This window comes from Maylandia zebra, linkage group LG19 (genome assembly GCF_041146795.1).
Source record: "Maylandia zebra isolate NMK-2024a linkage group LG19, Mzebra_GT3a, whole genome shotgun sequence".
Taxonomy (NCBI): Eukaryota; Metazoa; Chordata; class Actinopteri; order Cichliformes; family Cichlidae; genus Maylandia; species Maylandia zebra.
Window position 1 is genome coordinate 27,863,461 of NC_135185.1, and position 106,106 is coordinate 27,969,566.

General features: G+C 41.5%; 2 protein-coding genes and 1 non-coding gene across 3 annotated transcripts; 2 read left to right on the plus strand and 1 right to left on the minus strand.

Moving 5' to 3' along the window:
• Positions 1-6,903: 6,903 nt before the first annotated feature.
• Positions 6,904-77,831, plus strand: ltk (leukocyte receptor tyrosine kinase). Its single transcript, XM_014414074.3, has 29 exons — positions 6,904-7,161; positions 38,547-38,639; positions 40,126-40,272; positions 40,544-40,772; positions 43,566-43,699; positions 46,621-46,758; positions 49,374-49,523; positions 50,556-50,656; positions 50,798-50,958; positions 51,316-51,410; positions 52,366-52,437; positions 52,826-53,000; positions 53,312-53,462; positions 53,664-53,792; positions 54,116-54,272; positions 57,483-57,668; positions 58,373-58,471; positions 63,725-63,889; positions 64,057-64,167; positions 67,429-67,615; positions 67,718-67,808; positions 68,200-68,264; positions 70,175-70,304; positions 70,396-70,493; positions 70,954-71,046; positions 71,262-71,363; positions 73,986-74,120; positions 74,343-74,433; positions 74,543-77,831. Exons 1-29 carry the CDS (start codon positions 7,110-7,112, stop codon positions 75,578-75,580), a joined length of 4,575 nt encoding a protein of 1,524 aa, XP_014269560.3. The 5' UTR covers positions 6,904-7,109; the 3' UTR covers positions 75,581-77,831.
• trnak-uuu (transfer RNA lysine (anticodon UUU)) lies at positions 68,458-68,530 on the plus strand. Its single transcript has one exon. It is a non-coding gene; the product is annotated as a tRNA-Lys (tRNA).
• A 123-nt stretch (positions 77,832-77,954) lies between the features above and the next one.
• itpka (inositol-trisphosphate 3-kinase A) lies at positions 77,955-89,040 on the minus strand. The gene is made up of 7 exons (XM_004540519.3): positions 88,296-89,040; positions 83,761-83,860; positions 82,244-82,457; positions 80,760-80,964; positions 79,791-79,892; positions 79,309-79,380; positions 77,955-78,981 (listed from the first exon to the last, which is right to left on the minus strand). The coding sequence occupies exons 1-7, from the start codon at positions 88,704-88,706 to the stop codon at positions 78,712-78,714; spliced, it is 1,374 nt and encodes a 457-aa protein (XP_004540576.1). The 5' UTR covers positions 88,707-89,040; the 3' UTR covers positions 77,955-78,711.
• Between the last annotated feature and the right edge of the window lie 17,066 nt (positions 89,041-106,106).

Sequence of the window (106,106 nt, forward strand, 5' to 3'; positions counted from 1 at the left end):
CATACAAAGTGCAGGTTGTAACAGATCGCAGAGCAGTGAAAGCAGAGCCAGCAGCAGCTTGCCTTGCATGCTGAACTCTCATCAATTTGCAATCATCACTTTTCTTTGGTACTTTTAATTTATGCCTATTTTTATATAATAATGGATTGCATTTATATAGCGCTTTTCGAGACATATATATATATATACATATTTGAATAGCAATGCTGCCTTGCTCGTCCTGACAGAACACCACTGGTGTATTCCACACAGCTTGGTTATTGGCTGCTGGAGGTTGTTGGCTGTCATTTGCACAGTGGTACGCCCACAAACTTGTGATTGATCATGACAACTAGCAGCCATACCAGTCACAATTTGTTTGGTGTCGAACTGCACACCTCTTTGCAACCATTTTCACCCCCAGCAACCACTAACCAACCTGTTGTGGAATGCACACTTTTACCTTGTAACCTGGGGTTGCCAGATCCTCTCTAGACCTCTATGGTTGAGGCCATAACAGGTTGCATTCATAAATGATATGGATCCAACACAGTGACACACATGTGTTGCTAATTTGTGACAAGTAAAGGACTAATAAAATACTCGAATTTCAATCAAAGCAGTGAACGATTACAGAACATCCAAGAAGTGAAGCCTTCTTAAATTTTCCATGATTGTTGAATCTGGCAGACTTAGATCAAAACATCTGTCAATCAATACAGACACACTCGTAACTAAATTATCTAAGCAGATGAGCTTTAGAAAAAGTGAACCACAATCACAGTTATTGAGGAGAATAACTGAAAACCCAGCTTTCTTATCCATCATAACCTCCTCTTGTTATTGATGAAACTGGGATCTTTCATCAATAACGTTTTTGTTTTTTTCTTTAACCTTCCATAATAGGTAGCAAAGGTTTTATATGTACACGAGAGAAATGTTGTGAAGGCTGTAAATCCTTCTAAGTTTTACATCAACTATTTTGATCTTGACAGCATTTTCATTACTGGGAAGGAAGCAACACATTGCACAGTATTGATAGAGCCCTTTTCTACATTACAAGAAAAATTCTTTCTATGTGACAAAGTGGCCACTCACCTTGGAGTGGTTGGCTGGTTGCAGGCATGGTAGGCCAAGATTGCCATGATTTGATTGACAGGTGACACAAAATACAAATTTTCAAAACAATTTTAAAAGTTCAAGTACATGCAGACAAATTAAAGAAGCTTGTCTACTTGTAGAGACAGCTCATTGTGATCCGCCTAATCCTTGATGATGTTGCACTTTAATTTTTCCAAAGAACTTTAATCATATTGTTTGGAAACACTGTGCTGTGGAAAAGCCTTGAAATTTTCTGACTTAAATAATTGTTATTATATACAGAGGAGGTGAAGAGAGTTGTACAACAATGAGTGTCTACAGCCATCTGCAAAAAACGATGGACACTATGTCACGGTTCAAGTCCTCATTTTAGCCGGTGGTGTTGGGAATCTTGTCAGTTTGATGGAATTATGAACATGGAAGAGTACCGTCCAAGATGCAATACGATCTGGAAAGCATCTGATAGGCAACGGCTCCATTTTTCAGCATGACTATAGTTGACTATCAAAAATGTCAAAGATAGGTCTAGAAAGTGTCTGATTGGCAGCAGCTTCATTTTGTAGTCAAACACACTGCTAATGCAGTAAAAGCATACTGGTATCAGTCAGTGGATTGGCCTCCCCAGAGCCTGGACTTCAACATTATTGAACCAATGTGGGATCGTCAGCAAATGAAACAAAAGGGAGCCAACATCCAAAGAAGAGCTTTGAATCTCCTTTAAGAAGCTTGGAGAATTATTTGTGAAGACTGTTTAAAGAAATTATTTGAAAGTTTTCCTCAAACTCAGCAGCTAATATTGGCTTTCAAGGTTATTAGTGAATTTAAAGGAAACTTTCTATGTATTTTTAACATGTTTTAATAAATCACAATGTCTTTTTTTTTCATTTTCCAGGCAGATTGTCATGGGCCTGAGTCTGTTGACTCAGGGTTGGGTATTAATTAACATTATCTTATGTTCTTGTTATTCAGGTTATGTATTCTGTTAAGATTTTCCTCGTTCTCAGGTTTTAGTTCTGTGCTCCCTATGTTTAACGTCCCTGCCCGTGTGTTCCCTCTGTTCTCTGTCAGTGTGGTGTCTCTGAGTTCTGTGTGCGTGTATTTCCTGTTTTACTTTGAAGGTCTGTGTCTGATGTCAGTGTATTCAGTTTGCGTTCTCCCTGTCTTGTCATGCTTCTTGGGTTCAGCTGTGTCTCCCTCCTGTGTGCTGTTTCCTTGTTTCCCTTTGTGTATATGAGTGTGTGTTCTCTAGTGTTTGTCGTGGGGTCTTTTGCTCATCATGCCCTGTGTTTCTCCCTGCATGTATGGTTTCGAGTTTGGTTTGTTAGGTTTTTCCCAGTTTAGGTTTTCTTAGTTCGGTCCTTGCCATCCTCGCCACACAGCCAGTGCCTGCATCTTGGGTCCTTCATTCATAACCCCGCACGTCTGCCACCGCAGCCGTGACATGGATTATAAAGAAATGAGAGGTAGCTCAAGACATTTGCAAATCACCTCATGTCAACAGATCTAATACGATTACATTCATCTTGTAACTTAACATAACCCTGATCCTGACCTTCAGGATTATCAGATCTTAAATCAGATTTGATTTAGGGCACTAGCCCCATTAACCTGCAGACCAACCTGCACTTTGGTTGTGTGGTAGTCTGACAGATCTCTAGTGTCGTATGTAATTTAGTGAAGCGTCATTTATCTAGCACATTCTAATGCTAAGTTACAAACAAACAAGCAATGCATTTTAGAAGCTTCTTGAAACAACCTAAAGATTCAGAAACACTGATGAATTTGGGAAGGTGATTGCAGAGGGTTGTTGCCTTTTGCTTTGCACTTGGAGTGGGTGATGGATGAAAGGCAGACATTTGAGGACTGGAGTGATTGAGAAGCAGAAAGAGGAACAACAAGATCAGAAATATAAAAAGCAGTAAGGCTGTGCAGTTCACTTAATCAACCAAATAATGTATTTTATTATCAATTTTAATGGAAACAAGTGTGTGTGTGTGTTTGGGGGGTGGAAGATCAGGTGGGCAATAGTTGTAGTTGAGAGGCTACTAGCTGCATTTTGAAGCAACTGTAATCAATTTTGTGCACCTTGATTGAGGTACATACAGAGGGAATTGCAGTCATCCAGATGGGAAAACATGAAAGTATTTTAGGAATGAACAGTTTGACGTCCACAGAAAAGAAGACACATCTGATTTTAATGATATACTACCTCAGATTTGAAGGTAGATGTGCAGAATTATAGCTTAAATCCCGCTTTGTTGTTGGCAAAGTTTAAAAATGAAAGAAAGGTAAGTTTAAAAATCAGCAACTTCCTGGTGCTTACCAGGACTTTAGCTTGGACTGTTGGCCAATGAGCATTAAAATGCCTTTTTGAGGGCTTTTAAAGAAGAGAGCACATGGCATCATTGACAGTAATTTGCATTTCCTGTGTTTATTCTTATGTTATTGTGAGCAGCACATTTTTATAGTATGTAATGATTTATAATTATTTTAACAATGGTTATTATTCTCAGTTCATGTATTGTTCCCTATCCTGGAGCTATTTTCCTCCCACTCTAATGCACTCCCTACCTGCAGATCTATAGTGTCAGTGCCTTGAAAAACATTTTCTTCAAACTGACATTGATTGACAGCTTCATAAATGAAGAGAAAGGTACTTTTCACAGGTTTGAAGATGTAACTTGAACAACACAGAGGTTTGACCTTTGAACTGTCATCCTCTGGAGAGAAAGCTACAGTTAGTGCTACATGCTTGACTGACAGAAAGAAAGAAAGACAGAAAACTTAAACAGTGTATAAAGGAGATTTATAACTTGGATTTTGCAAACCCGTCAGTGTGTAAATGTAGGTTATAGATATTGGACTAATTCAAAGAAAAGGTGAAAGAAATTCTCTTTATAAGAGAAAAAAGCACAAAAACAAAGCTAATCATTTTCTTGACAGCCTTTCATTACTCCGGCTTTAATTTTCAACCTGCCTGTGACTTCAGTCGTTTTAGAAGTACGTGCTATCTGCCAATTCTGACTGATGTGGATGGACGGGTGCGTATTTCAAGCTGAATAATTCAGTGATTTACCCTAGCTTATATTTAAAACACAAGTGTCTGTATACAAAAGCCTGGTGTTTGTTCATTAAAGTTAACATCCTCTGCATGTTTGTATCACGTCTATGAGCATTTAATCTTTTTATTAGAAACACCTGATAAATATGCATGACACCTGTACTGTTATATTTAGATCACCAGGAGTAAGGACAGCTGTATTTGTTGTGTTAGCTACGATCTTATAGACAAAATAAATAAATAAATAACAACATATCGTCACCTACTGAAAATTAAAGTTGAATGACACTTTACAATTTCTAGGCTGCAGCCAATAATAATCTCAGCTGCAACTTTATTAAGTATGCTTACCACAACTAATGGAGCCTACTGTTTGACTGTACTGCAATTTGATATTTACAATGGCCTGCCCTTAATGATACAAATTGGAGTGGAGAAAATGACAGGAACACCTTTCTGTGGGATGCAATTCAGTTCAGCAGGGCCATCAGTCTGTGGGCTGACTTTGTCTCTCCACGTGAACTCTTTACTTGCAAACATCTAAGGCTGCTCAAATGTGATTTGTCAATAGTACAAAACCTCCTAAAAGTGAAAGTCTTGCTCTTTGACTACAGACTCTCAAAATATTCAGATACACTCACTCACCATGTTGTTAGTTACACCTGTTAAACTACTCATTAACATAAACATTTAATCAGCTAATCACATGGCAGCAACTCAATAAGGCACGTAGACGTGACCTGCCAAACTTCAAACAGAGCGTCAGAATGGAGAAGAAAGCTGATTTAAATTACTTTGAATGTGGCATGGTTGCTGCTGCTTGTATTTCAGAAACTGCTGATCTACTCGAATTTTCCAACATAATGATCTCTAGGCTTTACAGAGAATCGTCTGAAAAAGAGAAAATATTCAACAAGCAGCAGTGTTCTGGGCAAAAAATGCTTTGTTGAGGTCAGAGGAGACTGACCAGACTGCTTCGAACTGTTATGAAGTAACCCAGTAACTTGTTCTAAACAAGGTATACAGAAGAGCTTCTTTGAATGCACAAATAAAATACTCGGGCAGATGGGCTACAACAGCAGAAGAGCACACTGTATGCCACTCCTATTAGCTAAAAATAGGAAAGCAGAAACACAAAACAGGCTGTAATAAAGACCAAAAATAAAACAGTAGCAGATCAGAAAACCATCTAATAAGATGAGTCTCAATTTCTGCTGTGACATTTGATGCTGGGGTCAAAATTTGATGTAACTAATGTGAAGGCATAGATCAACTTACCACGTGTCAATGGTTCGGGTTAGTGGTGGTGGGGTAATGGTGTGGGAGAGGTTTTCTTGGCACACTCTGGGCCCCCTAGTGTCAGCAGAGAATCGTTTAAATGCCACAGTCTACCTTTTTCTATGTCGTTCTGAAGTAAAGCCTTGTCATGCACTGCTGCTTTTTTGGTTACCCACTGACTTGTTTTCCATCACTTTAATCTGACAGGTACAAAACACTTGAAGATATTCTGGGTATATGCATTGTTTATTTTAATCCCCAAAAGTTTGAACAATCTTGAAACCTGAATAAATATTTACTCAAAATCAGCTGCTGGCAGGAGGTATTAATGATCTCATGGAGTAACTGTGAGTTATATAAGAAGGAATCAGTGATAGTGTGATGTTTGGCTGAGGGGTGAATCGCATGGCAGCAACTCACTGCATTTAGGCATGTACACATGGTCAAGACAACCTCCTGAAATTAAAACCAGGCATCAGAATGAGGAAGGAAGGTAGTTTAAGTGACTCTGAATGTGGCACGGTTGTTGGTACCAGACAGGCTGGTCTCAGAAACTGCTCATCTCTATCCTGCCTTGTATCAATACTGCAAGTTGCTTCTGGGGGTGTGGGGGATATCTTCACAACACATTTTAGACCACTCATGATCTACAGACTTTAAGTATTTCTATTGAACATGTGCATCCCTTTATTGCCACAGTGTACCCATCTTTTGATGGTTTCTTCTAGACAGGATAATGCACCAGAGCTCAAATAATCTCAAACTGCTTGCTCAAACATGTCATTGAATTCACTGTACTCAAATGGCCTCCACAGTCACCAGATCTCAGTCCAATAGAGGATTTTTGGGATGTGATGAAATGGGAGATTCTCACCATGGATGTGCAGCCAAAAAAAAAAAAAATCTGCTGCAACTGCCACGATGAATTAAACCAGTTCTGAAGGCAAAACGGGGTCCAAACCGATACTAACAAGGTCTAGTAAGTAAAACCTTATATGTGTCTATTTACAACACCATAAACTCCAAACTTCCAAAATAACCATAAAGTTGGAAGGCTTATCTTTATAGCTAGTCTTCATGAATATAAGTAGGCTCTAGTATATGACTATTGCATTCGATTGCATTCATTTTATCTACAGATGTTCCCTTTTTGCTGTTTTTGACACTGTTCAGATAAAACTGAAATATGGAAAAATGTTTAATGATTTTCTGCGATGTTACTTCAATTATGCAATAATGTCCGCTTTATTTTTTTTAATTTGATTTTCTCAGGGTAAGGTTTTTAATCCTGGCGTGAGAAGCTGGTTCACAGAGTCCTTTCCATAAAAGTCTGTCTTGACATATGTGGGCAGAGTGAGCCTGAAAGCTTCTCTTGGACTCGAAGCCCTTTTGACTGGTGACTAACACGCAGTGAAAGGGAGCAGAGGCAGGGGAGGAGGGTTTGGAGGGAGGAGGGTTTGGGGCGGTTGTCGTCATTGGGAGCTGCAGCAGCATCAGCATCACCGGAATGAGTAACAGTGCGCAACTTGAGAAATAACTATAGTGTCTGGAGGAGCGCGCGTGTGACCGTTAATCGTTAACTTCACGAGCCGGGTTTCTCTTCAGCGTATTCATGAAGGCTTAAAAGGTGCCAACAAGGAAACCCCCAACACGGACTCTCTGTGGAGCTGCCGCCGAAGAAAGAGGAGCCATGGACTATATAAAAAACCACAACACTTATCTCCCCTTCTTCATTTTAATAAGTAAGTCACGCACTTTGACTCCAGTGAGTGTTTTGGTAAAACTTTTCCCGTCTTCTGTCTCCTTTTTGCGCTTACTTTGTGTTTTCTTTAAATGGTTGAATGGGCACATTTGGCAACAGTGTGCCACGTTAATTAGCCTTTCTGCAGCGTCGTGCCACTCACAGGGGCCACGGGGGAGAGTTGGTCCAGGGTTTAGACCGAGTCTATTGCAGTTTGATCCGATCATGAATCTTTGGCACAAAAACGCGCCGTCTCGCACACGTCCCAGCGGTGCTTCCACATCCACTCTGAGAAGCGACATCAGGCGAGGTGTCATTTTCTCTGGAGGCAACACTTGACGGAATTTGATTTACATTCATTTACACTGCAGCAGGACGACAAGACTTGGCAAGGAATGGGCTCTCGGAGCAGTTAATGGGGTTACATAATAATTGTATGCTGTTGGTTATACTGCTTATCTTAAATAAACAGAAGAAAATATGACATTTTTCTTTAGGCTTTAAGCAGATTAACCCAGATTTTGTTTTGTTAAACCTAGCTGAAAAAGGCAAATATCATTAAACAAAAAATGCCTGAATTTTTTTCCTTCCCCCCCCCCCTTTTGTAGTATTTAGAAAATAAAAAAATTAAATCCATGAATCATTGTTTACTGGAAGAAAATCATGTTTGTTTGTGCTTCTTGCCTGCCAGATCCAATCAGGCTTCATTTCATATGAATAGAGTGAGTGTTTGTGACCAGCAGAGGCATGTCATGTGGTCGGGGAAATGATGGTGAACTCACTCACAGGGATCCACTAGAGCTGGCTTATTAGCATCACTGTAACTTCCTCTGGCTTTAAATCATCTCATGCAGCACAGTTAGTTCACTTTCTACATGCTAATGCTATTTTGAATGATCTGCTCATGCTTATTGAAAGCCAGATTTGTTATTAGTTCTTTAGAAGGGGGAGTTATTATTAGTACTACTGCTGGTAAGTGCTCATATATTTTGTTATGTTTCACACAGGTTGATGCAGCACCACATGTTTTCTCTTTCTGCTGAATAGCTGTATGTATCATATATGTTTAGCCAATCAACATGTACCTAAAGAGGGCTGTAGATAGCTTACTCCACTTGAAGCAACAACACCTTGTTTTTTTATTTGCAAGAAAAAGCCACATGCAGGAGCCCCTCCCCTTGGCTTTAGCAGCCACTGTGGCTGGATCAGTGTAAGTGGCTCTTACTGCAGTCACTCCAGTGACAGGAATGAGTCCAGGATGAGCTCCGCCAAAACTCACAGTATTATGTCAGATCCCCCTCCTCCCCTCTCTGTGCCTGAGGCACATCTAGCATGCATCCGACTCGTGAGGGATAGTCTTCTCATACCAGCGCGGCCAATATTTGATTTTCGCAACATTATCTATTCGCAGTATTCTCAAACTACATGTGGGGAGTTGGAGAGAGAATCTTTAACCATAATTATAGAAAGCCCATAAAAATTACAATTACACTCAAGTGGAAATGCAAAACAGATCAGCTGATACATATTTGACTGAAAATTGCTTTCTCTGCTGTGGCAAATACTGTGTGATCAAAGGGCGGATGTTATTAACCAGGTTGGTAGCACTGTCCTATTGTGTGCTTAGTGTTGATTAACATGATAAACTGTATAAATGATGGATGTGTGCGCTGTGAGGTCACCCATCGGTTTGTAGACGTCTCACTATTCTGTAAACATGTTTATCTCTTCTCTAAATTGGGGCATTTTATCAGCAGGGTCTAGGAGGCCATTTGAGGCCGGCTCAAGTGGCCGCTCAGTGAACTGTTTCTCATACTCCTGCATTGGTGTCTTTTCATCATATGTGTATTATTAAGATCCTATCATTATGTTATTTTTTTTAAACATCACTGTTAGAAAGTTATCTCTGGGATGCTGGGATGATAGCTCCCTCAGGACTTAAACTCCGGTCAGAGAGTGGGGCACAGAGAGTGATGTCCAGATATACTTTAGTGGAAGTTAACAGCAGCTCAACAGTACAGCAGTAGGCATACTTAACAAGTGTGGGAGGGGCGGACACACGTGTGATTCTGAATAACAAGAAACAAGGAGAAACAATTATCACATGTAAATATAACAATTATCACTTCCCAACATCACACCAATATAACGAACTGTAACACAAATAATGCCCGGAGGTGAATGCTCTGACACAAGAAAGTCCCACAATCCCATTTGAACAGGCAGGAAACAAGAAGACCTGCATATCTCAGGCAACAGAAAAGACCTAATGCCCCAAAATTAGGAAAAGTTGACAATTACATGGTCTTCAGTGCCCTCTAGTGGCTAAATAACCTAACTGCGGTGCACAGATCCAACCCGCAACAAAGGCTACGGTGGTAAGTCACATGCCTCTACCAATCTCGATAAATATCCTAGCCTAAACCCCCTGTAATTATCATCAAAGTACAAGTGGAAATGGACTCGTAGAATTGGAAGGATTTCGACTCACATTTGCACAGGAACGCACACGGCTGGAGATCGCTATTCACCCACACTCATGGAGAAAAGCATGCCTAGTGCTCCCCGGACTCGTGATACGGCAGGACCGTTGTAAAAGCATGTGACGTCATCACCGTAGCAAACAGTAAGAACAAAGTGGAACTTATCGGCAGACATTACCAGTGCACTTATAACTATGCAACTGAAATATAAGGAGACACAGCCACCCCCTAATTTAAGTAGTAAATTTGCTCTTCAACCAAAAGTCTAAGCATCATTGGGTTTACAGTCCTCCTCATCCTCCCAGGCTGAGAGTCTGACTAATCTGGCAACAGGTTGAAGATATGTCTGTCCCTTGATTGTCACCTCAGCCGCTCTCACCCGACCATCTGGCCCTGGACAGGCCTTGACCACCTTTCCAATAGGCCACTGCGCTCGTGGTAGTTGTGAGTCAACCACCATAACCACTTGACCTGTGGTTAAGTTGTCAGTATCACCCTGCCATCTTTGTCTCCTCTGAAAATCAGGCAGATGGTGACGCAGGAAGTTGGAACAAAAATGGTCTGCCAGAATCTGACTATGGCGCCATCGCCATCTTCCCAGCATCTCACTCGAAGCATAAATCACCTGGGGGAGTGATGCATCTCGTCGCCCCATTAGCAATAAGTTGGGTGTGACTGGATCCGGATCCGCTACATCCGAAGAGACATAGCCGAGAGGCTTTGCATTAATGATCCCTTCCACCTCGACGAGCACAGTTTGCAAAACTGCCTCTGTGACCGTATTGCCTCCCAGCACCACTTGAAGAGCTGCCTTCACAGATCTTATCTCCCGTTCCCAAGTACCTCCAAAATGGGGGGAACCTGGTGGATTAAACCGGAACTCAATCCTCTGCTCCACCAGCTACTCTTTAATGGGGGCTTCAAGAGCTGAGAAACTAGACCACAGTTCAATCTCTCCTCCCCTGAAGTTGAACATTCAGATAGGATCTCATATGGCTTGCCCCGGCGTGCAATAAACAGACGCAGAGCCATGAGAAAGGCATCAGTATCTATGCTGTCCAACAGGTCAAGATGCACACAGCTCGTAGTCACGCATTTGAATATGATACCCCAACGCTTTTCAGTGCGCCGTCCTACTTTGATGTTGTAAGGACCGAAGCAGTCGACTCCAGTGGACCAAAAGTGGTTTGTATAGGCGCAGCCTCGCGGGGGGTAGATCTGCCATCCGAGGAATATTAGGACGGGCTCGACACCTTCAACACTCACCACAGCTGTGCTGGTGCCGCTTGATTGCCTCCCTTCCTTGGAGAATCCAATATTTTCTCCTTATCTCCCCGAAGACTTGTTCTGGCCCAGGGTGCAACAGCTGCTCATCATATTCTCTGATCAGCAGTTTAGTCACCGGATGCTGCGGGTCAAGGACTATGGGGTGCATGGCATCCAAGTCCAAACCTTCTGCTCTTCTTAGTCTGCCCCCAACTCTTATCAGCCCAATAGCCGGGTCATCCTCCGGAGCGAGTGTTAGCAGGCGACTCTGCTTATGAATTGCCTTACCAGCAGCCAGGGCCTGTAATTCCTCAGGGAAGCTATCATTTTGAGCTTGTTTCAGGAGATGCAGCTCAGCAGCTGATGCATCTGTAGCAGTCATGACATGGTTTTCATGATCAGCAGCCTTAACCACTGCACTCCATTTGCCAAAATTGGAAATTGGCACCGTTAGCTGTGGACTGCATGTGGTGGTGGTTCCACAGAATGCTGTTGCTCTCAGCTCCCCATTGTCTTCTTGACCTTCACCTTCACGGAGAGTTGGCCAGGTATCAGGGTTCGTTAAAAGGAAAGGTGGGCCCTGAGTCCAACGGTTTGGTTGATTCAGCTCGAGAAGGGTTTTCCCTCGCGTGAGGTCACCAGCCGGATTGTCCTTGGTGTTGACATATCTCCAACTTGACACCTCAGTAAGACCTTGTATTTCGGCAATCCTGGTACCAACAAAGACCTTATAGCGGCATGAATCGGATTGGATCCAGGTCAAAACTGTTGTTGAGTCACTCCATAGGGTGATGTCACTGGGTTGAAATGCCAGCTCGGTCTCGAGTACTCTAGCCAGTTGGGTTCCGGCAAGAGCTGCACATAACTCCAAACGTGGCATAGAAATCTGTTTCCGGGGGCTTACTCTTGACCTCGCCATCATGAATGCCACGTGGACGTCGCCTTGGGAGTCCTGTGTTCATAGATAGGCGGCGCTCCATAGGCTCTTTCGGAGGCATCACAAAATATGTGAGCCCCTCCACCTGGTCTCCCGGTGTCTGCTCTTGGTGGCACATAACATCTTGGTAATTCCACCTGTGGCAAGTACACTAGTTCCTTCTCCCACTGTGTCCATCTGTCTAGTAGGGCCGTAGAATGGATTTGTTTATCCCATCCAACTCCTGCCTTCCAAAGATCCTGAATTAAAACCTTCGCTCGAGTTGAGAAGGGTATGAGGTAGCCCAGAGGATCATACTGCGATGCCATCACCCGATAAACATTTCTCAGTGTGGGCAGAGAGTACTCCACAAATCGATGCCTGTATCCAAGGCGGTCAGTGAGACAGTTCCAACAAAGGACCAGAGCTGGTTCTTCTGGGTCTTGGCTGTGCTGGCCAAAGCTCTGTGCTGGCTGCTTTGACTTCCACTGGCAGGTGCTCCAACACCGATGAAACGTTACTGGCCCATTGCCTAATCTCGAATCCCCCTTTGGCAAGTAACTCCCGCATCCGATCTATGAGTGTCTTAGCCTCCTCTGCAGATTGGAGACTATGCAAACAGTTATCGACGTAGAAGGCCCTCTCCACCGTCATCTTCATTACATTGGCTGTTGTCCCTGACATGTCTTTGGAGGGCATAGGTGGCACAACAAGGACTGCATGTTGTACCAAAAGGCAGAACCTGCCACTCGTACACGCTTGGCTCCTCATCCTTCCTCATAGATCTCCATAGGAAGCGGAGCAGAGGTTTGTCCTCAGGCAGCAACTGAATTTGGTAGAACATTGCCTTGATGTCACCACTTATGGCCACAGTATGCTCCCTGAAGCGGAGGAGGACCCCAAGCAGTGAAGGTCCCAGAATTGGACCTGGAAGCAACTGGCTGTTGAGGCTTAGCCCATTATATTGATACGAGCAGTTGAATACAAGTCTAGCCTTGTTGTTGTGGTGAACTACATGGTGGGGTAGATACCATGACTCGCTCGAACAATCCACCTTCTCAGGTGATAGTTTCTCAACATAGCCTACCACCTCCAGTTTATGTACTTCCTGACAATAGGTTTCAGCCTGCCCTGGGTCTCTCGCTATCCGACGTTCAGTACTCCGTAACTTTTGTAGCAAGGCCAGCCTGGGTGCATAGAGGTGACGAATGTCTTTGCGACGGAGGAGGGGCGTTGCATGTCACTCCCTCCACCTGTACTCTGGTAGTGCGCTGCTCAAGAGCTTCAAGTGCTTTCTGATCTTCCTTAGAACGTGTCGCAGTCTTCACATTTGTGTATGGGAGTACATCCGCCTTCCACAATCGTTCTGCATGTTGAAGGAGATCATTGCTTGGGGACCCAGTAAAGAGACACTGTTGCTCTTCCACAGCGAACTGGGCTAAGTTAGCTGGACCCTGCAGAGCCCATCCAAGGCGGGTACAGACTGCCAATGGACCCCCAGGAGGGCCAGACCATATAGGGTTCATTGGGATAAGCAGATGAGGGAAGTCTGAGCCAATAAGGACTAAAGGCTGCACCCTGTCGATAGGGGAAAGTGGGAGTCCCCGCAGGTGCGCATATTTTTGCATGAGTGCCTGGATAAGGTCGTCGGACAGGGTCGTCTGGGGCCCCCGTACTGCAGACGACCCTGTTCGACACACAGCCCTGAGTCCTCACATACCGACCACAGTATGTGAGGACTCAGGGCTGTGTGTCGGACAGGGTCGTCTGCAGTACGGGGGCCCCACAGGGAACGGTTCTGGCTCCGTTCCTCTTCACCATCTACACTGCAGACTTCTCCCACAATTCCACCCAGTGCTTCCTGCAGAAGTTCTCTGATGACTCTGCAGTAGTCGGCCTCATCACTGATGGGGACGACAAGGAGTACAGAGGTCTGACCCAAGACTTTGTGGACTGGTGCCAGCTGAACTACCTCCAGATCAACGCCAGTAAAACCAAGGAACTGGTGGTAGACTTCCGCAGGCACAAGCATTCTCCACTGCAACCACTGAACATCCAGGGTATGGACATTGAGGCTGTGGACAGCTACAGGTACCTTGGTGTTCATCTGAACAATAGACTGGACTGGACTCATAACTCAGACGCCCTCTACAGGAAAGGGCAGAGCAGGCTGTACCTGCTGCGGAGACTCAGGTCGTTTGGAGTGGAGGGCCCACTCCTGAAGAAATTCTATGACTCTGTTGTGGCTTCTGCTATCTTTTATGGCGTGGTCTGCTGGGGCGGCAGCATCTCTGCTGGGGACAGGAAGAGACTGAACAGGGTGATCCGAAGGGCCAGCTCTGTTCTAGGATGCCCTCTGGACCCAGTGGAGGTGGTGAGTGACAGGAGAACGGCGGCTAAGCTGTCATCCCTGATGGACAACATCTCCCACCCCATGCAGCAGACTGTGACAGCACTGAGCAGCTCCTTCAGTGGGAGACTGCGGCACCCACGGTGTGGGACGGAGAGATTTCGCAGGTCTTTCCTCCCCACTGCTGTCAGACTCCATAATAAAGACTTTAACTGATCAAGCACACACATCCATACATATGCAATAATACTAAGTGCAATAATCCTTTCTGTCATCGTTGTATTTTTACTCAGTTGTATATAGTATTTGTATTTGTATTCTATTTTTATCTTATTGTATTTTTAATTTTATTTTATTCTACTGTATATAGTATTTTATTTTATTCTATTCTGTACAGTTGTGTACTGTATTTATTCTTATTGTATTCTAATTTTTGCCTCATAACTTTTGCACTGTCCACTTCCTGCTGTGACAAAACAAATTTCCCAAGTGTGGGACTAATAAAGGTTATCTTATCTTATCTTATCTTATCTTATCTTATCTTATAACTGGATAACTGTGCTCAGAGAGGCCCAGTTTGTCAGCAGTGAAGGCATGATGGATGTGGTATCTCACTTTAGGATTATGGGTAGGGGAAATCTCAAAGGAGACCGAGGCCCCTTGGAGGTGAATCACATCCTGACGAACAGTTCTTAATGGAAGTGTCTCGGCTTCCTTCCCTAGATTGAGGTGCTGCACAGCTGGTGGTAGGATGATGGATCGTTCAGAACGGTCATCTAGTACAGCAAAGGTCTCTAATGAATACTCAGCATTGTACAGATACACCTTCACAACCTTTAGCAGGACCTTATGAGCACGGTTTGGGTGATCAATGTGGATGGTGGACGTATCTGGGGCAGTGCCAACCATCAGGACTTTCCTGGGCTCCTGTTGGCAAATTTCATGCAGCACTGTAAGCACTATTGGGCCCAGTAGGCCGAAGGAAAAGATTGGATTCTTTTTGCAACACTCATAAAAACACATTTTCAGTGCAGTCTTTTTAAAAGAGGCTTATCTTTGTCAATTTCTTTTAATTAATACTGTTAATTAAATTCCTATTATTTAAAAGATGTATATGGTAATATGTACAAAAGTCTTGAGCCGCTCATCAAATCAAATTATATTTTGCTTCCATCAGTCATTCTTGACATTTTCGGAAAAGTGGTCTTGAGCAAAAGTTCTCCAGGTTTTCTGAAGGTCCTTCTTAGTACTTTTTCACTCATTTTCAGTTGAGTCTGGTACCAGATCAACTTCAGAGATTTTATCTCCCTGTTTGTTAAGCCACTTAACACTGACCTATGAATCAATTGCATTTAAAAAGAAAGCAACTAACTTAAATAATGAGTTCATGTTTGTCCCTTTTTCACAAGCTTGTCACAAAATTACATATCATGTTCTCGTTTCTTTAGTTGAGTCTCTCAAAAAAGCCAAAGATAGATCTGGAAAGCACCTGATTGGCCAGTGCCAACACCGCCAATGCAGTAAAAGCATACCTGGGTAGAAAACACCCAGTCATAGATTGGCCTCCCCAGAGTCTGGATCTCAAAATTGTTTAACCCAATGATTTTGACAGAGAACAGAACAAAAGGCAGCCAACATCCAAAGAAGAGCTTTGGGATGTCCTTCAAGAAGCCTGGAAGACTTTTCCTGTAGACTCCATAAAGAAATTATAAGAAAGTTTAATAGAGTTCAGGCTGTGTTAAAGAATAAAGATGGTCATGCTAAATATTGAGTTTTAAACTTGTTGAGAGTCTTATCTCTTTTTGCCTTATATACTGTGTTTCCATCTAAGTTTGCACAGGGTTCAGTAAATCACCTGTTTATCTTGTTCCTTGCAAATCAGATACAAGGTGTCTCGAGACTTTAGCGCAGTACCGTATATATGTTTATCCTCGGCCCTCTGATAAACCCAGCCTCTCGCCCTGCGACTGCTTGGATAGGCTCTTGTCCCTGCATGACAATGAAGTGGATAAGTGGTAAAGAAGAAAGATGGACAGATGAAATTTCTCCTTCACCCCACAGAAAGATTTAAACACACAGACTTTGCTTTAACACAGTGGAACGTGAAAATATATAAAGGAGATGGATTTAAAATAGGATTGTACAACAGAAACAGTTACTGTTATCCAAGTTTCATAATCTTACCTTCTCCTCATGTCTAAGAGTTGTGCCAAAATTGCATTTTTCGAAATGGCACAGGAAGAAGCAGAGACAAAAGCCAACTATCCCTTTAGTATTAGGAGAAAGTGATTCTTGTCACACTGATTCAATCAATCACTTCTTTTTATCAATTAACCGAATGCCACTGGGGATTTCCTGAAAAAATGTGAATTGGCAAGAATGCGTTTTATCATGAAAGAATTTAAAATATGCAAAAATATAAAGTACAAAGAGTCAAATTCCGATCGTGCTTTCTTTCTGCCGTATGACCATTTTGAGTAGTTTACCCTGTTTCTGCTTCCAGTAACAGAGGCCAAATTGACTGTATCCTCAGATTTCAGCTTGTGCTTTGATCACACTTTAGCTTTTATAGTTATTCACGATATCTGCTAATTAAAACTAAATGGGATTGCTTATGCATACTATTCTATTGGGACTCTAAGGTAAATACAATGGAAGTGTGACTGCAGTGAATGCGTGAAGCTTCCTGACTCAATATGTGGTTAACTGCTGGATCTGATTTTGATTGTGAATTTCAAACAGTGCTAACTGTGTGTGTGTGTGTGTGTGTGTGTGTGTGTGTGTGTGTGTGTGTGTGTGTGTGTGTGTGTGTGTGTGTGTGTGAGGCTTTAATGATAGTTCCAATCACCTGTGTTTATTTTATGCGTCTCGGTCCCCATGTGTCTCTGTGAATGTTAAAAGACGACCGATCTGATCTGCACTTAATCAACAAAGTTTGAATGCAATTGCACGCAATGTTCCCTTCGCTCGTTCACATACAAAGCATGTCAGTTCAACATTGGAGTGACTATTATTATATATAGAAAAACCAAACTCACCTCCAGAATTTACCTGCTGTTTAATGTGGCATTAATGGTAAAGAAGACAACTTTTTTGGCGAGATCAAATTTAAAAAAATGAAAGGTTGACCCAAGATGAGCAAATTTAAGGCATAAACTGGTAAGTCCAAGTTTTAAACTTGCTGAGGAGCTATGTGTTTATATTTCAGGAACTTGGTGTGAGGATTTGTTGTATTTATATGATCACTCTGTTCACTCTGTTTTAAGAAGTGCAAACTGTATCATTTGCATATGCAAGTTGTTCTCACTTTCCTCTTCAAAACATCTCATTTCCTCAGTCTTTCTCCTTTCTGAAGTTGTCTGGCAGGCTTTGGCATCGACCTCATGTTTTAGAACTCCATCTGTCTTTTTATCTTGGATGCTCTTTCTGTTTATTGCTATCCACCTCCTGAGCCATCAACAGCCTGTAACACAAAGAGACAAGTGAGAGTATTTCCTCCTGTGTCCTTGTAGTGAAGTTGCTGGTCTAATGTCTATTGCTCAGGTGTAGTTCGAGGGTAATGATCTTTTTCCACTGCTGGCAAAAAGAGGAAGGGATAGAGGATCAAAGCTGACCTCGGGGGCTTCCCTCTTCTGGCTGGCTAACAGATAGATGAGTAGCCAGCTGTGTGTCGCCCATGTTCAAGGGCGACTTTGGGTTGGGACAAAGCCAAACCCTTTTTTCCATAAAAAAAGTTTTTTTTAAAGAAGGTTGTTAAAATAGTCCAGAGATACAATTAGGCAGAAACATGATATGAAACTGACCTTTGGCAAGATATTCAAAATGAGTGAGATTTTAGACTTGGCAAACATTTCAAGCGTCTAAGTTAGGTTTTTTGTTTTCTTGCTTAATACTGTAATTCAGAGCCTCAGATAAATGAAAATGATTAATAGCCTGCAACTAACTGTTTTTTTCATGATTTATGACTGTGACCCACAATGACCCAATGTGACAAGTTCTAAAGTAGGAAAAGAGGAAAAAACAAGTTAGACAGCATAAATATTTTTTTTTATCAGCCAAAATAACATGTTTTGCATTTGTAATGCGAAAACCGGTGCTAACCTTTGATTTCAGCTCATTTTTTTTCAGTGAATAGCACCAATTGCGGGTGTTTATGGGTTTCCTTACGTGAACTGTTCACTTCAGGTAACTGAGCAGTGTTTTTGTTGGACTAAGTTCAGGGATGCAACAATCCAGCGTTTGTAATAGTAGGTGGAATACCCCCAAGCTGCCCCTATTAGCATTGGGTGACCATATTTTGATCTCCAAAAAAGAGGACACTTGGCCCAGTCATGAAGAACTTTAATAATACTGTTTGCTTAAAGAAAATTTTAACATATTTAAACAATGCCTTCTCTGTGCGGTTAATGAATGGTGAAACAAAAATGTCATATAGGCTTTTACAAGTCAACAAGGGCAAAAAATAACTTAAAAACCTAATACTGGTACAGAGATAAGGCCTCATCTGTATAAGAAAAATTACCACTACTGGGACGGTACGAGGGACGTACATCACACATATGGGTCCTCTGTAGGAAAACCCGGACATTTTCATCAATCTCGAAAATCCACCCGGATGCCCCGGACAGAACGTGAAAAGTGGACATGTCCAGGGAAAAGAGGACGGTTGGTCACCCTATATTAGCATCCCTCATGCTACGTTAGCTCTTCTGCTAGCAAGTGCTACATGTTGTAAGCAATATAAAACTGAATTAAAGTGGATGAGTCATGTTACCAGTCTTGCTTTTCAAATGAGGATTTAGCAGATACACTAGGAAATATTGTATCAGTGCATTCATAGTTAAGGCCACTCCAAAAACATTGTCTTTATTCTTTGCTAGGGTTAGTGTCAGTGTTCAGGGCTACTGTCACTGCATGAGCCACTGTCCTCTGGGACATTGATGGGTGTTTTTTTAGAATTCACTCATTGTTTTTATAATTCCAAATTGCTTCATGAATGAATATTTATAGGACCGACAGCGATACTGATATTTGATACTTTATATACTTCCAGAGAACTCTCCTTGTTCGTGCCATTACACACTTCCGTGAACATGTGTCCTAATTAGCAGTCTTTGATAAATCCTTGTTCTTTAAATAAAAACAGACCACTCTCTCAGGCCCTTATTTTCATCCCAGTGATTGAAAACACCTTCTCATACTTTTCCTACCATATCGTATTATTTTCCTCAATAAATAACGACTGAGTATAATTTGTTTCATTACTGTTTTTATGACTTCAACTCAGTGGAAATCATAGGTCATATTTATGCAGAGTTGGAGAAAATCCCTAAGGGCTAATAAGTTGTTCCTGCAATTGTAAACCATCAAAAAAGAACTGATAAGTACCCGTGTCAGTTTCTGAGATCTCCAGAGATGTCCTGTATGTCAACAGCAGCCCGATACTCAAAGAGGGTTCAGAAATATTTTATTACAATGGAAATCTTTAGTATCCCAGAGGTGAAGGGTAATAAGTTTTGAAGTCTGACACACTGCAATTTTATTTTATTTTAAATAAAAAATAAACTTAGAATAAACAGATTCTCTTGAGTTCTACAAATATTGTCGCATTTGACCTCTAGGGAGCGCCTACTCAACTGCTGTCTGCAAATAGAGTGGGTCGTCTCAAAGTCAAGGCTTTTCACCTTTTCCTCTCAGTTGAAGCTGGCAGCACAGTGAATTTCATTGAAAAGTTTAACAATTTTTCACAGGCCACAACTTTTTCAGTCTTTACCAGAACTTACACCGATAGGCTAAAGATAATATCTGCTGATATTTTTGAAGGTTATAAAAAGAAGAACACACATAAATGAATCACACCCAAACGATGAGAAGTTTCTCTTGTTATGATTTATGAGTATGTGTTTAAAAAAATTTAAATATGCAGATGGTCATAAACAATCTGACAAAAATGAGCGAAGTTTAAATATATTCACTTCTCACTCCTCATAAAGCAAGGCACCTAATAAATCCTGTGGGTGTTTACTTCTGGAAGAAGTGTTGAGTTTTCCAAATTAAACTTTTTGCTCTTAAAGCCCAAATAGCGTGTTCCAGACGCTGGTGGATCATAATTAGCTCTAAAAACTCTGGAACTCTAAAAAAAAAAAAAAAAAAAAGGATAAAACTGCAACAAGATGGGAAGGTGAATACTCTCATTGCAAGACTATTTTGTGTCAATCTGAAATTGAATGATGAGTTGTGGTTTTTAAGAATGTAACTGATGGCACGTCAGTTTTTTGCACTTTAGTCAGCAACAAACTCTAAGATGATCTGTGTGTCTGAAGATGAAGTCTGCAAAAATGATTGAGGAGTTATGTACTCAGAAAACAAGGCATTATGCCAGAGAACATACTTGCATCCATAAGTAGCCCTTAGTATTAGGCCCTTAAAATATTTTCCAGAAATATTTATGAGGACTCAGACATCTATTAAATGCATATAGCATTTTATAGAGACATTTGTTAAGTATTTCTATATATCTTTTAACTGTAAATTGGGGTAGGCAAAAAAAGGCAAAAAAAACAATATTAAAAGAATTAATGTCCATGACAACAACGACTGTTTCCCACAATAATCGTGGCTCAAGAGTTGGCTGTTCGCCTTGTAATCGAAAGGTTGCCGGTTCGAGCCCTGACTCGGACAGTCTCGGTCATTGTGTCCTTGGGCAAGACACTGCACCTACTGGTGATGGCCAGAGGGGCCAATAGCGCGATATGGCAGCCTCGCTTCTGTCAGTCTGCCCCAGGGCAGCTGTGGTTACAACTGTAGCTTACCTCCGCCAGTGTGTGAATGACTAGTGGAGTTGGAGAGGGCTTCGAAAAGCGCTATATATATATATATATATATATGCAATCCATTATTGTTACTAATCCAGCCATCTATCCATCCATGCATTCATTCTCTTCTGCTCCTCCAATTCAGGGTTGTGAAGGGGTTAGACCCCATCCCAGCTGCCATAGGGCAGAATAATCCCCAGAATAAATTAATCAATATTGTGGACCACTTTAAGGGGGATCACAGCAGGAACTCTAGTTATAATCAATCCTTCGAAACAATCTCCTCAGCAGCCTCCTGCAGCTTATCAGGTGGGACACCGAGTCATGCCCAAGCCAGCCGAAAAACAATCTCTTCAGTGTGTGTTAGGTTGGCCCAAGGTCCGCTCCCAGTAGGACATGCCTCACCTAAGAGGCATTCAGGAGGCACCCTAGTCAGATGCCTGAACCAAGTCAGCTGTCTCCATTCAATGTGGAGGCGTAGCGACTTTATTCTGAGTCCTTCCCCAATGATTGAGCCATTCACCCTATCTCTAAGGTTGAGGACAGACACGTGATGCTGTTTGTGTGCACAGTCTCATTCTTTGGGTCACTCCCCACACCCTGTTGCCATAGATGAAGGAAAGAATAGGAATAATCTGTGTAATAAGATTCCTGAACGCTTTGGAGCAGCAACTCATTTCCAACCTGGAAATGAGATGGACACATCATCCTTTTTTGACTGAGGTTTTCAGACTTGGGGATTCTAATTCTCATCCCAGCTGCTTTACACTTACCCTCACACTGCCTTCATTTGATGAAGCCTGTAGAATTACATCACCTGCAATTGTTCATCTGTACCTAGAAATTCTATCTATAAAAATTATGAACAGAATCAACAACAACTGACAACCCTGGTGGAGTCCAACATGCTCTGCAAACCAGTCTGATATACTACTAACAGTGTGAAGCAGGCTCTTTCTACAGGGACAGAGCCTGCAAAAACAGGTCTGATAACCAAACTCCCAAAGCTTCCCTAACAGGACACTCCTTGAGGTGTGGTAAGCACTCCTTCTACAGGTCCACAAAACACATGTGGAGTAGTTGGATAAATTCCCACGCACTCCCAGATGTAAGAGAATGGAGAGCTGTTCAAGTCTTCCAGAACCAGGACAAAACCGCACATCCATCAATAACATATATTTGTGTTGGTGCCGTGCTTCATTAATGCCTTTGTTGTATTCATTTTGCAACATCTAAGCACAGCTTTGTGTTTCTTCACTAATATGACTCAGAGTTCACCCCAGTTTGGCTTCAGGCATTTAAATGTTTCACATTTCCTCAAAGACACACAGGAGAAGGTCGGCATTTAATAAGGATATTAATATGTCAGAAAGGGTTTTGATGTCTGTTCTGCAGAATGATTGGGTAGCAGCTGAGATCCAGACTACCTTTATTCTCTTTTTCTGTATATACTAACGGAGTTATTGTGGTTTTCTGGTTTTTCTGGTGCTCATTTAGGAGCAAACAACAAACAACACATTCTTACAGGAAACCCTAAATGCATTTAGCCTTGTGCAATAGGAGGAAATGTCGCTTCAACAAACTGTCAGACGGAATCAGTCTTAAATCACTGGGCAGCAGATATTCAGGTTCGCTAAAGCAAAGTGATTCAGTGAGTCATACAGTGATTTTTTTCTTTTAAAAAAAGGGTCTAATTTATGCCTTTAATGCTGAACTGAGACACTGCTGTTTGATCTCAGGGAAGAAATGTCAGCTTACTGGCCCATTCAGACTGGGTGGGAGTTGAACTTTGTGGTTTGAGATGAGAAGGTCCTGCTTCAGTCCCCTCGGACCCCCCAGGGTTTTATCCTGACAGATGTCGAAGCGACCAGTTCGGACACTGTCAGCTGCTCACGTGTTCTTGGTGCTGATCTGTGTATTAAACCTTCCGAATAAACATATGCATGTTTTTTTATCGGATGTGTTTCTGCGTTAGTTGTGAGTTGCGAAAAACGAAAGCATTTCAAAAGGTGCAGCTTTGCTTTGAAGGCAGACGGTCTCTGTTTGTAGTTTGTGCCACACTCTTCAGTTTCATTAACTCACTAATTAGCAAGGAGTTGGTGAGGAACTTGCAAAACAAGTCAGTGTCTTCCATACAAACTACCTCTGACCTCTGCAACCATAAGGTGGTTTCCAGTGAAACGCGGTATACTTCTTTCCAGACAATTTCTAAGAGCGACAGCAAGCAACCTCCTACGCCCACTTGCATTTGATCGGGGACTTTTCCCTAGTGACTGGTGGTTATCAGAGGGTTACTGACCATCGTCTAGGTGTGCATGACAGGAGAATAAAGATTAAATGAGATAAAATAAGTAACAATATCTAGTGTTTGTTGCTGGCCAGCTGGGACACACGAGGTCTATGAGAGATTTTATCTCATATCAGCTAATTGTGAAGTAAAAAAGTATATAGGCTACATATAGGCTAAAGGGAACGTAGTGTGTAGAGTTCAAAAATGGTAATCTTCTGAAAAAAAAAAACTGTGTCAGTAATTGTTTACACAACTGAAACTACTAAGTCAAGGCTAGAGAACTTCACCTCGTTTTTGCTATCATAGCTTAATGCCACCCCCACCAAGCTAAAGCCAGATAAATGTCTATTTTCTTGAGACCACCTTGTGGCTTAATGTATTTGGATAAGTCAGCAGTGCGAATAAATAACCCACCAGTCCATTTGAAACTAGCGCAATAAACCAGATTTTGGTTTGGATTGTGCAGTTTTTATTTAATTTGCGTGATGAATTGTGTATTGCGGGCTACAAAAATGTATAGATGGCATATTTTTCTTCTTCTATATGAACACCGTTTGAGATGTATGTAAAGAAGAAGGGCTTTTGGCATACTCTGACAAGAATGAAAATGTATTTGCGAAAACATAACTCGTGTTAACGTAGTGAGAGCTTTTTACTGTCCCCATCACTCCAAGCTTTTATTCAGTTGATTTTCCGTCAAACTCCCATGTCCTTTTCCCACCTCAGCTAAACTGTGCCAAGCCACCTTGAATTGAAATTCTTATTAGCTTGTGTCTATGCTGCTTTTAAGCTTTGTATTCATAATCGGGAAGGAAAAAACAGAAAATTGCATGTTGCGTTAAAATCTCTGTGTTTTGTTGAAAAGGGACTTTCTGGGAAGAAGCTGCATATCTCACACGATAGGCCAGTTAAATGAAGTCATGCTGCAGCCAATTAAATCATAAATTGAGTTATGGGTCTTAATTCCTAAATGCCAAAGGCTGATTCACTGCACATGAATGGGTCCTCAGAAGTCTGTGTGGATGCTGGCAAGACGTTCAAGCTCAGCAAAGGTGTGCATATTTTGACTTGGACATGTACAATCATCCATCTGTCTAGTTTTTATAAAAAATAAATATATATATATATATATATATATATATATAATAGAGGCTCTATTATATTATATAATGGAGACGACCTCTCCATTTGCTGAGACACAGAGGTAGAGTTGAATCCAGAAGGTCTTTGGTTGCGATTTCCATCAACACAAATGCAGTCCTGATCATTAAAGCCTGCTGGGTGAACATGGGTTAAGGTACTGGTGTGTATATATATTTAAAAAAAAGAGAAAGAAGATATTTCCATTTTTTATTCACTTCAAGTGACTAATGATTTGCCCCAGACCCATAAATTCATAACTGTTTAATTGCATTAAGGTGAAATTTGGGGTAAATGTGGGGGTTTTTTTCTGTTGCTATCTTTCTCTTTGTTCTGACCTGAGAAAGCCCCTTACTTTAAGTCTTCATTGTCTAAAAGCAAAAAGGTGTTTGGAGGACAAACAGTTTTTTGTAATGTTCAGTATGAAGATGAATTTTCTTTTTAAGCCAGGGACAGCATAACTTGATTTTCTAGTGTGTTCTTTCAGGGAGCTGCCTCATTTGTCAGTTTTTTCTCATAACCTTGCCAGTGAATACTTTTTTCCCATGTTTTTTTTTGGTAACTCCACCTCTGAAGTCTTTCGGCTTTTTAAAGTTGCTTCTTGTGCAAGATCCAGACGAACTGTCACAAGACTTTGCTTTTTTTTCTAAAGTTTTACACCTTGAGAGAGTGGAAATAAGCAGAAGTGACATCAGAAGTGCTGAATCCAAATTTTCTTGATAAAAAGTTGCTGAGTTTTGTCATTGGATACTTAATGCTTTCCTTATTTAAACAAATAAGATTCAGTTTGTTTTTGTACATCTCTCGTTTTCATCTGATAATTTGCGTCTCTAATATGAGGGTAAAATCAGGTCTGCATGTACCATTTTGACATAATCACACGAAAACTATCAATTCGCCTTCAGTTCAGTTCAGTTTTATTTATATAGTGGAAAGAATCAAAACAGCGGTCTTCTCAACGTGCTTGGTAAAGACCCTACAATAACACAAAGAAAAGCCCAATAATCCCAAGACCTCCCATGAACAAGCACTTCTACAGGCACTTAAAAAGCAAATCACAGGTATAAATAGTAAAATCAACTGGAAGCACTCAGAGAGCGCAAACCTCCACAAAAGCAGCTCACTCTCTTGTGGTATTTACTTTTAAGGGAATAGTATTGTATTTTGTATATACTCATTTTATTTTCTTTGATCTTTTTAAACATACCGTAAGAAGTTTGTAGTGCTGTAATACTCAGATAAGGGTTAGCCTGACAGGTGTTTACTTTGATTACGCAAACATTATGTAGACGTAGGTAATGGGTAACAGATTTGTCAACAACTGGATACAAATAACTTGAGCTTATTATGTAATATTGAACTAGAGCATATTTCTAACTAACCAAGCAGCTCATTCTCTTTCTCTTAACAATACTTTTTTAAATGATCGATGACTTTATTGGGGTCAATTTTAAAGAAAGGTCAGAGGTCAAACGTGACATGATATTTGAATGCAAACTATAATGTCAAATGTAGTATCCCCATATACCAGTATCATTTGCTAAATGTTGCTAATACAAATAAAGGGAGGAGAATTTTGAACATAGTTTTAAAGATAAAAGACATTTTATGAAAGTTTGACTTTATTTGACCTTAAAGAAGAGGTCAGAGGTCCAAAGTAATGGGATACTTAGAATCACTACCTACATCCCTAAATGTTCTCAATACAAACAATGGCAGTAAATATCTCTATATAGCATTATAATCACTTTGACCTTCTGTTCAGTCTGTTGACCTTAAAGAAGAGGAGGTCAGAGATCAAATGTCACATGTTATTTCAGATCTTTATCTTTATATGATACTTGTATGTTGACAATATCCACCACGCTTGTAAGTTATAGGACTTTTTGACAATTTTTGACAAATAAACCATTAAGTTGACTTTGAAGACCTTGGTGGGTGCAAGCCCATTTTTGATGGATTGTCAACACGACCCCACTCTGCACCCCTACAAAGTTTTATTCGGATACATTCAAAACTTTTCGAGCTCTTGCATTTACAGACAGAATGACACGCAGGCAAACCCTACCAAAAATATACCTGCCTTTGTGGAGGTAATGATGAGCTGCTTTGGGTTCAGTATCGTGGTGTCATTTGTATGCAGTCTCACTCACGAGGTTTCCACCCTAGTGTTGTTAAAATTTTAAAAATAAAATTCCAGGAAAAAAAACTGCAACAGAAAAATTAAGGAAGATGATTTTTTTTTTTAATCCAGTGACTCTCAGTTACTCTGCAAACAAGAGTAAGTTTCCCATTTAAAACATTATTGTTGCTTCTATTGCTGCCACCTGTGCAAACATTAAAAGATATCTATCTGCTTTCCATATGAGCAAAGGGGAGACAAAGTCCACAGTCGCTGTTGTGGACAAAACTGGATTCCTCAGTTCATACGAAACTAATGTGATTCTTTGGATTGCCCTTTTTATTTGGCTAACTTGACAGCTGAAGTCTCTTATCCTATCAGATACACTTGTCAAATAAAAATTTGCACACAAAAAAATGAGACCTGTGGATTTCTTCCATACTGAAAGTGCAATAAGACCAGATATTTCCCTGCTTCATATTTTGGATAGTCACCGTCTCACATTTTCTGACATATTACCACAGCAATGCATATCATTTAGACACAAGCAGAACCAAAGCTTGACAGGCCTGTCATGCATAGCAAGCAAACACTTTTTAGAGAAAGGGAACACTGTGGGAATATTTTCTGGTGGATTCTGACATGCTTTCGGTTAATATTCTTAAATCAGCAAACGCTGCGTTGACACATTTCCAACCTTAGAGTTTCAACAGGGAATTTACTGGCAAACGGTTGAGCTGAAACCTACAATGAAAAGATTTAAAACAAAATGACTTGAGTAAGAAAATGTGCAGGTTTGGGTACAGAACTGTGCAAAAGTCTTGAGCCGCAACCTATTTCTCTATATTTTGCTAGGAAAATGCAAAATGTGAATCCATTTCATGTTTAAAAGCTGGAATATTCATGTTGTACTGTATGCATTTAAAAAAAACACATTACACCGTATTGTACACAGTAGCACTGTATTTTTTTCTGATGCTTCAATATTCACCTGACTATTCAATAAATGGGAGCACAACCCTGAATGAAAGCCAGCAATTTGCTTCAATTTCCAGTAGTGATGACAGCTGTCCGCAGCTGTTCCCCATATGTCTACATTTTTATTTGGATACACGAAACCTGAAGACATTAAGAACAATTTCAGGGCCCTGAGTGAATTTTAATTTGCCTCTGCATGTCTAATACCTCTTCTTTCTAATGGCTTTGTGGATGACTGACATAAAATTAAAGTAGATTTATGGTTCAGGATCGTGCTGGTATGTACAAATGGTTTCCAAATATGTGTTTGTGTGTGTGCATGGAGCTAAATAGATGAGGTTTTGGGAGGAGATAGCAGCATTTTGCTTCTTTTGGACAAGCTTCCAAGAACAGTCTGTAAGGGGCAAAGAAAAGATCCGAGAAATCTTTTTCTTGGTAACTTGATGGTTAATGACATTCGACGCATTAAGTGGTAAGTGGCGACCTGGCATCAGACGGGAAGACAAAGTAAATTTTTATAGACTCAATTTTGATTTCTGTTGCTTTGTTCATTTCCTGTAACTTCTAATTAGGGCCACAGTTGCATCATAAGCCAGATATTGCATGAGTAACGCGCTCTGTGATAGTTTCATTAAATTGAGTTGCTTGTCTGTAAGGAAGAAATTAAAGCACTGATAGCCGGAGGTGGTAGATTAAAGAAATGGATGGGGAAAACAACATTAACCATTCGTGTCTGTTTGTTTTTTTGTGGGTTTTTTTGTTGTTGTTTTTTTTTAAAGAATTTAAACTTGAACCTTTCTGGTTTATGATGAAATATGTCATGTGGTTTGTTTGTAGCATCTGGTTAAGCAAGGGAAAACTTGGGGGATGTTTTGAAGCAATGTTAGCAAAAGTACGCCAAAGTTTAAGTTGCGAAAGTGGTGATGGCTTCCACCGAGTGGGGTTAAGAACATTTCATGTTGTTCTTTGTCACACGTGAAAGAAAACTAAATAGCGATTTAGACTCTAGGTATGATTAGAGCAGCACTTTAAAGCTTTTTTCAACCATTCATACACAATATAATCAGAAGGGAGAGCATGCTCTGCCAAGGTAAATGGACTGCATTCAAACAGCGCTCTTCTAGACTTATTGACCACCCAGAGCGCTTTACGCTGCAAGCCACATGCACCCACTCAAACACAGGCATGCAACACTTTTAACTGGGCTATACAATGCTTTTCCTGTCATCGACACACAGACAAACACACTGACATGCACACACATCAATGGATGCATGTTTGGGAGAGGTTTGGTATCAGGCCTGAGGACACAAGCCCCACTGAAGCAGCTGGGGATCAAACTACTGACTTTCCAATTAGTGTGTGACCTGCTCTCCCTACTGAGGCACAGTTGCCCCAAAAAAACACATTTTGCAGTTTTGATTCCCATTGCACCAAAACGTACTTACTTCTCTTGTTGAAGATGAAGAAGACGACCTTTTCTCCAAGTTCCATGACATTCAGCTTCCTCCTGACTACCGACACAGAGCGTGGCCTCGGCAGAAGAGTTATCTCAGGAGAAAAGCATGATGCAGATGGACATTAGTTTTAGCTCCATGACAACAGAAGTAACTGACATTAAAGAAAATGTGACAAATCGCCGTGATATCGGAATAACAAGGACGCTTTCAGGAGCCATGTGTGGGAAGAGTTTTCCATGAGGGGTATTGACCAGACATGCTCTCTATATTTTAACTCAAACCACAATCTTGCCCTTAACCTAACCAATTACTGTTTAGCTGAATCTAGGCAAGTGGTGACTGAAAACTGAATACAACAAAAGGAAAGAAAGCTTTCTGCCGAACAGCCTTTAGAACTGCAAGCCCTGAAGCCGGATTTCTCCCAGCGCTCTCCAATTCTAAATAAGTGCTTTTTCCTGTATAATCTGCGTCTAAGTCCCGTATTGTAGATCAGAAGAGAGGGTAATGGCTCCATTTGGTAGATCTGAGGGAGGAATACAAAACTCATGGAAAACTCCTTTGCCCCTTTTCTGTCTTCAATACGCTTTAACACACAGCAGATTTATTTGATGGCTGGAGCCTTTGTCTGTGGAGTGTGCATGTTCTCCCTTTGCCTGTGTCCATTTTGTCTGGGTGCTCTGGCCTCCTCATACAGTCCAATTAACTTGACATGCAGGTCAGGTTAATTGGCACGGATGTAAGGGCGAGTCTCTGTGTTAGCTCTGTGATGGACTGGTGAGCAGTCCAGGGTGCACACCGAATCTAATCCAGTGGTAGCCGGGATCGGCTCCAGTGCCCCCACAAACCCGTCTGAACAAGTGGGCAAGAGCGGATGGATGGTTGGATTTATTTTATGTTTTTGTCTGAAACATTGAAACTATGAAGGTTGTTCATCTAAAGAGATGACTTCTATTTTAACACCAGCTTGCAGTATTTCTATCAAGCACTATGAACCATTTCTTTGAACCGACAAACCTTTTTTTTTTTTTTGGTAAAACATACAGTAAGTGTAATTTCTTAAGTTGAACTATCCAGACATTTCCTCATAAACATGATAGTAAATTGGGTTTCTTTTTTTTTATTTCTACTCTCTGCCAGTAGACCTTTGGGAAAACCCTTTAGCATCAAACAGGATCGTTGTGCCCTTCTTTAATATTCTGCAAAACTGTAGCTGCGTCAAGCTTAATGCAGGACTGAAGAAAAGAGTTGTTTGTCACTGTCCTGCTCTTTTCCTGACCATCTCTGCTGCAACTATTCAATAAAGGGCAAAGTGCCAAAAAGTGAAATGCAGAAATAACACAGCACTGTCTTTTCTCTTTCTTCTCACACACTCTAATTAGTTAGCTCCCCTTGCAGTCTTCAGCTGACACATCCTTCTACTTATTCATTTATTTCCTGTGTAGTTTCGTTCCATTTTCTCTTTCCTCTCCCCTAAGGTCGATGCAGATTTCTTTACCTGAAATTTAATATAAACTAAAGCCCATGTTAGGTTTTAAATATCTTTGAGCCGTTCAGCTTTTAGATTTTTATTAATGGCAGTAAAAGTGATTAAAAGAGAAACCGGCACATTACGTTTTTTAACCTTTACCTTTACCATGCGCTTACCTGCTGCTCTCTGGCAGGTAGCTCCAAGCCCTCCTGGGTTTTAAATGCACCTTAAAACACACATGCATCAACACTACAATGAGCGGGTGGAGGGAGGTTTGGAGTCTTCTCTCACCCCCATTCTCTGCGACCTGCTGGAGCGGGGGGGCTAGGAGGAGGAGTTGGCCGTCCGACTGCGGTCTGGAGTGTGGAGCCTTCCTGCTGCTGCGGAGTCGGGGCGGTCTGCCTCCCCCCACCGCAGGGAAAAGGGTAACACCACCTGGGTCTGGGTGCAGTTCCCCCCTCCAGGGGCGGGGGCACCTAGACCCGGTTTGTAGAGTACGCTTGGGGAGTGTGATCGTGTGTACAACGTCTCTTTATGTCTGTCTCCACGTTGGTTGAGTGTGGAGTAAGTGCATATGAGAGCATGAGGGTGGGAATGGATGTTTGTATCTGTGTGTGCCTGTATGTCTGTGTCTATATGTCAGGTTGGGTATCAGGCGCCACCTCTCTGGGGACATCTCAGGCCCTCCAAGGTTTGGAGGCCTATCTCCCCCTACCACCACTTCCCCTGCCAGTGGCGGACCCCCTCAGACATCGGTGCGTTGGTGGTTCTTTGTGTCTGGGGATGGGCGTCCAGGTACACACCGGCTCACTCCTTGGCGGCCGCTTATCGGGGCCTGGAGCCTGGGGCTCGCTCGGGCCACTTCGGAGGTGGGGTGCCCCCGGCCTCTCGGCCTGGGGCTCGGTCACTCAGGCGCAGCTGGCTGCCGGCGGAGCTCACGGGCGCGTCACTGCAACTCCCCCTGGCTTCTGCTCCGCGGCTGCTGAGTGAGCCCTCATCTGGGACTCTCCTCAGCTCTTTCTGGGACAGTGGCGCGGCTGCCCCTCTGTTGGTCTTCCTTGGTCTCTTGTGTTCTGGGGGCCTCTGGATGTCTGGAGTTTTGATCTCCTCCATACCTGCTTCATGCCCTGGAGGACGGGGCTGTGGCCCCCCCACACCCTCTAGCAGATTATTACATGAAGGAACCTTTTAAAAAACAAAAAACAAGCGCGTCCATGCTCACAGGTGTACACACGGGTGATCACACCCACAAACTACACCCTTTTTGGCTCCTACCTCAAAGCACACTGTGTTCTGTTGATCTTATGTGCTGCACAATAATGTTTAACATTTAGTATTTACTGTCATATTCCCATATATCATTGTGATGTTGTTTATTCTATTACTCTTGTTCTCTTCTGCTTGTTTTCTTTTTTCTTTCTCAGCAGGTGACCCAGGTGATTGATATATGCATTTTTTTTCCTCTGCCCGTTCTGTTGGTTTTTGTCTTTTGCCCTTCTCCCCCGTCCCTCTTCTCAGCTGTTTCTCTTTCCCTCTTTCTTTCTCCCCTTCTTTCCCCCAGTCAAGTCTGTCCCGTATTCAGTAAGTGAAAATAAAATAAACAATAAAAGGTGAATCAAATGGACCATTACGGCAAGGCTGGGATGGTCAGTTTGGTAAAGTAAATCCGTTGGGTATCTTTCTTTGCCTTTAGACAACAATTCTGATGGCAAAAGAGCCAAACGGGACAGGCAAAAAAAAACAAAAAAAAAAAACCTTTACCTTTTTTTTATAACCTTGTATCAGAGTCCAGGAATTATCAACCTCCTCTTTTTCCCAAAATGTCAGACTATTTTTTCTCCTGCCAAAGCCTATTCCTGTTGTTTTGTACTTTGTATTCTTTTGATAGCTGTTCTGAGTTCGCTCAAACTCATTTATGACATTTTCCTTTTACTTTTCTCTCCTTTTCTGATACTTTTCTGACAAAGCGCCAGCCAAAAGAACCCCACTCCAAAACGATATCATCTCGACTGCACCATGAGTCATAACTAATTAAAAGTAATGTACTGTATGGACGTACACCAATCAGCGGCAACATTAAAACCACCTGCTTGAAATTGCCCTGGATCATTCAAGATATGGACTGTCTGAGGCCTCCGAGTGTCCCCTGTGAGGTCACGCACCAAAACGTTTGCAGCAGATCCTCTAAGTTTTGAAACGAGGCCTCGATGATAAGATTTGTTTCCACAGCACATCCCAAAAATGCTCGATTTCATTGAGATCTGGGGAAATTGGAGGCCCAGTCAATATCTTGAATACTTCCTGAGCTTTTTCTTTTTGAGCGAGCCAGTAAAGGGAATTGACTTGTATTCACCCAGACATCCAAATGGCGACAGGGCACTTTCTTCTATCTCTCCGTGGTGTAGTTCTGAAGCTCTGCTTTTTAAATATGTAATAAACTGTGTGTTTTGTTGCTTTTTATCATATACAGCATTTTGGTTTTCACCACTCTGTGCCGCCATAGCTCTTACACGGGTTCCAGTCACATGTGCCAGCCTTTGCCATTCACATGCACCAATTAGCCTTGACTGACCATGCGCTTTACACTTTTCCATTTTACGTTCCACCAACAATAATAACCCAGAGAACAGACTATAAATTGCTCCAGTAAAATCAATTGGAAATGAGTCACTGCACGTGAAAGCATAACATCCCCCCACTCACACGTGTATGTACTCTGCTAAATGACTTCCATGAATCCAGTCTCTAACTAATGATGTAATTTTACAGTCAGTTTTACGTCACTTTACTGTCACTGTTTCATCATTAGTCTCCCAGAAATGTTGCCCCCATCCCCAGTTAAGTAAGAAGGATCTCCAGCCACTTCATTGATTTTATTTTTTCTTCGCACACTTCTGCTTCTGGTTTTGTGATTTAATCGTACTTCTTAACTTGAAAGGAAGCACTACAAGAATAGGCAATGTGAGTAGTTGCTGGTTTTGTTTTATTACAGTGTATTTTGTTCATTTTCCCCCCTTTCTTTGACATCCTCATAAATAAAATGCATAGTTCTGAGACCACTTTGCTCAAAACTGCACACTTGAAAGCAATTACAATGGTTAAAATGCACATGATAGTGATGCTAACAAGGACAGGGGTAAACTTGAGGACTTTTATTATGTGAATTTCATGTGAGGCATTACCTTTGAAGTTCTCTCTTTATCGTCCATATAGAAAATGAATAGAATAATATATGGCCTATGGTCAATTTTAATTTTGTTCTCATCTCATTATGAAATGAATTCCTCATGTAAGTGGCCTGTTTTGAAACTGAAAAAAAAAATGAAATATGCATCAAGTAACATTTTGTGTGAGAAAAATGCAAAAGCATGGTTCACTTTGGTGAATAAATTGTAGTGTGGGACATAAAATCCTAATAAGGCAAAACATTAAGATCTAGTATTGTTTTTTCTGGGGGTGGGGAGGTGGGGCTTGTATTTTTTCCATATCAGAACAATATTAGTTCCATATTTTATTCCTTTTTGATTAATCTCCTTCTAAACTACCATCTGTCTTCACTTCTGAACTTCTGAAATGCTGAACTTTCATTTCAATTATAGATCGTGGCTCTGTCTATAGCCAGTTCAGCTGTCATGTATCTTGGGAATGAAGGATAAAGGCCTGGTAGCGAATAAGAGATTTGAGAGGTTAAGGACTTTATTAGGCGAGTGTGGAGAGATGAAGCTTCTTCCTACAAAGGACGATTCTGCATAATGCGCAAGGAGATAAATTGTAGGTACTTAATGTTTCCACACTCATTTTTTTATTTTTACCAGGTGTGAGAGCTGTGCAGAACTGTGTCATGTCCCACTGAGCTCTAGTGCTGTTTTAAAGGAGGTATAAATCCACCTAATCAGGTGTTACTTAAATAGTACACATATCTGTTTAAGAATATCTGTAGGAACTACTGGATGGCTTACAATAAAACTTTAAGCAGATATTATTCTTTCCACTTTTGTTCCCTTTATTGGTTTTCTCAGATATATAGATCGTAAAAAAACACACACATCTGGGCTGTCACCCATTACTGCATTACTGTTGTTGCTACGTTGAGTTATTGGAGCTAGATTTATTGAATGAGAAGTGGGAATACTAAGTTATCAGCTAACTACAATGGGGTTTGATAGCAAAGTGTAGCCATTAGCGCAAACCCACAAATAAATATCCGAATTTCACTCACCAGATTTAGAAAACTTCCTCACATTGGCTCTTAAGCCCATTAAGTGCACTAGCTACATATCATTTGACATGTAATTACATTGTTTGTTTGTTTTTAAAATGCTCCTCAAATGCTCAAATTAGCTAAAGTGATGCCTAGTAGACAAGTCTGGCAGGCACCAACCACAGACAAAATAGAAAGTGGTCGTAGCTACTGTGACATCAGCCACTGGTTTCTGAAGTCCTGTTTTGAAGCCTCAGCATGAGTGTTAATGCCATCGCCATCTTGGCTGCAATAAAACAGAGGCGACAAAGAGGGCGAGTATGACCATGAAACCATGCACCCACTGGCTAACAACTTAAGATTGCGACCGCTGCTTTAGACCACAGCTATCGCCATCTGGTGGCCTTCAGGTAGAATGCAGGTTCAAGGTACTTGTACACTGGCATGATTTTTCTGACCTGGAAACTACGTCCATGTTTTATACCATTATGGCACCAACCTGTAACTCAAAACGTCCACAGCCGTAATAATGCAAACTTTATTTTCAGCATTATTTGTGAGTTAAGTGAAAATGACCAGTAGACCCTAATCATGGTGAAAACGGAAGGTGGCATCTAAATAACACCAAAAGTGAAAAAAATACCTTTTCAACATAATTGATTGATGATTAATTTGTTGGTCTGGAAGCAAAATTTGCAGCAAAACTACAAAACTCATTAGAGAGAGTGAGAAATGCCCTCAGTCAGGTGATATGATGATTTAGGCACAGGTAGAGAAAGAGAATCCAGGAGCGAGCGTGTAAATAGCATCAGGCAGTGCTCTGGTTGTACCCTTGCTTAGCTTAATTTAGCTCAGGCATTTACAGCATGCCACTTTCATGAGCACATGGAGAGCGAATGTGTTTATCCAAGTGCCGAGGCTGATGTAACAAATAGCTTTCAGCACTCAGAAACTAGCCTTGAAGATAAAAACTGTATAATTCATGGTCTGCTCATTAGAAAATTGCTCCGAGTCCTTCTGAAGCTGCAATTTTGGAGTTTTATTGACTTGACAAGCAGCCAATATTCACACGTACATTTAAAAAAAAAAAGCTTTCTAGGCACGCCCAGATGTTGTTGTTGTTGTTGTTGTCATACATTTCCTGGTAGTGCAAAGCAAATCCTCTGAGAGGCCAGCGTATGCGATGGATGACAGAGCAGGAGATAGGTAAGGAGATGGAGGCCAGGTTATCCACCTTATCATCAGGCCGCTGCTCTGTGGCCTGATGATAAGTTCCTTTGATTCTGGCTGATCTTGCTTTTAAACAAAAGCTCACTCTTAATGGTTTCACTTCTGCTGAGTGACGGAGAGACAGCAAACTGGTGGCAAAGAGGCCCCTGCTAGTTTGCTGCCTTTTCTATTGAGCTATTCAGATCTGCAACAAAGCCCCGTCCTTGAACTTAGCTAAACTACAACGCACAGCAGTTTTCTGACTCCACAGTACCTTGATAGAGAAACTAACAAGGGCAGGCTTTGCTTTCAACTGAGCTGACAGCTTTTAAAAGTTACACTCTCCTCAAAGGCCTTGGTGCAGTAACAGTGTAGTCGGGGTCCTGGATTGTCATCAAAGAAACTCGCTGCCGGCTGATGATGATGCAGATAGTTCAGTAATTCTTTCATTTCCTTTCTAGCTTAAAAGAGAGTGTTTGGGTGTTTTTTTTTAAATTTGTATTTCTTTTGTTCTTTATCTTTTAAATCCATACTGGACAAGATAAGAAAGGAGTTGGAGGGAGTAAAATAAAAAGTTTGGATTCTTGGGGGATTCCCAAGCTTATGTTAATAATAGCGGGTTAATTTTTTTTTCTTCTTTTGGCTGAATCCTTTTCTTTTTTCCTACAGTTTATTTTTTCCTGTTTCCGTGCTCGGAACTATCCATAGCAGCTGTTATTCCATAATTATCAATAAATAGCAAGGCTGCCATTCATAGGCACGACCCCTCACCTCCTCATCATTAGCATCACTAACCGCTTTCAGTAAACAGCAATTTCAACTATTGAATTTGTCCTGCTTGGCTTTTTTGACTTTGCCCTGCAGGCATCAGATAACAGTAACGCCACTGTTCAGGGGCCATTGCAACATTTGAGTTGTGACCCTCTAAGATATTATCATCTCCCTCATTGTCCACTCGTCATGCTAGTTAATACGTTGAATGTGACTTTTTCTTTCAGCTTGCGTCTCCAAAATAAGAGCATGTCTGTTGATTGTTGCTGCGAAGCAGTGAATGCTATTTCTGTATGTATATTTCCATTCATGTAGGAGTTTATCTACGAGGAGAAAAAGATAAAAAATATTATATTTTGGTGGTTGTGTGAGCATTTAAGCCTCAAGGCAAGCTGTCTTTGAAAGGGATGGAATTAAACGGGGGACAGTAAAAACATTTTGACTCAGCTACATCTAATAGACTGAGAGGTTGGTTTCACAATGAGCTGCAGAAAGTGCCACATGCTGGAAGAATTTCCAGTGTGTGGAGTTTCTTGCATAGCAGAAATTACTGCTGTTTTTTTCATGGATTCAAGGCTTGTGTATCTAAAAGCATTGGTTTACTGTTAAAGTTACTGTATCGCAGCAGTTTTATTCCTTTCCATGACTCTTGCTTGTATGTGAAGTGCTGCCAGAACCCCACTTTGTTTTATTAAAGGTCTCAGACAGATGCCAAAAAAATAAGGAATCAAATAAAATAAAAGTTAAGCTGGGAAAGGGCCAGTTGGTAATTGCTTTCGTTTTTCGTCTTGACATGTAAAGTCCTCTAATTCATGTGAAACTTCATGCTAACAATATGTTTTCACACCTGAAAATTCCGGTGTTCGTTTTGTAGCACTTTTGTTGCGGCGCTAACGAGGCAGCAGTGGAAACTCAGGGCAATTATGCGTCATATTAGTTTTTAGGTTTCCACAGCCTGGATTCAGACGACCACTTTGATGTTTTTCTTAACAGTGTTACACTTTGTTTCGTCTTGTTTGCAGCAGCATGGTTTATTGGTAGACGCTGCTGTAAACCTCCTTTATTTTAGCTATTCATACTAAATCTGAGTGTTTCTCTTTGACTCATCCATGAAAATTATTGATTCTGTTTATCAAAACAAAAAGATACACTGCCTGGCAACTTTGTTAGGTACACCTGCCAATCACAGCAACTTAATAGATTTAGGCATGTCAGGTTTACAGTACAAAGGATGCTCCAAGAGGAGGAAAATATCAAGTAAGCGGTAGTTCTTTGGGTGAAAATGCCTTTTTGTTACCTAAGGTTAGAGTTGAAAAGCCAGACTGCCTCAAGCTGACAGGAAGGCAACAGTATCTCAAATCAATGGGAAAATCAATCAAATCAATCAAGGTGACCATATCAAAAGACCAGGTGCCACTCCTGCTTGCTAAAGACAGGGAACAGAGGCTACAATTCCCATGGGCTCACCAAAATTTGGCAACAGAGGATTGGAAAAGTCTTGCCTGGTCTGAGGATGTGCGTAAATGTGAAAGCATAGATAAACCCTGCCTTGTATCAATGGTCATGATGTAATGGTGTTAGGGAATTTCTCTCTGTACAGTTTGGCACAGGTTTGGTCCTTTATTACTAACTAAGCACTAAGAACTACAGTAACCAGATCTCAGTCCAGTAGCCTCTGGGATGTGATGGAAAGTTTTGCACCATGGATGTGCAGCCGACAAAATCTACAGCAGCTGCGAGATGTTATCGTGTCAATATGGACCAAACTCTCTGAGGACTGTTTCCAACACCTTGTTGAATTTTTGCCATGAAGAGTTAAAGCGGTTCTGATGGCTGCAGTTTACTAGAGTGACTGAAGACAGTGAAATGCTTGTATGACATCTCGAACTAATAAAACCTGTTTGTCTCTGTCATTAGTGAGCGGTACCTGCCACGCCCTTTTTGACCGATTTCTGGACGAAGACTTCCCAGATGAGTTTCTTCCTCATCCCCTGGACAATGACAGCCACTGTGAGTTTGTATCTAGAATACTGATGTGTTGATGATTTGACACAAATTGAAAATCTGTATTCCAGTTATCACCTGGGTTGTTTTTATTGCTTTTCTTATACTCATTGCATGCATCTACATGAATATTTCTTTGACTGGAAAGCATGGTTAAATTAAGAACCTGAGTAGTTTGTCGTGCAGGCAGAGGATCAAAAAGACTGGCATCTGTCAAAGATGACTACATTGGGAATTATCCCTGAAAAACTGGATTTTTGAGACAAAACTACCCATTTTGAATTTCAAGTGCAAGCATCACTCGAGCTGTAACAACACTCCCCTGTTAGATTGCCAGGAGCACAAGTAGCATGTTGATGCCTGTGAAAAAGCAACATTTTTATATCATTTGTGATCAGAGGAAGGCTACTCTTTTATCTGGTTTAAAGAAATGAATGTGGGTTAATATGAAATAATTAGTTAATAATTCTGTGCTTTATCCCAGGAGGGATTCCTAATTCCCCTGGCTTGCTGCCATATTAGTGGTTAAGGCAGTTTCCTCTCCAGTTGTCACATGATGTCTTGAACGTCTCCTCCGTCCCCTTCCTGTTCATCGACCCCCACACAGACAGACACAAAATCAGTCAAAGGCTCTGTCTGTTTGACTTTTAAACAGATTTTGGATTTAAATTTGATTTAGTGGAACTAAAGGCCTTGAGCTGACATTTTATACAATTTTTTTAAAATGTTGTGGCTTTTTTAAAATATATATCCTTCATAGCTTTTCATTTTCTCAGGCACAGTTTTTCCTGTCTAGTTTTATCTATCCTTTATGTGTTTGGAATTTGCGTTTTATTAGTTTTTTATATTAAAGAGAGATATTTTCAGAGAGAAGCATCACTGGAGGAGTTGCATCCTAACTTTTTTCTTTAGTTCTGTTGGGATTTTTCTGGTCTCGAGATAATAAAGAAACACATTTCTCATATTTCCACTCACCACCGCCACCCCAATCCCCCCCCCCCCCCCCCCCAAAAAAGCCTAAAAAACATATGGTGTTACTCATCCCCACTCAGGCATTCATATAAATGAGTTTGGAGGCTTTTTTTGTGAAATCGCAGATGCTGTTTATTTACTGTGAAGTTTTGCGGACAAGTTGTTTTTTTCTTTAATACAGTATCAGTTCGTTTCAAGATTTTATACATAGTGGGATAAAGATAACGTGAGAAATATACACTTTTTCAGTTCTTAGATTTGGGGCTGTTTTGCATGTGTGTATAAATATGATTATTTCAGGCTAGTGGGGGAAAAAATGCCATTAAGACGTATTTTATGTTTATATTTCAGTATATTTGTTAGCTTGGAGCTGTAATCAAATCAGTGCATTTTTAAATCGATACAGTAATTACACATTCAGACAAAAACATTAAAAAAACAACAACAAATAATCTACATAATTTGATGGACTCTTTTTTTAAAAATTGAGTTTTCATCTTTGTTGTTTCATGTGTTGCAGTTCCCTCCTGTGATTTTGAGTCACCGTGTCTCTGGACTTTATCGAACAGCAGCCGAAGTGACTGGTTATTGGTGTCGCCACAGCAACCACAGAGTACAAAGGCTGGGATGATGCCTGCAACTGACAACTCAGAGGGAAGGTCTGATGGTAAGAGTGCAGAGACTCACAGAGGAGCAGCTAAATCAGTGTGCTCTGATACACAGTGTTCCTCTTTCTTCTGTCAAATATGTTTAGAAGAGTCTTTGAGCTACTGTGTGAAAACGTTGCTTCTCACTTGACATTTTCTTTCACTCTGTGCTTCATATATTCAAATATACCCTAATCCAGAATTTGTCATAACGCTAAAGCATTAGACAGTGTTATGAGGCTGCTATAAAATAGTCAACCATGAATTTTCCACTTTGTTTTATTACCTTAGGACACTTCCTTCTTTTAACCCCGTCACCTGAAGCTGAGGCCTCTGGGAAATGTGACTACCACTTAATGAGCCCAGTATTGCCAAAAAGCAGCATGGACTGCCTGCTTCAGGTGGCTGTGTATGAGGCCGGCCCCGTGGTGGGGAACCTCGCACTGCTGATCAAGCCTGCTCAACCAGATTCAGACGTTCACTCGGAGATGCTGCACCACAGGGGACGAGACGACCGCAGGTCAGCGAACACACTCACCTTTTGTTATTGTGCAACACAACCAGTCCTCTTCACTGAAAAAAAAAAACAGAAGGCACACTTCTGTCCCACTAAAGTTATGTAAGAAAAATGTTTCCTGCCTACCATCTAAGGCAAACTGTAGAATTGTGACTGCGTGTTGTTTGGGAAACACGGACAGATATTTCCTATTGATCTAATGCTGAAGCACAACTATCTTTAGAACAGCTAAAAGCATTCCTGAGACTAGAAGCAGGCTGGAAATGAAGTTACATATAATTGGTTAGGACAGAGGAGGATGGATTGGCATATGCAATAAGTTTGTACATTGGGTTTGTTAGTGGCTGCGCAGTAATGGGCTGTGCAATTCCATTATGAGTCACAAGCACACACACTCACACACAGTGACTTTATTTATTAAGCTGGCTATTCATCCAACAAAATCTGCAGATACAATGTCTGGACACACTCTTCATTTAAAGCACAGTTACCATCCAACAGGCTTCATCTTTCAGTGAAGTAGTTCAGTGTGTGTTGTGCGTTGTGTGGGATGTCATGCGTATTGACATATGGCGCAATATTGTTAAGTGCAAAAATAGAGACTGAATGGTCACAGGAGTTGACATCGGGCTGTATGAGGTGTTGTCAAAAAGTTTTGTGTACTTGGGACAGACAAATAAGCAAAAAAAAAAACCCGTACCACTTAGAATTAGGCTAATCTCTCTTTCAAAACCACTTTGATCGCTGCTGCCATTTTTAATCACTCGCAGTGTGCGGTCTGTGATTTTCCTATTCACCTTGAACGTCCGCAGGCCTGGATTTCGTGTGGAGAAACAATCCTCGTGATGAGAACTTGACGTAGTCCAAAGTTTCCTAGACTCAAGGTGGTGCGTCGTGTGAGGAGCAAACTGGTGACCAGGAGGTGTGAATGCGTTAACAGGAGTTAGACTTGTCGACACAGCGTCCTACTTAATCACCATTTGCCACCGTGTGTGTTGGAAACATTGCAACTTCTTCTGATCACATCAGTACAAACTTTGCTCACCACCTCCTGCTTTCTCTGAATGAAAACATAGATGAGGGATCACTGCTTTGTCACACCAGAGGAGATCAGGCAGCACTGCAGAGGCAAAAGTTTCAATGGTCAAACATAATTTCCAGGCACTGATCTCTAAACAGCTTTCGTGGTGAAAATAGTCTAGTTTGCATATACGATAGGGTTGCGCAGTTGGCGCTACGTAGCATGGACGTATTTTTAGAAATGGAGAGCAGGATTTGTGACGTGTGAGGTAAATCTTGGGTGCTGTCACATATCCCAGGTAGCAGGATTTGCTTTGCTTTATTACGCCACCTATAATCACACAGCTGTGGGCCAGCTTTGTGAAAACACAATCAGGTTGGACTTATGACAAGGTGACAGATGGATTATGCTGAATAATAGCGACATGTTTGGTGCTTTTGTTACGTGGAACACATGCTCATGGAGGAGTGCAGTTCCCATGGTTGATAATGGCAGCAGTAGTGGAAATGTGCCAATAAATGACAGATGGAAGAAGGCTCAAACATTATTTAGTAAAACACTATGGTGAGAAATGAGAAGAGGGTGCAGGTGAAGGATTTTAATATTCAGCTTCAGTTTTCATACATTACAAAGGTTCTTTATTTCAGAGAATGCAGAGGGCTTTAGCAGAACATATAACAAATGCAAACTTGACTGTAGAAACTGCAGTGCAGGCTTTTATACAAAATAAATCATCTTGGCAGTAATGTTGCATAAAGAAGGCAAGAAAGTGAAGATACTCTTGTTTTAACCTTTACTTGTTTTACTTTTAATGCACTTCTTTTTAATGTAACTATAAAAGCCAAAAATTAGAGTTAGAAAAAAAAGATACACATGTAGCTGTTTTCACATCTGAACTTTGGAAGACGTGGGGGAGAGTCAAGTCAGGACGTGGTCCACAGTTGTCTTCAAATGTAGCGCACAGCAGGAAACAGTTTTCACTTCACTAATGGAAAGAGTCTTTTTGGTTTAGGTGAAGATGATGTCTGAGAAGAGCATGCTGGAGGCAGGTCACAGCGAGATCACCACTAGCTATGAATGCACCAGTCTATTACCTGCGCTTTCTCCCATCATTACAAATCACTGCAGCTGGATAATACGTGTAGTTTGCACTGGTGAGCTGACATTTTGATGTGAGCTCTAACTGTGTGAGATCTTTGGTTCTCACGTGCACCTTCGTCAGGTAAGGTCCACAAAAGTTCAGAAGTGTGTACTTTGAATGAACTTCAGGGTTAGCACGGAGGTTATTGTATTATGAAGGTGGTTCATTTCTTCCTGGGGTAAATCACCATGGTGACTTACAGGTTATACTCCAAGTAAGAGATTATCAGGTATAAATGAATCACCTAAATCGTGTCACCACTCCTCAAACCTCTGCACGTCGAAAGTAAGAGGGGCTGATGGTTTTGCGTTTCACTGATGAGCATCGGTCTGTATTATGAGTCCAACCTCTTTAAATTCTTGTAATCTTATACTTTCTGGATCCTTTGTAAACTCAGCCCCTCTGCTGCCAGTATACTTATTGGCTGTTGCCAAAGCAACTACTTTCATGTGAACCCAGAGGGGAAAACCAGAGTTTGCTGACGCTACCCAAATTGCTGATGCTAGGGCAAGTGAATCTAGATATTGGAGAGATACCCTGGGTATGTTGAGTTCGCTTCATAGTACATGGCCCAGGGCTGCTGCTTATGTGAGAAATTCGATTGATTTTGTTTCTGTGTGATTGCTTAATGCAGGCCTGAGTGGCAGATTTTTGGAGTTCCGATTGGCTGGGTGGCTGGACCCTTTCAGGTGACCCTGCTCTACACTTCGTGTGAGAGAGAAGCCACTGTGGCTCTGGACTCGCTGGAGTTCATAAACTGTGAATCAGGTGAGTTTATCAGGTCGTTAAGAGCTTTCAAACCAGATGCTCATGGTCATTTCCTGTGATAAGCACCTACAACCAGAGGTGGGACCAAGTCATTGTTTTGCAAGTCTCAAGTAAGTCTCAAGTCTTTATCCTCAAGTCTCAAGTCAAGTCTCAAGTAATGTCAGGCAAGTCAGAGTCGAGTCTCAAGTCACTGGTGTAAAAGTCCAAGTCAAGTCACAAGTCTGAAACTTTGAATTTCAAGTCCTTTCGAGTCTTTAAAAAAAACAAACGAAAAAATTGTCACGGCGGGGTGCGCCGATGTGTGTGGAAACAGGACCCAAAAGCAGATGATGACGAGGAATTGTAATGATTAACAGAAAGGTGAACCTTTAATGCGATGACGGCAGGGAAATGAACCAAGAGACCAAAAACAAACAGGCAAAACACTAAGAAACAAAATACTAAATGGTACTGAGACCAAAACCTAAACTATGACTGTGGTGGAAAAATAATAAACTAAGACTAATAATACATAACAGATGAAAACTAAAACTGTGACCCTGGTGAGATAAACAGACGAACCGACAATGGCATGAAGAAAACAAAAAGCTTAAATACAGACATGAGGTGATCAGGGGAAGTGGGGACACATGGGGGAACAGCTGACAGACATAAACCTAATGACAGGACCAGGAGAGAAAGCTAAATACAATGAACAAAGAACACATGACATTGTCAAAATAAAACAGGAAATACTAACAACTAAACATGACAACACAACAGACCCAACACGTGATGAATAAATACCAAACCCCAAAACATAGAAAACCCAGGAACAATAACCAATAACTGCCTAAACTAAAGGCAAAATAGGAAATAACACAAACTAATAACATATCAAAAAATACAAAGAAAACTCAGAGTGCTGGGTCGGAGACCCAGCCTGTGACAAAAATAATGTTGCAGTTATGCTAAATGTAAATGTTAGACCATGTAATTTTAAAATCTGTGTTTTTCTCAACACATGACAAAATAGTGAACTTAGAAAATATACACAAATTGTGAAATTGCACCTCTTTAAAATGCAGCTCAATTAAACCTAGCTCCAAGAATAATTTTCACCGACAGTTCTGAGATAAGCTGCATGTTATTCTTGGATGCGGTTGTAGGACCAGCTTTAAAATCGCATGACAAAAATATCATACACATTAAAAAAAACTGTATCACCAACGTAGCCTGGAAAACATTTGCTAGTTAGATGAAGTCAGCTATCTCATCTTAGCATATTTATATGCATATTTATAATCATACGGTTCTTGGAGTGAGTGCATACACTCATGAAGTTTAGTAACTTCAGGTCACTGCAACAAGCCCAGGTACAGTTTACCGCCGGATGGGTACAGGACCTTGAAACGCACCGTGTAGAACGAAAGACCATCGTACGTATCATAAGTTTACCAGTCTCACAAATCGTCTTCATAAATACACAATCGTTAACCGTTTATTAATAGGACCTTTGAGCTCAACGGTAATTAATTAGTAGTGGAAATAATTTCTGGTAGCATCACAGAAATGTAGCAGTGACAACAATATTGTATGCTGTAATCGTACTGGGCAATTAGTGATACAAAAAACCTGTTTTATCCTGTGAATAAAAGTATGTGTTTTTGTCAGTGTACCATAATAACAGAAGCGAAACGCAATATTGTGTCAGGACAATTCACTATTTATGCACAATAAATAAAGGAGCATAGCGCGACAATTTCTGTTCAGCGCCAGACTTGCTTGTAACCTATATCACCAATTATGTTAAGAAAAATGACGCATTAACTACAACAGCAGACTGACCTTTGTGGAAATGCTTGGAGCAGACTAACCTGTGAGCTGGAGTGTTCTGGGACGTTATATTTGATCTTTGAATGGCTGAAATCCAGTCGCGTCTTTGTTACTTCGGAAACATGGCTCGAACAATTTCTCTTCCACGACGTAATCCGATAACAACCGATCTCTTTACCCGTCGGCTTCCCGTGGCTGTCATGCGACCAGCTATTGCAGTTAATAACACAACAGCTTCTTGACATTTTTGTGTTTCTTTTTATCGCTGTATAACTGATTTTAATTGAAAGCCTGCGTGCGCTAGTACCGCTTGCCACGAGTTCCCAGAATCCTTTGCGGTTCTACCCGTGAATGACGTCACATTTTCAATCTCTATATAATATGCATGTTAAATTTTATATTTGGGGTAAAATATCAAGTCTTTTCAAGTAAACCGGTTCAAGTCCAATTCAAGTCCCAGGTCATTGGTGTAAAAGTCCAAGTCAAGTCACAAGTCTTAGAACATTTTTTCAAGTCAAGTCTAAAGTCATAAAATTAATGACTCGAGTCTGACTCGAGTCCAAGTCATGTGACTCGAGTCCACACCTCTGCCTACAACCGTACAGACCAGATAAAAGGAACCAGCTGTAAACTTTATTTTAAAACCTGAGGTACTTTCACAGTAGCACATACTCGTGTTTTAACGTTTCCACAGCGGCTACAGGAGAACTTTTCTCTCTACAGATTACAGTTAAGGTTGCTTATGAAAACTGATTCACTCAAAATGTGTTTAGGTTTACTTTTTTTGTCTCATGCATGTTTTGCAAGTGAATGTCAGCACACAAAAATGCTCTGGTGTCAGGAAAATTTAAAAGCTCATGATTTGCGGTCAATTTGCAAACAGGCAAAAGATGCCTGGTCTGTTTTGCAGATTTCTTGAACCTTTTTTCTCAGTGGTTTCACATTTTTCAAGTCTCTACGGTATAGAGCAGCGAGTCAAGAAAAGCCCCTCCGCAGAATCAACCGACCTTCCTGTAAAAGCTGCCTCGTCGCTCATCCTAACTCACCGGGCCTCTAAATCTGCTTTGTACCTTGTTACAGTTGTTGTGTGGTTGTCTCCATTGCAGAACACCATTTCGGTGAAATGAGTCCCATTTGTGAGGAATCTTTCCACTGCAACCACTCAGGAGAGTGCATCGCCACGAGCCAAGTGTGTAACTTCCACACGGACTGTCCTTATGGAGAAGACGAGGGCTTCATCTGTGGTGAGATTTTGTTTTTGTTGGTTTTTTTAAATAAAATCACACAGAGTGCAGCAGAGCTTTTATGATGATGTATTTGATTCGATTTCATCTGCACCATCTGACCGATTCTTATAGCGACAGCATTATGAGCAGGAAAACACGTGTGAATGCTTCAGTTTGTGCACATCGGGAGTTATATCAGGCCAGCGTACTGTTGCGCAGTCCTGAAGCAGTCAGCGAGCTATTGGCAAGCTGTAATCCATTTGCATTAGCTGTATAAAATTTAAGTCCATGATAAATTGTTAATCCTTTCACCAAAGGCACAAGATTATTCCATGCCAAGGGCCTTTACACAATAAATTTAAAGTGTAGAGAATAAGTATTATGTGGGGTGTTTAAAGTCTGAAACCTGAGTGCAGATTCTCTTCCTCGGATAATTTGCATTAAAACGCTTTCACCGCCTAGTGTGTTTTTTCCTAATTAGCAGTAAAATGTAGTGTCAGGAATCCAATAGGCTGTTCTCTTTTCAAAGCTCTCTTCTCTGTCTACATCAAAGATTTCAGATAATATGATAAACCCTTTGCAGATTTATTATCCTATTGAAAAAAACATGCACAAAAAAGCATCAGTCATTACCTTTCAGTTCCTCTCACATCACAATCTAACAAATTACCTCTTTCTCTTTTTTATAACATCAATCACTGTGTGCAAAGAAAAAACTCTCCGAGACACTGAAAAGGCAAAACGCTTCAGTCAGTAAAATCGATATAGTCAGGGTTATTTAAAGCACTTGAGCTGTGAAACGCTGGGGGGAAAGGCCACAGCGGAGATGTAATTTCTTCAACGAGCACACGGGTGTCTTAACCACTTTCATGTGCAAACATCGGTATCAATTTAATCTCTGTGGGTTCTATAGAGAGGTGGCTTACATGTTTTGTCTATTTTAGCACAAAAACTGGAAACAGCTCTATCTGTATTCTGGCTTCTTTCACAATTAAATACATGCTTAGAGTGAGAGGAGAAGAATTACACCGATCTCCCGTCTGCATCAAGGACAAAGGTGGAGTCGGGGAAGCTTCCATAGCATAAACATAGCCTTATCACAAGGTACCTAAAAAGCTCAAAGATATGCCTACACATATGTTTTACATTGATTATTTGACCTCATACTTCTTGGTGGTTAAACCTACACATGCTGACTATCAAAGGATAGTCTGCATGTGTGCTGTGCATTTTATGCAACAAGTGATTCATGTCCTAGCTTTTCAGCAAAATACATTACCTCAGACATGAAGGAACGCCAGTTCAACTCCTGAGATATTGATCTGGTCAGTTAGGCAGCAGGGGGGATCGTTAATCAGTTTCAGCTCCTCTGGTATTAATGAAATTAACAACAGGCAACAAAACAGGAATGGTTTTACGGGTGGAGGTCACTGGCATTTTTCCCTCCTCATCTTTTCTGATTGTTTTTCCATTTGGCCAGGGTCAGTGTCACTACTGGTAGCATGAGGCAATACCTGGACCCTACAGAGGTTGCACAGGTAGGGTATCTCCAAGAGCATTGAGGTATCCTAGGAGACAGACAGTTATTCTAGGAGAGCAGGAGGGGGTCGTACAAAGACTTTAATCCACCAGGACAACCAGTATCTGCTCCACAGGATGAGAAGATTATTGGTGTGAATGCTTCTGACCAAACAATCAGAAACAGACTTCATGATGGTGGTCTGAAGGCCATTGCTGCCCTGTGCTTTTCATAGATGAGAGCAGGTTGACCTGTGGAGAACATTAAGTTGCTTTTAACATCATTCAGCACAAGCAGTTTGGTGGTGGGTCAGTGATGGTTTGGGGAAACGTATCCATGGAGGGAGACACAGACCTCAGATCGGTTAGGCAACAGCACCTTCTGTCAGATCCTGTGCTGTTGCAGTGGATTCCTACTAGTTCATGGTGCACCTCAGACTGTTCCAGCAACTCAGTGATGCCCTGGTCCAGATCTGATGGGAGATCCCCCAGGACACCATGAGTCGTCTCATTAGGATGTCAGTCATGCACACAAGCACCTGTAGGCCATACAAATTACTAAGTAATATCTTGAGTTGCAGCAATGGAATATCAGGAAAATGGACAAGCCTGCTGCATCATTTTTTAATCTAGATTTTCAGGGTTTCTGTTATTTCAACCCTCTGTAAGATAAGAATTTTCATTTCAAACAATGTGGCATCTTCTCAAAGAAGTAATTTTTTTGAGCAGTATATGTTGACCCAGTGAAGTATTTGCAAGCCCCCAAAACTGATAAGAGTCACTATGTTTTGGAGTTGTTGGACAACATTTTCACTTTGAAGGTGAAACTGAAAAAAACATCCTAAAAGGTCTGGGAGTAATCGCAGTGCTCTGATCTGAAATGTGTCGCAGTACACGTGTAGTGCAAAGTGTGGAGAGTGACAGAAGAAAACACACACACACACGCGCGACTTTCACGTGAAGAAAAACATCCTCCGTATAATTTGTGCTCGGATGATTTCTTTCAAAATATAATTCTTGTCTGAAAGACGAGGAATCCGGGGTAGGAGATGGACTTTTTAGCAGCTGTGGTTTCTGTCTTTTTGAAGTATGATGATAATCTGCTTCCTTCCCAGATGCTCTCCCCTTTGGCTCATACTGTTCGTTTGACGGGGATTCATGTGGTTGGTCTATGTCCAACCAGCACTCGGGCTGGAGGAGAGTTGCAGGAGATGAGCTCATGAAGAGAAAAGACATGCAGGGTTTCGCTCTGCAGCGCACACAAGGTTTGTGTCTGCATGTGTGTGTGAATGTGTGTGCGTGTGTGTGCACAGCACATGTGAATTATGCCCTAATTTAATTACTCTTCCTCTGGTGAATCTCCTCCAGCTCCGATGAATTATTGCAGTGTGGAGTGATGGGAAAATACCCTCATTTGTTTTTGAAGCTCACATTTCCTTGTGTCAAAACTTCTTAATTTTCCTTTGTTGCAAACAGGATTTTTGCATTTACTCTTTTTTGATACACAGCCAATGACGAGAATGCTTGTTTTGATGTTCAGTAAGTAAAAACAATAAAACCGCTATTGCTGCATTGTCTGAGAAGCATTGTCAGGTCATTTCTAGTTCGCAGTGTAACTTTAAAGCATATGTATGCTTGTCAGAAAGACCTGACGGGTGCTACTCCTTATTCACGAGGGCTTGCCGCAGCAGGTAGTGCCACGTATTTGATCTGGCAACATTTTTACGCTGGATGCTCTTGAAGCAACCCCAAGGGGTGTAAGTTTCTTCCCAGGATTGAACTGTGGAGCTTTCGTTTGTCAGGCAAATGTAAAACACTGCAGGAGGTTTTTTTGCATGTCGAAAGAGGATGAAAGCAGGATTGCCAGCAGAAGATGAAATAAAAGATGTAATTGTAACTGGTAGTTAATATGCTCTATTCAGGTTGACTGAAATGTCAGCTGACCATCTTGTGGCTGTACACAAGTCATTTAGCAAGCAAATTAGTGTCCGGCATTCATTGAGACTAGCAGAGCATTGCATTACATTTACAGCTCTGTTAACCTCAATGCGCTTTAGTCTACAAGTCACATTTTAACCCCACATTCATACAGCACTTTATTCTTTTAGCTTTAAGTACTTTATCTGCCTCGCGTCTATGGCCAATTTGCGTCTCCATAAAAGTCATTACTTTTATAAGCTGCTGGTTTATGTTGATCAATAAGAAAGATTGATGTGGGTTCGGCTCAAAAATCTAACTAACTAACTAGCTAAATCACATAACCTGGTAAATGTGTTACATTTATTGTCTTCCCCTAGGGCACTTCTTGTTTCTCCCTGTCAGAGAGAGTAATTCACTTAAAGAAGCGTTCGTTCAGAGCTCTGCATTCCCTCGTCCAGTCTCTTCTGTTGCTTGCCAGGTCAGTTACTCGCCTGACGTAGTAGTTGAATTATTCAATTTAAGCATGTTTGATTGTCTTGTCTGTGTCTGTGTGGGGGAGTTCAAATCATACTAAATATCTCACCAAAAATCTTAATGATCTTCATCTCTGTTTGTGTAGATGCATTTCTCTCTGTACCTGCGTGGTCATTTTAATGGCTCGTTGCAAGTGGCTATAGAGGAAAACGGGACAGTTGCCGTGGTACCGGTCTGGGAGAGGAATGGTCAAGCCGAAGATAACTGGGAACCGGTTGCCCTGGAACTGACTGACCTTCATCACGGGTACATAAGAGGAAAACAAACAGGGGGAGGAATGAAAGAATAAAGGCTGATCTCTCGTGTGTTAAAGGGATGATGTGTCGTTGAGGTTTACTCACCTCTTTTTCCCATGGAGCTCCATAAAGTTTCATTTTCTCCTTTGTTTTCCCCTGTCAGAGATAGTGGAGCTTAGGGATGAGTACATGCTTTAGGTCAGTGATAAGAAAAGGAAAATTGCTCCTTTCATCTAAAGAATGTGTAATCAGATTTAGTGCTCATAATAAAAGAGATTTCACTCCTACTTTTAAGTACACTCGCTGGGATTGAAATCCTGCTGCTTTTTCATAAGAAAAGACAACTGTAATTCTCTGATTGCTCCAGGTTTCGTGTTAAAGTGACAGCTGTGTGGGGACAAGGCTCCAATGCTGACGTTGCTCTAGATGACATTGCACTTGGAGCAGCCTGCTTCCAGTCAGGTAAGCTAAGATCACACAACCATTAAGTAAAGCCAATACAGATTTCTTTAAAAGTTCTCAAGGGCTAAAACACACATTTGTCTTGCTTTACCGCATATTTAGTCTTTGCTTTCATAATGATCGGTGCACTTTATGAAATCAAACTGCGGCTGAGCTTGGGAGGAGCACAGAGAGACCTCCCCAACTGCTGTGTTTTGTTCAGCACCACAGCGGCCCTCAGCTATTCATTTGATGCCCCGTTTAGTTGATTGGCTGAGACATGTGGGTAACCGACGTTTCATGATTTGCTGCAAATGTAGCGCCGCAGTACGACAGCAGTGTGTGCCAACATTCCTGCTCCCGTGTTGTTGCACTTCAGCTTTTAATTCTCAAAGTAGAGAGCAGACTTTTACAAGCCACTATGGTGCTACGCTAATAACAAAGACATGAAAAGGTCTGTTTTTGTTTCGGCGGGATTTAGGAGAAATATGGTTTGAAGCCTCCAGGGAGGCGCAGTTGTCTGTTGCGCTTCTGCAGTTGGGCGAGGACGGAACATTTTCTAACTGACTTCGGCTTTAAATCAGGTTTCTAGAGTAAATTTAGAAAGCAATAATTCAGAATAATGAGTCTGCCCATCACATTTATGATCTCACTCTATGCGGGGATCTTGTTGTGTTCGAGAGGGTTATAAGACCTTAACGGCTCTTGTTGCCTAAGGGCTTGGCAATGAGGAGCGTACAACCTTTACCACCAATAAACGGACAAAAATCCCGTGTCTGTACGCTCCACAGTGGGTAAACACTGCCAAGATAGAAAGGTTTTCATGGTGTAGCCCTGTTCTCAGGAAATCTGTGCCACTTTCATTCTAAATATAGTTCATAATCAGGTGAAATCCAGATGAGTGACTGTGACTCCTCTCTTTTTTTTTTCTTCCCCTGCCTTTACTTTTACTTTGGCTTCCCCTCCCCTCCATCAGATCTCAACTTTCTGCTGCCCGCGACCGACTTTGAAGATTTCTTAAGCCCCCTTCCAGAGCCTTTGGCCTCAGGTAGTGCACAGCTCCAGCAGTTATCTTGTATAGCGTGTGAATTTCTGAAGTGTCCCAGTCTACTGTGTCATCTTTAATCCATTCTGTTTGCACAATTTGCACACCAGGTGGTCAATTGTTTACTCATCACAGCTAACCAGAAGCTTTTAATCCAGCCTGTGTTCGGCAATTACATGCCAGCTCCTTAATGCAATTACCTGTGACTCTTATAGATGTGCCATATGTATGCATCTGTTCTTTACTGTGTATCTTATCTCAGCTGTTTACTGATTTTCATGCTTTTGGTACTTTCCCCCCCTCCACATAACAATGTGAAAATGGTTATAGTTTTTGCAGCTTATTAAACAACTAAAAGCAGTATTTTTTCCCCCTCTATTGCCTTTTGTAGAGGTTTCTCTGATGACTTGGTGGTTTACATCATGCGGTGCCAGTGGACCACAGGGCCCAACCCAAGCCCAGTGTGACAGCACTTACAGGAACAAAAATATCAACGTTACCGTGGGGAAGGAGGGACACTTGAAAGGAATTCAGATGTGGAAGGTGCCTGCTACTAACAGATACCTGTAAGTGGTTGGTGATACCGAGCCAGGGAACATGTACCGGTTTTTGTAAAAAGTGGACTTTGGTAGTTAAATTATACACACATGTAATTCCTAGCCACATTAACACGATGTGAGTTCGTAATAAGGAATCTTATTAGGATCACTGGTAACTATTTCATAATCCACATTTTACAACAGACATCTGCAGCCATTTGCTCAGTGTAATGAGGTATTTGCTATCCATTACGGTATACAGTGCGTGGCTAAGCCTAAAAGCACTTCTTTTAAGACCAAGGATTAAATCTCCTTCTGTTGCAATGATCCCCCCTCAGGATCTCTGCTTATGGGGCTGCAGGAGGAAAAGGAGCCAAAAACCACAACAAACGCAACCATGGGGTCTTTATTTCTGCCATCTTTCCTCTGGAAAAAGGAGATATGCTTTACATCTTGGTGGGACACCAGGGAGAAGACGCATGCCCAGGGGTGAGTATAGTGAGGGTGAGAACAGGCTGGAAGGATTTGTTGATGTGGGATGAGTGGGATGTCTTAAAGAGGAGAGACGAGACGGCGTCCCAAATTCTGATTTTCCTTTTTTAATGCCAAGTTCATGTTTCTGCAACTTTTCTTTTTCTTTTTTTTTTTAAATCTTGTGGAGCTTGATTTTCCATCTTCCACATGTTTTAGAGAAATCCTCACACCCAAAAGATCTGCCTCGGAGAGTCATCTGTGATTGAAGACAACCTCAAGCTGCAGGCTGGTGTAGAGTGGGCTGGAGGGGGAGGCGGAGGAGGGGGAGCAACGTACGTCTTTAAGGTAGCAGAAGACACTTTGAGTTGTTTCAGAACTGTGTGCATTTTCTCTGGGTTTGTGTGCATAGCATTGTTAAGATACAGCACTGTGGCACATAAGCATTTGAAATGATTCAGCAGTGTTTCATTCTTTAATCCATAGATTTAAATATAGATCGATTATATCTGCATGCAGCATGGAACTTTAGCACGAGGTTCACTTTTTTATGATCGCTCTTATCTATTGTACCATTGGGACTTCTAAAGTTGTTGTGTAGCTTATATAAAGTGTTCATCATCATTTAAATAAATTAAATTGAAAGATTTACTCGTGCGTGGTCTTTTCAGAAGGAGGATGGAGAGCTGGTTCCCTTGCTGATCGCAGCTGGTGGAGGAGGAAATGCCTACCTGGAGGACCCTGAGTCCAGTCTGGACAACATACCACTGGAGCAGTATGAAAACAGCACCGAAGCTCCCAGTAGCAATGGCCAAACTGGTGCAGCAGGTAGTGTAATATAAGCTCTTTGTTGCTAGCGTCCTGTTGCAAAAACTGCTATTTTAGTTTAATGTATAAAAAATGCCAAAAGTACCCCTCTGTTGAGTCATCTACCGTTCACTGAAGGCTCATCAGAAATGGTCTCAGTGGAAGGCTGGCTATCAAGAAGCCATTCTTAAGGAAGGGAAAGACGGAGAAACAGCTGAGGTATGCGACATTATACAAGAACTGGACTGAAAGTCAATGGCAAAACGTCAAATGGAATAATGAATCCGAATTTTACATTTTTGGCTCGAACCATTGAGTGAGGTACAACATTAACTTTCTACAGCCATCTGTGAAACACAGTGGAGGTTTTGGCAGAATTAGAAACATAGGAAAGTACCATCACATCTTGATCATCCAATACCATCTGGAAAGCATCTGATTGGCAGTGGCTTCATTTTTTAACATGACATTGATCCCAAATACCCTGCAAATTCAGTAAAAGCATATGGAGGTAGAAAAACACACAATCGATAACTATAAGTGATGGATTCGTCCCCCCAGAGCTGAGACCTCAACATTATTGAAGCAGTGTGGGCTCATCTTGACAGTGAATGCAACAAAAAGCATCCAACATCCAAAGAAGAGCTTTGAATGTCCTTCAAAGAGCCCAGGGAAATTACAAGAAAGCAGCCCGAAAGAGTTCTGTGTCAATGAATAAAGGTGGTTGTACCAAACATTTGCCTTCAAACTCATTATAATTGAACTATTTGCTCTATAATGTGTTTCCAATGAACAACTACAAATATTTTGTTATTTTCCTAGCAAAAACGAAATTAATAAGGGGTGAGTCTTTGTTCAATACAGGCCACAAAGGTCACTCCTCACTAAATAACTTCACTTTGATGTGTTCAAATCTTGAGATGTCTGACTTTAAGATGACTCCCTCCACCCTTGCATAACTGAGGAAAATGAAGTTACTGTTATTGTGCCCACAGTATTAAATATTCTATTCAATTATGTAAAAGAATGAAACGGCTTTCCAGAATCAGTGTTCCTGGCATTTTTCCCTATTAAAAACTAGATTCAATAGAATTAGTTAGATGGAATGCTATTGTTTGTTGCATAACAGGGTTTTTTTTACTTAGCAGCACACACAAAAATGTATTACAGAAAGCAGCGTATGAAATTTAATATAAAGTTGGATCCATAGATTTCTGGGGCAATGACATTTCTTTTGTAAGTGTGCAAAAGGAAAGGAACTTCATCCAAGTATTGAAAACAGTCCTCATAAGTAAACTTGTCTTAGTTTGTCCTTTTATGTTTTCCTAGTCAATGCAGCACTTTTGTTAAACCCCTTCATTTAAAGCTGAAAGTCTGCACTTCAATTACATCTTGATTGTTTGATTCAGAATCCACTGTGGAGGTGTACAAAAGCAAAATTACAAAAATTGTTTCATTGTCCAGATACTTTCTTCCCTAACTTTAAAAGCTGCAATTGTGGGTATTTTTTCTTTTTGGTTACAAATTACCCTTTACACTTTATGTTCAAAGAAAAGTTTCATTTTCTTATAAAGGACGTGCTGTAAACTTTGGATGAGAAGACGTTGTTCTGACTGAATTCAGTGTCATCTGATACCAAAGCACGCATTTCATTTGTCCAAAAGGTAGCCGGAGATATGAGAGGATTTATTTGTTCTGTATTCTCACACACACAGGGTGGCGCAGGTTGGCATGCATGTGTTTGGCCTGTGGATAATGGGATGTATCTGGAATTCACTTCTTTCGCTGGAACATTCTCAGTAAATCCCTTCTGACCAGCCGAGACTCAACGAGAACCGTTTATCAACTCATCTTATTGAAACCTCTGAGAGACTGTTTAGATAAAGATCTGCGTGTCAGGGCAAGTTTGCAGCTCGAAGTACTGAGCAGATGAGGTCTTTCTGTTTACGTGCGTTTGCATGTGTGCTGATGTTTAAAGTGCCACCACATGAGACAAGCCCTATATATACAGTATATTATCACTGATCAAAGACCTCTGAAGGGCAGAGGAACATCTTTCAGTGAAGCTTGTCTTCCTTTGATATGTTGTTTGTATGAAACCTGCTTATATCTGCCCGTCTTTGTAGATTAGAGATGATGGTTGAACCCGTTAACTCTTTTTATTCATTGCGAGGCGTCTCTGTATTCATCAGTTCACTTTGGTGCAGTCAAAGGTTAAATTCATGCCCAAAACAAAGCTGCAGTATAGCTACATTGTTGCTGTATAAGTGGATGGGCGGAAAGTCTCCTTTCAGTTTTAACATTTTTTATGGCGACCGAATAGCTGACGCTTTACTCTTGACCCTTTGTCCACCCACCAGCTGCCTGCGAATGGAAACAAAGAAACACAACAACAGAACAAAAAACAGCCGGAAAAATCAAAAGCCCTGTGCTAAAACTTCTCCCTCATTTCTGTATTTGATACGCTCCACATCCGAGTGGATTTGCTCTGACCTTCTCAATTATAGTCTAAACAAGACTGAACTTATTTGTCTTTAAAGTGTGCCTTCTGGCTTAACAGACAGACAGCTCTCTCACTGATTGCCTCCACCGCTGACTCAATATGCTGAATCACCAGTCGAAAGTAGGGCCTAATTTGTGACAGCGGAGACAAGCTCACAACAGACACTACACACATTGGTGGCTGTAGATACTCCATAAAACCTCACTGATGACTGTGTCTGTGCTTATATCCAGACTGCAAAGAATCTCAGTGTAACCCGAGCAGAACATAAAAACATTCATTTAGTAGTCATGAAGTGTGAAAATAGTTACTCTTTAGAGACCCTTGTCAAGTCTGAAAAAGCTGCCTAAAAGATATCAGCCATACAACCTGATTTGGGTTTGGTAAATGCAAAGTTATGACAGAGAGCCTGTTTTTGGATCTTGATCCACACCGGGGCCTAAAAGTCAGGATACTTTGGCCTGCGTATAATTTCGAAATCTCCCGAGTACCCTTTTAAAATCAAAGCTGGCTCGCTCACATTACAGCAACAGTGTAAGCCTTCAGGTTATTTTATGAACCCTTATTAAACTAATTTTTAATGGCAACTCATTTTTTCGTTGTTCTCAGTCGGTGAGTTTTTTCACTGCAGCAAACATCAAACACACGAACCGTGTTTTACAACCTTGTGCAATGCTCCCAAAGTAGCTCTTGTAACAGTGAATGACTTTGTTTTGTTTCCCTTAAAGGTGGAGGTGGCGGCTGGAAAGATAGTTCAAGTTCTCACCTGATGGCTGGCAGATCCCTGGTGGAAGGTGCCGAGGGGGGATCTTCATGCCCCCTGGCGCTGTCTAAGCTCAGCTGGTCAACCTTCGGAGGGTTTGGAGGAGGAGGCGGTGCGTGCACAGCTGGAGGAGGTGGAGGAGGATACAGAGGTAACCGTATTTTGTCATCATATTGTTATTTCAACCCAGACTAAATTTTTAGTCAGCTACTTGGCACTACTACCCTACTCCTGTACTTCTTTTTCTTCTTCAGACTCCATTTAGTGGTCACCACAAAGGACTTGTTGCATCTATCTCACTTTGTCCCCTTAGCTTTGTTCTCTCTCGCACCAACCCTCTGCATGTGCTCCTTCGCTACATCCATGAATCTACTCTATGGACTTCTTCTTCTCTCCTCTTCTTCCTGGCAGCTCATCTTCATTGTCCTTTGTATAGTACTCTACTCTGCAGATTAACATTTATAACTCAGAGCTGACAGGGCTTCAGAGGGACATGCAAGAGAGTAAAAACTGTTGGAAGGCTAAAGCAAATGCATTCAGTCATCGAACCTCTTTGTGAGGTTCGATGACTGAATGCATAGAGGAGTATCAGCTGATTGTGGGTTATTTTGACTGCAGTCTGCTGAAAATACTGCTCAGCTTGATTCATTACTTCTGTGCCAGCAATCTGTTCTTCATTTTTAGTGTAACATTCATGTACAATTTCCACTGTTGCAAGCAGTGTTAAGAACTAGATTTGAGTTAGGATTAAGGTATTTTTTTGCCTTGATAATCATATTTTACATCAAAAGAAAACTGTCGTTTAGACAAGAGTTAAAGTTATTACTATTATTTTTGTTGGTTTGTTTTTGACAGGAGGCGATGCTGCATTGACAGATGACATCACAGCTGATGGTCAGAATGGAATTTCATTTATTCACCCGATGGGAGAGATTTTTCTGCAGCCTCTGGCAGGTGAGACTGAGCGTGGCACCCTACTCCTGCATCTTTATATCGAGAGGTTTTAAGAGATTAGCGGAGGATACAGGACGCAAAAGAGCAAATACCATTCCCAGATGGAAACCTTGAGATGCTACTGAATATTTTTCAGAAGGTTATAACTGGATGATTCGCTAAAACGTTTTGTACAAGTCTTTGTACAAGATCAGATTTGAGTGCTTATTCAAGTACTAAATAGAGTAAAGCAAGAAAGACCAAGTGCTTCATACTTTATCAGCTAATAAAGCCAATGAGATGCAGCTGAAAGCATGTAGCACCTTGGCATAGGTTTAAAATTGTGTGATCATGCTAGAGTTAAGAGGAAGACTCCAGCAAAGTAGAATGGAAAACAGCAGAGCTAAAGTAAAAGTTTGCTAGTAACAGGAAATTCCCACTCTCATGAGTTCATCGTTAAACGGTTTAATAATATCTATGTAAGGCCAAACCAACACCGACTCGCTGTGCTCGCTCGGCCCCCGGGCGACACTGTATTAAAAACAGACACAACTCTGTAATGAAAATCTCTGCGTGCGCTCAGATATTTGTGAGCTTCCCTCCCTCCAAGACATCTACAGGAAGCGGTGCCTGAGGAAAGCGGGGAGGATCATCAAGGACTCCAGTCACCCCAGCCATAAACTGTTCAGACTGCTTCCATCAGGAAGGAGGTTCTGCAGCATCCGGTCCCGTACCAGCAGACTGAGAGACAGCTTTTTCCATCAGGCCATCAGACTGCTGAACACTTCATAGACACCTCAGCTTCACTACTGGAACTTTAACATTATGCACTCCATACTGTATATAAATGCCACTTGTTTTGCACATATTCAACTCTGTATATTTTATATATTTTATTATTATTATTATTATTATTATTATTTTATTTTATTTTTTTACTATTTAATTTGTAAAAATGTGTATACACACACACACACACACACACACACACACACGTAGGAAAATATTTAGTATACACATCCAGAAATGCATACACTATTATATATTGTACATATATTTATTAGTTTCAGATTAGCCATTCTTGTATTTTGCTCGTTTGTGTTGTTGTGTTTGCACATCTCTGTTGCTTGTGGGGCTCGCACACAAGAATTTCACTCGCATGTGCTGTGCCAGTGTGCCTGCACATGTGATGTGACAATAAAAAGTGATTTGATTTGATTTGATTTGATTTGATATTTACCAAAAATGTCATCAGCGAACAGTATGGGTTCAAATTGTGGTCATAAATATTTTGTACGTGTAAATCAGGATTTGTATGTGTAAAAAGAATTTGTGTGTTTGTAAAAAAGATTTGTGTGTGGACAAAAATACGTGAGAAAGTCTGCACTCAAGTTTCAAGTACGAATTTTGACCCTATTTTTCTTCCTTTCATCTGATTGGCCAATGTCATGTCAATCACAAATTTAACTATCCAATTAGAGAACAGATGGGTTTGGCTGTTGGCGGGGTGCTTTTTTGAACTGCAGGTTCTTGAAGGGAATAAATGCCCTTTTTCATGCCAGCCCAGCGTTTTCCTTCATCACCACGAAGGAAAACAGTCTGTGGTGGTCTGAGTTTGGTGATTTTTGTGTCACAGGTTTACGTGCTTAATACAGGGACCTCCTGAACCTTTTCAACAGCGCTGCGAACCTCCGTGAGCGGGAGGGGGGGGCAGTGTTGTGGAAATGACAGTCTTCACTAGTGGGGATACTTACAAAGCTTTCTTCGTTATGAATTATCATACATGTTTTTATTGAACATTTGAAGAACCAGCAAAAAAAACAGAAACTCTTGTAGAGGACAAAGTCAGAGATAGAAACGACAAGGAGCAGGTGCATCTAGTACAGGTAGAGCTGCTGCAAAAGCCCACAGAGCTCAGCAGCCAGCGCAACAAATTCTGGATCCTTTGCTTTTAGTTAGCAGTTAGCATTAGCAGCACATGCTGCGCACTGTGACTCACAGCAATGGTTCCGGGTCAGCCCTGACTTTGTGTTAAACTAATCCTAAAGTAATATTGGTATTTCTAACCACTGACATACCACAACTTTATCATTTCAACATCTGCTGAAAGTAAGGGGACCTAGCTTCTTGCAAAACAAACTCGGGATCTCGCAAAACTTTTGCGAAATCTCGCAAAAGTTTCATACATCTCCGAAAACGTCGGAGCACTTTTGCAAATATGTGATGTCTTGTAAACCGAGCAGAAATCTGACGTTTACACAACTACATTCACGCCTCAAAATATCTTAAAAGTGTATTTTGTGACCCAGAAAGAGTAATATTACAACTAAGTAGCTGTTGTTGTTGGAATTCAACTTTTGCGAGATCTCGCAAAACAAACTTGGGATCTCACAAAAGGTTTGCGAGATCTCGCAAAAGTCTTAATTTTTTTTTCTCCCATGTCCCCTGCGGGGCTCCGTACAAACCTGATTTACAAGTACAAAATATTTATGACCACAATTTGAGCCCATAGAACAGAGGTCATTGCCTGATTAGTGTGTGATTAATGTTTAATGCCATAAATAAGGCTACAAACTGCAGGCTCAGTATGTGTTGGTCTAAGATAGCACCATGCATTGTGTTTTTGTGACAGCAATGTGAATCTCAAATGACGAATCCTCAGGTTCATGTAATACTTCTAACAGCTAAACCAGTCAATGTCTCTCGGTGTGCTTTTGTCTAAGTTTGCTTTGAACTATATTTGTGGGGTCACAAATCCAGGAGACCACAGTACATGCAGGGTTCAGCAGCTTTGTGAGGACCAAAAATGCTGGATCCCACAAGCAGAAGTGGCTGTTTGGGTTAGGGTTGGGCAATCAGTTGTGATGAGATGGTTTAGTTTAGACTAGGGGATTAACTAGGGAATGCACTACCTGTATATCAAGGACAAGTCCTCAGAAAGGTGTGCAAGGATATGTGTTTGTGTGTTAATTGCTTTTCTATCTGTTTGTATGAACATTTAGGAGTATATTCTCATGAATATATGGGCTTATTTTTTTCCTATTTTTGTTGAAACTAACAGCCCATCTGATTCTCATTATTCAGTGGGAGGAAGAGGAAAGTGGCTAATTCACAGCGTCATGCAGCCTGTTGCCTTCGGCGCCAACAGACAGGCCTCCATTCTCGTGTGAAAGACTTTGTTGTTTATGCAGTGTGCCATGCCACTTTAAAACACAATGTCGGGGTCTGCAACATGAAACACATTCAAAGCATGATCAGGGGGGAAAAAGAGAGAGAGAGAGACATTATTATAATAATTAAATTTCAAGGCAAATGCATTTTTCTCTGTGATGTAGTTAAATGATCTCTCGCTTTAATTGAAGGATGAGTTTAATAAATCGAGGACACATGGAGAAGCCCTATTCTTCTTCCTGTTAGAAAACTGCATCATTAAAACAGCGAGGCTCTTCCTACGTCACAATATAGTTTATCAATTAAACTAATTATAGAAAGAACATTAAAAAAATGCAGCTCTGCTGTACTGTATGCATAAATTTGCAGTAATTGTTTTCCAATAATTAAAATCCTTTATTAGTTTCAAATTATATATATATATATATATAATATTTAACTTAATATAACATATTAATGCCAGCAACACACTTCAGCAGCAGTGGGACACACTTTTACCAACGTTTGTCTGACTTTTGTAGGCAGCCTTAGCACCTGTTTACCAGGAGATTTTCATCAGATTTTCAGATGTGTAACATCATGTCATTTTCATATCCACCATATATGTAGATGGTGTAGTGTACACATGCACTGATAATGTAAAAATATGTGTTTAAAACAAAACAGAAAACCTGAATGTATTACAATCATTTTCTGTAAAAGGAACACACATGTGGCAGAGAGTGGACTGAACGCAGGGTTCAACAGACAGAAATAAACTCAAAATCCGTTTTATTTAGCTGATAACAGGCAAGGTAAACAGAAAGAAAAACAGGAGCAGGATAAGCATAAACTAACAAGAGGCAAATGAGACCAACAGAAACTCACACACTAAGAGGGAGAGCACAACAAAGAACAGAGGGAGATGCAGATGTTATAGACACAAGAGGAGAGTGGACACACCTGGAAGCACAGCTGAACAGAATCTAACAAGACAGGGGAAGAAAAACTGTACATGACGTACACAACACGACAATCAAAATAAAATAGGAACTAACTCACATACTGAGAACCAGACTAAGACATGTTAACTTGACACAAGGACCAGACGTCCAGCCATGTCACAATGGGGACCCAAAAAGACGAAACACAAAGATTAGTGATGATTACGGGAACTCGACCAGACAACCACAAAGACAGGCCAAAGAGAGACACGACTAGGACAGACACAAAAAGGGATCTAACATAATTGAACAAGAACCAAGAAGAAGAAATATAAATAACAAAATTCAAGGGCACCAATGAATACTAAAGTCAAGAGTCATTAATCAAGAACTAGAACATGAAAATCTTCTAGTTCCAAAGAAACGGATAATAAGTCCAACACAAATTCAAGATAACTGGTTGGAGAGCCAGGACCATGGGCTATAACTCACCAAGGCAACCCATCAGATGTTGAGAAATTGTCTTCTTTTTGTTTTTATTTTATGTGCTCATTTTGAATTTGAGGCCAGCAACACGTTTACCACTTTGTTGCATCATCTCATCATTTAACACTCTTTAAACACTCTGTAAAAGCTTGGGAACCAAGAAGACCCACTGCTGTAGTTGCAGAATTTTACAGAGTGTCCCACTTCTTTTGGAAAGGGAGAGAGGTGGGGGTTATGAATGTATTAAAAAGCTATTTGATCACAAGCACAAGATGTTCTTGACATGTGATGTGTTAGGACAATAACAAGTCTGATTTTATAGTGTCATGAAAAGATCAAAGTACTATCTGGATCATCTCCATCTACTTATTCTTTAATTTGTCATAATTGTGCTTTCATTTAAAAAAAACACCGTTTTATGTACTCTGTTTTGTGGGAGTTTTTGTTTAAGGATTACCTTTTAGTTTGGTGGTCTAGTTGGAATTTACTGGGCAACAAAGGAGCAGTGTGGCTTTCATTTTATAGCCAAAACCTGCTATACTAAAGCTTGTTTCTCTGTGCTACAGATGTCTTTTTCCCTCTATGGCACAGATGAATAGGCTGCAGAGCTAAATGTGTGTTGGTTTCATCCCCTCACTCTCTAACAAATAATTTTCCTTTTGATGTTTGTGTTTATTTCCTGTCTTCTTTCTAGCAATGGAAAGTCACGGTGAGTGTGAGATCAAGGTGCAGCTGAACTGCAGCCACTGTCAGACGCAGAGCTGCAAACGAGAAGCAGATACTCACCTCATCCTCTGCCTCTGTGATGATGATGATGAAGTCCTGGACACTGACAACGTTACATGTTCTAGGCCTCCAAGTATGTCTGTAAAACCCAGCAAACGGTCTTGCTTTTACTTGTGAGCCATGATATGTCAGACGTTTTGTTTTAATGTTAGTTTTAATGACACGTTTAATCCCTCACAATTCTTTCCCATCTAAGCAGCTAACAAACACTAATTGACCATCTCTGCTCCACCCCTCCAGCGACTCAAAGCCCGACTCCACTGGTCCTGATGCCGACATCCCTGATCCTGGCTGTTGTGGTCTCCACCGTCGCCAGCGGCTTTGCACTGGTCTGCGCCGGCGTCATCCTCAGTAAGAGACTCCTCCAGTTCTGTGCGCAGTCTGTGCCCTCCACCTTCCACCGGCTGTGAGCACAGCTGGGACACGCAGATGCTTCCAGATGTTACTAACAACAGAAACAGAAACAACTTTGATAAATGTTGGTTTAAATGCCCTTCGCTGGCTGTGCGGAAGATGACTAAAGGAGCGATGGCAAAGATATGGTTGTGAATTATTAGACGCTGACAGTGAGCACAGTATGAACACTCATTACAAGCACTCATTCCAGGTAACGCTCTCTTTTCTCTGGCTGTATGTATATACAGTATAAGTAGGTGAAACTAGACTATTTTGCTGATGAGAGGCGATAAAGAGGTGACTGTTAAATACCGTATTGTTTATATGCTGTATTCAGTGCCTGCAGTGGAACGATTGCTCTCGTGGAAGCATGAACCATTTTCGAGACGTGCTGTAAGTGTCTCGCTGCATGAATTCATTCTAAAAAAAATGCTGATTATAAAAAAAGCACAAGCAGAAAGAGTTGACATTTAAGTTTCTTTCAGTATGAGTGGGTTTCTGTAGTGGTAAATGTCAGCTGTTATAATTTATTGTCTGTAAAAAACAAAAAAACAAACACAGAAGTGATTATACAGACATGAAGATTACAACAGTATTTGAAAATGAAGAACTGTGATAAGAGATTAGCCTTTTTTGTCATTTTGAGAAGCGCGCAGCGACAAGCGTGAGTTGAGCTGAACCCACGGGCATCGACTCCGTGATAAGAGGATAGAGCAGAAATTGTTCCTCTTTAAAAGTGTTAAATGCTATCCACACAAAGTGCTATGATATGGAGTATTAGAATAAGTAGGTGCTTGTTTGCTGAGCGACAAGGTTACCAGAGTTTCTCTTGTAGGCTGCGGGTTTGAGACAATCAGATGGTCAGGCAGGCTGTAAAATGCTAAAATAGGAGTAATTAGGGAATTAACCATTACATTTGTATAGCTTTAATTTAACTACTCTGTAGCAACCACACTTAAAACAGGAAGCTCAAGAAAGAAGAGAGGGATTCTGAGACAACCACATTTTGACAATGAACATGGTCTCAAAGGCTGCTATGCAAAATATACTGTTAAGTGCCTTCTTTTGTATACCAAATCTCGTTTGATTAACTCCAGACACTTTATACAAATACAGTTTTAACAACACGTGGAGTCATTTTCCAGTAATGTAGGACAGTGAGGGATTATACAGCTAATAACACTCGGAGCACCTTTGTCACCTTTTGTGACAACTGTGTGCTGCAGACTTTATGAGAAGGGAATCCTCTAACAAGAGCTTTGTAAAGGTGTGCGTGTATAGCAGGTTCTCTTTCTCTCTCTCTCTGTTGTCCTTTTCATGACCTCACTGAAAACTCAAATATTAAGCAAAGCTCAGCTATTTTCCCACAGCGCGAATTGATGAGAGTAAACTTTGTGTCAGAGCCTCTGGAGGAATCGGCGCTGCGCTGACTTCCTGCAGAATAACAGCTACACTCCCAGCTCCCCGGGGGTTTAAAGCAGCCTGACAAGAAAACCAGGCATGACCAAACAGTTGGGACTTTTTAATGAAGTAATGCATGTAAAAACCTCCTGTAAGGAAAGCGATACGGAGTAACTCTTACAGATTTAAGAGTAATGTGGACATTTCACCTCCTGGCAATGAAATCCAAGCAGAATAATGTCCGTTTTCCAGCCAAGCCTGAAGCAGAAGGTATTTGAAAATTTATGTGGTGACCTCCACCTTCACACTCCCCCCTCAAATTTCCGTTTCGCCACAAGCTTTATTCTGAATCCCTTATATCTCATGATAACTTAGCATGAAACGTTTAACCTCCCATTTTAAATGACACCCTTAACGCACACAGTGCAGTGAAACAGTGCTCTGATGGAGTCGAGTGTTTCTATTTTTTTGTTATCAGTAAGTGCTAATGGCTGACCATTAAAAGATGGCGATTTATGTTGGATGTGGTTGGTTTTCTGTCAGCAGAAGTGAGAGAATATGTCGATAAAGTGCGGCGGACTTGGTGAAAAGCGACGTGTGAGAGCTGGAAGAGGCGAGTTATTCATCAGATAAATGTCCTTTTAGGATAAAAGACTGCAGTCTGCATTTCTGCTGTGAAGTTCTTCCTTAAGAAAGTTTGAGCTCGGTGTAATTAAACATAAATACAACCCCGCAATCAGCTTATCAGAGTGTAATCTGACAGACGATAATTGCAGATACGGCGGTGCTACTAGTGGTGCGTACTGGGCCACTATATGCAAAATGGAACACTAACTGCATTGTGTGTAAATGTGTGCACTTGCTCTTAAATAAATCAGTTCCTAAACAAAGGCTGATGACATTCATTTTTATAACATCTGCTTTAAAAAAATACATATTTGGGGAGGATGGGGTGTTTTTACTGGAGCGTGTTTAATTTTTTAAAAAAGGCAATGAACGTACACACACGCTTCAGGTTAATGGTGTCTCCTTACCTGAGCTCTCCCCCATGCAGGGAGGTAGTCTGTTCCCTGGGCGCCCCATGTCCTTCACCCCCACCTCTTCCTCCTCCTCCTTCTCCTGCTTCTCCTCCTTAAAACTCCCCTTATCCCAACTCCTGAGTCCCTAGCATCTGCACCGGGCGATGGCTCGACGGCACCTCTTACCTGCACGCAACGCCCCCCCTCCCTGGCAGACTACCAACCTGCATCGGGGACATGGGCTGCCTCCATGGCGGGTGAGTCCAAACTCACTGGCACAGACAGTATAGGAGCAGTAACCAAGGAGAGGCCATCCCACATGCATGTCAGTTAGGTTAGTGGCTTTAGAAAGAAGCCAGCTCACTTGACTTCTGAAGGCAGCTCATCGTCTCTGCTTGAGGCTTCAATAACTGCTACTAACATAACATAACGTGTGAATTACAGATCCATACTGAGGGTGGTGTTTGAAGAGGTAGAACTCCAGTGTTGGAGAAGTGCTATGCAGAATTGGTGGAGTATTCTTTAAGAACAAAAATGAAGCCCTTTTTGCCATATTTTTATAGCTTTATTCCCACTAAGAATGTTGTTTTAGGATTGGAAAAAGTTATTGAGATGTGGCTTGATCCCTCCTTGTGTTGCCGCTCCTACATTCAGACAGATGGTCAGGAAGATCCTTCTGCCACTTACATGCACTTGTAGGGTCCTGATTAAAGTTTGCTGATAATTTTTGTCAAGGGTTTGTCGACTCTTTAATATAACAAGCTTGTTCGTCCCTCTGCCTCATCTTTTTCTGCAGTGTGGTACCGCAAAAAGAACGACCTGCATGCAGTGAGGGGGCGTCTTCAGAGTCCCGAGTATAAGCTGAGCAAAATCCGTTCCTCCACCATCATGACGGACTACAACCCAAACTACTTTTTCACCGGCAAAGCCGCTTCGTTCAGTGAGCTGAAGGAAGTGCCACGCAAGAACATCACCCTACTGAGGTATGACACAAGCGGACTCAATGTTAGAGTGCCAGTTTAAGCTTCTGCTCTCCACCAAACGTGTGCCTTCGTTTCATTCGTTGTGTTTTCTCTCCTCTTTAGGGCCCTTGGTCACGGAGCCTTCGGTGAAGTCTATGAAGGTCAAGTTCTGGGGATGAGTGGTGATGGCAGTGCTATGCAGGTGGCCATAAAGGTCAGCCACTCATATTTTCTTAAATATTTGCACTTAAATGTTTAACAATGACACCTCGCATGTATGTTCAGTACTTATAATCCCATAAGTGGTGCTTCTGCTTCTCAGAGCTAAAGGTCATGGAGATGCTTTCACTTACAAAATGATTGTTGGCTTTTCTTATGTTGTGCAAAGACTGCAGCACAAAATGACTAAAAAAGAAGAATGCAGATTTGCTCAGCGTCCCTGGATAAGATGCTTTAAAAGGCACACAGTTTAAAAAGGGAAAAGCAAAAAAGCAGAGAGAGCACCGCATGGGGTTACCTGCTTACAATGCTCTGCTGATTAGGTCTGAAAATTTATATTTCCCCTTAAAAGTAGCACACACTCAAATTCTCTTTCTATTCTGCAGACTCTACCAGAAATCTGCTCCGAGCAGGATGAAATGGATTTCCTGATGGAGGCTCTGATTATGAGGTGCACGAGACAGCAACCATACACTTCCTTTGTGCATTACACACACACACACACACACACACACACACACACACACACACACAAGAATTGTCCCTCAAAGACAATCGTGTCTGCAGGGGTAAATTTTGAGCTCAGGAAAATGTGTGACGTTAATTGGTTTCTAGCGGGGGTTGCTCGGGCCTGGGTGGCTCGGGCCTGGGTGGCTCAGTCGGTAGAGCATCAGACTTTTAATCTGAGGGTCCAGGGTTCAAGTCCCTGTTCAGGCGTGCTTAGTTTACCTAATTTCCTTAGGTGTTAATAAAGTATTATGATTTCCCGTCTGATTTTGTTAAAGTCTACTCTATTTACAGGTCCATCCCTCAGTCAGCAAGTGACAGTTTTAAATACTTGTATTCTGGCTGATTGAAAATTGAGACTTTTTTGTAGTTGTATAATAAGTTTATCATTAATGAGATTTAAAAAAATAAACACTAAAAAAGAGGCAAGATATGACAATATGACACAGTGTGATTATTTATTTAACAAAATTTAAGCCAAAATGCAGAAGCAGCGTGTGAAAAATTAAGTCGCAAACTTCTGCCAATCTTCCCAGGAGTGGACATCTGTCATGGTCCTGGGTCGTGCGACCCAGTGTTTTGTGTTTAGTCTATTTTGATGTTTATTGATTGTTTAGGTTCTTTAAGGTAGTCCAGTCCTTTTGTAGTTATGTTACCCTTGTATCAAGCCTCCCTTGCCCTTCGTGTGTTTATGTCTGTGTGTCTTGTATTGTCAAGTTCATGCTGTCGCGTCTGTCACCTCCCCCTGTACTACGTCTCCCCGGTTCATGTCCCATGTTTCCTGTTTTACTTTGAAGGCCTGCATTCACTGTCAGTGTATTCAGTTTCACTCCTCCTGTCCTGTCGTTAAGTTCATGTATATCAGCTGCGTTCCCATGTGTGGCCACTTCCCCTGATCATCCCTCATGTGTATTTAGTCTCTGTGTTTCTTACAGTCTGTGTCGCGTCGTCTGTGTTCCCACCCTCCATGTTTCCATGCCCGGTCTGTTGTATTCATAGCCTTACCTTAGTTCATTCCCAGTTTAGGTTTCTGTTTAGTTATTGCTTTTGAGCTGCCCTTATTCTTGTTTGTTTCTCTTGCGTTACCAGCCACAATAAAAGGCTCGCTTTTGTTTAAAGTTTACTCCCGTGTCACTCGTGTCTGCACCTGAGTCCTCCACGCACTCTCCACATGGTCTGTCACAGCGGACCGTGACAGACATCCCAGTAAATTCAACCCAAGCTCAGACCCTCCAGCGCTCAGAATAACGGCAAAAAATCCAAGAGCTACACTTTAGTTACATTTTGTAGACTAAGACTAAAGAAAGGTTTGGAAAGGTTTTGTTTTGCGGTCACAGGACCTCGGCACCTTGCGGTCATTCAAAGGAGTTGACCGTGAACTCCTTTATATAGCTAAACTAAGATTTACAGATGTGTCACAAGAGTCACAAGCACATGCTCTAATCCACACACAAATAAGCAGCAATTTTACCACACGTACAAATGCGTGCATCCATACCTTCGCTGTATGATGTAAACAAGTTTGACATCCAGAGTGTAAAGGAAAGAATTCCTCCACAACAATTGGAGAGTTGAATCATGGGGTGCGCTTGATTTTTCACACTCTGCTTCTTCATTCTGGCTTAGTTTTTGTTAAATACATAACGACTGCATTAACATGTGTTGTTCTGATGGTTTTTGAGGTTGTATTTAAATTATTTTTTAGACCTCATGAGGACCAGATTGTTTTTATTATTTATTAAATCTTAAAACCTTACAATTGTACTTTCTTGTTACCATCAATGTATATTTAAGGACGTCAAAGTCATCTTAAGCCTTCTAAACAAAACACCCTGTTGTTAACTGTCCATGCAGCAAGTTCAGCCATGAGAACATCGTGCGCTGCATTGGCGTCAGTCTGAACATCCTGCCGCGCTTCATCCTGCTGGAGCTGATGACCGGAGGAGACATGAAGAGCTTTTTGAGAAGAAACAGGCCACGAGCGGTGCGTCTGTACTACACCTTTACATGTGTGTTTGTGCCTGCAAGCTCTGTGTGTTTACGTCGCACACTAAACTGATCTGTGCTATGTCCAGGGCCAGACCTCGTCTCTCACCATGCGGGATCTGCTGCGCATGGCCAGAGATATCGCCTGTGGATGTCGCTATCTGGAGGAGAACCACTTCATACACAGGTTCGGATTCGCACCCAGTTTTCGCAGCTTAGAGCTCATAAAAGTGCAAACTCAAAGCGGTTTTTCAGCCACGGCAAAAAGGAAATGTGTTAGCAGAGCTACGCTGTGGTGAAATCTGCATAAAAATGATTCATTAGACATTCTGTAACGCTGCATATGTTGCTTTAAACGAAACCTCTTGCAATGCGACAAAAAACACATCAACAACTATTATTTCATTTTGACTGCAGTTTGAGTTTGTCTTTGAGCAATTTCCTTCTCTTAATTTGAAAAATGTGTACAATCATTTGCAAGCACGATCATTCATGCATTTGAAGGTTTTTCAAAGGCCTTCGTTTCTTCATTGCAAACCACAGTTCTGAACAGTTTCTGCGGCAACAAATTTGACAAAGTAACAACAAGCTTCTCTGTTTCGTGTCATCGCACAGATAAATCATGTAAAGGATTTTGTGTTTTTCAGAGACATCGCTGCCAGAAATTGCCTCCTTACCTGCCCTGGGTCGGACAGAGTGGCTAAGATTGGAGACTTTGGCATGGCACGAGATATTTACAGGTTCATATACGCTACTCTAAATCTGCAGTGGCGCCCTATCCACCCATAATTTAAGATGGATTGATGTGGTTATTGGAGTGTGGCTAAATAGATTTTTCATTTCCCTCCACAGGGCCACGTAATTTACTTACATTTCAGTTCGTGGCCTTTTAGCATTTACCATTTGTTCTTAACTCAGCCTAAATGTACCCTGCCTTTCTTTCTTTGTTTTCCAGAGCCAGCTATTACAGGAAGGGCGGCCGGGCCATGCTGCCAGTTAAGTGGATGCCACCAGAGGCCTTCATGGAGGGGATCTTCACCTGCAAAACTGACACATGGTATAAAGTCTACCACTAAATACCAGTAGACAAAGAAAATCACAAGACAGCTGTTGTTAATTTTGAACTGTATACACTTTGCTTTTGTCTCGACACTGGGACACCATGTTCGGAAATATATCATTTAGAAGTGCCACACATTTGTAGGTCTTTGGAAATATCATGCGGTCATGCTAACTGTTCTAACACTACAGTGATTATTCAGACGTCTGAAAAATTTTCTGGACAATAAAACAACTAATACCAGATGGCGAACTTATTGTAATCGAAAACAGACGCTGGCAATGAAAGAAATTTACTTTGCAGCGGTGTCAAAATGCAAAAAAACAAAACAAAACAACAGAAAAAAAAATTTCTCACGAGGCATGAAAAGTATTCGCCAGCGAAACTGAATTCGATTTTATTAAAAGCCTATATGTGGTCAGTACGATGCCCTGCAAGGAGGTTTCCACAAACCAAACATGTCTACTCCTAGTAGACAAAGCTAGGGTGCGTTACATCAAGTGAACATCTTTTCAAAACCAGGACAGCATTTGTATTCAAGACACTGAGCCAGCCAAACAAAGAGCACTCTATTGTTGTTAGGAAAGCGCAGTGGCTATAATGGTAGAGGAGCGGCGTCCAAACCGCTTCTCCTGTGACAGTGCAAGTCAAATATTTAGTTTGGGGCAAACCATTTCAAAACCTCTATTTGGTAGAGTGAAAGAGAGGGTTGTTTGCAGATCAGAAAGTTAGACCCTTATAGAGGAGAGACCGCAGCATAATCGATTTGACCAGCAGTCTATTAAAATCCGAGGATATTGATGGAAACGTGCACAGAGGCAGCTACAGTTGCACCGCAGTTCGTCCCTTCAAAGCTGTTTAGACGGGGAATCATTCATCGGCAAGATATCTCCTCTGAACAAATGAAGGAAAAACAAAAAAAACACACGAGTGTTGCAGCTGCTGCGGCTTTCCAGTCATGTATGAATGTGAGAGTGAATGAATAGTGGAATTGTAAAGCGCTTTGAGGGGTCCCGAAAAGCGCTATATAAATGCAATCCATTATTATTATTATTATTGGTTAGCAAAACTCAACGCCAGTGATCTACTGCCCCAGGGGTGTCAAACATAAGGCCGGGGGGCCTGAATTGGCACAGCAAAGACCCCAATCCGGCCCACTGGACGGCTTTGGAAAATGTGAAGCAGTGCGTTGATTTTTGAACTTTTAGTTGTGTTTCATAGATTTTAAAGCTTTTCCTATTAATCAAGACCCCCCCCTCCCCCTCCTCCCCCATTGGCATTCATATTAGAACAAAGTGATTAACTAACAGATTATGTGACAGGAAAAATCCCTGTTTTCACACTGTCTGCTATGGAAATGTCTGTTTTTCTGTGAATGAACCAACACTTTATGATTAGAATTACAGAGCAGTCTGGAAAAATGAACTACAAGAACAATTTTATTCATTTAACCTGTAGTTTTACTGGGCCAGCCCACTTAAACTGAGCTGTATGTGGCCCACAATGTGAAATGAGTTTGACATCCCTATACTGCACTGTTCGGTGTAGCAACCTGTAACTGGATGTTGTTGGTAAGGTTAGAGTGTTTTTTGCTCAAATGCAAAAATGATGCTTTACAAGCAAATAAAAAAAAAAGGCTTACAAAAGAAGAGGCAAACAACGGGGAGTAACAAGGCCTGCAGGGTTTTAGAAAGCCAAAGAAATTAATAAAACCAGAGGTGGCTACTAACACTGTTCCACTAGAATACTAATTTAGAAGAAGAAAATAATACCCTGCCCAAAACAAAGTAAACCACAGCAGGAGTCTCACTCCTAATGTCACTAACAATGAATAATCTTTGATCCTTTGTCTAGTGAAAGTCAAGTTTGTGGAAATGGGAGAGCTAAACCTTAGTAAAACCACCTACTATGGTAAATGGCCTGTATTTATATAGCGCTTTACTAGTCCCTAAGGACCCCAAAGCGCTTTACACAACCAGTCATCCACCCATTCACACACACATTCACACACTGGTGATGGCAAGCTACATTGTAGCCACAGCCACCCTGGGGCGCACTGACAGAGGCGCACTGTAGATACACTTTAGAGTAGCTGTACTGGGAGATTCACTGGGTTTTTTTATATATTTGTTCTGGTTGGGTAACACCTCCATGGTCATTGCCAGGTGTTGAACAGTGTTGGACATGGTTATCAAGGTGTAAAAGATGTTACACAACATTTTCAGGGTCTCTTGGGGACTCTTATCAGTTAGAGTCGGGAGCAGGAAGCAGAGTGATTGAGATCTGGGTCACAGGGGGTCATGACAAGCACACAACTGAGAAAACAGAGAGCTAGAAAAACAAAAACAAGGAGATTTCTACACGAATACTTAAACTCGCTGCACTCTTAATTCAGCAGGGGAAAGAAAAGGGCAATTACAAGCATTTATTTTGTCAAAAGAAACAAAAGAATCACCCTGCATGGTGTCAACTTCTATTCAGGAAAAAAATTTTGGTTTTGTGTTTGTTCGTGTTGTTTGCATTTGTTGTTCCTTGTCTGAGGAACATTACAGTAGAATAAATTTAGCACTCAAAGACAACTTCATCCACTCAGTTATTGATCGATGTCTCCCTCTTCAGGTCATTTGGAGTTCTGCTCTGGGAGATCCTCTCGCTGGGTTACATGCCATATCCTTGTAAAACCAACCAGGAGGTCCTGGAGTTTGTCACCAGCGGAGGCAGGATGGATCCTCCCAAAGCCTGCCCAGGGCCTGTGTGAGTACTGACTCAAGTTGCGGTTTCTGTGGGCTTTTTTTCTTGGTATTTTTTTAAAGACATAATAATGTTTGCTTCATCTTCCACCTTTGATGTGATGTTGATTAAACCTGCTTCTTTTGTCTACTCAGTGAGTGATAAACGGGAATTAAGGAGAAATTCAGAATTTCAACAGTTGTTCATTTGCTGGTTGTTTCTCTGCTTCTGTCGATTACTGTTTAGCTATCGGATCATGACCCAGTGTTGGCAGCACTGTCCTGAGCATCGGCCCAACTTCTCGACTATCCTGGAGAGAATCAACTACTGTACTCAGGCATGCATCTTCTCTAGATATTTAAGACTGCTAAGGTTGCTTTTTTGTGTCTTTTAAATGTTTTTTCTCTGATTATCATTTAATCCTCACTCTTCTTTTTCTCTCTCAGGATCCAGATGTGATCAACACGCCTCTACCTGTGGAATATGGCCCCAACACGGATGATGACGGAGGCACTGTAATCCGTCCTACTGACCCGACATCTACCTGCCTCACTCCACTTCTAGTCTCACACCCTCCCTCCCAGGATTGTCCCTCCCAGCTGGGTTTCTCAGCCATGGGCCTGGGTCCCACCCCTCTTCCCTTGCAGCCTACAAAGCCCCGTCTGCTCCTGCAGAGGACCCAACCTGTCCACCATGAAGTCACATCATGTCGCGAGGTTTTGGAGCCATGCTGGGCTGAGCCCGTTCCTGCCCCTGGTTTGTCAGCGGTCTCCAACTGGCTCCACCCTGAGCCTCCTCATCACCGACCCTACTCCAGAAACAGCTCTTCCTCAGAGAACCAGAGGCTGAAGAACAAGACTAAGAACCTCTGGAACCCCACATATGGATCCTGGGTCTTGGATAACTTAAGGGGGAAGAAGGCACTCACTCACACCCAGTCCATGCCACTCTCGAGCTCCACCTCCAAAACGCAGACCCACAGCCCAGCTTCAGAAAACCACGAGGCTGGCAGTGACGGCACCAGCAGCACCTACTTCAGCCCTAAAAGCCTCTGCACTTCCTCGACTTCATCTTCTTCTTGCCAGGCTCAGGCTGCCTCTAGCACGTCCTCCCATAAGACACCAGCAGGCGGTGGCACAAAATCTATGGACCTTGCTAAGCTCCAGAGTTTCCCATGTGGCAACGTCAACTATGCCTACGACGAGCAAAGCTATGAGGCAGAAAGCCTGCCGTTGGTTGTGCCCAAAGCCCCAGAAGATGTGAAAAACACCAGCTCTGCTACCAGTGTCTCATCAGGGAGTAGCCTGGGACTAGCATTAGGCCTCCATACCCCCTCATCCTGCATGCCCAAGCTGCTGCTGCTGAAGCGCCATGCCAGCTATGGGCATGAGGATGTGAGGAGACACACCAAAGCTGAGAAACCCACACGTGACAGAGACTCTGGCTTTTCTCTGTCTGAAGACCTCAGTGTTACTCCTATCTAAGAAAAGGATTCAAATGTCACCTGAATCCGTTTCTCAGAAACTGAGACTTTAGCTCTGGAATTTTTAGAATAAAAAGCATGACCATGAAGGCTCCTTCATTGTCAAGTGCCACAGTGTCTGATTTTTACAGCTCGTAGAATGCTGGAAAACACAACTGAACATTCCCGTCCACACAAACACTCTGTAATACAGAGAGCCAACACTGGAACCCTGTCAAAGGCTTCTGATACCATAGTAGCTGAACACTGATGCTGAAACACTGGGAGACTGGCGGCCCTGCACTTCCTCAGTGTCCACACTGTGGGTGAGGGCTGCCAAAACGTACTGCTGTTGATGGACTCCTTTTATACCTGTTATTTTTTCTTTTTGCTGTATTTTATTCATGAAAGCTTTGCTGGCAGTATATGTGAATTTGTAGTATTTAGTGTATGACCATAAAAGACTAAAAGAATATTGAGTCATTGGGAGGAGAATCTCCAAGACGTTTTAATTTCATAGGTATAAATTTTTTGAAAAGTAATTCCACTCTTTTGATGCTGATGGGCAGAATTACAGCTCTATATACACTTTAGGACCTTATACTACTTGTTGGTACTCTAATATAATTGGTTTCATCCCATACAATGTGAAAACACTTCCTCTGGCAATAACGTGTATTTTCTGACTTGGTAGGTGAAGCACGAGCCTGTTTCCAGCCTTGTTCTCAGCTAACTGGATACTGGTCTATAAATTTAAAGTTTGGGGGGTTTAAACTCTTTTTGACTCTGGATCAGTGGTTCTCAAACTGGGGAGGGGCCCCACCCAGTGGAGCAAAGAGCCACTGCAGGAGTGGTGTTAGGAATCAGGGTACACTCAACAAAGCGTTGAGCTGCTTGCTATTGCAAACATCTCATCAGCCAATCAGGTGGCAGCAACTTGATTTAGGCATTTAGGCATGGTCAAGGCGACCCGCTGAAGCAAGCATCAGAATGGGGAAGGAAGGTGATTTATGACCACGCTGTACCCATCTTCTGATCCAATAGAGCAACTTTTGGGATGTGGTGGAAAAAGGGATTCACATCCTGGATGTTGGAACTTTGTGATGCAGTCATGACAGTATGGACCAAAATCTCTGAGGAATGTTTCCAGCACCTTGTTGAATCTATACTATGAAGAACTGAGGTAGTTCTGAGGGTACATGGGGTCTACCCCTGCATTAGTAAGGTGTATCTAAATCTAATGAGGTGTAAATATAACTTTATGTATGCTAATGCTTTCGTGTTGAATTGCATCTTTTTCACAGTGCGCTAAAAATTGTGGGATGGGGGTCGTGAGCTTGAGTGTACCAGAAACAGTCTGAGAACCACCGCTCCAGATTGAAATAATGGATGTTAGCTTCTGAAGAAGCCGGCCCACCAAATTAGACACATTTGCTTTCTTTGAGGGTTTTATTTTTGTGGATGAGGTCTCGTTCCCCTTGTCCCAATATTTACTTGGCTTTAGAGATGTTTGAAGAGTCCGAGTTTGATGACGACCTTGCAGCTAAGAAAACAGGAAAGCTATTTTTGTACTTGCTCCTACTTGCTTACACTGGACTAACATTACATTTGTAGCTGTTTGTTGTTGATGTTTTGTTTTTGCATTTGCATTCATTCATGTTAATGATGAATCTGTAATCGATCACTGCCATTCGATACGTACTGCTACACTGCCTCTATAGATGTAGTGCTGGTAGTACTTACGTTTACTCAACAGGGGGAGGTATTCAACTCTGAAATACCAAACAAGTTGCTGTATTTATGCTTTCAGGTTATTCTTATTTAATCAAGTTTATAGTTGTACTTGGTGTGTGACATTATTTTGAGCCTGAACATGGCAATATTATATTTTTTGATATGTTGTTACATTTATGTAAGAGTTCTGTAGGCTTACTGTGTGTTATAAGATAAGACCTGCTGATATTTGTGTCTTTATCTGCTGTTTATCTCTTTAAGAAAAAAAACGTTTGTGCCATATAGCAATACTGATTACTGTGGATTGTTTTTTTTCTCATTTTCTTAAAGAAGAAAAAAAAAAGACCCTCATCTTACTCATAGTTTATATTTCTTATGTCCCGGTAGATTTTATTTCACACTCATTTCAGTTTTTATTCCTGTATTTTTGTAGCTGAGGATGCCTCAAACAAAAGTGCAAAGACATTCTATGCAATATACCGTCTTTACTTTCATCTCACCTAACTGTGCCCCAAATAAATCAACATATATCAACCTCACTTGTGTGAGTATGATCAGTCACACACATTTATATCCCTGCAAAAGGCCGTCAACTCTGTCCAGACTAACACGCGTAACACATATAGTGTGAAATAGTGTTCCACCACTAAAGATAGAAGAAAAACGTTGTTCCCATTTTAATTTCATTTACATTTGATGAAGTCCATCACCGGAAATAAAAACGATTACAAGTTTGATCACAGGAATGAACTTGATTAAAGAGAAATAATCTGCTATACAATGAAAGACAGTTCACCAGAGACTAACACACATAATACACTCCAGTCATTACGCAGTAGACTGTGCTATACTGGGAATGTGCTATATTTTGTAGTTATAACTGTGAGGTCTGTGAGCCAAACAGTTACATACTGAACATACGCCCCAACCTTTAATAATACACTGAAGGCTGATGGTTACAGTAAGTGGTGTAACGTGAGAATGAGTCTGTAACTTGTGCTCGTTCGCTCTCTTCTTGAGACAATGAACAGGCACATTTTCACTTGTAACATCCTGAAAGTGAAATGCACAATGCCTGCACTTCTACTTCTGTTCATCATGTAGGAGGCTGAATTAGTGTCGGTGCATTTTCTCAATCATTTTCTTTATAGTGACAAAACTTCCTGCTTCCCTCTGTTCAGCATCCGTCGCACAGCGTCGTTTTTTTTTGTCGGTGTCGATGCTAAATGTGGTCACATTACATTTAAAACGGTGAAAACCTGAGCTTCGGATCTACGTTTGATGCCCGTCATGTTCTTGTTTTCATTTTTAGTATTCTGTGCTTTAAAAAAAGTAACCCCGACCAATCAATCATATCTGAAACCATCCCGCAGTGTCCATCAATATAGTTGCTGTTCCTTAAACCCGTTGAATCAAAGGTCACTGGCTGTGTGTTTCTGTATTTTGGCTGTTTTCTTTGGTAACCGAGCTACCGGTTTCTGCGCCGGCGGCACTGCTCACAGACTCCAGTGTGTGGATGAGGTTTTCCAAACCCCACAGGTAACCATCCTCCCGGTTTCCCTCCTGCCAGGGAATGTCATGACTTAATGTCTGGCCCTCTGGTAATGCCGTGGTCTTGCCAAAGTCAATAATCCAGACTTGCGCGTTGCCCGTATGGTCATGGATAAAGAGGAGGGAGCTGCCAATGACCTGATAAAACAAAAAGCTGTTAGTATTAGCTTTTGATTCTTCATCTTCTGCTTTTAATAACCACTCTTGCATCAATACAGATGGGCGACATATTAAAAAAAACCCTGCAGCAGTACTTTTTCTTTTTAATCCAACACATCGTTAGCTGTTACATGACGTACAACTGGCCAGAAATAATGTGATAATTCAGCCACGGTTCAGTGTAAGCAGTACGGATACACGGCCGCGTATCTATGTAAGTGCCAGGTGCAAAAATATTATTTGGCTGCTTTGTTTGCTTCCCTTTAATTTGCCACACATCTTTACTGTACGCAGAGGAGCTCTCACCTCGTGTCGCTTGAAGAAATCTGATGTCTTCAGGGCTTGTTGGATCTCTGTCAGTTTGCTCAAATATGACTTCTGTGGTTGAAAAACAAAATTAAAATATTTCATATATTAGATAGCTGGTATTAGATAGCTGGAACACAACAGGATGTAGGCAGAGTGTATATTTGAGAACCTCCTCCCTAATAGAAAACTCAAACAGCATCACAGTGCGAATATTTGCTCTGTGGTTTACTCTCGTAGATCGCTTCGAGGCTGTTTTTGTTTGCCTTTAGAGCTTTTTTCAAATGTAAAGGCAGAGCCTACAAACAATTTCTATCTGTTCAAACACTGAACGCGGATGTGGGAGCCTATTCGGCTGCTGCATTCGTAGCTGATGAGCCGTTTCAAGTTAACGCCTGCACCGCTGCACTGTGTGTCTACTCCCGAGTCCTTACACGGATGAATAAAAATGTGCGTGAAGAGGATAACTGACTGCCACGTACCACGATGTTGACGTTTCCACCGACAAAGTCCTTGAAGACTTGGATGACATCCCGCTTCGATCTTGTTTTCTTGAAGTCAGTTCGACATGTGCCATCACTTTTCTAAAGAAAAAAGAGAGAGAGCCAACCGTTCACACCTATGGGCAATTTAGATGCACCGAGTAGCCTAATCCCACTAACTGCATGTCTTTGGACGGGGAGAACATGCAAACTCCACACAGGAATGGTGGATTCGAACCCAAGACGTTCTTGCTGTGAGGCCACAATTCTAATCACAGTGTGGCACCATGCCTCACATGAACATTACACAATAAAATAAGTTCAATTCAAGATAATTATCTGGTGTGTCAGCTGGAATTTAAGGTTGTGTAGCACAGGAAGAGTAACTTGGAGGCCACATGACTCAGATGTTAAACTCAGATTTAAAACTGCAATTAATAAACAATTTTTGGCTGCAGACTCAATATATATGAAGCCACGCTATCATTCACTTTCACTTTCTTTCAGTCTCCATCAGCACCACTGCTAAGTGCCTAACTACATTCGGTGCCTATTGCTGTCTCTGTTTTGCTGTTGTTTGATGTTGCGTAGCTGCAGTAAGCTTATCAAAGATCTTTAACAAAAAGGGGATGCTTGGTGTAGCCAATAGTGACTGATCAGAGTAGTGAGAATGAAAAAAAGAGTAACATTGAAGGCAACTAAAAGAGCGACCTTGAATAAGCTAAAAAAGATCCAAAGAGCAGAGAAGTTCAGTCTGAGTTCATTGTCAGTGAGAAAGCCTTCATGTTACAGGCAGTTATTTCCCCAGTTGTTGTCCAAATACTGGTGTAAGGAAATTCAAATATTAAATATTATATGCTTTACCTTACAGTGCCTGATATGACTTATATACACATGGATTCTGATCCTTTGTGTAAGTTTATTTTTTCCTTCCTTTACACTAAAAATATCCCACATCATTCCTTTTACCTTGATTCCCTCTATCCTGAAGCCCAGGGTGTTAGTGGAGCTCATGGACTCCCTCCACTGCATGTAACGAGGCTTGGTTACCCCCCGCTGGGAATGCTCGTGAGGAGTTGGCCCCTCGCTGTCTACCTCCACCATTTTGTTATAGAGGTCTTCTCTCGGCTTGGGCCGTTCCCTCGCTCTCACAAGCTCCTCCTCCAGGTAGGTCCTTCAACAAGAATGGAGCAAAGGATTTTCAGGTGCTGAATTTAGGCTATTGGCATTTGAAGTGAGAAGTTTAAAGGCACAGAAATGTCAGTGGACTTTCAGGGTTTGTCTGGCTTTAATCACTTATCTTGAGTAATTAAGATGAAAGATAAGTAAGATTAGTCAATACTTGCCTACTCCTTTTTCATGCTCAACTTTACAGAGCAATTTTTCTTAAGTTGTGCTAAAAGCCAAAGAGATCTACACCCTTCTAGCAAATGTTAGAAGAGCTTATCAGTGCACAGAAGAGGGGGGGAAAGAAAACCTGCAACTCTAAAAGCCTTTATTTCTGTTTATGAACATTCCAGCAGCACACTCACAGTTGGCATAAAGTTATGTGCAAACAGATGCTAATTTCATTTTCAGTTTGCGAGCCACACTTCCTCTGTGCTGAAGAGGGAAGCTAAGAGGAGACTCCAGTGTGCAGCATTTAGCTGAGTGAAAGCGTGAGTGTGTGTTTGTGCAACTTAGCGGTTTTGCAACTGTGTGGTTGAGAGTGTTTTTGACAAAGGGGAGTCTCCAGGGACACCCTGAGTGTGTGAAACTCTGTGTATGCATACGAATAGTTTAGAAATAAAGACACGCAAACACCAAACAGGCAATGAAACGCTATGCTGGGTGTTTCTGTAAGTGTAGTGTGTGTAACTCTTCTGCGTGTGTGTTTTTGTGAGTCAGTGTCTCTAAGTCCGTGTGCGTATGTGCGTCTGCGTATTTTTTTTGCTGAACCGGAAACAAAACCCTCAGAGGGGTGAGTGTCAGTACCTGCATGCCTCTGCATGCACTAACATATGCATGTATACGCTCATGTGTGCATTCAAGCATATATGTATGCCATTGTGTGTTTGTATGCGCGTGTGCGTGCGCATGTGTGTGTTTGCCTATTTGTGCACATGATACACTGAGACACCCCACCCGCTGTGGCAGGAAGCCAAGCATATAGCCTGCAGTTAGAACAGGTGTTCCCTTGTAGAGCAAAACCACTTTAAGCTGTATGTACCATCACTCGCCTGCACTTTCCTATTAATTCATTAAAAAAAACACTAGCAACTAACAACTAGCCGAATAGTGTGGTAGTGATAATATATATATATATACATACATATATATACATATTACTGCAGTTACATGTATTACGTGAATGTATGGCTCTATTATCAAAAAATACATGTGCAGAAAAAATAAAAACTGTGCATAAAAATTAATTACATGTAAATAAGACAGTGAAGACATAACTTTCATACCTTACTCCCATTTTGCAGTCCATAACATTAGGAAGGTCAAAGTTTGCCAGTAAATCAGTCATATGAAGGAAAGACTCTCCGTCTTTTTCCACAACACCGTGGTATCCAGGCACAAACGGGAGCAATGCGTCATTCCTCAGCTTCTCGAAACACTGCATCTCGTTCTCTGAGAACTTTTTCAGAATGGTGCCCTCATCTGCTGCTTTGAAGTTGCCTGAGATTAGATGAAGACAGGAATGAACAACGGCCTGATTTTGCCAGTGTGAGGTAAATATACCTGCATGTGAAGACTTGGGAGATACTGGGAAATTAAAGTGTCCTTCAATGTAAATTCATTGTCTGTGACAAGTAGGTACTCTAATGTAATGTTACATTTTCTTTTAAATTATATTAAATGACTCGTAACCAAGCAAAGACTTCTGTGGATGAAAAACAAGGAGGTACCTAAAGTTGCTGCAGTTCTTTGATCGGTCACTTGAGGCAGGTTCCAAAAGAACCGCCCTCTGACCCTCATGTAACAAATACCAAATTCAGTCATGCTTAAAAATGGCTTTAGTCTTTCCCATTTCTTTGCCTCTTCTTGACAACAAAACAGGGCTGAAATTGTATTAAGACGCAATAAAAGCCTTGATATAGGCTATTTTAAACGAATAATAGGATAATAGCGGCTATCAGTCAAATATGCCATGCCACTAACTTTGATCCTTACTACACACAGACTGAAATCCTATAGAAAGTTCAGTGTGTGACATCTTTGAATGGCAGGTGGCTTCTTTTACTAGGTTCAACTCCTTTCATCTACCTAATTTAGCCATAGAACTTTGTGCTTTGACTGTATTTGTTTTCTGGAGCACTTTAATACGATTATCTGACAAACAACATTAGGAATGGACTGTCCAAAATGTATATTTGTTGCATAACAATCTACTGTTTTAATAGTATGATAGTTACTTAGTACTAATTAGCAGGCATTGTGTCACCCACACAGTCGCAACGCAGCCTACCAGCCTCTTGTCTGAATATGTTCACATCAGGTTCCAAAAAAGCAACCTGAAGCTTCAGAAAGAGCTTTCAAAAACTAGTCCTAGCTACGTCCATCTTTTATATACAGTCTATAGCTGGGGTGCAATTGTAATGGATTTTTCTTGCCAAATTGTTTTTTAGTTACTGTCAGCTTTTACCAGGCGATGTTGGGAGAATTTGGTACTTTCATACAACAGCAGATTTTCAGGAAATGCTTTGGTTTAGTCGGGGGGCAGCACCTGGAGAGGATGAGTAGGCACCATAAGACATGACTCCCTTGCTACGTGTTCTTCTCTACTGGGCATCACAAACCTCTGTAATACAGAGGTGGCAGTTCAATGACTAATGTCTGGTCTGACATGATTAATGTATAGCAAAGTTCAGGGCAGCAATAAATATGGGGAAACAACTTCAGTATTTACTTCCACTAAACTGGTGGACAAATATTATGTAATTTGTCCGAGTCAAGTGTGGTTTATGTGAATAGATCACACCTTTATGCCCGGCTAACTGGACCCAGTTTATTCTTTTCCTCTGGGACACACTGAACGGCCAGTGGACGAACGTCTTTAGCTTCCACCACGGTGGTTTGCTCTGGTGAAGTCATGCAAGAGAACAAAGAGAAAGGAAATTAATTCATGTAGAGTTAAAAGAAATACAACATTTCAAAACCTGCTAAAGTTAAGAATTATTTTAAGCACTTGGGTCTAACTGTGGGCTCTTTATTGGTCTGATAGCAGGAAGGAGTGGCGTTAACGGGCCTTCGTCCACTCCACTTTGTTCACTGAGTAGTTATCTGATCACACGGAAACTCTGCCCAGTGAGGCTGATGCCAGGTTTTTGGTTTTCCTCTGCATGAAACCCCCTATCTAGGTCAGTTAAATGCCATTTCAGTGGAAACTCTTATCTCATTCAGCATCTCTATTCAGCATCTCCAACGCGGCGTGGTGATTTGCTGACAACTTTGATTCACAGTGAGAGAATCTAAGTCTCCAAAACCTCCTGCTGAAAAACCAGGAGCCTGTTTGCAGCTTAATTCATTTCCTGGTTGCAGTGGAAAAATCTGGAATGCACCTTTAAGTAGGATTTGTCATCTTAGCTAATAAAAATTTAGGAGATAAAAATAAAATGACATGACTCAGGAGTATTCCATGTTTTCTTGGTGAATCTGTTTTGTTTTTTATGGATTGCTTTTACCATCATCCCCAACTTCTTCTTCTTTCTCTTTCTCTGTCTCACACCACGCTCAGAACAAACACATTAACAGCTTGCATTTTTACAGAAACACAAAAATGCTTCACACTTACATGGAACTGCCTGTTTATCTTTCCTCCAAGAAAACTTACCACATCTTAAATAAAACACTAAGATTTTTGTGCTTCTTCAGATCATCTCAAAACTAATTAGAAGTGCAACTAAAGCAAAATAAGTGCATTCCCACTTTTGGGATAGAAAGACCAGTGTATGTCCTTGGAGTTTAGGTTTTAGCCTTGGGAGGTCATTACATTCTGTGTGCTCTGATCGAAAGAGGAAATGAAACAGGGGCTCTTCTCTCAGTGAAACCCTCAGCTCATGCTTGAGTATCTCACAGTTTACCATCCTCGCTAATAGCAGAAGTCTTCAGGGGCCAGCCGGGGCTCTCTTAAATGTCAGGTGATATGCTTCACTTGATTTTACTCTTACTTGTTTGCTGATAAGACTGCACTGTGAAGACTTCCACAAGCAAGCAGATTTAATTTCAGATGCTTTTCTTGATTTATCAGTTAATGTGAGTACTTTAAGTGCACACATTTTCAGCACATTAGTGAGGAAAAAAACGCGAGAAAAGCTCGAGTGGCTACTGGCTGAAATTCAGTGGAATCTTAGTATTTAGGAATAATTTGCTGTCATCCACAAGCAAGAGGAACCAGAGGCTTAGATCTGAATTCTGCGCTTTATCGTAAACATAACGACCCTGCAGCTCTTAGGGCATTATTTAGATTTTAAACACAGTCTGACATTGAAACTTCACATCGTTCACCCTGCGCTGCACTGACCTTGATGACGGAAGAGTTTGGACTGATAACACTGGATATTATACTGGTTTCACTCGCATGTTGGAACCTGCTTACAGTGCGTTTTTGCTAGAGAAAGAATAGCAGCTCAAAACATGCCTCAGCAAAGGTGATGGAAAAAAGAAAAGCACTTAAGAGTTTTACTTAGGAAGAAAAAAGCACCAATGGCGCAACAGTGAAAAAATGCGTTTGCAAGTAAAGTGCCAGCATTCTGAGCTCTGCTTATCTAATATTAGCAAAGTCTAATGAAGAGTTATTCTGTGGTAAGCTGACATCTGTGACCTATACCTATTATTATGCATGACATTATGAGGTTGTTAGCAACGATGCATGTTTCCATGACTGATTATGTTACTCTGATTTTGTCTAAAGGAGATCAGCCTCCACAGACACAGAGACTCATGTTAAATTAGATGACTAACTCGGTTCAATACAGAGATATTCACAGGTCATAAAACCATATCAGAGCTTAAAAGAACATATGTTAAATTTTAAAAAGCATGGAATTTTTTTTTAATGATAAAAAGTATAGTTTAGATCTTAAAACAAAAATGCAACCCAAAAGTGAAGATGAGAAAAACTTGAAAAACTGTGCAGAAGAAAGCTTTTCTCTTTCTCCATCATCTGAGTAATTGCATAGAGATCTAATAAGAGCAGGATACCAAAAAGATTTTTTTTTAAACAGTGGCTGAATCCTTAACAGTGTCTTGCATTTTAGTTGCTTTTTGCAGCAAAGTGCTTTAAAGTTAGGTAGTTATCAAATAATGTCTCATAATTATTCACCAGCTGTGGAATAATGCGTGTTTGCTCTTTCAAATTAAAAGGAATCCAGCTCCAGGACTAGTGTAATGTTTGCTTAAAGGTCACCCTTCAACAATGTTTTTCTGCTCCGTCAGGCGCACCTTTCTTTTTAACACCGTACTGTGTGAGTGAGACACTGACTCAACAGGCTGATCTGAACAAAGGAGTCAAAAACAACACTCCAAAAAGAAAAGCTCTTACTCACACACACACATAGCTGAAATCAGACTTCATGTGACTCAGTCAGGTTCTGCTAAACCAGCCACGATAACTCATGCCTTCCACGTGAAGCCACCTTGACGTGGTAATTGAATGCAAAGCACTGCGAGATTGGCAAATGAACGCGTCCACCTGCTGTTTAGTCGACTAAAAACATCTCGTCTGCCCTGAAATGTAAACAAGTAAAAGCTACTGATACGTGAGTGTATTTGACTTCCTGAGGCGCTTCTTTGTTAAATGTCAAAGGCCAAATCTAAAATTGGGTACTGACCACAAAAACTTTATTACACAATGACAAGTTAGCCTATGCTACTCTGTGTGTGGGCGTCCTTGTGTGGGCTGGAGTGTGGGTTGATGGGAGAGGAGCATAACAGTAGCTTTTATCAGCGTTGACACAAGTGACATTTTCTTTCCATTTTAAGTTACGAAAACGACCTTTTATTTAGGAAGGAATCTAACAGACTGGACACCGTGACGTTCAGCGAGATCGTCCTCTGGGTCACACGGGCCATGTGTGTTCAGTCTGTTTAAAAGAAAGTGACAGATCCGGACCTTGTATGGAAAAGCAAAGAGAAACGGTCAGCTTTTCAGGCGCACGCTAGCCAAGAGAAAGTCTGAATCTAAGAGTGGTGACAATGAAGACAAAAAGCAGATTATGCTTTCAGAGTGAAGAAACACAGATGTGACTCACTGTGATCGCACTCAACTTCCCAGCAGCTCATGTGAAGCGACAGCTATCGAGCTCCAGAACTGCAAAAACATTCTGTTCGGATGTAATTGTACAATAATCAGAGAGATCATGTGATTTGATAGACAGCTCAGTTTTAATGCCCACGCAAGCATGTCCCCTGACACTTGCCAGCCACAAGAATGTGAAATACAAACAAATTTCCACCCACAGTGAGGGTGAAAGGCCAGTCCTTCAACACAAGCCTGTGTGCTTAAGGAGGGAAAAGGCCGAGACTTAAAGTATCAAAATATATCAAGCTTGACGTTCAACAGGTCCGTTTTTGACATTAATAATTTGCATTACTTGAGCTGTGCACAATCTTTTGTGCAAAACATCCCATTGAAAAAAAGGTTGTATTTTTCTCTCAAGGAGTTTCATGTGGCCTTGAAGATAAAAACCAGTAAATAAGATGATACATAACTCTGACATCAGTCATCCAACACATTCCATGCAACAAAGGCTAACCAGCTTTTAGCAGCATTTTCATGTCAGTTTCTTTACTTACAGCCTGGTCATTAATAGAATGGGAAAGGCTCTAATGACCAATTAAAAATAAGGAGTGATAACATCACTTAAATGGGTGAGAGTCACCCAGAGTTTCACAATGCTCCTGTGCTTTCTGCCAATGCTATTGAAAGACCTCAAAGCATCTTCATACATATGTATTTGTATAGAGAGCAAGAGACACCTGTCAGACCAGTATAACTCATAACTGAAATTTCCCAGAACACACTTCCATGACCAAAACAAGAGATGCAAGATAGCTTGAAATGTAGACGTGACTGGTTTCCCAGGGGGATGTGTTTCTGGAGAAATCAGACTGTGTGTTTATGTCGTTTGAAAACTAAACTAAACAATATAAAATGAAAGGATGCTGTTATCACTCTGTAATTGCCTGTTCTCTGCAGTAAAACAGTCCCCGTGGGTCTTTCGTTAGGAAGTAGCTTGCTGTTTAAGTGCTGTTTATTTTATTGCTTTGCCCTCTTCTTCTTCTTTTTTAACCCTCAGCTCTTCACGGTGTAATAGCACATTTGCAAAGGCACACAGATGGGAGTCAGGATTGCAGTTTGAAAATAAATAAATAAAAAAAACCCAGAGTGGTATTTCTCCACCTTTACTGTTGTTAGCTGTGCATTCGGTTATTTTTCACTGTTTAAGAGAAAATGAACCGTCGTGGCGACCTTGCACCGACCATTAGATCGCTATCTCTTTGCAGTTTACTCACTTCTCCGGGCTCCACCAGATGCTCTAAAGTGACGATGCCTTTGCTTTTGCTCTCGTTGTCACTCAGTAGATCATCCTCGGACTCCACGGCGGAGGATCCCGTGGAGGAGATCGAGGAGTTGGACAGTTTCCTGCGCAGCGTACCGTCCACCGCCCGATCCCAGTCCTCCTGCTGCATCTCCCGGGAGCAGCCGCCCCCCTCCGGGGTGATGGTGACCTGCGGTACCCGGGGCGCATCCATCACAATCGGCGGTCCGGACGACGGAGCGATCTGAGCGGCTGTCTCAATGAGCTCATCGCAAATCTGCGAAGACTTGGCAGCCACTCTTCGCTCTAAACGAGACGCCTCATTTATTCCACTCACCGAGAACCCGAAGTCCTTGGAGCTCTTTCTCCTGCACTCCTTGGGCATTGGCGAGCTGAATTCGTCGTGAGAGCGCACGACTACAGGCGCAAAGACGCGTCACTCTAACCTTCAAATCTGGTCATTTCACTTTGAGAAAAGTTCAAACGCGACGGAGACCAAAAGGAGCGCGTATCCACTCGGTGCTCTGCAGCTCTCCGTCGCTGCTGTCCAAGCGTAAACGCATTTAAAAAGAAGAAAAAGAAGCCCGAGCCAGGCTCGCTGCTCTGCACCCTTCGCCGACTGTAAGGTAAAGGGAACCCCTCTTTGGTGGCTCGCGCTTCTACGCGGTTTACTCACGCGCGCGCGCCACTGTGCGCGCACCCACACACAACTGCACGGCGTTTATTATCTTCCGCATTGTCTTTCTCGCTTCCTGACTGAAACGTTAAACCAGCTGACACGTTAAGTTTTTTTTAAGGTTTGCAGACTTCCTTCTGACTTGCTTCTCTAGACAAACCTGAGCCGAAACATCAGCGGACACCTTCAAATCGATCTTTATCAATCGGACACATTGAGCGGAAAAAATGCTAAATCTAAAGAAACAGAAACGCACGCGCTCACATCCACAGAAGGGGGCATCTGTCATAACTGCGTGAAAACTTCGAAATATTTTTTTTCTAAGTTTTCTTATCAAAGGATGTACACGCGCGCGCGCGCACGGACACACACACACACACACACAAAGTAGTAGAATGCATAAGATGTTGATTCGTGACTATTTCTAGCTCAGTAATCAAATGTAAGCAAATATATAATGTGTTAACTCCTTCGCTCAAGCAGCGCGGAGATGATACTCGTGTAAGCGAGTCTGCTTGCAGCTCCTGTTCATCTATTATAAATATGAACTCCAGCATTGTTCACAAGTCACACTGCGATGAGAGGAAACCCTGTATCAGCACTGGTTCAAAGAGGGGCTTTCTCACTATCATCTCATAATCACGATGACAGAAGGACTGCATGGGGCAGTGCATGGGCTTCTAGAAGAGCAGCAACCTTTCTTCACCAGAGTAAAGCACCTTCATCGCAGATGCAGCATTTGCAATAAAAAGAAATGAAAACTTCAAATGAGACTAAAGCGAAAAATCAAAATGAGGTGATAAGATTTCCAGAGGTGTGGACTCGAGTCACATGACTTGGACTCGAGTCAGACTCGAGTCATTAATTTTATGACTTTAGACTTGACTTGAAAAAATGTTCTAAGACTTGTGACTTGACTTGGACTTTTACACCAATGACTTGGGACTTGAATTGGACTTGAACCGGTTTACTTGAAAAGACTTGATATTTTACCCCAAATATAAAATTTAACATGCATATTATATAGAGATTGAAAATGTGACGTCATTCACGGGTAGAACCGCAAAGGATTCTGGGAACTCGTGGCAAGCGGTAGTAGCGCACGCAGGCTTTCAATTGAAATCAGTCACACAGCGATAAAAAGAAACACAAAAATGTCAAGAAGCTGTTGTATTATTAACTGCAATAGCCGGTCGCATGACAGCCACGGGAAGCCGACGGGTAAAGAGATCGGTTGTTATCGGATTACGTCGTTGAAGAGAAATTGTTCAGGCCATGTTTCCGAAGTAACAAAGACGCGACTGGATTGCAGCCATTCAAAGATCAAATATAACGTCCCAGAACCCTCCAGCTCACAGGTTAGTCTGCTCCAAGCATTTACACGAAGGTCAGTGTTTTTTAGTAGTTAATACGTCATTTTCATAACATAATTAGTGATATAGGTTACAAGCAAGTCTGGCGCTGAACAGAAATTGTCGCGCTATGCTCCTGTGTTTATTGTGCATAAATAGTGAATTGTCCTGACAGAATATTGTTTCGCTTCTGTTATTATGGTACATTGACAAAAACATATACTTTTATTCACAGGATAAAACAGGTTTTTTGTATCACTAATTGCCCAGTACGATTACAGCATACAATATTGTTGTCACTGCTACATTTCTGTAACGCGTACCAGAAATTATTTCCACTACTAATTAATTACCGTTGAGCTCAAAGGTCCTATTAATAAACGGTTAAGGAATGTGTATTTATGACGACGATTTGTGAGACTGGTAAACTTATGATACGTACGATGGTCTTTCGTTCTACACGGTGCATTTCAAGGTCCTGTACCCATCCGTCGGTAAGCTGTACCTGGGCTTGTTGCAGTGACCGGAAGTTACTAAACTTCACGAGTGTATGCACTCACTCCAAGAACCGTATGATTATAAATATGCATATAAATATGCTACGATGAGATAGCTGACTTCATCTAACTAGCAAATGTTGTCCAGGCTACGTTGGTGATGCAGTTCTTTTTAATGTGTATGATATTTTTGTCATGCGATTTTAAAGCTGGTCCTACAACCGCATCCAAGAATAACATGCAGCGTATCTCAGAACTGTCGGTGAAAATTATTCTTGGAGCTAGGTTTAATTGAGCTGCATTTTAAAGAGGTGCAATTTCACAATTTGTGTATATTTTCTAAGTTCACTATTTTGTCATGTGTTGAGAAAAACACAGATTTTAAAATTACATGGTCTAATATTTACATTTAGCATAACTGCAACATTATTTTTTCGTTTTTTTTTTAAAGACTCGAAAGGACTTGAAATTCAAAGTTTCAGACTTGTGACTTGACTCGGACTTTTACACCAGTGACTTGAGACTCGACTCTGACTTGCCTGACATTACTTGAGACTTGACTTGAGACTTGAGGATAAAGACTTGAGACTTACTTGAGACTTGCAAAACAATGACTTGGTCCCACCTCTGAAGATTTCTAAAAGGAGAAAAGGAAAGGAATCGCTCATGATTATTTGTCAAACACAGCGCAGGGAATGTTATGGCATGGAAGACGTAGCCAGTGTGGAGTGTACAGGGCTGTACTTTCTGCTAAGATTCAGACAAATGCTCTAAAATTGACTGGACGCAACTCCACAGTATTCTGAAAAAGCAATCCAAGTGTTTCTCAAGGCAAAGAAATGTTCTTAGTGGCCATGTTAGTCACCTGATTTAAAGAGCATGCTTTTCAGTTACTGAAGACAAAACTGAGGGTAGAGACCCACAAACAAGCAGGATCTGAAGGCGACTGCAATAAAGGCTGAGTATTAAAAACTGTTTTATGTTTCAAATTCTGTGAGTTCATCCAGTTACTCTGGAAATGTGTCAGTGTGCATGCAATTCCTAAACAGTTATTTTAGTACTTTTATAAAATGACTTAAGTTTTAAGGATTAAGGCTGACCTGCACTTCAGTCACTCCTACTGTGCTGGTGTACAAAGGCACAACTATAACACAAATAGTGTCATTAAAACTTATGGATGCAAGTGTGAGAATGTTTGTCTATTGGTTTGATTGGTTGGTTGTTTGATTTTGGTAGCTCTGTAGTTTAGTGGTATACACACATGCCTGATGTGCAAAAGCTCCCTAGTTCAATGCTGGATACAACAGTCCTTTTGGGCTTGTTTCAGGAAGGACATCTGGAGTAAAACTCAAACATGTGGGGTTGTGGTGTCCCCCTGTGAGTAAGGGTTGCTGTTTTTGTTTTATTGAGTATTACTGTCTGACTACATTTGGTTTTATTTGAAAAGGAAAGAAAAACAACTCAAATGATACTGTATTTTATAAATAATGAGCATGTTGGGGTTATTTTAAAATGAGACACAAATTATACTTGTGAGGAGGCCTTCCTTTCATTTCCACTTTTTTCATTTTCCAAAGCCATCCATTGGTCAGGATTTGACCACTTGGCGGCTCAACTCTGGCCACCTTTAATAATCCTACATACCGAAATGTTGCTGTAAGAAATTCTGAATTATGTTAGCGAAAACTGTACTGTGCATTTTGTCTGCACTGCCTTCTGCTGTTGTGCAACATCTTCAGCCTCTGGGCCTTGGTGGTTCTGCTTCAGTCGATTTACAAGCAGCCCTGATGTGGACCTCTTTACCACACCCCTATGCCACATCGGAGGCCACCTCCACTTTACTGTAGCCCTAGAAATAATTAATACTTTGATGGTCTCTGGGCATGGCTCTATGATCTTGTTGGATGAACCACACCTGTGTGCTAGTCTGAAGGAGAAAGTCTTTGCTCATCATCACATTGGAAGTTGATACATACCTCAGGACATGAGGTTAGGGGTTAAATTAGTGTTTTTTCTAAAGTTAAGGGGGGATTAAAGATACAGTTTGGAAAATCAGCTCATTCATGCACACGAAAAAATCTTCATCACAAAAAACCTGCATGTGCTTAGTAATAAAATCTCAGTGTTTTACTCTCATAAACAGTGATTACAGTAGTTTACTTGCACTCATTGTCAAGGTGGTGTTGAGCTGATGTTGGTGTGCATTGTTAATGCTTTCTCTGCAGAAGGCATGGGTTAACAGATGGAAGCATAAGCAGACTACTGAGCAGAGAAAGTTTATGCTCATTTAGAGCTATTTTCAGCTGCTCCCTTCACCAGATGTCACCACAGCAGGTAGTTCCACATGTTTGATTTGGCAGATTTTCTTGCCAGATGCCCTTCCTGACACAGCCCCCAAGGAATTTGTGTCTCGGAGTTCTCTTACTTATTAGGCAAATGAGTAAAACACTACATTATAGCAACAGAAGGCTATGGAGGCTATGCTAATACTGAATAAAATAGATAAATGAATATAAGTCCTTAATCAGTGTAGTTTGTTTGCTTGTTTGTTTTAAATTCTGTCAACGTAATTCTGGAAAAGTATGGCAAAACAGGCTGAATGGAACATTTGGGGACCCCAAGCAGATTAACCCAGAAATCTTTTATTTTTATATTGAATTATTTTATTATAAATTATTATTTCCTATCTTATTCATAGCCTTTTCCTTTTTTGTTTTCTTTAGGTCACGAGCAGTTGTCCAAGCATTTCACTACATATCGTACTGTGTATGACTGTGTACGTGACAAATAAAATTTGAATTTGGATAAAATTTGAATTTAAATTCTATCCAGCAAGCGGCGCTAATGCACCAATAAGTCGGTTGGTAAAGCAAGAACAAAGAAGAAGAAAAAACAAGAAAGAATTCCAGTTATGTAAAGAAGAATTATTTTAATCATGTCGGTATTTACTGATGGATCTAAAAATGGAGGGAGTAGTCATGAGGGAGTGTGTGTATATACTAGTTAATCTGCTGTTCTGTGGGATTCCTTGCCGATGATGGTGTGGAAGGCAGCCTTAAGCTAAAGTTTATAAAGGTAATGAGGAAACTGTTGAAAAGTTTATGGTAAGTTGTTGGTAAGAAAGACAGCGAAGGATTTGTGGCAAAAGATATGGACACTTGAATCAAGAGGCGATACTGCTACAGCACACAGAAATCGACCAGAGTCATGACTTCAAATGGAAAATACAGAAAGGAAAAGGAAGACCTGAGAACACTGCATTAAATCAAGCCTTTATTTAACTGCTAAATATAAATAACAGAGGATCTTCGTTCCTGACACAAGAGGAGGATGGACATTGCAATGGATTTTGGGAATGCTGCAAGGACGTCTTCATAAAGACAAAGGAGTGGAAGCTTAATTCAAGAGTGAAAGGGACACTCTTGAATTAAGTGACACCTGTGGTAGTGACACCTGCTCTGATATGTAGTTTGGATACAGTGGCACCGACAAAAAGACAGGCAGCTGAGATGTCAATGTTGTCACTGGAAGCAGTGGCAGTCCTAGCCTATTTGGCGCCCTGGGCGAACACTCCCCCTGCCTCCCCTCCCCACACACACACACACACACAGATAAAACATATTAAGGATTGTACATTAACATAAAGCTGTTGTACACACACACACACATATATATGAAGTGAGAGAGAGAGTATGCATGATACGCAAACGGCTACCAAACAGCCATCATAATTCGTCATACAATGAGAACAGGACAAATCAACAATTGACACTGACTAATTAATATTAAAATCTGTAACATAATGTATTGTTTGGAGTTTAGTCCGTTACTGTTACTATTTTTACCATTTCTTCTTGGAGCAACTGTAATGCACATAATTTCCTTAGGGATTAATAAAGTATTCTGATTCTGATTGTTTCAGGATGTCCTGCCATTATCCAATCACACATCTGCTTACCTGTATCTTTTGCTCGTTTCTCCTCCTCTTCTTTTCTCTTTTTTCTAAACTGAGGACCTGATGGCTTTGAACTTTTCTTGTCCATCTTCCATTGGTTTTAATTTTGCACTGCAGTATGAACACCCATCCCTCAACCCAAGGATCACCAAAACATGATCTAACACACCGACACCTTAGTTCACAGATTCACTTTGTCTAAGGTGTATTTCTGGGATTTCACACAACCCAGGATTCAAATCATGAATACATAACGGGCTTGGATTTACATCATTATGAATGAAATGCGCTCTATTTGGAAGCAGCCGGCCCCCCTCCCCTTTCGACGGGGTGAGACTTTAAATCATCAAACTGTAAATTTTAAATTGTTATTGATCCCTTTATCCCGAGTCCTAAAGTGTACATTTATTTTCTTACTCTTCTTATATATGTTGTTTGTTTACTTGCACTGCTGTAACTGGAGCTTCGTCGTCTCGTCTCTATATACTGGACTGTAGCGGAGATGACAATAAAGTTTACTTTGACTTCAGCAGCAAGCAGGCGCACCGAGGGCTCTCGCGCTCACTTTTCGTGTATAGAATTTCGAAAAAACATTGGTGCAAATTATAAGTCTGTATTATAATGTCTGGTGTTTTCGTGTTTGTTGGTTTGTGTTTATTTTGTTTTATTTTGCGAGTTGGTTATTAGATGCTGCTCCAGCCGGTCAGAGAATCCCCCGCCGCCCCGCCCTCTTCTCTCTGCGCCGCAAGCAGCAGGTGCACCTCACAAACGAAGGGCGCCCTTACTCCCAGCAAATGGGCGATAGAAAACCGATCGGTGCCTATGCCATTCCCAATATGCGCTGGCTGACGTCGGGGCAGCATGAGTACGAGCAATTTTTTTTTTTTTAACCGATGCCCGTGATGCCGTCCCGGGCAACCGCCCGTATCTAAAACCGCTACTAAACGTAGCTATCGAACTGTGCTAGCATTTTGTGCGGCTAGCTAGCTTGCCTACTTGCTAGCTAGCACGCTGGCTGACACGGCGCAGAGAAGCGTAGTTACGGACCAGCAAGCTGACGGGTAGTTTCCTGGCTGTGCGGTGACATTTATTTTATTTAGACGACGGGAACGATCTGACGCACACCTTCTTCAACCCCGACAGGGAAGGCTGGCTCTTAAAGCTCGGTATGTATGGGGCGCCTCAGAGGTGTAAAATTAACCTTCACCATGGTGGTTCATGTTAGTTGCAAACGTGTGCTGTATTTTTGTTAATAGATTAACATAAATTTGTGATAGACATCACATAGTGAGGTGCCACAAAAAACTACAAAAATGGTGCCTATGACCAACGAATGACGTTTGCCTGTTACCGCTGTCGCATGCGAGCATGCAAGAATAAATGTTAAGCACCTAGGGTAGACTGACTCGATTAAATATTTCACCAGATTCACTCCAGAATAATTAAAACCTTGGAGAAGCAAAATAATAGCAAATGTAGAGGGCTGGGGTTGATCGTGCTGAAGGTGGAAGCATGATGGTGCGAGACAGATTTGCGGGCAGCATGAGCTTCAAACACAGGGGAGACTTGGTTGTCAGGCAAGTGAGATCACAAGGAAACAAAGAGCTAGGCAAAACTAAGTTGGCCTTGGCAAAAGGTTTCAAAGGAAATTTGTGGTGCACTTGCAGCATGTCTGTTTTTGTCTTTATCCATCAGCTTGTGACCTCTCCTCTTTGTTTTGTCTACTATTCTCTTCTCATTTTATAGTAATCTCTGCATTTTCTCTCTTCATCTTCCTGCCATGGTGTTTTTTATCTCTCTTTTTTTTCCTCCCATGTTTTGGTTCCTCCCTCCCTCTCTCTGACCTCTGTTTCACTCTTCGTTCTGCTATTCCATTTTGCTCTGTGATGGCTGCGCCCTCTTTAAATCTCTGTATTAGGAGGAAGGTAACACTTTGTCTTCATTCCTCCGCTCAATTCATCACCGAGCGCCCTCGTTCTGACACTGGCTGCCATTATCTCCTTAGCACAACAGGCCCTTGAACATGCTGACCTGCTCATATAATTGTGTTGTTGTATCATAGCTGTAAATGGGAAAATAAGTGTATAAGCAATGTGATGTGATGGATTATCTTATTCGAAGTTAAGTCAGAGGTCAATGATCTGGCTCATTCTGCGTGGGGATTGGCTGTATTATTCCTCTTGTGGCTACTGAGAAGGCACAAAGGACACAGCTAAGCTCGTTCTTATGAGAGCCCTTTTCCATACCAAAAAAAGCTGTATAAGCTGGCCCAATATCAGCTGTAGCATTAGCTTCAAAACCTGCACACAACTATTGGAATCCTTTCTGCAACTTCACTGAAAGGAAGCATAAAATTATATAACAGCCATGAAAATATCAGCAAGTCACCCAAAAGGTTAGGCCAAATTACTCGTCAATAGAACGTCAATTGTTTGTAGATGCCAGGAATCATCGTGATTAGCTGAACGGGTCATCTCATGCTCTCTACCTCTTCCCTGCACGGGAAGGACAATTTGTGAACTGATGACAGCTGTCTGCTGCTTTCAGAGGAAACTTGAAGTGTTCAAAGAAGACCTGCAAGGAGACTATGCACACTTCCCAACAGTGAAGGAACAGGTTCAGGGACAGAGAGATGTGTCCTCTTTTGTTGACTTTGTTGATAAGCTGATTGAAAACTTCAGCAAACGTTTTGATACCTTCAGCTTTGGACAGCAGCTCACAATGTTCATAAAGAACCCATTTGCCATCACTGATGTCAGAGGGTTCTCAAAGGAAGTCACACAGCACTTCAAGTGGGCAAATGCTGGGCCTCTTCAAATGCAACTGATTGATCTCCAAGCAGATGTGGCCCTGAAAGAGCAGTTTGGAAGAACTGAACCTGCCACTTTCTGGCCCCAAATGGTCTCTGAGACAGCTTTCCCAAATCTGAGGAAAGTAGCCCTGTACATCTTGACCATGTTTGGCTCCACATACAGCTGTGAGGCAGCTTTCTCCACAATGAACATAATAAAAACTAAATATCGTTCCAGGCTCACCAATGAGCACCTACACATGTGTATGAGAATGGCCCTGACACCATTCCAGCCCAGATTTAAAATCCTAGTAGAGCAAACTAAAGCTCAATTCTCTCACTGAACAACAGAAAGTGGGGACGTGGAATATAAGGGGGTGAAAGAAAGAGAAACTGTAAAATTGTTAAAATGTTTTGATGTTATCTGTTGAAAATGTATTGAGACTGTTAAGTCGAGATGTAAAATGTAAAGAAAAAGGGAAACTTTTTTTTCTGAAATTAAGCACTTTGTTTTAAGATGCACAATTTAGCCAGTTTATTTATTTTCTCTAATTCATTTTAAACAGCAGCCCTATATCTAATGTAGGTCTACTGTGTGTTTCAGTGTTAACAATAAATTTTGTTGAAATGTTTTTAACTTGTATTTTCATTGATTTGAAAGTCTATTGTTCAAAAGTTCAGATATAAATTTAAAAAAAAAAAAGGTTTCTTCTCTATCACAATCATAACGTAAGTTAGACATTATGATGTCCCGGACCTCTGCTTGAGAAGATTTTCTCCAACTGGACCTCCTCAAATGTTAGTTTAATACCCCTGGTCTAGGCCATCTGGCCGAGGCCTTTGTGTGTGTGTGTGTGTGTGTGTGTGTGTGTGTGTGTGTGTGTGTGTGTGTGTGTGTGTGTGTGTGTGTGTGTGTGTGTGTCTCTTTGGACATGCAAGTGGGTTAGGTTAATACTAAATTTCCTATTGTTGTCAATGTGTGCAAACAGTTGTCTGTCTCTCTGTGTTAGCTCTGCGACAGGCTGGCGATCTGTCCAGGTTGTACCTGCCTCGTGCCCTATGGCAGCTGGGATTGGCTCCAGCCCATCCATTCATCCACCAACTCAAACTCTTAAAGTTTAATCATAGCAACAAATTTTCATAAAAACTACATTTATTTGAGCTTTCTGTAAACAAAACAAACTGATGATAGCTCTGTATATTAAGTGTACATGTGGTTCCCTGGACTGCAGCAGAGTAAAACTTCTATTTCGTTAACTAGTCCAATAAATCATACTGGGTGTTAGGATGATAATCTGAGTCACATAAGCATTACGTTATTTATTTACATCAGTGACAGCTGCTTTGTGCACATTTCATCCAGTCAGCAAACAAGTTATTATGAAGATTATATGTTGACATAATGCATTAAAATGTCACCCTATGACAGCTGGGATAGGCTCCAGCGCTCCCCCGCGACCCTGAAAAGGACAAACGCAAGCAGATGGATGCATTAAAATGTTTCCAAGACTGTCACTGCAACAATCACAGGCCATTATTTATTTTTTTCCTGCTGCTTTCTATTTAAAAAGTGTCAGGCTTTTCTCAAATCGGGTCAGGGCGCTGCTTCTCTTAGCTGTCGCATGTATGTGTTCGTATGTGTCTGTGATTCCTCCTGGAGGAGAAACACCTTCATTCCCCTCCAGACCATTGCCCTTGCAGGCATCGGTCCCAAGGGATTGAGGGATAAGGGTCTGATTCGGTCTTATAATGCTGGGAAATGTTGATTAGAACCAGATGTGGAATGTGGAACAAAGCAGGTTAGCTTCCACATACACGAACAGATTCACCTTTTCAGTTTACCGTCATACGCTGTTTGTTTCTCCCTCGCAGGTGGCCGAGTGAAGACGTGGAAGAGGAGGTGGTTTATTCTGACTGACAACTGCCTCTATTACTTTGAATACACAACAGTAAGTAGGCAATTTGGTGTGTGCACGTGTGTGTGTGTCAGGACAGAATTTGACCATTTCATGGTGCACAATGGTGAAGGTGTGCTTTTCTTCTATTTGATCTCAAAAAGCTCCTAAAACAGTCAGTGATCACTGTTGACCTCCCTCGGCTTTTATTACCGCTACTTTTATCCAGTGGGAAAATAGTTAGCTTGTTTATATTATCCTAACATAGCTGTGTCGCTAGCGGTCACGTAGCACATCATTATATACCAGCTAGCCAAACTTCAGTAACCCTACAAACGTCACTGCTTTTTAGTTTTCTGTCTTCATTTATGTTGGAAGTGATAGCAGAGCTGTACGTTTTAATTTGTTTCCAAAACCCTGCAGTCAGGACATGCTATATTGTATTTAGATAGAAGCTAGCGAGCTAACTTCCTGCTAACTTCTAACTCCGTTAAATGTCATAAATTCCGTTTTCATGGATGCCTGGATGCTAAACTCAATTGTTACACCTGGTAGAGCAGAACGCTGATCATTTTATTAAAGATGAAAGACTTTAGACAGTTTTTCAACTCTCAGTAATGCCATAGTGATCGTTTGATATATGGACCTGCAGCGGAGTTTAGGTCCAGACACGGCTAGTGACGTCAGACTTAACGACCGGATAAGCCAAGTGTCTCCCTCAAGCCCACGACCATGAATCCCTCAGCACATACAAACGCCTTCTGTGGTGGGGGGCATACGCAGAGCCAGCTGTGAGCAGCTCTCCCAGGACATTTCCTCCCCCCCACGCTTTGCCACCTTATTAGAAGGAAGATGACAAGCAGGACATGGGGCTGTTCCTCAAGAGCTCTCACAACACACACACACACACATCTGGCCCCGCAGACACAATGGGGGGATGGAGAGAGTCGGGTTACATCTCCTTTGGGTGACCAGGATGAATTAAAAACCTTCAAAGTGCTTTAATCGAACCTTGATTTTTACTTAGATGCATTCAGACTTAACATAAAGGTTAAAAATGGCAACTAAATAGCAAATGTGTTGCATCAAAAACTCTGGGAAATTTTTGTGACACACATATTTTTGAGGTCTTGTTATTTGAAACTGTAAAACTCCACGCTAGAAAACAAAAAATACTAAATGTCTTCAATATTACCAGTGATGATAAAAGTGTGAAGGTTGTTTGCAATTACGTTTTTTACAAATTCTTGTTTTTTTTTTTTTTTTTAATGAATCATATTCTGTCCCACCAACAAACAAGACAGCCAGCATAGCCTGTATATGAAAGATGGATAATTAAAAAAAAATAAAAATCACATTTTGGTTTTTGTCATTTTTGGGAGGATCTGGCTCAGAAACACTCGTCCAGAAGCATCTTGTCAATCACATCTCATCATGCCCTGCTTTATCATCTATTTTACCATGATGGTTCCATAATTTATAGAATAACATCATATTATATCAATCATACCTGAAACATGCAACTGAGACCATAAACTCACCGGAACGGTGTTTATTGAATTCATAAATCAGGTTAGCAAATAGTTAGTTTCTGTCCAGACTACTTTTTAAAAATTGGAGGCTACATCCATCTTTTATATACAGTCTGTGACTGGGTCATGGCAGCCATGCTAGCTGCTACAGCATAAGGCTAAAGGTGTCACAGGTGATGTGACAATGATCCAGGCGGATCTTTTGTCACTGTGACTTCATTTGCACATAGATATGATTATTGTCTTCATTTTATGTGGTGGTAAAATGATGTGCATGCAAATGAATAAGTGATACTGAGGACTGTTTTTCTGTGTCTCTTCAGGATAAAGAGCCTCGTGGATGAGCCGAGAAAACCTGTAAGAAACACCTCCTGTCCCTGCGAATAAATCCTCCTCTCATTTAAATTTAAATACCTTTGCACTGCCAAAAAAATCCAAAACACACAAACAATGTGTTCTCGGATTCTTTCATCATGTAAATCAACAGTTTCATGATTTTTCTTTAGAACTGCTTTGAGCTCTACAACCCCAACCATAAAGGTCAGGTAATCAAGGCCTGCAAAACGGAGGCGGATGGACGCGTCGTCGAGGGAAACCACGTAGTGTACAGGATATCTGCCCCCACCCCGGAGGAGAAAGAAGAGTGGATCAAATCCATCAAGTAAGAGACGCTGCGTTAGTGTGGATCCATTTACACTGAGAGGGCACTTAGCCAACGCCTGCCTGCTCCCATGTGGGACTTTCTCATGTCTGACCTTGACTGTGAGAAGCCCAAACGCGCACACACATACACGGAGCTGCGAGCTTAATCATAACTATGCTTGAGGCTTGAGTACACACACACACGCAGGCTGGTGACTAACTGACTCATTTTCTCACACTTCCATGCAGATAACACTCGGAGGTGATGTCTGCTCTGCTGGATAAGCACACTTGCCTTTGATTAGCGCGCAACAAGAAAGGGGGGGGGAACACACACACACCTGCTCAGATTCGGCGCACTGCTGTACACTTAAAAACATAATGACAGTTTTAATGCATTCCCATCCAAACACTTGTTAAACACAGAGAGGAGTGGAGGTGCTGCTGCAAATTGGACCCACTGGGTAACTTTCGAGCATGCTGGTTATGATCGGCTCTGTTTCAGTGCGATCAATATCAGGCGAAAAATTGTACTGCTGAATCTTCCCCGTGCCCTGATGAGATTTAAAAGCCCTTGGTGTGGAGAGATGTTTGATGAAAGTGGGGAAGGTTTAAGGGTGAGTTACTGGAATCTTATTTTGGTGAGCATGGCCTGGGGTATGGTTAAATAGACTGAAAACTGCTAATTTTCTTGGTTTAGAAAATTTCACATGGGGGGGGGGGGGGGACTGCTGGCTTGTCGTGGCTGCACATCATGAAGTCTCCTCCTGTCACTTTGGCAGTGGAATGATTACACATTAGACTCAGCGGGGCAGAGCTGTGCTGCCGCAACCACACTCCGGGGCGGCAGACTGTCCTGTGGTCAGCAGATTTCACACAAGCACGCGACTATACACAGACACACACACACACACTGTCCGGCCCTGATTCAACCTGCAAGGCTGGAAACTGCTGTTGTAGAAACTGTTCTGCACTTGCACACGTCAGCCGTCATGGTGGTGGGAAAGCGGCTAATTACTCAGCGTTATTCCCATCAGCGATCTGTGACTCCGCTATAGAAGTCCAAGTTAAATACGCCGTGGTTGACGAGCAGCTGCGTTAATGGAAAAACTTGAAGTTGTAATTTTTACAATTTTATGGCAGCTCCGTATCACATGTGCGAGGTGAAAGATGCTCTTTGTGACAAACCCACATGATTCGCACTTTCACCCACAGTACCACTTTGCTTCGTGACGTGTTGGAGCTTTTTTTAGCTTGTGTTGACTTTACAGCCCGCAGCTCATTTTGGTTCAGTCTCTCACCTTCACAGCACAGCAGTGCTTAATGCACGCAAAGTTAGCAACTACCTCACTGAAATATTGGAGAAGAAAAAATGCACATCAACTTAAAAGCTCATGAGCTTGCAGCATGTCTGCTCCATCCTAAAATTCTGTTACTCAATATTTGACTTCCACTGAACTAAGATACACAATTATCAGTCGCACAGATTTCTAGCTCAGCGAGTGTGTGTGTGTGTGAAGAACAGCGTTCAGTGTAAGTGCCAGATTTTGGTGCTGATGAACTTGTAGATGGGTGATTTATTTCAACTATACAGACAAAACAGGATGGATAGGATAGAGATATCCAGTTCAAGGTGATGGGAGGGGGTGTAGCCTTCCCCAGCTGTCATGGGGTGAGAGGCAGGGTACATCCCGGAAAAACCATCAGCCTGTCACAGGGCTGACACAGACAGACTAGATAGAAGCAGTTTTGCTGATATTAAAAATAGGTGTTGTCGTTGTTAAATCTGTTCCTTCCTGTCCTCCACAGAGCAAGCATCATCAGGGATCCTTTCTACGACATGCTGGCCACCAGGAAGAGGAGGATAGCCAACAAGAAATGATGATGACTCCCCCTCACTTACGTCAAGTGTCAGCAGCATTTCTGTCATCAGAGGAATCCTTGTGTGTATGTGTGTGTGTTTAAGAGTCTCAAAGGCGTCCGATTCATACGTTCTCCGTCAGCCCTGCGGGACATGCAGTAAAACATATGGGACTGACGTGGATCATCCCTACTTCTGCCTGAAGATTTGTCTGCACCTCAGTTCTTGGCTGTTGGGAATTAAAGATTCAAATTCAGTCTGCTACAGGCAAAAAATATAATTAAAAAAAGAAGGTAAATTCTCACCACACTAGACGACGATGGAGAACAGCATGAGGACTTCATGTAACTGGAGATGGCCAAAGCTGTAATCATTAGTCTTTTCGTCATGCCCTAATGTGAGACTACCCCCTGCTGGACACATAAGGTGCTGCAACACATTGGGAGGATTTGAAAGCTGAATGTTCAGCTCCCAGCCACTCAGACCAACTTGTCTGGTCTCAGCGTTTTATTACCTTCACCTCCTTCGACAACTGCCAACAATATTTTGTAGATAATTCGCAACTACAGAAAGCCTCAAGCTCATCAGTCAGCTGGTCTGATTAATGTAGCCTTTAAGTGACTGTACCTGTATATGCAAACATACTCAACATGGGCTCGTACACGTCCATTTACGATATTTCCTTTTTAAAGGCAAACCAAGTCGTGTGTAACAAAGCCTGCCAGCAGTAACGCATCATATTAACTCACATAGTGAAGATCCACCTCTGCGATCGTTTCTTTTGTATTTATTTTCTCATCTTTTCACAAAAAAGCAGCCCTCCCCCCCGACTCACATTATGCATGTATAGTATATAATTTACATACTGTTTTGTTTTTTCTGTATTGTGTTCACGTAGTGTGGAAATCATAATGGCTGTAGCCTTTACCTGTTCATTCTGTCATGGTCCTGGGTCGAGCAACCCAGTGTTTGAGTTTTATGTATCTTTTGTATTCATTTGTGCCCTAGTTTAGCTCATCTAGTTTATTTTGAGATTGCTGTTTAGTCCTTTGTTCCTTAGTTGTTTAAGTCATCTTCCCTTGTACTAAGTCTCCCTGGTTCATGCGTCACGTCTGCGTGGTTATGTTTAGTTCATGTCATGTCTAATCTCCATGTTTCCTGTTTTACTTTGAAAGTCTGTATTCAATGTCAGGGTATTTAGTTTCACTTCTCCTGTCGTTAGGTTCATGTGTGTCAGCTGTGCTCCCATGTGTGGCCAGTTCCCCTGATCATCCCTCATGTATATTTAGTCTCTGTGTTTCATACAGTCTGTGTCGCGTCGTCTGTGTTCCCACCCTCCATGTTTTCACAGCCAGTCTTTGTATTCATAGTTATGGTTTTCTGTGTCTTCATAGTTTATCATAGCATCAGTTTCCCAGTTTGGTTATAGTTTAGTTTTGTCTTGTCACTGCGCTTCTGCCTTGTTTGCACTCCGTATCATCAGCCACAATAAAGGCTCGCTTTTCGTTCGAACTGAGTTTTGTGTCCTCGCCTGTGTCTGCACCTGAGTCCTCCACACACTCTCCACACGGTCTGCCACAGCGGACCGTGACACATTCCCTTTGTTTCGTTCCTCTTCGAAGCAGGTGGATTTCTGTGATTGATGTTAACACGTTTTTTTCCAAGTCCTGAGTTCCACTGAGCAGCAGTTGAGATGTTTAAGCTCCAGGCTTTGTGTTCATACAAGTATATATTAATATTCTTCATCATAAATGTTCAACAGGTTTCTTTTTAGCCGATAGCTAGGAGAAATTACAGCAAATAAGCCCATTTGAGAAAACAAAAGAAAGAAAAAGAAAGGGGGATAGTTTAAATTTTAAAACACTTTATTCCTAATGAAGAAGCACCACGTCAATAAAGTTGATGTCATTCCTCTGCTGTTGTTAAAATTCGGTTGATGGATCTGAAATGACAAAGATGAGGTCTTAGTGAAGAGAAACTATTAGTAGCTATTAGAGTCATTGTTTCAGGTCACTGGGAAATCCACTGCCGCTGATTTGGCTGTAACCTACAAAACAGGGTTTGATGGTTTAAAATTGGACTAGCTCATCAGCACCATTTAATTCAGCATTCCTGTGATTTTGGAGACTAAATATAAATACCTGGTTGTCCATTGAGATGGCCGTAACTTGAACAGTTTGCCGGTGTGGTATGATTGGAAGGTAGTAGATGGCCACCGCTGCCGTCAGCGTAGTCTGTGCAGCGACGTTTTTCCGGTGGAAAGCCATTGTCATGTTCAAAGTCTCTGTCAGAGTGGTGTCGCTTGCGGCTCTCCCTTTCCTCGCTGCTTCTGTTTCTGTGGCTCAGAGCACTGGGCTGTGCAGTTCGGGATCGCTGTCCCGATGGCTCTTCTTTTTCTTTTTCTTCTTCATTTCCGCAGCTCTGTCTGAATCTCCGTCAGAACTTCTACGGGATGACAGAGAACCAATCACATTGTTTAACAAAACCAAGATCTCAAGCTTTACGGCCAGCCTAAGACAGAAAAAGTGACCCATTATCAATAAAATGATGAAAATTCTTTCCGTTTTTAAGAAAATATTAATAC

What these genes read in the sequence shown, in the direction of transcription:
- ltk (XM_014414074.3), top strand. Translation starts at nt 7,110, where the DNA reads ATGGACTATATAAAAAACCACAACACTTATCTCCCCTTCTTCATTTTA. An exon ending in TACATGTTCTAGGCCTCCAA is followed by an intron (nt 63,890 to 64,056) that starts GTATGTCTGTAA and finishes CCACCCCTCCAG; the next exon opens with CGACTCAAAGCCCGACTCCA. An exon ending in CTGCGCCGGCGTCATCCTCA is followed by an intron (nt 64,168 to 67,428) that starts GTAAGAGACTCC and finishes CTTTTTCTGCAG; the next exon opens with TGTGGTACCGCAAAAAGAAC.
- itpka (XM_004540519.3), bottom strand. Translation starts at nt 88,706, where the DNA reads ATGCCCAAGGAGTGCAGGAGAAAGAGCTCCAAGGACTTCGGGTTCTCG. An exon ending in GACTGCAAAATGGGAGTAAG is followed by an intron (nt 80,965 to 82,243) that starts GTATGAAAGTTA and finishes TTCTTGTTGAAG; the next exon opens with GACCTACCTGGAGGAGGAGC. An exon ending in TCAGGATAGAGGGAATCAAG is followed by an intron (nt 79,893 to 80,759) that starts GTAAAAGGAATG and finishes TTTTTTCTTTAG; the next exon opens with AAAAGTGATGGCACATGTCG.